Source organism: Neoarius graeffei, chromosome 10, assembly GCF_027579695.1.
Source record: "Neoarius graeffei isolate fNeoGra1 chromosome 10, fNeoGra1.pri, whole genome shotgun sequence".
Lineage (NCBI taxonomy): Eukaryota > Metazoa > Chordata > Actinopteri > Siluriformes > Ariidae > Neoarius > Neoarius graeffei.
This window is the reverse complement of record NC_083578.1, coordinates 72,040,802-72,184,980: the sequence shown is the minus strand read 5'-3', so window position 1 is coordinate 72,184,980 and position 144,179 is coordinate 72,040,802. Positions and strand designations below refer to the sequence as shown.

Genomic DNA, 144,179 nt, shown 5'->3' with positions numbered 1-144,179 from the left:
GTATTTCTGACCATTGAATAAAACAACTTTACGAGGATATTTTCAGCTCTCACTCTTTCCACATGTCCCTCAGTTGTTTATAGCTCAAATCAAATGGCAAATGAACCACAAGTATCAATTTCACTCGAACTGGGAAGCAAAAAAATAAGAAAGAAAGGTCCCTTAGAACGGCGGCACGGTGGTGTAGTGGTTAGCACTGCCACCTCACAGCAAGAGGGTCCTGGATTCGAGCCCAGCCCAGTGACCAGCAAGGGCCTTTCTGTGTGGAGTTTGCATGTTCTGCATGGGTTTCCTCTGTATGTGTGTCCAGCCATGTCAGTTTGCACAGCTGAACTGACAGACTTCTTTTAATAGTCAGGGTTCCTGCTGGCGCTCATCACACTCATCATTGACAAACATAATCCATCAGTGATGAAGAGAAAATTACTAGCAGTCATCATAGTGAGGAATGTATTTGTCATCGTTATCATAAGTCATCTTTTCTAGGAATCCCTCCACAAATCCCTCCATTTGCTGAAATCTAACCGCAGTGAAGAGATGGCAGGAAGCCAGAGTGCAAACAACGAGCACATGCTTGTGACCAATAAAAATCGACCACACAATGACCAAATGAGCGCCAAGCTTTTGATCAATCACAGTGCATCTTAATTGGCCTGGTGTGGTGGTGTAATTATCTCTGCATGAACCAAACAATGGCACAGTCTAAGCTGATAAAGGTTTTTTTTTTTTGAGCGGTCTTCTTCAAGCACTGAAGATGATTTAAGGGCCAAAACAGCCACTGGGGAGGCACACTCAGAGCCCTGACTGTCCCTGAGCATATTGGACAATGTCAGGAATACAGGGGTTGGTTAAAAAAAAAAAAAATGCCAAAATGAAAGTGCTGTCAGCCAGCAAGTGACTGAAGGGAGCTACATTTCGGGGCTAAAGCCCCCTAATATTTTTGTCCTCAAAAAAAAGTAAGAAAATAATAGAAAACAACTGACTTGGATGTCATCTGGGATTTTGAATGTTGTAATATTGATTGATTGATTGATTGATTGATTGATTCCGAACAGTAAAGAAGAAAGATATAAAAAAATAAAAAATAAAAAATGCAATAATCAAAACATCATCATAAACAAACAGAATAGCGTAGCCACAAGGCAGTAACATAATAATGTTTGGAAAGGATTAGGAAGAAGTAAATAACTTAACAAATCCTAACCCTCTATACCACCACTAATCAAACGTCACTTTCCATCATAATAAACTATATATACAAAAGCAACAAACAAAAAAGAAAACATACCAACATACCAAGACATACCAACATGGTATAATATCGACCAAATCAAATCATATATATATATATATATATATACACACACACAGATACTTGTTATACATATACACATATACACATACCTATAACTATACACATATCCATACATACACAGACACCCATAATATCATAATTATGCATATTATGCATATATATACATACTCACATTTTATATATATAAAGTGTCATATGCATTTTATATATACAGTGGTGCTTGAAAGTTTGTGAACCCTTTAGAATTTTCTATATTTCTGCATAAATATGACCTAAAACATCATCAGATTTTCACACAAGTCCTAAAAGTAGATAAAGAGAACCCAGTTAAACAAATGAGACAAAAATATTATACTTGGTCATTTATTTATTGAGGAAAATGATCCAATATTACATATCTGTGAGTGGCAAAAGTATGTGAACCTTTGCTTTCAGTATCTGGTGTGACCCCCTTGTGCAGCAATAACTGCAACCAAACGTTTCCAGTAACTGTTGATCAGTCCTGCACACCGGCTTGGAGGAATTTTAGCCCATTCCCCTGTACAGAACAGCTTCAACTCTGGGATGTTGGTGCACAGCAAATTCCTCAGTGTTGAATTAACACTTTTAGAGTTAATTTGTGTCCAATTGGACCTATATAAACACAGTAGGGTGTTAAATCAACACTCTGGGTGTTAATTCAACACTGGGGATTTTGCTGTGTGGGTTTCCTCACATGAACTGCTTGCTTCAGGTCCTTCAACAACATTTCGATTGGATTAAGGTTAGGACTTTGACTTGGCCATTCAAAAACATTAACTTTATTCTTCTTTAACCATTCTTTGGTAGAACAACTTGTGTGCTTAGGGTTGTTGTCTTGCTGCATGACCCACCTTCTTTTGAGATTCAGTTCATGGACAGATGTCCTGACATTTTCCTTTAGAATTCACTGGTATAATTCAGAATTCATTGCTCCATCAATGATGGCAAGCCGTCCTGGCCCAGATGCAGCAAAACAGGCCCAAAAGATGATACTACTACCACCATGTTTCACAGATGGGATAAGCTTCTTATGCTGCAATGCAGTGTTTGCCTTTCTCCAAACATAACGCTTCTCATTTAAACCAAAAAGTTCTATTTTGATCTCATCCATCCACAAAACATTTTTCTAATAGCCTTCTGGCTTGTCCACATGATCTTTAGCAAACTGCAGACGAGCAGCAATGTTCTTTTTGGAGAGCAGTGGCTTTCTCCTTGCAACCCTGCCATACACACCATTGTTGTTCAGTGTTCTCCTCATGGTGGAATCATGAACATTAACATTAGCCAATGTGAGAGAGGCCTTCAGTTGCTTAGAAGTTACCCTGGGGTCCTTTGTGATCTCGCCGACTATTACACACCTTGCTCTTAGAGTGATCTTTGTTGGTTGACCACTCCTGGGGAGGGTAACAATGGTCTTGAATTTCCTCCATTTGTACACAATCTGTCTGACTGTGGATTGGTGGAGTCCAAACTCTTTAGAGATGGTTTTGTAACTTTTTCCAGCCTGAAGAGCATCAACAACGCTTTTTCTGAGGTCCTCAGAAATCTCCTTTGTTCGTGCCATGATACACTTCCACAAACATGTGTTGTGAAGATCAGACTTTGATAGATTCCTGTTCTTTAAATAAAACAGGGTGCCCACTCACACCTGATTGTCATCCCATTGATTGAAAACACCTTACTCTAATTTCACCTTCAAATTAACTGCTAATCCTAGAGGTTCACATACTTTTGCCACTCACAGATATGTAATATTGGATCATTTTCCTCAATAAATAAATGACCAAGTATAATATTTTTGTCTCATTTGTTTAACTGGGTTCTCTTTATCTACTTTTAGGACTTGTGTGAAAATCTGATGTTTTAGGTCATATTTATGCAGAAATATCGAAAATTCTAAAGGGTTCACAAACTTTCAAGCGCCACTGTATATATATACACATACATACATACATACATACACACACACACACACACACACACACACACACACATATATATATATATATATATATATATATATGTGTGTGTGTGTGTGTGTGTATATATATATATATATATATATATATATATATATATATATATATATATATATATTAGTGCTGTCAAGCGATTAAAATATTTAATTGCGATTAATGTCGCGACTGTCATAGTTAACTCGCGATTAATCGCAATTTAATTGCACATTTTTGTCACATGAAAAACCATGTAATTCTCTTATCAGCATAAAAAAGTGAATGGGCTTGCTCACCGTTCGAACTACGGGGGTACTCGGGGGATCCGAGATCCCCTGAAACAGACATGAGATCCCTTGAAAACATGATTTGGGAAATGTTGGGGGGTCTCTAAAATATTGGCAAAATGATGTTTATTGACATAGCAATCGTGTGTAACGGGAAGCATTTGCATATCCGAAGTGAGCGCGCGATGGAGATCCGCGCTCTGAGACAAGCGCAAGCACCCCCCCAAGGGAAAAAAAAGGGACCCCCCGAAAATATCGGCATAGTTCGAACACTGGTTGTACCAATGTTTTTGTTTTTTTTTTATTGCAGAGCATAACATGTCTTGTCACAGCCACTGCAAAGTGGGCTGGAGCCGCCGATGGGAAAACGAAACCTAACCGAGCACCGTGGCTCTTCGGGGGAGGGCAGAGGACCCTGGCTGTGTGGGGCGTGGCATCATGTCACAGAGCGTTAATCTCGCGATAAAAAAATTATCGCCGTTAAAATTGAGTCAAGTTAACATGTTAATAATGCGACATTTTTGACAGCACTAATATATATATATATATATATATATATATATATATATCATATTATCTCTAGCCGCTTTATCCTTCTACAGGGTCGCAGGCAAGCTGGAGCCTATCCCAGCTGACTACGGGCGAAAGGCGGGGTACACCCTGGACAAGTCGCCAGGTCATCACAGGGCTGACACATAGACACAGACAACCATTCACACTCACATTCACACCTACGGTCAATTTAGAGTCACCAGTTAACCTAACCTGCATGTCTTTGGACTGTGGGGGAAACCGGAGCACCCGGAGGAAACCCACGCGGACACGGGGAGAACATGCAAACTCCACACAGAAAGGCCCTCGCCGGCCCCGGGGCTCAAACCCAGGACCTTCTTGCTGTGAGGCGACAGTGCTAACCACTACACCACCGTGCCGCCCATATATATATATATACACACACTCATTATACACACAATACTCATTATGATATAAATATATATATATCTGTACGTACCCATACCCACATATATACACATATTATTAATAGAATGTTATTGTAATTCCTCCTCCCTATACCTCATAAAGATCTGTTCCTTATACCTTTTTTTGAACTGGTTTATAGTTGTACATTTCATGAGCTCCACATTCAAACTGTTCCATAACTTTATTCCACATATAGAGATACTGAACATTTTTAATGCTGTCCTAGCACTGCGACTTTTAAATTTCAATTTCCCCTAAAATTATAGCCCCCCTCTCTATCCGAGAGCATTCCTTGGTACTTTATAATTCCTTACTTTGTACATTATTAAGGCAGTTTTATATTATATAATATCCATGAATTTTAAACATTTTGAATTTAAGAATAGTGAATTAGTATGATCTCGGTAACCAGCACTATGAATTATTCTTATAACTCTTTTTTGAAGTATAGTTATTGCATGAACATTTATACGTATTTCCCCACACCACTGAGCAGTAATTTAAGTATGGTAAAACCAGGTAACAGTAAAGAATGCGGAGTGAATTATAGTCCAGTACGTGCTTGGCTATACTCAACACAGATATGCTTTTTGATAGTTTAATTAGTATGTATTTTATATGTGATTTCCAAGTAATTCTATCATCTATTATTACCCCAAGAAATTTATTATTAGAAACTCTTTCAATGTCAACACCATCTACCTGTACAGTTATTGCCTTATTTATTTTATAATTATTAAATAACATGATTTTTGTTTTAGACAGATTTAATGATAATTTATTTCGATCAAACCAACTTTTTAACCTGCACAATTCTAAAGAGATTATGTTTTCTAACTTATGTAAATTTGTTCGAGAACAAAACATATTCGTGTCATCTGCAAATAATAGCATCTTAAATATCTTTGATACATTGCACATATCATTTATATAAAGAATGAACAGTTTAGGACCCAATACTGACCCCTGGGGGACACCACAATCAATATTCAAACAAGTTGACACAGAGTCACCCAACTTCACAAATTGTGTCCTGTTGCTCAAATAACTTCTTATCCAATTTAATACAACTCCCCTTATCCCATATTGTTAATTAATATATCACGATTAATAGTATCAAAAGCTTTTTGAAGATCAATAAATATCCCAGCGACATATTCCTTATCATCTATAGAGTTACTGATTTCTTCAATTGATTCCATTAGTGCCAGCTCTGTTGATCTATTTGCTCTAAATCTATATTGACTATCACTGAGTAGTTTGTATTTTTCAATGAATTTATCTAATCTGTTATTGAATAGTTTTTCAAGAATTTTGGAGAATTGAGGAAGTAAAGAAACAGGTCTGTAATTTGTGAAGTTGCATTTGTCCCCAGATTTATACAATGGAATTACTTTTGCTATTTTCATCTCATCTCATCTCATTATCTCTAGCCGCTTTATCCTTCTACAGGGTCGCAGGCAAGCTGGAGCCTATCCCAGCTGACTACGGGCGAAAGGCGGGGTACACCCTGGACAAGTTGCCAGGTCACCACAGGGCTGACACATAGACACAGACAACCATTCACACTCACACCTACGGTCAATTTAGAGTCACCAGTTAACCTAACCTGCATGTCTTTGGACTGTGGGGGAAACCGGAGCACCCGGAGGAAACCCACGCGGACACAGGGAGAACATGCAAACTCCACACAGAAAGGCCCTCGCCGGCCACGGGGCTTGAACCCGGACCTTCTTGCTGTGAGGCGACAGCGCTAACCACTACACCACCATGCCGCCCCTGTAAGAAACATAGAACAAGAATTCCTCTTTATAATATTATCAATACAATCATCATTTGTTACCGGATCAGAGATATTTTGAGCTAATCTTGATCCAACATTAACAAAAAAATTATTAAAACTATTAGCAACTATATCCATGCTATAATTTTCGATACCTTTGTCATTAAAGTATTTAGGGTAATGTATTTGTCCAGAGCCTTCTTTAATACTATTTAATATATTCCATATTCCTTTAATATTATTTTTGCTATTATATATTAATTTGCCATAATAATCCTTCCTGCATCTCCTTATGATACACATTAACTTGTTTTTATATTTTTTATATTTATTTTCTGCCTCTTTGATTCTTAATTTAATAAAATTATCTATATAGTGTTTTTCTTCTTACAGGCATTTTGTAATCCCTTAGTAAGCCAAGGTTGGTCATTATAGTTTTGTACTATATTGCTTCAGTGGGCAATTTTTATCATATAATAATTTGAGTATACTTAAAAAGTTATCATATGCTCTATCAATGCTATTCTCTATATAAACTGATTCCCAGTCTTGCAGTAATAAATCATTATTTAATGCAAACATGGCTTCCTCTGTCCTAACTCTTCTATACTTAAGTTTATGGTCTGTCACATTTCTCTTACAATTACAGTCATAAATTGTAAAAACTGGTAGATGATCACTGATATCATCTACCAGTTTTTTCAATTCTTAATATAATAATGTAGCTTATAATTTGTGTCTTTGTGGTCCTAAAGGAGAGAGATGTGAGTGAGAAATGATATATTTTTATTAAACTGATAGTTAATTCAGTGACAGAATGCTCCTTCCCAAGTGCAGGATGAACAGACTCAAAAACTCCTTTGTCCCTCACACCATCAGACTGTACAACTCCTCTCTGGGGGGAAGAAGGGGTAACAGGAGGACAGAGGACGGGAAGGAGCAGTAGCCTAGCCTAACAATAAGCAATACTGGACAATGTGCAATATAATGTGCAATATAAAGTGCAATATCTTTCCTGCTCCCCCCCCCCCCCCCACACACACACACACACCTACACACTTACCCTAACCCCACTTCTCCCACCCTTTCCCCCTCCCCCTTCCTCTCTTCCCCATATCTTATTCTTTTATATTTGTATATGTAAATACTTAATTTATTTTAATTTATCTAGAAGTTTTCTCTATTTCTTTTCTCTGTTTATCTGTAATGATGCTGCTGGAATCTTAATTTCCCTGAGGGAACCCACCCAAAGGGATCAATAAAGTTTTATCTAATCTAATTTTACTAGTGATATTAAGTCAATTGACACATACCTCAGTTTCCCGAGACTTTATGGGTGCTGATGACAACAATAAGGAGACGGAAACTGAAGTGAACAACATAAATTTCAAAAGAGAAGTGCAAAAATCACTAATAAAGATGTCATAATCTTTGAATGTGTGTAGGTGAATATTACCTTGTAAAGTTCGATATAACTTCCCCAATCTAGCGATGCCAATCTCCCTTAAAAAATACAAGCATCAGGAAAACTGGACTGAGCCCCTGGTCTTTTCAGTAGCTAGAATAGAAACAGTCCTGGTCTAACTAATGCATGATGGAAACTGTGGTGTCATTCTGTGTTCGGTTTATAAATCGACAGGAAAATTGGATTCCTTCACTGTTGATTGTTCCAAGATTCTTCTTGACTCTGTTCAATTGTAAATCAAGCTTTGTGTTGAATTTAAAGGCTAAAGGGAGTCCTAATACCTCTTTTGAATAATTCCCTGCTAAAATAACCTGAAATAAGCTCAAACTAAAGAGATTTATTCGAACTTGGTGCACAGCGCACCCAAAATCAAGTCCTTCTTATTAGAAGCTAGAGTGGAGCCCAGATTATGGAGAGGCCGAGCTGTATCTGTACAAATATTTGAATTGTGCCAGTTTGGTTGGTATAAACCTGTATTAAGTCCACTCTGATAAGTCGGTAACTAAGAAAAATTACAGACTAAGAAAACGTGAATACTTATTTGACTTTATTTTTCAAGGAAAAAAAGTGGGGAATATTTTTCAGAACCCAGGGGGAACCCTGATAGTATAGATGTAACAAATTCACCTTGCACTTCCAGTACATCTGTTTTTTATTTGTTTGATTTGCTTTTAAAATGTGCATTATTCTGTCACACATATTTAGCATTTCATCTTTCTAAGTACATCATATAATTCAGCTCCTTGTTAGAAATCTCATGTGACTAATGTCTTATTTGAAATGTCAAATAAGGCATTAGACATTTCAAGATAAGGACACGGGATTTAAACCCTACCAGACATCGCAAGCAACTAAAACAACAGGATCCAAAGGATATAAAATAATCATTAATGCTAGTGAAAAATGGCTATTTTTCACCATGGGAGCTTTCTCAGCTACAAGCACATCTGAACACACACACACACACTGACATATTGCTATTAACAGGTCATTCCAATTGGTTGTCAAGGAGAAGCTGAGCTTCATAATGTGTCTCTGTACCTTAACCTAACACACACACACACACGCACTAATGTATAATTATACCACTGCTCTAATTGCCACTAACCAATTTTACAAGAGCTTCTACACTGTTTTAATAACCCCCATACCCCACACCACCACCACTCCCCCTCACCACCACCGCATTAGTTAGAGCAAAGGTTAAAAGTGTAGGTCCTTTGTAGCTCCTTTTTAATTCAATCTCTGACAGCATTTTATGTTTCCTAATTACCGTTATAAATACCATACCAATTCAGACTGATGTTACCAACTAAAGCAACAAATCACAGGCAAGAAGTGCGACAAAATGAGTATAAAGCTTCATAAATTCAAATGGGCAATTAGCAGAAAGTCATGGATAGCTAGACATGAAAATAATCAAAACAGTATGTAAAATGCATTGACTGTATAAAAAAGAGACAGTACATCATCTCTAAAAAAATGAACCCACCACAGGTCTAGTGCCCCTGCTGACTGGTTGCAGTATATTTTTAGCCCCACCCATCACCATAAGTTTCAGTGACAAAAAAAAGTCTTTTTTTTCCCCCCATGTCACTTTTCTCATTTCAGCTGTGTGCCCATCTGGGGTGGTGCATTGGTTAGCACTGTCACCTCATAGTAAGAAGGTTCTAGGTTTGAGCTCAGCGGCCGACAGGGGCCTTTCTGTGTGGAGTTTGCATGTTCTCCACGTGGGTTTCCTCTTGGTGCTCCAGTTTCCCCAAAGACATGTAGTTAGGCTAACTGACTACTCTAAAGTGCCCATGTGTGTGAATGGTTGTTTCTCAAGCCCAGAAATGGGAGGGCTGTGCCAGGAAGAGCATCCGGTATACAATTAATATGACACATGGATCAATAGAGGCTTTGCACCATCACATGACCCCATAGCAATGGTAACTAGGCTCAGGAAAGGTTTCAAATGTTTATTAAAAGGTGGTGCTGTTTGAGCATGTTAAAATGTCACCACATGTCCTAATTGTATTTCTATGAATGCTAGTTCACAATCATTAATTCCAATCTATACACAGTGTAGAACATTTAAACGACAAACTTTTAACTACATACTTGACATTTAAATGAAAAGAGGTCTTTTCTCCCTTCAGTTTATCTATTCTCTTCAACATAATACATGTCCCCTCCTAGAACTGCCACCTTATTGTGGTGGAGGGGTTTGTGTGCTTGAATGATCCTAGGAGCTATGTTGTCGAGGGCATTACGCCCCCTGTTAGGGTCTCCCAAGGCAGACAGGTCCTAGGTGATAGGCCAGACCAAGAGCAGTTCACCAAAACCCTTATGGATAATAATCAATCAAGGACCATGACATCGCCCCGTATGGCGCAGCTGGGGCCCCACCCTGGAGCCAGGCCCAGGGTTGGGGCTCGTATGTGAGCGCTTGGTGGCCGGGCCTTTGCCCACTGGGCCCTGCCAGGCTCAGCCCGAAGCGGTGACATGGGCCCGACCTCCTGTGGGTTCAACACCCACAGAGGTAGCCATAGGGGGCCGGTGCAAATGTGGATTGGGTGGCAGTTGAAGGCAGGGGCCTCAACAACCTGATCCCCGAACACAGCGGCTAGCTGTTGGGACATGGAATGTCACTTCGCTGGGGGGGAAAGAGCCTGAGCTTGTGCGGGAGGTTGAGAGGTACTGGCTAGAGATAGTCAGGCTCACCTCCACGCACAGCTTGGGCTCTGGAACCCAGCTCCTCGAGAGGGGCTGGACTCTCCACTTCTCTGGAGTCGCCCATGGTGAGCGGCGGCGGGCTGATGTGGGCTTGCTTATAGCTCCCCAGCTCAGCTGCCATGTGTTGGAGTTTACCCCAGTGAACTAGAAGGTCGCCTCTCTGCACCTTTGGATCGGGGAGATGGCTCTTGCTGTTGTTTGTGCCTACGGGCCGAATAGCAGTATAGAGTATCCAGCCTTCTTAGAGTCCCTGGGAGAGGTACTGAGAGGTGCTCAGACCGGGGACTCCATTGTTCTACTGGGGGACTTCAACGCTCACGTGGGCGATGACAGTGACACCTGGAGGGGCGTGATTGGGAGGAACGGCCTCCCTGATCTGAACCCGAGTGGTGTTTTGTTATTGGACTTCTGTGCTAGTCATAGTTTGTCCATAACGAACACCATGTTCGAGCATAGGGGTGTCCATAAGTGCACGTGGCACCAGGACACCTTAGGTCGGAGGTCGATGTTCGACTTTGTTGTCGTTTCATCGGATCTCCGGCCCTATGTCTTGGACACTCGGGTGAAGAGAGGGGCTGAGCTGTCAACTGATCACCACCTGGTGGTGAGTTGGATCCGCTGGCAGAGGAGGAAGCCGGACAGACCTGGCAGGCCCAAACGTATGGTGAGGGTCTGCTGGGAATGTCTGGCCGAGCACTCTGTCGGGGAGGTCTTTAACTCCCACCTCCGGGAGAGCTTCTCCCAGCTTCCGAGGGAGGCGGGGGACATTGAGTCTGAGTGAACCATGTTCTCTACCTCCATTGTAGACAAGGCTGTTCAGAGCTGTGGCTGCAAGGTCTCTGGTGCCTGGTGTGGCGGCAATCCCCGAACCCGGTGATGGACACCAGAAGTAAGGGATGCCGTCAAGCTGAAGAAGGAGTCCTATCGGGCCGTGTTAGCTTCTGGGACTCCTGAGGCAGCTGACGGGTATCGGCAGGCCAGGCGTGCCGCAGCTCGGGCAGTTGCGGAGGCAAAAACTCGGAACTGGGAGGAGTTCGGTGAGGCCATGGAGGAGGACTATCGGTCAGCCTTGAAGAAATTCTGGCAAACTGTCCGGCGCCTCAGGAGGGGGAAGCAGTACTCTGCCAACACTGTTTACAGTGCAGGTGGGGAGCTGTTGACCTCAACTGGAGACATTGTCGGACGGTGGAAGGAATACTTTGAGGATCTCCTCAATCCCACCATCACGTCTTCCATTGAGGAAGCAGAGGCTGATGACTCAGAGGTGGACTTGTCCATTACCCAAGCCGAAGTCACTGAGGTGGTTTGCAAGCTCCTCAGTGGCAAGGCACCGGGGGTGGATGAGATCCAACCTGAGTATCTCAAGTCTCTGGATGTTGTGGGGCTGTCTTGGCTGACATGCCTCTGCAACATCGCGTGGCGGTCGGGGACAGTGCTTCTGGAGTGGCAGACTGGGGTGGTGGTCCCTCTTTTTAAGAAAGGGGACCGGAGAATGTGCTCCAATTATAGGGGAATCACACTTCTCAGCCTCCCTGGGGAGGTTTACTCCAAGGTACTGGAAAGGCGAATTCAGCCAATAGTCAAACCTCGGATCCAGGAGGAACAATGTGGTTTTCGTCCTGGTCACGGAACACTGGACCAGCTCTATACCCTTCATAGGGTGCTCGAGGGTTCATGGGAGTTTGCCCAACCAGTCCACATGTGCTTTGTGGATCTGGAGAAGGCATTCGACCGTGTCCCTTGTGGTATTCTGTGGGGGGTGCCTCAGGAGTATGGGGTTCGGGGCTGTTTGCTAAGGGCTGTTCGGTCCCTGTACGAATGGAGCAGGAGTCTGGTTCGCATTGCCGGCAGTAAGTCAGACCTGTTCCCAGTGCATGTTGGACTCCGGCATGGCTGCCCTTTGTCACCGGTTCTGTTCATAATTTTTATGGACAGAATTTCTAGGCGCAGCCAGGGGCCGGAAGGAATCCTGTTTGGGAACCACAGGATTTCATCTCTGCTTTTTGCAGATGATGATGTCCTGTTGGCTTCTTCAAACCAGGACCTTCAGCATGCACTGGGGTGGTTTGCAGTCGAGTGTGAAGCGGCTGGGATGAGAATCAGCACCTCCAAGTCCAAGGCCATGGTTCTCGACCGGAAAAGGGTGGCTTGCCCTCTCCAGGTTGGTGGAGAAGTCCTGCCTCAAGTGGAGGAGTTTAAGTATCTCGGGATCTTGTTCACAAGTGAGGGAAGGATAGAGCATGAGCTCAACAGGCGGATCGGTGCAGCCTCCGCAGTGATGCAGTCGCTTTACTGGTCCATCGTGGTGAAGAAGGAGCTGAGCCAAAAGGCAAAGCTCTCGATTTACCGGTCGATCTACGTTCCAACTCTCACCTATGGTCATGAGCTTTGGGTAATGACCGAAAGAACAAGATTGCGGATACAAGCGGCCGAAATGAGTTTCCTTCACAGGGTGGCTGGGCGCTCCCTTAGAGATAGGGTGAGAAGCACAGTCACTCGGGAGGAGCTCGGAGTAGAGCCGCTGCTCCTCCACATCGAGAGGAATTAGCTGAGGTGGCTCGGGCATCTCTTTCGGATGCCTCCTGGATGCCTCCCTGGGGAGGTGTTCCAGGCATGTCCCTCTGGGAGGAGGCCCCAGGGAAGACCCAGGACACGCTGGAGGGACTATGTCTCTCAGCTGGCCTGGGAACACCTCGGTGTTCTTCGCGAGGAGCTGGCTGAGGTGTCTGGGGAAAGGGAAGTTTCGGCTTCCATGCTCAGACTGCTGCCTCCGCGACCCGGCCCCGGATAAGTGGATGAAGACGAGACGAGACGAGATAATACATGTAAGATGACAGCTTGTGTAGGTGGCCAAATGTTGTTAACAAAAAGCAGCTCAATCCATAATTCATGCTCCCAACCCTACAATCATAGGTCATATACATAAGTAGCAGTTCCAATCTAAGAGGAATTGCAAGTAGGCTTAGTTCCTTTCTCTAAGATGTGGTATGTGAGCAAAGGATCTGTTTTGTGAACAACATTTCAACATACACTATATTGCCAAAAGTATTTGCTCACCCATCCAAATTATCGGAATCAGGTGTTCTAATCACTTCCATGGCCACAGGTGTATAAAATCAAGCACCTAGGCATGCAGACTGTTTTTACAGTTTGGAGCTGGCCCCTTCCTCTTCTAACATGACTGTGCACCAGTGCACAAAGCAAGGTCCATAAAGACATCGATGACAGAGTCTGGTGTGGATGAACTTGACTGGCCTGCACAGAGTCCTGACCTCAATCCGATAGAACACCTTTGGGATGAATTAGAGTGGAGACTGAGAGCCAGGCCTTCTCGTCCAACATCAGTGTGTGACCTCACAAATGTGCTTCTGGAAGAATGGTCAAAAATTCCCATAAACACACTCCTAAACCTTGTGGACAGCCTTCCCAGAAGAGTTGAAGCTGTTCTAGCTGCAAAGGGTGGACCGACATCATATTGAACCCAATGGATTAGGAATGGGATGTCACTTAAGCTCATATGTGAGTCAAGGCAGGTGAGCAAATACTTTTGCCAATATAGTGTAGTTTACATACTTTCTTTTATAGATTTTATGCACTTTGCTTTACTTCTATCCCTTATGCACTTAAGATATATTATGATTTATTCTATCCACATTCACTGAACATGAGCAATCATGTACTCTGATTGACTACTACTAGGATATCAGCTCATGTATCGTGTGTAGAGAAAAACAAAATGGCGGAGTGTGTTGCTGAACCAACCGAAGACGAAATAAAAACTCTACTCGAAAACACCCCACCCCAAAAAAGCAGCAAAATATGGAAAAAAGTATTTGATGGTAAGAATATATCTTCTTTTTATTTTTAAAGATTATTATTATAGCATTTTTCACAAATTGTTACTGTCATTTCTCTGGTTTGTTTACATTCTTTTTTTTGTAATGAATTTTTTATTGAATATTGAAAAGAATGTACAGTCTCATATACGACAACATCGTATCAACCACCCCACCCCCCACCCCCCACCCAATCCCTGACCAACACATTGCCCTTGCTTAATTACATATAAGGCAGTAGTCGAATTGCAGTATTAAAAGAATGAGTATTACAGTATAATAGAGAGAAAAAAAAATTCATAACAATAATTATGAATTAAAAAATAAAATGAAATGAAGAAAAATAATAAAGATAAATGAATGCATCTATTGGGAGAGTAACTCCTTCACCATTTCTATACCATTTAACCAGTTGTTGACAGTAGCTTCCTTAGCATGGTTAATTCTGGCAGAGGATAATTCCATGTATAAAATGTCTAGCAGAGTATATAACCAATGTTTAATTGAGAGATCATGAGGTGGGAGCCATCTCTGGACCACCAGTTTCTTGGCAGCCGTGATACCTGCTAACCATAGTTTACGTGTTTTCTCTGTGATGGGAAACCTTGAGTCATCAAGTAATAGGTGTAGGGCAGGATCCATGGGAAAATCAATGTTTGTCAGAGTAGATATTATGTCCACAACATTAGACCAGAAAGACACAACATCTGGACAGTTCCACATAGAATGCATGAAAGTCCCCACAGTATCAAATGGACAAAAAGTACAATAAGAGTGCGGGGCTAAGCCCATCAAATGTCTCTTATGTGGGGTCAGATAGGTGCGATAACAAATATTCAAGTGGATAAATTGGTGATTGGGATTTTTTGATGAGCCTGTGACATTGTCCCATATTGCTTCCCAATCCAGATCTTCCTGAGGGTTTCCTAAGTCTCTTTTCCATTCTTTATTAAGGCTGTCAGAATGTTTTGAATGTGCACACAGAAATAAGTAAAGAAATGACACTATTCTTCTTGGGGCTCTTTGTATCTTTTCCACTATAGGGTGCATTTTTAGGTTTGAACCCCACTGAATATTGTGTGATTTAAGAGCTGATCGTAACTTAAGAAAGTGAAAGAGGGAATGCTTAGGAACATCATATTGTGTTATTAAGTCACAGAAACTCAACAATGAGTCAACCCCATTTATATCATTCAAAACATATATATCTTTATGCACCCATGGCCCTGGCGTAAATGGTTTATTTCCTGATAGTAAACCCTGGTTAAACCATAGTGGAGAATTTTTGTGCCATTTCACCGTCACACCTATATACTTTTCCACTGCTCTGAATGTAGTCAACAAATAGGATATAATTGGACCACGCCTTAAGGAGGATTGTCTACTTGAAGCGCCTGAAAATAAGTAATCCTGCAGTCTCATTGGTGCCACAAGATCCCTTTCAATTTCAATCCAGGAAATCTGTGCCTCTGGATCCAGCCAGTGTTTTAAATGTTGCAGTGTAAATGACCACTGATATAGCCTGAAATTAGGGAGAGCCCAACCTCCTTGTGATTTGGGTAGTTGTAACGCTGACCATTTTATTCGTGGACGTCTCTTATTCCATATAAAGGACTTGAGCAAAGAGTCTAACTTTTTCCAATAACCAACAGGAGGAGAGAGAGGTAGCATTGAGCTAATGAAATTTATTCTGGGAAGAACATTCATTTTAACAATTGAAATTCGGGCTGGTACCGACGATGGGAGGGGCATCCATCTATTCAAATCATTTTCTATTTTCTTAAATATGCAATTATAATTATTTTTGACGATAGTGGATACAGAGGATGTTACTTGAACACCTAAATAGGTTACCTGGTTAGCTACGACAATGTCTGCAGGGAGAGTCAACTCATTTTGATCTACATTGAGGAGCATTAGAACAGACTTTTTTAAGTTTATTTTGAATCCTGCAAGTTTACCAAAATTGCTTAAAATATGCATGACCTCATGTAGTGAGGGCTGAATGTTGGATATGTAAATTAATGCATCATCAGCATAAAGAGATATAGAATGTTTGGAGGAACCTAAAGATATTGGAGTTAGAATATTATTTTGACGTATGCACTGGGCTAAGGGTTCTATGGAGAGATTGAAAAGAAGGGGGGAGAGTGGACACCCCTGTCTTGTCCCACGGAATATCCCAAAAGGCTCAGAGGACATTCCTCCTGTAAAGACTCTGGCTGACGGGTTAGTGTACAGGATTTGAACCATTCTAATAAAATTAGGGCCAAATTTGAATTCCTTTAACACCCTCCACAAATATCTCCACTCTAAACGATCAAATGCATTTTGTGCATCTAGGAAAAAGAGGCCATTAGGTGCACCGCTCCTTTCTGCGCCATCAATAATATGAAGGAGTCGCCTTATATTATCAGAAGATAGGCGTGGTTTGTTTACATTCTAAGCGGAAATAATTTTGTCGGATGTTTTGTGTAAAGTTTTTATTTATTGAATTTGAAAAAAAAAAGTGCTCTGTTTCTCAAAATCCAGTGAATGTGGATATAATGAAACAATTATTCCACTCAATCTCGTCATACATGGCTTATAGCCAACTCGGCGCTACACGCCTCGTTAGCTATCAGCTCATGAACAACTCGAGTTTGTGAAATAACTGTTAAATATAGCAAAATACAGGGTGGGCCATACATTTCCATACATAGAAGGAATTAACAGGTTTATTTTCATTTGTCAGATAACCTTGAAGGATGCAATTGTCAAGAGAAAAACAAATTGTAATCAGATCTCAGCTGTCTTGCTTTTTACCTTTGGGGGCACATGAAGTCCATGGTATATCAGGAAAAGATACGAGACATAAATCATCTCCAGACATGTATTCAAAATGCAATTTCAAGCACAAGACCAGATGTGTTAATGTGCATTCAGCAAGATTGGAAGAGGTGTATTCTAATTGGTTTTGGAAATAATGGCATCCATCCATCCATCCATCCTCTATTCCACTTATCCATCAGTGTTGTGGAGGAAGCTGGAGCCAATCCCAGTTGACTTCAGGTGAAAGGCAGGGTCCATCCTGGGCAGGTCACCGGTCTATTGCAGGGCTAACACAGAAATGAACAACCATTCACACCTATGGGCGATTTAGAGTAGCCAGTTTACCTAATCCACATGTCACTGTGGGAGGAAACCGGAGCACCCAGAGGAAACCCATGCAGGTACAAGGAGAACAAGCAAACTCCACACTGAAAGGACCCAGAAGGTAAGGTTCAAACCCAGAATCTTCTTGCTGTGAGGCGACAGTGCTAACCACTGTGTCACCATCCTGCCCTAATGGTAACATGTGGAATATATTTGATGAATAAAACCAGTTTTTCATAAAAGTGTTAATTTCTCCTATGTATGGAAACTTCTGGCCCACCCTGTATAATTCCTATACTGTATATATAGTACTGTGCAAAAGTCTTAGGCACATGTAAATAAATGCTGTAGACCAAAAATGGCTTAAAAATAATGAAATGAAATGTTTCAACATTAAAAAAAAACACTATAAACAGCAGTAAGCCATAATAAAAAAAAAACAAAGTCAATATTTGGTGTGAGACGAACCTTTGCTTTAAAAAAAAAAAATAGTAGGGCGGCGGTTACAATTATCGACAGTCCATAATTATCAACACCTTTTCAGATTTACCAATAAAAAACAATTTTACAAAGGTGAGTTTCAGTTACAACAGTCACACACATCACATTATCTCTAGCCGCTTTATCCTTCTACAGGGTCGCAGGCAAGCTGGAGCCTATCCCAGCTGACTACGGGCGAAAGGCGGGGTACACCCTGGACAAGTCGCCAGGTCATCACAGGGCTGATACATAGACACAGACAAACATTCACACTCACATTCACACCTACGGTCAATTTAGAGTCACCAGTTAACCTAACCTGCATGTCTTTGGACTGTGGGGGAAACCGGAGCACCCGGAGGAAACCCACGCGGACACGGGGAGAACATGCAAACTCCACACAGAAAGGCCCTCGCCGGCCCCGGGGCTCGAACCCAGGACCTTCTTGCTGTGAGGCGACAGCGCTAACCACTACACCACCGTGCCGCCCAGTTACAACAGTCATTATTGGTTAATTAATCAACCAGAAGACACCCCCCCCCACCACCCTTTGATCTTGGCATCTGATGACACAGCTCATTACCTGAGATGGAATTTTTTTTAGCATGATCAGCAATTTGAGGAAAACATGGACGTTATCATCGAAGGTAAGCATGGTGGAAAGATCATGGACATGTTTTTACTTATCAAATTCACCCATATTTCATGATCTCCTTGTCAAAACCTACTTTGTTTCTTACTCTTTCATTTGACAGTCGCCATTTTGTATCTAAACGTGTGTTTGAGAAGTCACGTGAAGTGTCGATAATAGTGATAACTTTCACCGGTGTCCACCATTATTGACACCCTGTGGAATTACGTGCCATTTACAACCATTATGGATCGATCTTTGTGTAACATTGTTGAAGTAGATGAAGTACTTTAAAAAAATAAAAGTGCTGTGATTCATAATTTTTTTTCTGATTCATAACAGAATGGAATGTTTATAGAGTATTTGGAATCCGATTGCAATAAATAGAATTAGACCAGAATTAAATTCCTAGCATATAAAAAAAAATTACATGCTTGAAATATTCAGATTTTTCTATTCCATTCAGAATTTTTTTTTTCAGTTTGTTGTAAATATCTACCACATATTACAATATCAGTAGACATTTTATATTTTGGTTCGAGGAATGACATGTGACCTTTGACCTGGATTTTCATGCAATGTCAATTGCCTGTTGACATTTATTGGTAAACTACAAAACTAGAAATTAATACAAACAACAATGAATGATTAATAAAACGTAATCTACGAAAATACTTAGAAAGTGGAACAAAAAGATTTTCTGACCCAGGTTAAATATTATCAGTTCATTTGTTTACAAACATTAGAATTACTTCCTCATTTACGTAAGCACCAACATCGATATATTTCTATAAAAGATAGTTTGTGTTAAATATAAGTCTATGTAAAACAAATTTTAAATAAAAACTATTTTTATTATATTATACCACATAGCGATTATATTTTTATAAATAATCATCTGGATGTTGATAATTGTGGACCAGTGTCGATAACTGTGAACAAAGGTGTTGATAATTGTGGAACGGTGTCTGATACACTAAGTAATCTGGAATCAACTCGCTTTTTTTCCAGTGAAAGTTTGAGTAATTATTCATGCACAGTTTACATATTGAAAGTCTTTTTTACTTTTGCAATGGCCAAAAGATCATTAAGGTGTTGATAATTGTAGCCGCCGCTCTAGTCTAAGGAACAATGAGTGCAGTTTTATAAGGAAATGAGCTGTAGGTTTTACTGAGCATCTTGCAGAATCAGCTACAGTTCTTCTGGACACTTTGACTGTCACACTCGCGTCTTCATTTTGCACCAAAACCCAGTAGCCTTCATTATGTTTTCTTTTTTTAATTTGAAATGTGGTCTCTTATGCAATATGCTGCTCAGACACACACACACACACACACACACACATATATATATATATATATATATATATATATATATATATATATATATATATATATATATATATATTTTTTTTTTTTTTTCCTGTAACATTTAATTTTTTGCTGGAAAATGAATGTTTGGACTCTAAAATGTTTTTGTACTGACTCGATAATGTAGAAGTCATCAAATAAAAATCTATAACAAAGTTTGTATGAAAAAAATATCGGGTGCCTAAGACTTTTGCACAGTACTGTATGTATGCATATAACGTATGATATCAGTCAAAAGTTTGCACACCCTTACTCATTCATAGGTTTCTCTGTATTTTGACTATTTTCTACATTTTAGAACAATACTGAAGGCATCAAAACTATGAAATAACATATGGAATATACCTGGAATTATGTGATAATAAAAAAAAAGTGTTAAAAAAACCCACCAAAATATTTCATATTTTAGATTCTTCAAAGTATTCACCATTTACCTTGATGACACTTTACACACTATTGACATTATCTTAACCAGTTTCATGAGGTAGTCACCTGGAAGGCTTTTCAATTAACAGGTGCCTCATCAAAAGTTAATTAGTGCAATTTCTTGCCTTCTTAATAAATAGTAAATGATAAAAAATACAGTAAATAGCCCTAGTCCACAACTGTAGTAATCCATAGTATATCAAGAACCGCTCAACTAAGTAAAGAGAAATGACAGCCATCATTACTTTAAGACATGAAGTAATAGTCAGGGTTAGTTTTACAAAAAAGTGAACCCTGGAGGCAAATCGTGTTAATTTTTGGTATACAACTGTTTTAGGGGTATTCAAGGGTGCTGAATCCAAATCCGCTGTATACCAGGCTCAAAAATGTCCCATAATGCCTCAAACCTGAAAAATCCAAGATGGCCACCGCAACCAGGTCAAAACCTCAATCACTTATCTTTTTGACTAAACAAGGTATAAAATTGAATCTGACATCATTTTTTTATGTTTTCATACATGAGGAACCCAATGCTGTCATCAGATTTAAGATTAAATTAGAGGAAAATGCTTATCTTATTGGCTAGTAGCCATTTTCAAACTAGAAAGCTTCATATCGTCAACTTTTTCTAGCATTTTGACTGCCTTTTTAAGATGTACAGAAAATAAAGTTCTATGCCTATGTCAACACTAATATTACCAAAATTAACCTTGCACAGTCTTCATTTACCCAAAAAAAGAAGTTTGTTTATACCTTTTTCCATTCTTGAGTTATCAGCTGTAGAACATAGGTTGGCGTCACAGGTTTTTGACCAAATAACTGGCTTTATGTGAAAGGCTACATTTCTCTTTGTTGATATTTTTGTTGTAATGTCAAGCGACATTTGGGTGTGGTGATTATTGGTATACACCACTTTTAAAGGTATTGAAGGGTGCTGAATTTAATTTCACTGTATGCCAGGGTCACTAATTTCCCATTAGGCCTCAAAAGGAAGAAATCCAAGATGGCCGCCGTCACCAGACAAAAAGCCATTTATGTGCATGCCTCTTTGATTAAACATGGTGAACTCAGAGATATATGATGTATTTATATGTTTTCATACATAGAGAATTCATTGCTATGATTACATTTAAGATTAGAAACCATGTAAACCTTCTGTGCATTAATAAATAGAGTAAAAAGAAGCAAGAGACAGATTAATATTATGGTGAAGAATTTACTCAATATACTATATGTTATCTTAAGCCTATTTCTAGTCATCCTCCTCCTCCTCTCCAGTGTTTTGGCAGGAGCTTAGCTTGTGGCAGCTGCATGATTCCATGCACTGCATGCCGCTTCTCCTGCAGCTACATCTTTGGCTCAGGCACCCCTTGAGGCAAGCACAAGTCGTTATGTTTTTGCATGCTTTAGGAATAGGTGGGAGAGATAGAAGACGTGGAACTAAAGTCCCATTCAATTCCACCCATCCCATTTCAGTCACTGGTGGGAGAACAGGATGGGGCCTGTGGGCCTGACTCCATATGCTGGCTTGATAATGTGCACGCATAATGTGGAATCGCGCTGCATCTGAAGTAGGTGGCAAAGACTCCTGAGACCGACCACTGCAAAACAATTTCACCCTTGCTTTGTCAAGGGTATGAACTTCAGGAACCCCATATATCCTACAGATGAATGTCTCAGTCAATCTGATTATATTGTCTGTTAAAGGTCCTTTTCCAAGGCCAAGAAGATCCTTATGATGATCAAGGAACACTTTCCAGGCTGTTTTCTTGCTGTGACCACTAAACTGAGATACACTATCACACCCTGTGACAGCATGGAAAGCCAGTAATGCATGTAATTGGTCCGCGGATAGCAACTTATGAATTTCATGCACTGGAAAATACTTTGGCGCTTTGGACGTACCAGCCTTCATATAAAGATATGTACAAGTCATTTTGTCAAAGTGTGCTAGAAGTAGAAGAAGCACATCTGTATCTCGTGCTGACACAACTATTGTTTTCACCTTTGCATGTATGCAATGAAGAATAAGTCTTGTATCAGCTTCCTCATGTTCAGCTTGTAAAGAAGAGATTTCAAAACTCGGATTGGGTTCCTCATGTATGAAAACATAAAAAATGATGTCAGATTCAATTTTATACCTTGTTTAGTCAAAAAGATAAGTGATTATGAGGTTTTGACCTGGTTGCGGTGGCCATCTTGGATTTTTCAGGTTTGAGGCATTATGGGACATTTTTGAGCCTGGTATACAGTGGATTTGGATTCAGCACCCTTGAATACCCCCAAAACAGTTGTATACCAAAAATTAACACGATTTGCCTCCAGGACCTTAAATAAGCACTTTTTTTAGAAATCCTGCCTAGACTATAACTTTTAATTCACGAAAATAAAGAAAAAAACATTGAATTAGAAGCAGTGTCCAAACTTTGACTGGCACTGTATATTTTCCCAAATGGATTTCCCATATACACATTATGTTCTTAAATATATTGTAATATAGTAATAATAAAAGTCCTTTATGCCGCATTTGTGCTCCTTCTGTTGGCGGAAAAGTCCACTTTTGTTTTTCACCCTATACATATGGCATGGTTAAATAAAAAAATCATGCATAATAATATGCACTGAAGGTTTTATATATTATACATTCTGTTGTTAGTAATAATAATAATAATATTATTATTATTATTATTATTATTATTATGTGTAACCCACATCAGGTTACAGAGCTTGCTTTTGTGAGTTACTGCAATCCTCTGCCCTGTAAGTGGGTGGCGCGTGCGCTGTAAAGAAAATCTTCAGCCCGTATTCACTCTCTTTGGATTGAGACATTGCCCGAGAGCACACAGTCATCCTACTGAGAACTACTGGTTGAAAGCTGTGAGAGAGAGAGAGAGAGAGTTGAGCCGCATAAATCTGTGAGCTCCTCAAGATACCTCCAATTGTTTGTTTTTTTTTGATGAGAGAGATCATTTGAACCTGACCCTGGCGGTCAGTGGCGACCCAACCGCAGAAGTCGACAGTGAATGGGCCAAGAGCCTGGTGTGGCTAGCCATGGCGTCTTTGTTAGGACTGGGACTGTTTTGGCCTCTAGAGGCCGCTGTTATTTCCTTATCTTGTCTTGTTTGTTTTGGCCTCTAGAGGCCGCCACTGTTCCTGTTTTGTGTTTGTGTTGATTGCCTGTTTGTCCTCATTAGTGTCACCTGTTTCCCATTTAGTTTTGTGTATATATACTCCCTCAGTTTGGTCCCTAGTCACGGAGTCTTTGTGCTACCTATGGTTTGTTTCCTCTTTCCCGTGTACCTTGCTTATGCTCTTGTATTTTTTGGTATTTTGTTTTCTTTGGATTTGTTCTACCCTTTTGGATCTTCTGAGCGTTTTGCATTTTGCCTTTGCTTTTCTTTTCTTTGGACTTTGTACTACCTTTTTGGATCTTCTGAGCGTTTTGCATTTGGCCTCTTCTTTTCTCATTTTTTGGACTTTGAAGCTTTGGATTATACTTATTGTTTTTTGCCCTGGATTGTATATATTGTATATAAACTGTTTTTTGATACTCTACTTTCGCCTCACACCTCTGCACTTGAGTCATTCCCCTGGTGGCCTAGTGGGGGTTTGCTGGATCACTACACCAGCGATCCGGGTTTGATTCCTAGCAAAACCCTAACAGTCTTTGGAACCATCATTATCACTCTCCTTCATTTGAGATACAGATAAGATCACATGTAAACCTACCCAGGTAGTAGACGAACATACATACTTCAAGAAACACACACACACCAAGAACTAGAGACAATGAACCAACTTTGGACATTTTATTTTGAAATTATTTATTTTTGGGCCCTTTAATGTGCGCCTGTGCACTCAAGAAGCCGGCTTAGATAGGTAGGGAATGTGAATAACTGTCTAAGATTTTGTATAATACATTTTTCAAACTTACCTGCTCTGCGCTGTCTGTTCTCTGCTGACCTCTTATTATTTTAGGCTCTGTAGTCGTACCTAGAGTTTTCTGATGTTAGCCCAGCTTTAATTCATAGCTAATTAAATCAGTTATCAGTACACTTACCTGGAGACACGGGTTACAAGTGGCGAGCCAGCCAGGAGCCTAGTTATGTATCAGCAGTGAACCACATTACAAGGGTGTGAAACAATTTTGAGTGTATAAGTTCTTTGTTATCTGTGTATAAGTTACTCTTTACTCAAGATGGCGTTCATAATGAGCTCAGGTATCAAAGTCCCCAATGCAGTGATGGTGAGTGGTTTGCTTGAATCACCAGAAGATGAGGAGATCATAGACTTCCTTAAGAAGTATGGCTCCATGAGACTTGTCCCAGTCACTGATGTTAACTCAGTGTTTTATAAAAAATCTGATTATTGAGTATCAAGATGCTGTTGCCATTGAAGCCTTAGCCCCTCTTCTGCCCTACACACATGAACTTAAAGACAATCCAGACGTAAAATACTATGTTCAAGCTCTGGCAAGTGTGTACACTACTAAAGTTGGCTGCAGTGTTACCAAAACTTACCTTGATGAAATAAAGAAGTTAGCGAAACTGAGTGGAAGAGGCTTCGAAGAAGTGATGAAAGACATGATGTCAGAGATCAGTGAGGCAATCGATCAAACCACTCTATAACCATCTGGAGGTTGAAGGGGCCAATGGTCAATCTGTGCCCTACCTCGGATATGTTGAAGTCGCCATCACCTTACCAAAACAGTTCCTTGGAGCTGAATACAAAGTCCCAACGTTGGCCTTGGTTGTTCCAGACAGCGGCACTTCAGGGTACCACGTACTGATCAGTACAAACACACTCGATGTAGTGTATGGCATGTGCAGAGAAAAAAGCTCAGCAAACCACCATCCTGTCCTGAACGGTTACAGGACGGTGCTGAAGGTACTTCAACTGCGATGGGAACAAAGCCATGACAGTAACATCGGACTGGTGAGGATGCAAGGCAGAGACAGAAAAGTCATTCCAGCTGGAGGAACAGTCATTCTGGAGGGAATGGTGTCAGTCAAGGAGTTCCATACTGAGGTCTGTCATCGTGGAGTACCCTTCATCGTCTTCTCTCCCTGGAGGACTGCTAGTAAAGCCCTGTCTTGTTGATCTACCAAGTAGGCAGCCAGGCAAACTACCAGTTGTCATCTCCAATGAGTCAGATCATGACATTACCATCCCAGCCAAGATTGTGATTGCAGAGCTCAGTGCAATCCAGACCATTCTGTCCCACAAACAGAGTGTGACCAAGCCATCTGAATCAGAAGACTCCAAGGCAACTGACCTAGCCTTTGATTTTGGTGAGTCCCCAGTCCCTCCAGAATAGAAAGATAGAATCACTCAAAAACTGAGCAGCATGCCTGAGGTCTTTGCCCTGAACAACACTGATTTTAGAAGGATAGACAAAGTCAAGCATCACATCAAACTGCCCGAGGAGACATCATTCAAACTCAGAGCTCAGCCGATACACCCACACGATGTAGAAGCTGTTCGTCAACATCTTCAAGAGCTTCTCGATGCTGGGGTGATCCGTGAAAGTGAGTCTCCATTCTCTTCCCCAATCGTTGTAGTCAGGAAGAAGAATGGCCAGGTATGCCTCTGTATTGACTACAGGAAACTGAACCTGCAGACGGTGAAAGATGTGTACGCACTCCCGAGGATGGATGACACCTTCACAGCACTCTCCGGTTCCAAGTGGTTCAGCATCCTCGATCCAAAGTCTGGCTATTATCAGATCGAAGTTGACGAGGCTGACAAGCCAAAGACTGCCTTCATATGCCCACTTGGTTTCTGGGAGTTTAATCGCATGCCTCAGGGAGTGACAAATGCCCCAAGTACCTTCCAGAGACTGATGGAAAAGTGCATGGGAGATATGAACTTAAAGTAAGTTGTCATTTTCCTGGATGACTTGATAGTCTTCTCAAAAACTTTAGAAGATCATGAAGCCAGACTCACCAAGGTTCTCAACTGCCTGAAGGAGTATGGACTAAAGCTGTCTCCAGAGAAATGTAAATTCTTTCAGTCCTCAGTCCAGTACTTGGGGCATGTGGTCTCGGAGTGGGGAGTGGAGACCGATCTGGAAAAGATTGCAGTGCTAAAGACCTGGCCAGTCCCTCAGCATCTAAAAGAGTTGAAAGCCTTCCTCAGATTCTGTGGGTATTACAGGAAGTTCATTAAAGGCTATAGAGATCTTGCAGTCACGTGACCGGAAAGTACACAGCCGCCATTTTGTCGGTAAAAAACACCGCTGAATACTGCTGCACTCGTGTACAAAATGGATCAATTTCAACCGACGGGCTACACAGCTCATTTTTCTAATGAACAGATAACTAGATACATGTCTAAAATAAACGACCTACGGATTAGTGACCCTTATGGTTTACCGGACATAGTTTTCATGACCGTGTCAGTGGATATGGAACTGCCAGAGATGGAATACCCAGATGTGTATAATTACCTCATTAACTTTCCCTCGCTGTTCAGTGGTGAAGCACTGCATGCTTATAAATCTCTGGACAGTTATCTTTACAGAAATTCAGGATTTGTCAGCCCCCCTCAGATGTGGCATCTTGTAAACAAGAAAATAACAATCCTCATTGGACGGGTAAGTCACTTAAGTATTGAGTACTAGTACTGATACTAGATATATCAGTAGTATTTAGTATAGCACTGACCAGCCGATTATAGAATAGAATAGAATAGAATAAGGTAATTCCAGCTGTAATTCCAAATCGTCCGTCTTGTTTACCATGGATCTGGCATTGGAGAGGTAGAGGCTTGGCAGTGGAGGTTTGAGTGGCTGTTTTCTGAGCTTAGTCAACAGGCCAGCTCTGCCTGCAGCCTCGCTTTTGCTTCCTCTCCCGGCGCCGCCTCCTTTGCCTGCCAGACCCGATAACAATCCACGGAGACCCCGCTGGTCTCACTATCTCATCCGGATTGTTGTGCATGCGATGGAAATCGCTACAAACCGTCATTTTCTGCTGGAAACCAATGTCCAGTAAGTCCATACGGTTGTAGTGGATATTGAAGTCCAGTACAGATGAACAACACGCAAAAATACACACAAAAAACATAAAAAACGTGCACAGGTAGGGAGAGCTTGTAGCTGCAGCCGTTGTAGTAGAATTGTATATAGTAGGGCTTTCCAGAAGAAAAGGTAGAAGTAGAACCAGAATGAAGTAGAAGGCGGAAATATGGCGTTTGACTGACAAGATGGCATCTGTTACAATCTGGATCGGCTGTGACATCACATGCAAGATCTCTATTCAAGTATAATGAAGCCCCTGAACGACTTAACATCTGGCTACCTACTTCCAAGGAAGCATCCAAAGTCCAAGGAAAGGAGTGGACAATACTACTACCCCAAAGAACCATTTCTGAACCATTGGACTCCCGCCTGCCAACAGGCATTTGAGATAATCATAGACAAGTTGACAACATCCCCAGTCCTGGCCTTCACAAATCCTGTACTGCCTTACATCCTTCACACGGATGCGAGTTCCACCAGCCTTGGAGCGGCCTTATATCAGGAGCAGGAGGGACAGCTGCGTGTCATTGCCTATGCGAGCAGAGGTTTATCGCGTAGTGAGTCCTGCTATCCAGCTCACAAGCTCGAATTTTTAGTGCTGAAATGGTCTGTAACAGGGAAGTTCAGTGACTACCTCTATGGCAACCAGTTTACAGTAGTCACCAACAGCAACCCTCTCACCTACATACTTACCTCAGCCAAACTCAACGCAACCAGCTACAGATGGTTAGCGGCCCTCTCTACCTTCTCCTTTAAGCTCCAGTACTGCCCCGGGAAGCAGAATGGAGATGATGATGCACTATCGTGACATCCCCATGGCGACTTGCGTGATGACCCCTCATCTCAAAAGGAGTGGGACAGGATCCGCCAGTTCACACAACACCATCTATTGGATCCAGATAACATTGAGGCCGTGGACCATGGGGTCGTTCATGCCATCTGTAAGAGACAACTTGTCTATTGTGCCAATGATGGAATGGGCAGTGATGGAAGTACAGTATCTCCTTCGTCAAGAGCCTTGCCATCTCTGGAGATGCTGTACCTGACAGCTTTGAGCAGGATGATGAGCTCGGAGGACTTCCCATCATCCCGCACCTATCAGAGGCAGATCTCAGAGACAAACAGAGAGCTGACCAGTGCATTGAACATGTCATCTCCCAGATTGAGCATGGCGAGAAACCACCACCCGCTGTGAGAACTGAGCTCCCAGACGTACCTCTGTTGTTGAGAGAATTGAATAGGCTTGAACTGCGAAACGGCATCCTCTATAGAACACGCCAAGAAGGTAACACACAGTACCAGTTAGTCTTACCTGAAAAACTTCGTGAGACGGTCTTAATGAGCCTGCATGACAACATGGGCCATATGGGAAGAGACCGCACGCTGGACTTGGTCAGAGCCAGATTTTACTGGCCGAGGATGGCCTCTGACATTGAGAAGAAAGTCAAGACATGTAACAGATGTGTGCACAGGAAAACCTTACCTGAGAGGGCCGCACCTTTAGTGAACATCATGACAACACGACCACTTGAACTGGTCTGTATGGACTTCTTGTCCATTGAACCGGACAGAAGTAACACAAAGGACATTCTCATGATCACAGATTACTTCACAAAATATGCAGTGGCTATCCCAACACTAAACCAAAAGGCTCGAACGGTTGCAAAGTGCTTATGGGACAATTTCACCGTCCATTATGGCATTCCAGAGAAACTGCACAGTGACCAAGGTCCTGATTTTGAGTTGCAGCAGATCAAAGAACTGTGTGAAGTTGCAGGCATACAGAAAATTCGAACAACCCTGTACCACCCAAGGGGTAACCCGGTGGAACGTTTAACCGCACTCTGTTAGACATGCTTGGCACTCTGGAAAACCAGGCTAAGTCACATTGGAAGGACTTTGTGAAGCCTTTGGTCCACGCGTACAATTGTACCAGAAGTTAAGTGACTAGGTTCACACCGTATGAGCTAATGTTCGGATGCCAGCCACGCCTGCCGGTTGACCTTGCATTCGGCTTACCTGTCAAAGAAGAGCAACAGAAGTCACACTTGCAGTACGTAAAGCACCTCAGATCCCACCTCGAGGAGAGTTACAAAATAGCTACAAGGAGTGCTGCCAAGGTAGCTGAAAAGAACAAAACAAGGTTCGACAAGCGTGTGACTCCTTCTGCTTTGGACATTGGAGACAGAGTACTTGTCAGGAACATATGTATTCGTGGAAAGCACAAGCTTGCTGATAAATGGGAGTCCATTGTCCATGTGGTAGTGAGGAAAGCTGGAGACCTCCCCATCTACACAGTCAAACCAGAGACCAGAGAAGACCCATGGCGCACGCTGCATTGAGACCTCTTGCTCCCATGTGGGTTCCTCTCTGTAACAATGGAAGAGTGCACACAACCCAAACCACCCGAGCGCCACAAGACATGCCAGAACACTTCCAGTGACCCAAGAGAAGTTGATCAATCCTCAGACGAGGATGATACCATTCCTGTTACCTGGTCCCAAAAAGAACCAGTTCCAGAGGTAACCAGATGTATTGTCTCGTGAGATATTCCAAGACACCGTGGTCCAAGCCATTCTAAAGAGAATCTGATGACAAACCCCAACAAGGTGACTGATGATGTTCCAGCTAGTGCGAATAACCTACCTGGAAATGAACCTGTGGAAAAACCAAAATTACCTGGAAGTGAGCCTGCGGAAAGAGAGACAAACTTACCTGACAATGACAGCCTTGTGAAGGACTTGTCAGATGAGGACCATCCTGAACAACTTACATTCCTCTCCGACATGCCAGAATGTGACGAGACAAATGTCCCTGAAAATGAAGAAGAAGAGGAGATTAAGGAGATGGAGGAGCAAGCAGACATTGATGACCCCATTAGGAGGTCTGAGAGGAATCGTCAGTCACCTAGGCGGCTTGACTATACCGAACTGGGAAACCCCTTAGTCACAGTGGTGAAGTCTTTCTTCCAAGGGCTGAATGCTGTTTGGAATGACATCATAAGCGAGAGTGAAGTGCCAGCTCATTCCTCTGCCCTGTCCCCTCAAGTAATAACCAACTGAATATTGCCATGCACAGGGACGTGCATGAGATTGGAGGGGAGAGTGTAACCCACATCAGGTTACAGAGCTTGCTTTTGTGAGTTACTGCAATCCTCTGTCCTGCCAGCGGGTGGCATGTGCGCTGTAAAGAAAATCTTCAGCTCGTATTCACTCTCTTTGGATCGAGACATTGCCCGAGAGCACACAGTCATCCTACTGAGAACTACTGGTTGAAAGCTGTGAGAGAGAGAGTTGAGCCGGATGAATCTGCGAGCTCCTCAAGATACCTCCGATTGTTTGGTTTTTTTGATGAGAGAGAGAGATCATTTGAACCTGACCCTTGCGGTCAGTGGCGAGCCAACCGCAGAAGTCGACAGTGAACGGACCAAGAGCCTGGTGTGGCCAGCCGTGGCATCATTATCACTCTCCTTCATTTGAGATACAGATAAGGTCATACGTAAACCTACCCGGGTAGTAGAAGAACATACATACTTCAAGAAACACACACACACACCAAGAACTAGAGACAATGAACCAACTTTGGACATTTTATTTTGAAATTATTTATTTTTGGGCCCTTTAATGTGCACCTGTGCACTCAGGAAGCTGGCTTAGATAGGCAGGGAATGTGAATAACTGTCTATAATTTTGTATAATACATTTTTCAAACTTACCTGCTCTGCATTGTCTGTTCTCTGCTGACCTCTTATTATTTTAGGCTCCGTAGTCGTACCTAGAGTTTTCTGATGTTAGCCCAGCTTTAATTCATAGCTAATTAAATCAGTTGTCAGTACACTTACCTGGAGACACGGGTTACATATGCATAAAATCTATTATCTATACAAAATGCAGTATATAAACCTGCTTGTCACTATGATCCATGTATTTTCCCAGATATGAAATGAGGCAATTATTTTTTTTTTACAAAGTACAATATATCTTATCAATCTATTGTGTAATAAATGTTGTCAAAAATACATATGGAGGTTTTTTTTTTCAATTTTACATTTTTAATGTCATCTGACAGTCTATTTCTCTGTTTCCCTTAGGATCACACCTATACCAAAAAAATCACCAGAAAAGCTTGATGCTGATTAATAGATTGAATGGTAATATGTGTTTGTATATTTCCTTTTGCATTCTTATGTCAGAATTCTCTCATTATGAACACTATGTCAAAGTAGTTGGTAGCTTTTCCATACAAAAGCAGAGCAGTGGGATTCTCAGGCTGTATTTCCTGTGGAGACAATGTGAGACTGAAAGGCTGAGTAATAAAGCGTCTTCAAAAAAATTCGCTTCAGTGCATGAAGGAATAACACACTGAGCAAGACAGAATGTATGTTGACCTGCACTCAACCAAAAATACAGTAATGGTTTTGTCGAGAGAGAAAAAAATTATATGGACAAAGATTTTGGGGGGGATTTATTTATTTGTTTATTTATTTATTTATATATACACTTTCAAAAGCCTAGTTTGTTTTTTCCCTTTTTTCATTAGCTATAATTTTGAAAAGATCAGGATTTCTGGGTAGAAAATTTGCAGAACTCACTTTAAGGATAATGACTGAGCCTGGGGCTTCTCAACAGCATCTTTTATTTAAAAACAAAAAACAAAACAAAAAACCCTTAGCCTGGCCCAGCATAAGCATTGCTCAGACTTGTTACATGATTACACCCGTGTTCTCTTTCTTTCCTTCCTTCTTTTTTTTTTTAGCTGGACCTCAAGGCACTGATTAAGATTCGTTGTAAGTTGTTGATCAGCTTTTGGTGTAAAAACCTAATGGCCAATATGAAGAAGAAAAGCAAGAACAGAAAGCACAATCCCCCCAAATTAACAACATGCATGTCTTTCTTTATTAACCTCTGATCTTTTACTGGGGTGGGTGGAGCTGTTGTTCACCAGTTAAATATTACGATACATACATAAATATTATCTTTTTTTCTGTATCTATGCATCTACAGACACACTTAGGGTGTAGCATGATGCTATGATCTGTATCTGTTTCGTGTTCTAGATATCAGTATCTTTATCTGTAGCATGGCGTAACACTGGGAGAAAATCCAGAATCTTGTCAGAATGGTCTGTGAATGGTGCATTTACAGTGGTGATTGAGTTTGTGAACCCTTTAGAATTTTCTATACTTCTGCATAAATATGACCTAAAACGTCATCAGATTTTCACACAAGTCCTAAAAGTAGATAAAGAGAACCCAGTTAAATAAATGAGACAAAAATATTATACTTGGTCATTTATTTATTGAGGAAAAGGATCCAATATTACATATCTGTGAGTGGCAAAAGTATGTGAACCTCTAGGATTAGCAGTTCATTTGAAGGTGAAATTAGAGTCAGGTGTTTTCAATCAATGGGATGACAATCAGGTGTGAGTGGGCACCCTGTTTTATTTAAAGAACAGGGATCTATCAAAGTCTGATCTTCACAACACATGTTTGTGGAAGCGTGTCATGGCACAAACAAAGGAGATTTCTGAGGACCTCAGAAAAAGCATTGTTGATGCTCATCAGGCTGGAAAAGGTTACAAAACCATCTCTAAAAAGTTTGGACTCCACCAATCCACAGTCAGACAGATTGTGTACAAATGGAGGAAATTCAAGACCATTGTTACCCTCCCCAGGAGTGGTCAACCAACAAAGATCATTCCAAGAGCAAGGTGTGTAATAGTCGGTGAGGTCACAAAGGACCCCAGGGTAACTTCTAAGCAACTGAAGGCCTCTCTCACATTAACATTAGCCAATGTTCATGAGTCCACCATCAGGAGAACACTGAACAACAATGGTGTGCATAGCAGGGTTGCAAGGAGAAAGCCACTGCTCTCCAAAAAGAACATTGCTGCTCATCTGAAGTTTGCTAAAGATCACGTGGACAAGCCAGAAGGCTATTGGAAAAATGTTCTGTGGATGGATGAGACCAAAATAGAACTTTTTGGTTTAAATGAGAAGCGTTATGTTTGGAGAAAGGAAAACACTGCATTCCAGCATAAGAACCTTATCCCATCTGTGAAACATGGTGGTGGTAGTATCATGGATTGGGTCTGTTTTGCTGCATCTGGGCCAGTACGGCTTACCATCATTGATGGAACAATGAATTCTGAATTATACCAGCAAATTCTAAAGGAAAATGTCAGGACATCTGTCCATGAACTGAATCTCAAGAGAAGGTGGGTCATGCAGCAAGACAACGACCCTCAGCACACAAGTCGTTCTACCAAAGAATGGTTAAAGAAGAATAAAGTTAATGTTTTGGAATGGCCAAGTCAAAGTCCTGACCTTAATCCAATTGGAATGTTGTGGAAGGACCTGAAGCGAGCAGTTCATGTGAGGAAACCCACCAACATCCCAGAGTTGAAGCTGTTCTGTATGGAGGAATGGGCTAAAATTCCTCCAAGCTGGTGTGCAGGACTGATCAACAGTTACCAGAAACGTTTAGCTGCAGTTATTGCTGCACAAGGGGGTCACACCAGATACTGAAAGTAAAGGTTCACATACTTTTGCCACTCACAGATATGTAATACTGGATCATTTTCCTCAATAAATAAATGACCAAGTATAATATTTTTGTCTCATTTGTTTAACTGGGTTCTCTTTATCTACTTTTAGGACTTGTGTGAAAATCTGATGATGTTTTAGGTCATATTTATGCAGAAACGTAGAAAATTCTAAAGGGTTCACAAACTTTCAAGCACCACTGTAATAGTATCGAAAGCTTGTTGGGAAGTGTGTAAGACTGCAACTTGACCAGATGAATGAATGAAGGAAGGAATGAAGCACGTTCATGTTAATGAATGCTGGTCTTTGTTTGTCCTGCAAGCTTCTTACTTGTTTCTCTGTGAGCTCCTTTCTTTTCTAGCCACAATCAGAAGCACTTTTTCAGATAGATAGATAGATAGATAGATAGATAGATAGATAGATAGATAGATAGATAGATAGATAGATAGAACAGTGCACCTCCTATTCACATCTGTTTTGAACATATAATCTGAATAGTCCAAATAATCCAGCCACTGGGGGGTGCATAAGCATACTCTTGGTGCCGGTCCCAAGCCCGGATAAATTGGAGAGGGTTGCGTCAGGAAGGGCATCCAGTGTAAAACTGTGCCAGATCTAACATGCAGATTGAAAAGAGAAATACCATACCGGATTGGTCTGGGCCCAGGTTTAACAATAGCCACTTCCGGTACTGATGGTCAACAAGGTGCCAGTGGAAAGTATGCTACTGTTGTGCCAAAATGGAGAAGGAGAAAGAGAGGGGGGAGGCGTGTTAGGAGAGACCATGAAAGATGGAAGGGAAGGAGCTTAGAATTGAGGGTAGGAACACTAAATGTGGGAACATTGACTAGCAGAGCGAGAGAGTTAGCAGGCATGATGGAAAGAAGGAAGTTGGGCATTTTGTGTGTGCAGGAGAGAGGTGGAAGGGAAGTAAGGCCAAGAACATTGGAGATGGATGCAAGTTGTTTTATTATGGAGTCGATGGAAAGAGAAATGGTGTTGGTATTGTTTTGAGGGGAGAGTTGGTCAACAGTGTGATTGATGTGAAGAGGGTGTCAGATAAAGTGATAGGCATGAAGTTGGAGATTCAAGGAGTGGTAATCAATGTTGTGTGTGCGTACGCCCCGCAGGTTGGATGTGAGAATGAAGAGAAAGAGTTTTTCTGGGAAAAGATGGATGAAGTAGTAGAAAGTATACCAAGGGAGGAGCGCATGCTGATAGGAGCACATTTCAACGGACATGCTGGTGAGGGAAACAGAGGAGATGAGGACATGATGGGCAGATATGGTGTAAGAGAGAGAAACGTGGAAGGGCAAATGGTGGTTGATTTTTTGAAAGAGGATGAATTTGGCAATAGTCAATACATACTTCAAGAAGAAAGAGCAGCACAGGGTGACGTTTAAGAGTGGAGGAAGATCTACACAGGTGGACTACATACTCTGCAGAAGGGGTAACCTGAAGGAGATTGGAGACTGTAAAGTGATGGCAGGGGAGAGTGTAGCTAGACAACATCAAGTAGTCGTGTGCAGGATGAGCTTGAAAGTGAAAAAGAGGAAGCATGAAATAGTGCAGCCGAAGATTAAGTGGTAGAAACTAAAAGAGGTTGAACATCAGAAGGTGTTTAGGGAAGAAATGAGATGAGCATTGAGTGGTAATGGAAGTCTACCAGAACATTGGGATACTACTACTATACTAGTAAGTGAGGCAGCAACGAAGGTGCTAAGGTGGTCATTGGGAAGGATGAACCTTGCAGCTGACTGGGTCCATGTTTCTTAGACTAATTTTCCTTTCGAATAATCTTTTTCAGAATTACCATGTAATAAATATCCATGATCATGGTTCACTGGTAAATACAATATCTGGAATCTGGATTCACTTTCACTTTCATACAATAAAACCAAGTAAAGCGCCCAGTATTTTATCTTATGATATATTTATTTGATATTTTGTTATGGCAGCATGGTGGTGTAGTGGTTAGCACTGTCGCCTCACAGCAAGAAGGTCCTGGTTTGAGCTCAGCAGCTGACAAGGGCCTTTCTGTGTGGAGTTTGCATGCTGTTCACGTGGGTTTCCTCCGGGTGCTCCGGTTTCCCCCAAGGTTCAAAGGCATGCAGGTTAGGCTAATTGGTGGCTCTAAATTGACTGTGAGTGTGAATGGTTGTTTGTGTCTATGTGTCAGCCCTGCGATGACCTGGCAACTTGTCCAGGGTGTACCCCGCCTCTCGCCCATAGTCAGCTGGGATAGGCTCCAGCTTGCCTTCGACCTTGTTGGACAGGATGAGTGGCTACAGATAATGGATGGATATTTTGTTATATATATGCATCCCTGGGGCAGCACGGTGGTGTAGTGGTTAGCGCTGTCGCCTCACAGCAAGAAGGTCCGGGTTCGAGCCCCGTGGTCGACGAGGGCCTTTCTGTGCGGAGTTTGCATGTTCTCCCCATGTCCATGTGGGTTTCCTCTGGGTGCTCCGGTTTCCCCCACAGTCCAAAGACATGCAGGTTAGGTTAACTGGTGACTCTAAATTGACCGTAGGTGTGAATGTGAGTGTGAATGGTTGTCTGTGTCTATGTGTCGGCCCTGTGATGACCTGGTGACTTATCCAGGGTGTACCCCGCCTTTCGCCCGTAGTCTGAGATAGGCTCCAGCTTGCCTGTGACCCTGTAGAACAGGATAAAGCAGCTACAGATAATGAGATGAGATGAGATATGCATCCCTTGCTTACAATCACAACTGATTAAAAACTGTACCACAAAATAAAACTTTGATAGAAATATTGACTAACAGATTGGATGGTAATGTAAGAAAGTTTCTGAAGGCACTGGCAATAATAAGACACAATGGGGTAGAATCGTCTGGTTTTGAACAGAAAGCGCAAAGTAGTTGAAGTATTTTACATTCCAACAAAAAAGGGAAAAGTGGACCAGTGAGATTGTCAGGCTATACTTCATATGGAGATAATGTAAAAGGAATGGAAAGGCTGCAACAATAAAGAAGACAATAAAAAATACTAAAGTGCTTCTCTACATTCTGAGAGAGTCAGAATGAATGGTGATGGACTTGAGGAAGAAAAAAAACGTTTCTCATGATTTACTTTTTTTTATTTTTTGTTATTTTAAAAGTCTTATTGCATTCTCCCAAGGCAAGAATCTTGAAGTTTTCTGATAACCATACTGACAGGCCTACCGATAATTAAAGATTAACAAAACCCCGAAAAATAAAGTCCTTTGTATTGAGAGATAATATTCATACAGTATAGGACATGCTCGAGTGTTCACTTGTTCATATTTGTACCTTTATACTGTGTACTCTCATTTTATATATATATATATATATATATATATATATATATATATATATATACACACACACACACACACACACATACAACCCTGATTCCAAAAAAGTTGGGACAAAGTAAAAATTGTAAATAAAAACGGAATGCAATGATGTGGAAGTTTCAAAATTCCATATTTTATTCAGAATAGAACATAGATGACATATCAAATGTTTAAACCGAGAAAATGTATCATTTAAAGAGAAAAATTAGGTGATTTTAAATTTCATGACAACAACACATCTCAGAAAAGTTGGGACAAGGCCATGTTTACCACTGTGAGACATCCCCTTTTCTCTTTACAACAGTCTGTAAACGTCTGGGGACTGAGGAGAAAGTTGCTCAAGTTTAGGGATAGGAATGTTAACCCATTCTTGTCTAATGTAGGATTCTAGTTGCTCAACTGTCTTAGGTCTTTTTTGTCGTATCTTCCATTTTATGATGCACCAAATGTTTTCTATGGGTGAAAGATCTGGACTGCAGGCTGGCCATTTCAGTACCCGGACCCTTCTTCTATGCAGCCATGATGCTGTAATTGATGCAGTATGTGGTTTGGCATTGTCATGTTGGAAAATGCAAGGTCTTCCCTGAAGGAGACGTCGTCTGGATGGGAGCATATGTTGCTCTAGAACCTGGATATACCTTTCAGCATTGATGGTGTCTTTCCAGATGTGTAAGCTGCCCATGCCACACGCACTACTGCAACCCCATACCATCAGAGATGCAGGCTTCTGAACTGAGCACTGATAACAACTTGGGTCGTCCTTCTTCTCTTTAGTCCGGATGACACAGCGTCCCTGATTTCCATAAAGAACTTCAAATTTTGTTTCGTCTGACCACAGAACAGTTTTCCACTTTGCCACAGTCCATTTTAAATGAGCCTTGGCCCAGAGAAGACGTCTGCGCTTCTGGATCGTGTTTAGATACGGCTTCTTCTTTGAACTATAGAGTTTTAGCTGGCAACGGCGGATGGCACGGTGAATTGTGTTCACAGATAATGTTCTCTGGAAATATTCCTGAGCCTATTTTGTGATTTCCAATACAGAAGCATGCCTGTATGTGATGCAGTGCCATCTAAGGGCCCGAAGATCACGAGCACCCAGTATGGTTTTCCGGCCTTGACCCTTACGCACAGAGATTCTTCCAGATTCTCTGAATCTTTTGATGATATTATGCACTGCAGATGATGATATGTTCAAACTCTTTGCAATTTTACACTGTCGAACTCCTTTCTGATATTGCTCCACTATTTGTTGGCGCAGAATTAGGGGGATTGGTGATCCTCTTCCCATCTTTACTTCTGAGAGCCGCTGCCACTCCAAGATGCTCTTTTTATACCCAGTCATGTTAATGACCTATTGCCAATTGACCTAATGAGTTGCAATTTGGTCCTCCAGCTGTTCCTTTTTTGTACCTTTAACTTTTCCAGCCTCTTATTGCCCCTGTCCCAACTTTTTTGAGATGTGTTGCTGTCATGAAATTTCAAATGAGCCAATATTTGGCATGAAATTTCAAAATGTCTCACTTTTGACATTTGATATGTTGTCTATGTTCTATTGTGAATACAATATCAGTTTTTGAGATTTGTAAATTATTGCATTCCGTTTTTATTTACAATTTGTACTTTGTCCCAACTTTTTTGGAATCGGGGTTGTATATATTGCACAAATCAGACTCATCAGTCACCTCAGAAGGCACACAGCCAACCAGTGAAGTGATGGTACTCGTCGACTTTGATGGACAAACATTCACTATCCACATTCACTGGATATGAGCAATCGCGTGCTCTGATTGGCTACTCTACTACTAGGATATCAGCCCATATACCGTGAGTAGAGAAAAAGAAAATGGCAGCATGCATCAAGTCAGATATATCACTTTGTTATCAAGTATTTAAAAGAAACAGAAATAGCTAAAAGAATATAGTGTCGTCCCCCTCAATATCTCCAGTTCATACTCCAGCCCAGCCAGTGGCAGTAATGCACTTTTAAGTTGGTTTGCCAATCGCCAAAAAACCCTAAAGTAGAAGAAGAAGAAAATGGCAGAGCATGTTGCTGAACCAAAGATTTAAACACAAATGTTCCAAAACCTGGCCACATTTTTCCTTTTTCACAGGGTGGGTGGGGAAATCAATATTCTTAAGGAAAGTGCTACCTGATTGGCCGGTGAAGGTTTTTGGTTTCACCATGTTGCTTTAGGAGGAAACGTTTTGTTTGGCTCTTAACCCATAGGTCCAAGGACTATAATTAGCCTATGATCAGGAAAAAGAGCACAGAATTTACTGCGATTGGTTTCAAATTAATTTTGTTGCGATTCATGGATTATTTTCCATGAATAAATTTGGACTTTTTAAGAAAAAGAGTAAAATCAAAGATATGTACAAAACATAGGTTTATGGCACATACAACATAAATGAATTATGTAGTAATTCTGTAATAATTCTAATCACTATGTAATAATTATTGTGCTGTGTTTATGATCAATACAATAATTAGCCTATGATAAGGAAAAGGAGCACAGAATTTGCTGAGATTATAATGCTGATAATTTCATTTTCAGTCAGACTTCAGATGAGCATCTTAGAGGGATTCATTTTTGAATATGTAATTTTTCCACTTTCATAATATATTTCTTAATAATATTTATGCATAGGCCCCAAGTTTCCAACTTACAAATGCTGGTCCATTTCTGAAATGATGCCAGAGGCTGAGGCCGCACAGTGGTGAAGCTGCCAAGCAGTGAGGGTGTGGGAGGGGGTATCCCCCAGAAACATTTTTTAAACTGGCATTGAAATATGCTATTTCTAAGCATTTCAGCTTATTTTTCTGACATTTTGGTCTCAAAACGTACAAGTGGATCATGTACCTGCTGACACTTTATAACAGCATGTTCAGTGTCTGACAGCATGTTTATTTTGACGGGGCAACAACCTTAACATTCGATAAATCAAATATTAGTCTTAGATCAATCGAGACATCATGTTCTTACAGGCCTACACTCGAGTCAGTCAGATGTAGATCTCTATTTTAGATACATTAAAACACTAGGATATTTCCAAAATATGGATCTCTTTACAAACCTGTAACATAAGGGAAATTTAAGCATTAGGCCTAGATCTTGTAAATAAGTGGTTACATAAAAAATATACTCACTGTGCAGAAAGCTTTGCCTGGTTGATCTTTCATAGGCTGCACACACGGAAATGCAAACAATCACTTTTTATTGAACTTCGTTTTAGAACGCACATGCTTTTATTCAAATACTTTTATTCCATATTTTGTTTCTTTTTTGTATTTTGGCAGGTTTTGTTTTTGAGTAGAGTTTTTATTTTGTCCTCGGTTGGTTCAGTAACACGGTCTACCATTTCCTTTTCTTACCTTTCTTTGGCGATCAACTCAAAGGTGCATTACTGCCACTGACTGGGCTGGGCTGGAGTGTGGAACAGGAGATTTACAGGAGGGGTGTAAAATGATGTTCTTTTATTTAGCTATTTCTGTTTCTTTTAAATACCTGATAATAAAGTGATATATCTGACTTGATGCACTCAGCCATTTTGTTTTTCTCTACTCGTGGTCTATGAGCTGATATTCTAGTAGTAGAGTAGCCAACCAGAGTGCGCGATTGCTCATATCCAGTGAATGTGGATAGAATATATACACGGGGGGCTGCAAAAGTAGTTATACAGTAAAGATTATTACAGTATTTTAATAGTGGTGCTAGGTTTCATTTTATACTAGAATTCATTAAAAGATAGGGTTTTTGCACGCAAGCCACGTTCTGTTGATGCCATGATTCAGTTTATACGGGAAGCTTGCCAGGAAATTGATGCTGATAAAGACCTTTGTGCCAGAGTGTGCATGGGTGTCCACACTCGACTAGTGGAGTGTGTGAATGCTGGGGGCAAACAGTTTGAAAATATCATCTCATCTCATTATCTCTAGCCGCTTTATCCTGTTCTACAGGGTCGCAGGCAAGCTGGAGCCTATCCCAGCTGACTACGGGCGAAAGGCGGGGTACACCCTGGACAAGTCACCAGGTCATCACAGGGCCGACACATAGACACAGACAACCATTCACACCTACGGTCAATTTAGAGTCACCAGTCACTGCCGGCTGCTGGGCTCGAACCCGGACCTTCTTGCTGTGAGGCGACAGTGCTAACCACTACACCACCGTGCTGCCCCTTTTTGAAACATTATTATTATTATTATTATTATTATTAGGGCGGCACAGTGGTGTAGTGGTTAGCGCTGTCGCCTCACAGCAGGAAGGTCCGGGTTCGAGCCCCGTGGTCGACGAGGGCCTTTCTGTGCGGAGTTTGCATGTTCTCCCCGTGTTCATGTGGGTTTCCTCCGGGTGCTCCGGTTTCCCCCACAGTCCAAAGACATGCAGGTTAGGTTAACTGGTGACTCTAAATTGACCGTAGGTGTGAATGTGAGTGTGAATGGTTGTCTGTATCTATGTGTCAGCCTTGTGATGACCTGGTGACTTGTCCAGGGTGCACCCCGCCTTTCGCCCGTAGTCAGCTGGGATAGGCTCCAGCTTGCCTGCGACCCTGTAGAACAGGATAAAGCAGCTAGAGATAATGAGATAAGATTATTATTATTATTAAGTGAAGTGAAACAACAATAAACAGGACCTAATGCTGCTTCTAAACATTATAACAATTCAGTGCTGGTCTTCCTGGACTCATTCCTGGAGGTGTGTAGTGAGTTTGTGTGGCAACAGGGAAGGGAGGACCCACTTTCTGCGCTATAGCATATACTGTATGTATGGGAAGCTATTTGATTGGCTGACTGGAAGGTCAATAAGCAGTGTGATGATTGGCTGCTTTGGGATAACATGGTGATTGGCTAAACCCATACAAAAGTTTTGTGTTCATAAAAAGACAACAACGAGTCGGCCTACAGGGAAGAGGTGGAGCACCTGGCACACTGGAGCCAAGACAACAACCTGGCCTTGAACTCCAAGAAGACGAAGGAGGTGATCTTGGACTTCAGGCGGCGTGGCCAGGGTGACCACCACCAATCCATCAGCATTGGAGGGGAATCAGTGGAGGTGGTGCAGAGCTTTAGGTTCCTGGGAGTTCACATCAGCCAGGGCCTGTCATGGGCCACCAACACCTCGGCAATAGCCAAAAAGGGGGCCCAAAGGCTGCACTTCCTGCGGACACTGAAGAAGGCCCAACTACCACAAAATCTGCTCATCAATTTCTACCGCTGCACCATTGAATCAGTCATTACATACTGTATTACATCATGGTACTCCAACTGCACCTCCGACAACAAGAAGATGCTACAGCGCATCATTAAAACGGCACAGAGGATCATTGGCAGCCAACTCCCCACACTTGAGGAGATCCATCACACACGCTGCACAAACAGAGCGATAAACATACTGAAGGATCACACCCCCCCCCGGTCACAGGCTCTTCACCATTATGCCATCTGGCAGACGCTTCAGGACGCTGCACAGCCGCACTACAAGACTGAAGAACAGTTTCTATCCCACTGCCATCAGACTTTTCAACTCCATGCGTCACCTGCCCCCCCCATTATTTCAGGACGTGCTGAACTATGAGATGCCAGTGGTCCCCCCAGGCTGGGAAACCCGGAAGGCATGTGTGTGTGCCTGTAGCCGTAGGCTGTGTGTGTGCGTGTGGTGGGGGTAGGGTGTCTGTCCAATAGTGTGATCACTGTCTGTCCAATAGTGTGATCACTGTATTAGGACATTACTGATACTGACCCCTGCTTTCCTGGACTGTGCAGTGGGGACTGTGCAATAGGACCCTGTGCATTGGTCTGGGTAACTATACTGCATTCTGTGGCCACAGCTTTGTAATGTAATATGATGACTCACTTGCACCTTATTTCATCTCATCTCATTATCTCTAGCCGCTTTATCCTTCTACAGGGTCGCAGGCAAGCTGGAGCCTATCCCAGCTGACTATGGGCGAAAGGCGGGGTACACCCTGGACAAGTCGCCAGGTCATCACAGGGCTGACACATAGACACAGACAACCATTCACACGCACATTCACACCTATGGTCAATTTAGAGTCACCAGTTAACCTAACCTGCATGTCTTTGGACTGTGGGGGAAACCGGAGCACCCGGAGGAAACCCACGCGGACACGGGGAGAACATGCAAACTCCGCACAGAAAGACCCTCGTCGGCCACGGGGCTCGAACCCGGACCTTCTTGTTGTGAGGCAACAGCGCTAACCACTACACCACCGTGCCGCCCTGCACCTTATTTATTACTATTAATACCTCTACTTTTATCTTACCAACTGTGTGTGTGTGTGTGTGTGTGTGTGTCCCATACCAACATTAATCTACCTTTACTGCGCTGCTAACTTGGTCAGTGAATACCTGAACCCTGCACCTACTTATTATTTATCTTAATTTTATATCATCACTTTCAACCTTACCAGCACATTTGATTGTATATATTTATTGTGGATATATATATATATATATATGGGCGGCACGGTGGTGTAGTGGTTAGCGCTGTCGCCTCACAGCAAGAAGGTCCTGGGTTCGAGCCCCGGGGCCGGCGAGGGCCTTTCTGTGTGGAGTTTGCATGTTCTCCCCGTGTCCGCGTGGGTTTCCTCCGGGTGCTCCGGTTTCCCCCACAGTCCAAAGACATGCAGGTTAGGTTAACTGGTGACTCTAAAGTGACCGTAGGTGTGAATGGTTGCCTGTGTCTATGTGTCAGCCCTGTGATGACCTGGCGACTTGTCCAGGGTGTACCCCGCCTTTCGCCCGTAGTCAGCTGGGATAGGCTCCAGCTTGCCTGCGACCCTGTAGAAGGATAAAGCGGCTAGAGATAATGATATATATATATATATATATATATATTTTTTTTTTTTTTTTTTTTTTTTAAATTGATGTACAGTATCTATATTGCTTAACTACTTAACTTATTACTTTTATGGGCATCTGTGGGCTGTTTCTAAACGACATCTCACTGTACTACTAAGAATCCGTGCTTGTAAAAAAAAGTTTTGTGTAAAAAGAATCCGTGCTTGTAAATAAGATTTGTGCCTGTAGAAAAAGGAACCCCCCCCCCACCCGTGCATTTTCTGACACACAGAGACAAAATAGTTTTTCACGCAAGGACGACATTTTTTTTTACACGCACAAAATATTTCCACACAAGCACAAAATATTTCCACGTGTACACATTTTTTTTACAAGCACAAAATATTTCTACAGGCACAGATAGTAAAGTCAGCAAATTCATTCCATACATGTTCCTCTTGTCTCTCCGAGCGCGTATTTTGCAATACACCCTCACAACCCAGTCTCTTGGGTAAACAGAGCGTTCAGCACAGTCTGTAAAAGCTCACTGATATACATGAACGGTTACTTTCTGGCGATAATCGTTATGTCAAATACAGACTGACACCCTCCCCACACACACACACACTTCGAACCTGTAACCTTTGCATGCCCGCATTCCGACGCATGTTCCATAATGTATTATGCGCGAGGAGTTAATGAATAATTCAAGAGTTAATCTTCTCCCACGGTGCTCAAAAATCATAGAAGAAAGCGTGATAAAAAGTGGAGAAGGAGCATCAGTGGTGAGAAGGAGCATCAGTGGTGTGAATCCTCATACAACCAAACTAAACAACCTGCTTTCTGGCGCTATGGACCTGCTGAAGTTTGCCAAGAAACTCTGGTGCGTCCGGAAACAGCTGGTTCTCCTGATCACACCTGGGTTGCTGCTTCCACTGCTGTTCTTTCTGCCACAAAAGGTAGGACGCAGAATCCTCATACTCAATCATCACAGCAGAGCTAGATGTTGTCACTGCACCGGTGTATTTTTTTTTTTTATTGTGAAGAACAGGTGCACTCAGATCACGAGTCTGTAGTTGTGTTTGCCTGCATGGCCTTGAGCTTGTGTTGGGAGGCGAACAGCTGAAATGAATAATGTCTGAGAGCACTTGTGAAAATTATTTTTCAATTTAGTACAGTGATCATTCATTGTAAAGAAAAAATAATAACCTTATTAAATCATATGAACTTGTTGGATGTGGTTATGTTTTCACCTCTGTTTGTTTGTTCATTTTGTTTGCCTGTTCCCAGCGTAACTCAAAAAATAGTGAACAAATTTCGATGAAATTCTGAGGAATGGTGAGCCAAGGGCCAAGGAACAACTGATTCAACCTTGATGCAAATCCATATGTGTATGCGGATCCACAATTTTTCGTCTGTTCCCAGTGTAACTCAAAAAGTAGACTAGTGAACATATTTTGATGAAATCTGCTGTACAGCTTTAGTATTATCCTAGGTTCAAGTGATTTGATTTTGATGTTGATAATATGCGGCTTGACGGAGGTACGCACTCTACCGAGTGCCCTTCCAGTTTCTTCTCATTAACTCCAATTGTCATGAGAAGTTTTGGATATTGAACTCCACTGACATTTTTTTAGCCTTTATTTTTCCAGGAAGGTCCCATTGAGATACAATATCTTTTCTGCCAGGGAGTCCTGGCCAAGATAGGTGGCAAAAAGTTACAGTAAATACTCTATGTACTCACAGGATTTTTGATGATCACCTTTTTGCATGGCTGTTACCAGACAATTAGGTTTCAGCAAACATTTGACAAGGTTGTTTCTACAAACTTAACTTGTGCATTGCCCTGAGTTTTGTATGGAAATGTTTTCTCTCCTGCGGGACTGTAGGGCTCTAGTCACAAAACTTTGATGGTAGGTTCAGGTAGTGACATACAAAAAATAAACAGTCAAGGGCACTTGAGGTATAGCAGGTAAACATGAAATAAGCAGTATAAACAATAAATAACAAACTAGATTAAGTAAATATATCGCCGATCCAGTGCACGATTGTAATTCAGCAAGTTGAAAGAAAAAACTGCAACACTCCCCTTCAAAGGGAATTCTGATGTAAATGATCAGACACGTTTTATTTGAAACAGTTGTGCTCTCATGATACAAAGACCATAACAGAAGACGCACACTACAATTAAACATTCAGTTTAAAAGAAAACAAAGAATAAAGAAAAGATATAGAGGAGGGTACAGTTAAGATGTGTTAAGAAACCAGAGAAGCTAGGTTAGAAACAATGACATTGTTCTGTAATAGTTGTTTTTAAAAGGTTTTTAAATGCATTAAGAGAGGGTCATAACTCAAGATTTAGTATGTTCTGAAGTTCATTCCAGGCATATGGTGCAAAAGAGCTAAAGAGCAATTCCAGCGTTATGGACGTGACACTTGAACTCAAAATGGCAACAAATGACCCAGTGCATGTTTTATTGTCTCCCAGTATTTAAACAGGTGTTGCATATTTTAAGGCTGTACCATACTGGAGAAGTGATAGAACAAGAACAATTCCCATAGTACATCTAGGGCATGCCAGAAAATGCCAATAAAAGATGCGTTATGGATGTGACAGAAAAAGTATCACTTTTCTTGGGTGACTGTACATTTTTATCAAACTCTGTGAAATTGTAAACCTAATGTCGAAATGGAGATATCCATTTGATAGAGGGGTCCAAGGTGAATATTAAAAAAATCTTTGTTTAAAATATTTTGCATTTCATGCAGAGTTTCGGAAGGAAAAGTCAGCGTTATGGATGTGACGAAATTCCGTTATGGATGTGACGCGTCTGAAATAGACATGGCATATGTTTAGAAAATCAGCAATTTAACCACCATAACTCTTTGAAAAACTCTCTAAATATCAGCTAAAACTATCAAAGTTCTTAAATAATATTTAGGATGGCTATTGTTTTGCTGTTTTGTGGATTTTAGCATACATTTCTGTGGCTTGTGGCAATAATATAGAATTGTACATGATCAAAGTTGATTTTAGCTTGGGTTGACAGTGACATATTAAGTTGGTTACAAATTGGTTCAACTTATTCACATCTGTAAAATACAGGCCTAGGTGATATCTCTGGGAGTGGTTTTGATGTATTACATGTTGCTTTATTTTTGCATGGTGAGGTTGACATTTACATGGAATTGCCCCAAGGCAGTTTTGCCCAACACTGTTCATGTTGTTGGGATGTTCAAGATTATTTTATTTGATGACTTTGCGCTATAAGCACAGATTTGACGTGACAACAGATTACTGATATAGGGTGGTAATTTACCAATCAATGCTTTAACCATGAAAGTGTACAAATTTTCAAAAAATTAAACTTAAACAAATCCATTGTCTTGACTACTCTTGAGTTTTTCTGTTTTTTCAATGTGCACTTCATTCATTTCTGCAATGCCAGGATACACGATACACAATAATTTGTCTTTCACAATGGTCATCATGTCAGATTGGGCAATCATAGTGCCATAATTTCCTGTCATGTCTTGGTTGGGAGACTGGCAACACTACAAGTTTAATCTCGACCAATCATCGTTCATGGGCGGCACAGTGGTATAGTGGTTAGCACTGTTACTCCACAGCAAGAAGGTCCTGGGTTTGAGCCCAGAGGCTGATGAGGACCTTTCTGTGTGGAGTTTGCATGTTCTCCCCGTGTCTGCGTGGGTTTCCTCCGGGTGCTCCGGTTTCCCCAAAGACATGCAGGTTAGGTTAATTGGAGACTCTAAATTGACTGTAGGTGTGAATGTGAGTGTGAATGGTTGTTTGTCTCTATGTGTCAGTCCTGCAATGACCTGGCGACTTGTCCAGGGTGTACCCCGTCTCTCACCCATAGTCAGCTGGGATAGGCTCCAGCTTGCCTGCGACCCTGCACAGGATAAGCGGCTACAGATAATGGATGGATGAATCATCATTCATGCCTGTGCACATCGTCGGTGAGGATGGTCAAGAAATTGTTAATCATGCCCATCAAGGAACACTTCATAGGGGTCGTGAAAATAAGTGAGCAAATGCAAAAATTTCTGACATGTTAGATTTTCATTGGTGTGTCATCGGTTGTCCCAGACGCCACATTGATGCTCTTAGATTATGTTACACTACAAGAACCGTTCATCTTTCCTGAGATTCATATTTGGGCCTAACACTTGAAATTTGTTCCCGACAACAAAATCATGTCAAAATCAAGCTGAATTCGTGTAGTCTGATCCCAGCATATGTTATAAGGTGCAATAAAAGGTTCAAGTTGAGTTTTTAAGGCAGCAGGTAAACTTTCATTTCTCAGTTTATCCATCCATTATCCATAACCACTTATCCTACAGGGTCACTGGAGGCTATCCCAGCTGACTATGGGTGAGAGGCGGGGTACACCCTGGACAAGTCGCCAGGTCATCACAGGGCTGACACATAGAGACAACCACCATTCACACTCACATTCACACCTACGGTCAATTTAGAGCCAGCAATTAGCCTAACCTGCATGTCTTTGGACTGTGGGGGAAACCCATGCAGACACGGGGAGAACATGCAAACTCCACACAGAAAGGCCCCTGTCAGCCACTGGGCTCAAACCCAGAACCTCTTTGCTGTGAGGCAACAGTGCTAACCACTACACCACTGTGCCACCCATTTCTAAGTTTAAACCAACTTGAAATATCTTTCAGTACAACAACCTGAGTGAAAAGTAGCATCTTCGAACTATCTATGTGAATTTCAGAGTTTCTTAGTATTTGGTTTGTCCCGTTTTGCTTTAATGACAGTCTGCACTTGAGCTGACACGGACTCTACGAGTTTGTGTAAAACCCGATAATCCATGACAGATCAAATCCATCAGTGTGTCATGTGAACACGTGCTGCAATGGAAGGGATAAGATTCATGAAAAACCTGACCTTTTGTACAAAGGTGTTAACATGGCCAATATCACACACATGCTTAAATTTAAATATTGACCTAGAAATTGTGCAACATCTGGAATATTGAATTGTCACGATTTCCTTTGCACAATTTTTTTTTATTTTGTGTTGTTTTACAATTTTCAAAATTCTAAAAAGTTAAGTTTATTTCCAGTTTTAATTAAATAAAAAAAAATCCAATAATTTCTCAGACTTTTGGACTGCATTGTATATTAGAACATACTTTATTTTATAAGGAAACATAATGTGTGGTATTGTCATGCTTTAAAACCATCTACAAGAGATCCATTTATACAAAAAGTTTACTTTTTGCTTTCACAAATCAGTCATTTTCAAATTAGATTCTGTTATGATCAGCTTGATCCAGGGAGTCATTGACTGAACCAGTCCCTGTTTGAATCTTTTAATATTTTATTACACCCCATGTGGCTGTTAAAGACAGTACCCCAGGAAAGCAGGCAGATTTCATTGCTCGAGTTATGTTTTTCCGTTTGATAATATCAGTTGGATTTGTGGCAAAAGTCAGGAGGCCAGCATATGTACATCAGTAATATGAGACATGTGAGTAAGAGTGAAAATTGAGAATAGTACATAGTATCACACACACACACACACACACACACACACACACACACACAAAACATCTGATAATGATAAGATGTTTTGCCTGTGTGAAAGAGAATAATCATCAGCATGCATTTTCCCAAAGCTCAGAGTCAAGATTTTTGTGTGATATACATTTTAGATGGTAACTTTAGAGTCACGTTCTGACTGTGATGTGAATCAGAGAAGTTACATGTGGTAATTTATTCATACTGACGATATCACTTGTGTTCTAGCAGTTAAATAAAAAAGTCAAAGTCCCTCTCACGCCAGAATCTGGTCTTCCCAGGCAGTCTCCTGTCCTAGTACTAATCAGCTCTTTGCGGCATATGGGTGTGGCACCAATCTCTGTTTCTATAGCCCTCGGCCTCTCGCCTATACAGTGAGGGTTACAGTGGGGGGCTAGTCCTCTAATAATCACAAGAGTTTGACTTCCCCACTCACATCTGTATTGCAGCGTGTCTTGCCAGACAGCAGTAGGTACCATTTTTGGTATGATCTGACCACAAGTCGGACACGCTAACCACTAGGCCAGCTTGTGGTATCAGTTAAATAAACTGTATCTAAAATTATGTAATGCTTATATGTCAAATGGAGATGCACTGGATATACTGTACATATTCATTTATCCATCATCTTTTATCATGGCGGCACGGTGGTGTAGTGGTTAGCGCTGTCGCCTCACAGCAAGAAGGTCCGGGTTCGAGCCCCGTGGCCAGCGAGGGCCTTTCTGTGCAGAGTTTGCATGTTCTCCCTGTGTCCGCATGGGTTTTCTCTGGGTGCTCCGTTTTCCCCCACAGTCCAAAGACATGCAGGTTAGGTTAACTGGTGACTCTAAATTGACTGTAGGTGTGAATGTGAGTGTGAATGGTTGTCTGTGTCTATGTGTCAGCCCTGTGATGACCTGGCGACTTGTTCAGGGTGTACCCCACCTTTCACCCGTAGTCAGCTGGGATAGGCTCCATCTTGCCTGCGACCCTGTAGAAAAGGATAAAGCGGCTAGAGATAATGAGATGAGATCTTTTATCACGGGTCGTATGGAGACGCACAGCTACTGAGTTCTTAATGAGCTTTTATGTTTGGTCCTGAGCTTAGGTCACTGCCTGTGTAGAGTTTTGCATGTTCTTGTGTGCTTCCTCTCATTTCCCAAAAGCATGTTTGTAGGTGGATTGGCTTCACTAAATTTTCCCTTGGTGTAAATGCATGTGTATGAATGAATGTGTGTGCATGGTGCCTTGTGATGGACTTGAAGGTGTTCATCACTGTTGGGTGTCTGCAGTAATCCATAGGTCTGAAGGTGCCCAAATTGAGCTTCTGGGTATCTGGGAAATTCACCTCCGACAAACGAAAGAGAGACCCAACTTGTATAGAGTGCAAAAGCCCAGTGGGGAATACCCCATCCAGAGATGAGGTCACACTGTGCTTGGTGAAGCCCAGGCACAATAGACCTGGGGTTCTGTTGAGAGGTCATGGCAGGACCATGGATGGTGGGGTTACAAATATGAAGTTCCATAAAGAGTTTGTGGTTGGACCACGGATGTAAATCAGTTAGCAAGAACTGATACATAGGCCTTTAAATGGGACCTGGGGTTCCCATGAACGGAATGGGGCCTGGTGTCTGCTGAAAGTTTGATTAATCAGAATATGGATCGAAAATTTGTCTTTTCCACATCTTTGTTATAAAGCTTGTGTGCTTGTATTTGTTTAAGTCAGTGTGAGTCTCGGAGGGTTAGAGGTGAATTACTGAACCCTGTGTGAATTTCACTCTACTTGAGCCCAAGAGGAGTGCATGAGCTCTGAGGTTTGAATAAATAGAATTTTTCATCTCGTGTTTTTCATGTTATCTAAACCTGTTGACTAAGTGAACTTGCAATGTATCAGCTTTCTTGATGTGTCTGAGGAATTTTCTGTGAAAGTAACTGAAGAAACGAATGTTGTTAATGGATGTTCTGTGACATTAAATAAACTTTAACTAAAAAGAGTGCATTGTAATCATTGACAAATTGTGCTATGCGGAATAAAACAGTTTGAGATGTAATGTTTTAGAAATTAATAAACTTTGAGCTGCTTCACTTCACTTCAACATTGATTAATTTCTTATAACAGCATACAGTGATGTGTATTATTCCTTACATAACATCTTCGATTGGACAGTAGTTCCAGCTGCAAGGTTTATATTAATGTGCATGTTTAAAATATAATTGTTTCAATAGTGATGACTTGCATAGGGACTTGTAAGGTAGATCCACATAAAAAGACAAAAATGTTTGTAGTTGTTGATATAGTGAAGTTTTCTCTGGGGGAATGTGTATTTTTTCATATTTGGAAGTAAACTCCAGTGGTAGAGCTTTGTAACAGAGGAAAGATTTAAGTTTTCTGACATGGGAAATCTTTAGGATGGAGGACTTTGCAGTTTCTCTGTAAAATAAAAAGCTGCCTTATTAAATTAAAGAGAGAGAGAGAGAGAGAGAGAGGGTCGATGAGGGGATGCTTTATAACTTTATACGGTGTCTTGCAAAAGTATTCATCCCTCTTGGTGTTTGTCCTGTTTTGTCACATTACAAGCTGGAATTAAAATGGATTTTTGGAGGGTGAGCACCATTTGATTTACACAACATGCCTACAACTTTAAAGGTGCACATTGTTGTTTTACTGTGACACAAACAATAATTAAGATGAAAAAACAGAAATCTGGAGTGTGCATAAGTATTCACCCCCTTTCGTATGTTACCCCTAAATAAGAGCTGGTCCAACCAATTCACTTCATTAGTCACATAATTAGTTGATTAAGATCCACCTGTGTGCAATCAAAGTGTCACATGATCTGTCACATGATGTCTGTATAAATCAACCTGTTCTGGAAGGACCCTGACTCTGCAACACAACTAAGCAAGCAACGTGAAAACCAAGGAGCACTCCAAACAGGTCAGAGACAAAGTTGTGGAGAAGTATAGATCAGGGTTGGGTAATAAAAAAAATCCCAAACTTTGAATATCCCAGGGAGCACCATTAAATCCATTATAGCAAAATGGAAAGAATATGGCACCACTACAAACCTGACAAGAGAAGGCTGCCCACCAAAACTCACAGGCAAGGAGGGCATTAATCAGAGATGCAATACAGGCACCAAAGATAACACTGAAGGCGCTGCAAAGATCCACATTAGAGATGGGAGTATCTGTCCATAGGACCGCTTTAAGCCGTACACTCCACAGAGCGGCGCTTTATGGAAGAGTGGCCAGAAAAAAAGTTGTTGCTTAAGAAAACAGATTTGGAATTTGTCTAACAGCATATGGCAGACTCCCTAAACACATGGAAGAAGATTCTCTGGTCAAATGAGACAAAAATTTAACTTTTTGGCCATCATGGGAAATGCCATGTGTGGCTTAAACCCAACACCTTGAGAACACCATTCCAACAGTGAAGCATGGTGGTGGCAGCATCATGCTGTGGGGAAGTTTTTCATCTGCAAGGACAGGAAAGCTGGTCAGGACTGAATGAAAGATGGATGGCACTAAATACAGGGCAATTCCGGAGGAAAACCTGTTTGAGTCGGCCAGAGGTTTGAGACTGGGATGAAGATTCACGTTCCAGCAGGACAATGACCCTAAACATGCTGCCAAAGCTACACTGGAGTGGTTTAAAGGGAAACATTTCAGTGTCTTGGAATGGCCTAATCAAAGCCCAGACCTCAATCCAATTGAGAATCTATGGCATAACTTGAAGATTGTTGTACACCAACACAACCCATCTAACTTGAAGGAGTTGGAGCAGTTTTGCCTTGATGAATGGGCAAAAATCCCAGTGGCTAGATGTGCTAAGCTAATAGAGACATACCCCAAGAGATCTGTAGCAAAAGGTGGCTCTACAAAGTATTGACTTTGGGGAGGTGGGGGGTGAATACCTATGCATAGATTTCTGGGGGGGGGGGTCATCTTAATTATTGCTTGTGTCACAATAAAACAACAATTTGCCCCTTTAAAGTGGTAGGCATGCTGTGTAAATCAAATGGTGCTAACCCTCCAAAAATCCACTTTAATTCCAGCTTGTAATGTGACAAAACAGGACAAACACCAAGGGGGATGAATACTTTTGCAAGACACTGTAGCTTTATTTTTAGCTTTGCAGTTGTATGTAGATTGATGTTGCCTAAATTATATCTAGTTTAGGTTGTCTTTGATGTTATGTGCTGCCAGTTTTTGATGCCTTTAATGTAGACAAATTTATCCTAACCTATGTTGTCATCCATCTATGTTGTCTCCCTCTGTCTTTACGTCTTGAACCCACTGTTTGGAAACTGTAAGTTCAGCTATGTATCCATATATCACCTATCCATTCATTCATCTACACAGTATACAGTATATCAAATCACTTTGTCCATCCATCCAACCATCTATCTTCTCACCATCCAACTATTTTGCTCCCAAATTTTTATTGTCCATCCCTCTTCTTGCTTCTCTGCAGGAGGGCAAATGTCTATATGTGGTGCTCCTGATGGCAACATACTGGTGTACAGAAGCTCTTCCTCTAGCTGTTACTGCCTTGCTGCCAATCTGCCTCTTCCCCACCATGGGTATTCTACCCTCCAAGAAGGTCTGTCCTCAATACTTCCTAGAGACTAACTTCCTTTTCCTGAGTGGCCTAGTAATGGCAGCTGCAATTGAGGAGTGGGGCTTACATAGACGTATCGCCCTCAGAGTGCTCAAGATTGTTGGCGTGAAACCAGCCTGGTAAGAATATATTTTATAGTCTAATAAGAAAATATAATCATACATAAGTCATTTACTAATATGCACCATATACAAGCATTTTATATTCTTTCCATTTTATTATATATAATTTGCAGTGTGGTGTAATTCTACATTCAGTGTATACTTCTATAAGGCATACAGGTAATAAATAGTACAAAAAAATGTTACATGAAAAGCAAGCAAAGAGGCAATTTGCTGAAGCTTAACATCATTTTAAAAAAACATTGTGACAAGAGGATACGTATCACAGGAGAGCGGAACAGAACATAATGAACCAAGTTCAGTCTGCAAGGAAGAAATTTTGACATTAATTCTGACATGTTTAATCCATCCTAATTTATGTAGTTCACAGTTCTTTAGCCGAATCATACCCCTTCAAACATCAAGAAACATTTATTTTTAGAGAAAGTGACAAAACGTAAAAGATTATTTTCCTTTTTATGGCTAGGACAAGAAGAATCTCCTTGTAAAATTCTTTATTTGGAATTTTTAGAGGTTTGATTTCAGTTCACAACGAGAGAAAAAAAGTTCTGTTTCTTCTAACAAAAGTAAAACTCTTTTTTGCAGCTAGTCTATATATAAAAGACTAAGTGCATGATACTGACCAAATTATTTTTTTACAGTACCAGTCAAAAGTTTTGGCACTCCCACTCGTTCATAGGTTTGTCTGTATTTTGACTGTTTTCTACATCATAGAAAACTGAAGACCTCAAAACTATGAAATAACATCTGGAACATATCTAGAATTATGTGGTAAGCAGAAAACTGCTAAAAAAAATACATTTCATATTTTACATTCTTCAAAGTAGCCAGCATTTACCTTGATGGAGCTTTGCACACTACTGGCTTAATCTTAACCAGCTTCATGAGGTAGTCACCTGGAACGCTTTTCAATTAACATGTCAAAAGCTAATTAGTGCAATTTCTTGCCTTCTTAATGTGTTTGATATCAAACAGTAAACAGTAAATAATAAAAATACAGTAAATAGCCCTATTCCACAACTGTAGTAATCCATATTATATCAAGAACTGCTCAACTAAGTCGAGAAACGAAATCCATCATTACTTTAAGACATGAAGTATCTTTTAATTAATAAAAATAAAGAAAAAATATTGAATTAGAAGGTCTGTCCAAACTTTTACCTGATGCTGTATAACAGCATGGCTCAGATGGAAACTGCAACAGCAAGGTTTATATTAATGCACTCATTCAAATATCTTAACAGGAACTGGTAATAGGAACAAACATGTCTCACATTAAATGTAACTTTAAACAGAGAAGTCATTATTTTATATAAACAGTATATAGTATTTTATTGGCAAATTGCTGTTATACCAGAGGAGTAAAATACTTCCACACACATTAAACTACTGTGTTGTTGATTATTTTCCAATAACAGCATGCACCATATATAATAATGGTGTTTTTTTTTAAAATATATACAGTGGTGCTTGAAAGTTTGTGAACCCTTTAGAATTTTTTATATTTCTGCATAAATATGACCTAAAACATCATCAGATTTTCACACAAGTCCTAAAAGTAGATAAAGAGAACCCAGTTAAACAAATGAGACAAAAATATTATACTTGGTCATTTATTTATTGAGGAAAATGATCCAATATTACATATCTGTGAGTGGCAAAAGTATGTGAACCTTTGCTTTCAGTATCTGGTGTGACCCTCTTGTGCAGCAATAATTACAACTAAACATTTCCAGTAACTGTTGATCAGTCCTGCACACCAGCTTGGAGGAATTTTAGCCCATTCCTCCATACAGAACAGCTTCAACTCTGGGATGTTGGTGGGTTTCCTCACATGAACTGCTTGCTTCAGGTCCTTCCACAACAGTTCGAATGGATTAAGGTCAGGACTTTGACTTGGCCATTCCAAAACATTAACTTTATTTTTCTTTAACCATTCTTTGGTAGAATGACTTGTGTGCTTAGGGTCGTTGTCTTGCTGCATGACCCACCTTCTCTTGAGATTCAGTTCATGGACAGATGTCCTGACATTTTCCTTTAGAATTTGCTGGTACAATTCAGAATTCATTGTTCCATCGATGATGAGAAGCCATCCTGGCCCAGATGCAGCAAAACAGGCCCAAACCATGATACTACCCCCACTATGTTTCACAGACGGGATAAGGTTCTTATGCTGGAATGCAGTGTTTTCCTTTCTCCAAACATAACACTTCTCATTTAAACCAAAAAGTTCTATTTTGGTCTCATCCCACCACAAAACATTTTTCCAGTAGCCTTCTGGCTTGTCCATGTGATCTTTAGCAAACTGCAGACGAGCAGCAATGTTTTTTTTGGAGAGCAGTGGCTTTCTCCTTGCAACCCTGCCATGCACACCATTGTTGTTCAGTGTTCTCCTGATGGTGGACTCATGAACATTAACATTAGCCAATGTGAGAGAGGCCTTCAGTTGCTTAGAAGTTACCCTGGGGTCCTTTGTGACCTCGCTGACTATTACATGCCTTGCTCTTGGAGTGATCTTTGTTGGTCGACCACTCCTGGGGAGAGTAACAATGGTCTTGAATTTCCTCCATTTGTACACAATCTGTCTGACTGTGGATTGGTGGAGTCCAAACTCTTTAGAGATGGTTTTGTAACCTTTTCCAGTCAGATGAGCATCAACAGCATTTTTTCTGAGGTCCTCAGAAATCTCCTTTGTTCATGCCATGATACACTTCCACAAACATGTGTTGTGAAGATCAGACTTTGATAGATCCCTGTTCTTTAAATAAAACAGGGTGCCCACTCACACCTGATTGTCATCCCATTGATTCAAAACACCTGATTCTAATTTCACCTTCAAATTAACTGCTAATCCTAGAGGTTCACATACTTTTGCCATTCACAGATATCTAATATTGGATCATTTTCCTCAATAAATAAATGACCAAGTATAATATTTTTGTCTCATTTATTTAACTGGGTTCTCTTTATCTACTTTTAGGACTTGTGTGAAAATCTGATGACGTTTTAGGTCATATTTATGCAGAAAGGTAGAAAATCCTAACGGTTCACAAACTTTCAAGCACCACTGTATATATAGCCAAATTGAGTTTCACTTCACTTTGATATCACCTTCATTACATAAATCAAATTTACGATGCACTGAGAGGCGCTGGTTGAAACTGTGGATTCTCTGAGGTGATTGGCATAGTACTATTTAGGGGCACAGTCCTGAAGAAAATGGTACTACACCAGTCACCAAAGAGAATCCATAACCATGTAAATCAAATACACCATGCCTCACAGTGCATGTTGATTTCCCTCATCAAAAAATTCCAACTAAAGTGTTAACTTTTGTCTGTGAGATTGAATCTTGGCATAAACTCACTGGAGGCAGCCACGTTTGTTGTTTACCTCAGAGCGACCTTCGACTTGCACATAGACAATGTAGCATGCTATTGCTTTTTTAATACTTCGTTTACATGTAGCCGGGTATTTATGAAAACGGGTATCTTCTCCTCCCCGTACTAGAAAATAATTCCGTTTACACAATGCTCAAAAACAGCCAGGGAAGGCTGTCAAAAACATGTCAAACAAATAGAAAGCCAACCAGAGATCTGAAAGCCAAGGAGAAGGGACCGTTAGATCACAATGCTAAAATTCCGTTTTCTCCATAACACGGAGAAAACTCCGTTTTCCACTATTTACACGCAGGCATGAAAACAGAGTTTTCACAAATCTCCACTTTGCCCAGAGTTTTCGAAAGCAGCCGTTTTCAGTGACTGAAACCTCCGTTTACATGTAAATGATGGGTGCAACCGCATAAATAAATATCCGTTTTTATAGATAGCCAGCTACATGTAAACAGGGTCTTAAACATCCATCCATTACAGGGTTACAGGCAAGCTGGAGCCTATCCCAGCTGACTATGGGTGAGAGGACAAGTCACCAAGTTATCACAGGGCTGACACATAGAGACAAACAACCATTCACACTCACACCTACGGTCAATTTACAGCCACCAATTAACCTAACCTGCGTGTCTTTGGACTGTGGGGGAAACTGGAGCACCCAGAGGAAACCCACACAGACATGGGGAGGACATGCAAACTCCACACAGAAAGGCCCTTGCCAGCCGCTGGGCTCGAACCCAGGACTTTCTTGCTGTGAGGCGACTGTGCTAACCACTACACTACCTTGCCTTTTTTAAACATCTATCTATCCATCCATCCATCCATACATAAATACATACATACATAGCATTCTATCACCTGCCTTGCCATGCATGATCATGACACATACAGTAGATATACACACACAGAAATGTTCGCGGAGTCACAGCTGTGACTCGAGTTGGCCGTATAGCTTGAAATTGTGATGTCAGTATCCAGGATATACCATGATTGACTCACACCATATCCTTGTTTTTTTTTTTTTGACGTCATGAGATGCATTGCTTAATCGATGGGGGAACTATTTTATGTCACGTGAGCCATCCTTAGCCAATCCCTGCACAGGAATTTTTTGATGAGGGATACATACGAGTATATTATATACGACAGGTCTAAAACAAGAATAATAATTAAAAAAAAAAAATCAATCATTACCTCAACAGTTGAGTGCATTTAATTGGGAGGAAGTTTTCCTTGAAAATGTTGCAAACACAATTAAAAATAAAAATACCAGCAGGTAGAAAACATTAAAATGCTGCTCACAAAAAGATTTGAATACTCAGTTCAGTGCATTTGGGAAGAATTTCTTGTCGTTCATATTTAAAAAATTACCTTAGAAAGTTTTTTTTTTACTCATTTTGTCCAAACAAACTTGGAGCTGATTAGTATACTAAGGATGAAGAAGATCCTTGTGCAATCCTCCACTACAATCTCCTTATCTTATTGATTTTTTTTTGTAGTCCACTTAAAATAATCTATGGTGTGTTATTGATGAGAGAGAAATACTACTCAAATTTAAGTGTAATAATAAATGAATCATCTAATTTAAACAAAGCAAAACAAGGGAATAAAATTTGCCTCATAAATAACATGAATATAATGAATATCATCATAAAAAAGCATTTTTCTTGAACTGTTATATATCTCATCTCATTATCTCTAGCCACTTTATCCTGTTCTACAGGGTCGCAGGCAAGCTGGAGCCTATCCCAGCTGACTACGGGCGAAAGGCGGGGTACACCCTGGACAAGTCGCCAGGTCATCACAGGGCTGACACATAGACACAGACAACCATTCACACTCAATTTAGTGTCACCAGTTAACCTAACCACTACACCACCATGCCGCCACTGTTATATATGAAGAGAGAAATCCTGCCACATTTTCACTTCAAGATTAGATCTTAAAACCTGTAATGAGATTTAATACACTTTTGAAAAGCATCATTTCAATAAGAAAGCTTTGATTGCATAAACATGAAAATATTTAACAACTGTGTAGAAGTGCGTTTGGTTTAGCACAGTGAGATTTTTACTTCATCCCACTTTTCTGTGCAGTATGGTTCTTGCTTTGTTCAAAGGTAAAGTGATCTGCTGAGCACAGACGTCTTTAGGTCAGTCCACAGTCCACCATCATGCTTGACATCAGGCACTGTGTACACTTGGTGATGGAGTTTTTTGGTATTGGCTTCATGCCAAACATATCTTCTGAGATTAAAGCCAGAGATTAAGGTTTTATCACATGGTTTTTGGTTGTTCTTTTTTGTGAAAACTGCCTTTCACCTTGCTCAATCTATCCCACGGCTCAGATTTGGGGGTGTGTATGTAGAATGGTTGACATACTGCCATACATTCCTGCAGCTCTCTACCGGTTGCCTTTGGCTGCCATTTGGTGGCCCCTTGAGCTTCTGTATCAGCCTTAGGACATCTTATGTAAAGATATTTTGACCTTTGCCAAGTTCTGGTGGTGGCATATTTAAAGGCATGCTATATTTGATACCTTGGTAATTCCAACATTTCCATAAAAATGTATAGACTTTTGATGTCTCCTGTATATCAGTGTTACATATTTAAACAGAAACCACAGTAAGGTTGTTGACTACAGTCCTACTGTGATTTTGGTAGATTTTATAGAACAAACTTGTTTGCAGCACAGAAGACTTATCAAATGTAGCACATTCTGATTGTAAACAGTTCATGAATTACCTAGCAATTTACAATTCCCCTGACTTGTCGGGGAAAATGTTGTTCTAGCAATCTAGTGACTTGTGCCTTGTGTTCAGTAAATGCCAACTTTATGGCCTAAGCCATGGCCTAATGGTTAGAGAAGCAGCTTTGGGACCAGAAGGTTGCTGGTTTGACTCCCTGGACCAGCAGGAATGGCTGAAGTGCCCTTGAACAAGGCACCTAACCTCCAACTGCTCCCCAGGCTGCTCTGGATATGTTGTACATCGCTCTGGATTAGAGTGTCTGCTAAATATAATGTAATGTATACAAATGAGTACATCTGCCACACTGCGTTTGGCCATTCAGATGAATGCCTCACAAAGGAGATGACTTGAATTAGTCATAAACAAACCATGGTAATACACTGAAAGGGGTGTTGAAACACCCACCTGAAGCAGACAGATAATGTAGCATCAAATTAGCAAATGAACACATTGCAAAGACTATGATATTTGGTATTTCATGGTATTTCTGGGGGGGGGTTAAAAAGGTGTTTGTGATTTCACATGATGAGTAAGTGTGTTTTATTCATACTTCTTGTTAGATGCGGGTGAGTGATAGCTAGTAGGCAAATCTGCAATCATCCATGTTAAACTCATTTGGCTGACACATTAAAGGAAAAAAACAGTGGCTCTGTTATGCAGGGGCAGGATTTTGCTGGAATGGGTTGAGTCCACACATTCTCTTAGCAAATAACATTGCAGATCAGTACAAAGTTCTTCTGACTAATCACCTTTGCGTTATGATGAAACATTTCTATCTTGATGAGAGTGGTCTCATTCAGGATCACCCCACCCCTATCCACGGGGTACAAGGGCTCACTGGGTGGTCTGATGAGGACGATAATGATGTAAATCATATGATATGGCCTTCACAGTCACCAGATCTCAACCCAGTTGGACAGCTATGGGAGATTTTGTATGGAATCAATTTTGTGCCAAAATGTTCATACAATACTTTTGAAATATCAAACAAAAACGACAAATCAAAATACAAAAAAAAGTCAATTTTCTTAGACTTGCAAACAAATTATTCGTGTAATCGTGCAAAATATCAGTCTATTACTCTTCAGAAACCTTTTATTTTTGTTCCGCGTCTTTCTCAGTTTTCTCATCTCTCATCTCATTATCTCTAGCCGCTTTATCCTTCTACAGGGTCGCAGGCAAGCTGGAGCCTATCCCAGCTGACTACGGGCGAAAGGCGGGGTACACCCTGGACAAGTCGCCAGGCTTTCTCAGTTTTGTTTGACGTAATTTATTTTGGTTGCGATTCCAGCTTTCTCGTTTGCGCTCCCTGACTTTTTGCTTGCAGTTTTGGCACAAACTTCACGTGTGGGTGGGCTGTCCAGTAATGCATTCTCATTGGGTAACTTGTGTTTGACTGACAGCTACGCTCAGCGATTCCCCTGGAGGCTGTTGCGGCCATTTCCTACTCGGATTCTGGCGGACTGTTTGACGAGTGACTGATCCATTGACGGTAAACAAGGATCGAGTGGACTTCAGTGGCGACTATGATATTGAATTAATTCAACAAAGTGTAAGTACGGGACAAATGTGTTGTATGTGTAGCAGTAGTGCACATTATGCAGGTGTTTCGTGGCAAGTCAAATGTTAGACTTAGCTCCACTACCCAATATAATAGCTGTCTTGCTAACGTTAAACACACCTACATAATGTGCACTACTGCAACACATACAACACATTTGTCCCATACTTACACTTCGTTGAATTAATTCAATATCATAGTCACCGGCGGCACGGTGGTGTAGTGGTTAGCGCTGTCGCCTCACAACAAGAAGGTCTGGGTTCGAGCCCCATGGCCAGCGAGGGCCTTTCTGTGTGGAGTTTGCATGTTCTCCCCGTGTCTGTGTGGGTTTCCTCCGGGTGCTCCGGTTTCCCCCACAGTCCAAAGACATGCAGGTTAGGTTAACTGGTGACTCTAAATTGACCGTAGGTGTGAATGTGAATGGTTGTCTGTGTCTATGTGTCAGCCCTGTGATGACCTGGCGACTTGTCCAGGGTGTACCCCGCCTTTCGCCCGTAGTCAGCTGGGATAGGCTCCAGCTTGCCTGCGACCCTGTAGAACAGGATAAAGCGGCAAGAGATAATGAGATGAGATGAGATCATAGTCGCCACTGAAGTCCACTCGATCCTTGTTTACCATCAATGGATCGGTCACTCGTCAAACAGTCCGCCAGAATCCGAGTAGGAAATGGCTGCAACAGCCTCCGGGGGAATCGCTGAGCGTAGCTGTCAGTCAAACACAAGTTACCCAATGGGAATGCATTCCTGGACAGCCCACCCTCACATGAAGTTTGTGCCAAAACTGCAAGCAAAAAGTCAGGGAGCGCAAACGAGAAAGCTGGAATCGCAACCAAAATAAATTACGTCAAACAAAACTGAGAAAGATGCGGAACAAAAATAAAAGGTTTCTGAAGAGTAATAGACTGATATTTTGCACGATTACACGAATAATTTGTTTGCAAGTCTAAGAAAATTGACTTTTTTTGTTTTTTTGTATTTTGATTTGTCGTTTTTGTTTGATATTTCAAAAGTATTGTATGAACATTTTGGCACAAAATAGATTCCATAATTTTGTAGCTGTGCATTCAAAGCATCACTTCAGTGCTAAGGTGCATTGATGCTGCAGTGCAGCTTGTGGAAGCCCAGTGCCTTACTAAAACACTTTGTTTCAGTTTTAGTTTTAATTTGCCATTTAAGTCAATGAGTTCTTCTAATGGCATAATGTGCTGTTATACTGGAAGTTCCATTGTGACTATAATGTCAGCATAATGTGAAAGATCCCACAGGGTGTAAGTTCAACATAGAGGAACTGCAGCTAGTTTGCAGTCATCTGCCCTGGTTGTGAAATCTAACGTTTACAAAAAAGAAAAAAAATCTCCACTCTCATCTTTTTAGCACTGACATAATATTTAAGTGTACATGCACAGACACAGTGAAAACCAGGGGCGTCACTTTTCACTTAGGTTTCTGTACAACACATTGAGACTATAGTGTTTTTATTTCCTATGGTTAGCACAGTTGATCATTTTGTTGACTTGATCATTTTGTTTACCTCATCACACTTTAACCCTGATGAGAGTACAGCAGTGCAATATTTTTATTTATTTATTTATTGTAATAGGTAATTAGCTCATGAGAAATCAGCTGATTAGCCAGATTCCTCTGAAGCCAGACCTTAAGGTATTGACTTCTGAGATTTTTCTCTGAATATGTTACAATATGTAAATTACATTCTGTCCAACATTGTTAAGGTTTTGCTGGGATTCGAACCTGGTTCGCTGGTGTGATAATCCAGCAAAGCCCCACTAGGCCACCAGGGGAATGACTTAAGTGTAGAGGCGTGAGGCGGAAGTAGAAAAGTATCAAAAAGTTTATTTACAATATTTACAGTCCCAAAAAAATATAATCCAAAAAACACTCAGAAGATGAAGGGAAAAATAAAATATCCAAAAGTTCAAAGTCAAATACAAAAGCCAAAAAGCTAGAAAAGAAAAGGCAAAAATACCAACGCTCAGAAGATCCAAAAAACAGTAAATACAAAGTCCAAAAAGCAAAGCAAAGTGCAAAACCAAAAAGACAAAGGCAAGGAACACGGAACAGAGGTAACTGGAGCTAAACATAACAGCACAAAGACTCCGTGACAAGAGGACTGAACTCAGGGGTATAAATACACAAACTAATTAAGGACAGGGCGGGGCAGGAAACAGGCAATAAGACAAAAACAAAACACAGAACACAGTGGTGACCTGTAGAGGCCCAAAACAAACATGACCAGAAAAGGAAATAACAGTGGCCTCTAGAGGCCAAAACAGTCCCAGTCCTAACAGGACCCCCCCCTCTAGGAGCATCTCCTGACGTTCCCAGGACGATCAGGATGGGCCGAATGGAAGTCCCGACAAAGTTCTTTATCGAGTATGTCCCGAGCTGGGACCCAGCAGCGCTCCTCAGGGCCATAGCCCTCCCAGTCCACAAGATATTGGAGGCCCCCGCGAACCCAGCGGGAGTCCAGCAGGCGGCGCACGGTGAACACAGTCTGACTCTGGAAGATGCGGGGGGGCGGGGGGTTCCTAGGGGCAGGGGCATACGTGGACGCCAGTACAGGCCGCAACAGGGAAACATGGAATGTGGGGTTGATCCTTAGCGTACGTGGTAACTGGAGCCGGTAGGAGACAGGGTTAACTCTGTGTACAACCTTGAAGGGGCCAATGTAGCGAGGAGCAAGCTTGCGGTTCTCCACCTGCAGCGGAAGGTCCTTGGTGGACAGCCAAACCTGCTGCCCAGGGCGGAAAGTGTGGGCAGGTCTCCTATGGCGGTTGGCCTGAGTCTGGTTGGTACTGGAGGTCTGGATGAGTGTCCTCCTGACCTTGCTCCAGGTCTTGCGACACCGTCTCACGTAATGGTTGACCGAGGGCACCCCAACGTCCTCCTCCTGGTCCGGGAACAGAGGTGGCTGGAACCCGAATTGGCACTGGAACGGCAACAGCTTGGTGGCCGATGACTGCAGGGTGTTGTGGGCGTACTCTGCCCATGGCAGCCAGGTGCTCCACGATGTCGGGTTATCCATAGCTAGGCCTCGCAGGGTGGTTTCCAGGTCCTGGTTGAGCCTCTCCGTTTGGCCGTTGGACTGGGAGTGGAAACCCAGAGGAGAGGCTGGCAGTGGCCCCGATGCTCTTGCAGAAGCCGTGCTATACTCGGGAGGAGAACTGGGGCCCCCGGTCAGAGACGATGTCCTGAGGGAGACCAAAAACTTGGAAGACATGAGTGAACAACAATTTAGCAGTGTCAAGGGCAGAGGGGAGTTTGCACAGTGGAATAAAGTGGCAGGCCTTGGAGAATCTGTCCACTATTAGATTAGATTAGATTAGATTAGATTAGATTAGATTAGATTAGATTAGATTAGATTAGATTAGATTAGATTAGATTAGATTCAACTTTATTGTCATTACTCAGTATAAATACAGGGTAACGAAATGCAGTTAGCATCTAATCAGAAGTGCAAATAGCAGAAATGCAGTATAATACAAATAAATACAGTATGTGCAGATAAGCAATATGTATAGATGAATGCAGCTATGTACAGCTAGTGCAAATGAGACGGTTATAGTGAGTAGAGAATGTACAGATAAATAAATAAATAGGATGTTCAGTAGTTCTGTGCAGTATATGTACGGTAGTTAAGGGAGAAGTAACTACAGGTAGGGCTATAAAAAAGGGTGGTTATAATTATCCTTTAAAGCTATATACAGAAGTAGCTAACTTGCTATGCAGATGTCTTGTGAATATAAAAGAATAAGAGTTGAATAGGCATACAGAATATACACATATACATCTGTGCAGTATATGTACAAAAGTTATGGGAGAAGTATGTACAGGTAGGGCTATAAAAAAGGGGTGGTTATAATTATCCTTAAGGCTATATACTGAAGAACTAACTTGCAATACAGATGTCTAGTGAATATACAAACAATAAAAGTTAAATAGGTATTCAGAATATACACACACACATACATACATACATACATACATACACCTATACATGCACACCTAAACTCAAGTGTGGATGTAAGCATATACATATATACACACATATGCAAGACTGGCTGTGTAAATAGATCCAACAGTAGAGAATATGTACAGTTATGGAACCAGATGTGCAGTTATTCAAGTGCAACAAGAGTCAATACAGGTAGAAGGAGGGTGTGGGATCACCTGCTGGCAGAGTTCAGTAGGGTGACGGCTGTGGGGAAGAAGCTGTTCCTGTATCTGCTTGTTTTGGTCTGCAGACTCCTGAATTACCTCCTGGACGGGAGGAGCTGAAAGAGTCTGTTGGCTGGGTGGGAAGAGTCTCTGAGGATGCTACGTGCCCGGCGCACGCATCTCTTCTTGTAGACTCCCTCAATGTCCGGAAGTGGAGCACCTATAATGCGTTGGGCAGTTTTCACCACCCTCTGGAGTGCTTTGCGGTCAGCAGCAGAGCAGTTTCCATACCACACTGTAACACAGTTAGTCAGGATACTCTCTACTGCACAGCGGTAGAAGTTGCCCAGGATGACAGCATACAGGTGGTTTCTCTTCAGTGTTCTTAGGAAGAAGAGATGCTGATGGGCCTTCTTGATGAGGTGGGAGGTGTTGGTAGACCAGGTCAGGTTCTCTGAGATGTGGGTCCCCAGGAATTTGAAGCTGGAGACACGTTCCACCTCCATGCCATTGATGTGGAGGGGGGTGTGGGTGCCTCCCTTCTCCTTCCTAAAGTCCACGATGATTTCTTTTGTTTTGCTGGTGTTAAGGAGCAGGTTGTTGTCCGCACACCAAGCAGCAAGGTGTTTAACCTCTGACCTGTACGCCGACTCGTCATTGTTGACCAATATGACAGTGTTACCATAGTGAAGTCGTCACTATGACCAATATGACAGTGTTACCTTGAGACTCAGGGAGACCCGTGATGAAGTCGACCGCCACGTGGGACCAGGGACGCCGGGGAATAGGCAGAGGATGCAGGAGACCCTGGGGACGCTGTCACGGGTTCTTGGTTCTGGTGCAGACCTCACAGGACAGGACGAATGACCTCACTTCCTTCTCCATGTTAGGCCACCAGAAGCGTCTTTTCAGGAAGTCCAGGGTCCTCCGAGCTCCCGGGTGGGCGGTGAGAGGGGAAGAGTGACCCCACTGGAGAACCTTGGCCCGGGCTTGACGAGGGACGTACAGGAGGCCCGGTGGCCCCGTCCCAGGATCAGGGTCCTGGCGTTGAGCTTGTCGAATGGTCTCCTCAATACCCCAGCGGACAGGAGCCACAATCCGGGATATAGGGATGATAGGCCCAACTTTACTCTTCCTGTTGTTGGGCGAGAACAGCCTGGAGAGTGCGTCCGGTTTGGTGTTCTTAGAGCCCGGGCGGTATGATAGGGTGAAGCTGAAACGGCTGAAAAACAAAGCCCACCTAGCCTGTCGTGGGTTCAGCCTCTTGGCTTGCTGGAGGTACTCCAGGTTCTTATGGTCTGTCCACACCAGGAATGGATGTTGCGCTCCCTCCAGCCAGTGCCTCCACTCCTCAAGGGCTCGTTTGACTGCTAGCAGTTCCCGATCCCCCACATCATAGCGGAACTCCACAGGGCTCAGGCGGTGGGAGAAGTAAGCGCAGGGGTGCAGCTTCCCTTCCGAGCATTGAGAGAGCACCGCGCTGACACCACTGTCCGAGGCGTCCACCTCCACGATAAATGGTTGGGAGATGTCCGGGAGAACCAGAATGGGTGCCGTGCAAAAGCGGTGTTTTAGGTCATTAAAAGCCTCTTCTGCCTGAGGGGACCAGACAAAGGAGCCACCAGTCCTTTTGGTGAGGTCCGACATAGGTGCAGCTATGGAACTGAAGTTCCTGATGAACTTGCGGTAGAAGTTAGCGAATCCTAAAAACCGCTGAACCTCCTTAACGGACTTGGGAGTAGGCCAGTCCCGGACGGCCAGGGTCTTGGCTGGGTCCATTTGGAGTTGCCCCGTTCGTACGATAAATCCCAGGAAGGAGACCTCGGGGACATGAAACTTGCATTTCTGGGCTTTAGCAAACAGATTATTCTGCAAGAGTCTCTGGAGGACTTGGCGGACATGGTGGCGGTGTTCCTGTAAGGTCTTGGAGAATATAAGGATGTCGTTGAGGTAGACGAAAACGTATAGATTAATCATATCCCTCAAGACGTCGTTGATAAGGGCCTGAAAAATAGCTGGTGCATTGGTGAGTCCGAAGGGCATCACCTGGTACTCGTAGTGCCCTGACGGGGTGTTAAAGGCGGTCTTCCACTCGTCTCCCTGTCGGATACGGACGAGGTGGTATGCATTCCGTAAGTCCAACTTGGTGAAGATGGTGGCGCCTTGGAGCAGGTCGAATGCTGTGGACATCAGCGGAAGGGGATAGCGGTTGCGCACGGTGATCTTGTTCAGGCCCCTATAATCAATACATGGCCGGAGACCCCCATCCTTCTTGCTGACAAAGAAGAAGCCGGCACCAGCGGGTGAGGTGGAGGGTCGAATGAACCCAGAGGCCAAGGCTTCCTTGATGCACTCCTCCATGGCCTTGCGTTCTGGCTGAGAGAGGGAGAACAGATGGCCCCGAGGAGGAGTAGTCCCAGGGAGCAAGTCGATGGCACAGTCATAGGCGCAGTGCGGAGGAAGAATGGCGGCCCTGCTCTTGCTGAAGACCTCCTTGAGATCCCAGTACTCTGTGGGAACTTGAGATAACTCGGTGAGATCAGGGGGCTCGGCAGGAGACACAGGAGAGCTAGAGAGCAGACAAGAGGCATGGCATGCAGGGCCCCACTCCACAACCTGGCTAGTGACCCAGTCTATACGAGGGTTGTGGCGGGTAAGCCAAGGAAGACCTAGAATAACTGGGAACTCAGGTGAAGGAATCAGGTGCAGGGATATTTCTTCCTTGAGACTGGAGGAAGACTGGAGAAGTAACTTGGGTGACTCTTCCATCACCTAACGCTTGGCCATCGAGGGCAGACACAGACAGTGGGAGTTCAAGAGGCGCAGTCGGGACATTGATGCTTTGGGCGAAGTGGATATCCATAAAGTTTCCAGCCGCCCCTGAGTCTAACAAAGCTTGACAAGAGTGGACGGACTCACCCCAGGAGATGGAGACCGGGATGTAGATTCCTTGGCCAGGGAGTCTGGGAGAGAGGGTAGGCCCCGTCACAACCCTCCCTCGGCTGGACAGGGCGGTCCTTTTCTCAAGAGTTCAGGACATGATGCTCGGAAGTGACCAGGCTTGCCACAGTAGATGCAGCACTTGTCCCTCCTTCTGCACTCCCTCTCAGATGCGGAGAGGCGAGTACGACCCACTTGCATGGGTTCTGGACAGTCACTGGAGGAGGTAGACGGGCTCCAGGTAGAGGCAGGGAGGCCGGGGAGGCTCAGGACTTGGCGGCGTTCTCTCATCCTGTTGTCCAGACGAGTAGAATGTGAGATCAGTGTTTCGAGGTCACTTGGGCATCCGATAGAAGCCAGACCGTCTTTGATGGGGTCAGACAGACCATGGTGGAAGGCTGACACCAGGGCAGTCTCGTTCCATCCACTTACTGCTGCGAGCGTCCGGAACGAGATGGCGTAGTCTGCGATGCTTCCCCCTTGCCGGATGGACATGAGCTTTCTGGCTGCGTCTTTACTGATGTCTGCTTGATCAAAGACACGCAGCATCTCCTCAGTAAACAGCTGGAAATCAGAGCACTCAGGTCCCTGTCTCTGCCAGACAGCAGTAGCCCAGGCTCGCGCCTTACCAGCTAACAAGGTTATCACAAAGGCAATCTTGCGGTGATCCGTAGTGTAGGTGGTAGGCTGAAGCTCAAAGGTGAGTTGACACTGGGTAAGGAACTCTCGACACTCCTTGTGCTTGCTGTCATACCTCTGTGGTGCAGGAAGGCTGGGTTCGCGAGGTGAATAAGGCAGCATGGCAGGAGGCACTGGAGCAGATAGTGGAGCAGGAGCAGGCGGAGGAGATGGGGGTAGAGAAGTCAGCTGTGCCAGGGTTCTCCCAATCTGCTGAAGCAGTACCTCGTGGCGAGCAAGGGTCTCACGTTGGCTTGCGAGAGTCCGTCCACGAGTGTCCATGGTGGATCCGAGACGTGTTAACGCAGCCATCATTCCCTGAAGGTTGGCCGGGTAGACAGATGAAGAAGCCTCTGCTGAGTCGGTCATGACGGAGTCTTTCTGTTAGGGTTTTGCTGGGATTCGAACCTGGTTCGCTGGTGTGATAATCCAGCAAACCCCCACTAGGCCACCAGGGGAATGACTCAAGTGCAGAGGCGTGAGGCGGAAGTAGAAAAGTATCAAAAAGTTTATTTTAGGATAGGGGATAGATTAGGGATAAAATTAGCTCATGTTTTAAGTTGTTCAAATTCTGTAAAGCTGCTTTGCGACAATGTTTATTGTTCAAAGCGCTATGCAAATAAACTTGACTTGACTTGATGTACAATATTTACAGTCCCAAAAAAATATAATCCAAAAAATGCTTAGAAGATGAAGGGAAAAATAAAATATCCAAAAGTTCAAAGTCAAATACAAAAGCCAAAAAACTAGAAAAGAAAAGGCAAAAATACCAACGCTCAGAAGATCCAAAAACAGTAAATACAAAGTCCAAAAAGTCCAAAAAGAAAAGCAAAGTGCAAAACCAAAAAGACATAGGCAAGGAACACAGAACAGAGGTAACTGGAGCTAAACATAACAGCACAAAGACTCCGTGACAAGAGGACTGAACTCAGGGGTATAAATACACAAACTAATTAAGGACAGGGCGGGGCAGGAAACAGGCAATAAGACAAAAACAAAACACAGAACACAGTGGTGACCTCTAGGGGCCCGAAACAAACATGACCAGAAAAGGAAATAACAGTGGCCTCTAGAGGCCAAAACAGTCCCAGTCCTAACAAACATTTGACAAACAATATTGACTGAAGTATGAAGAAAAGATTGAGAAAATGTTTCTGCTGTGATCCTAATGTGCAATTTAATGCAATTTGTATATTGACCATGTCCTCCATTACCAGTCTGGGTGGAGTTTTCCAAAAAGCCTTACATCACAAAGGTAAATAGCATGAACATTACACTGAACATTCTCTTTACTACTTCACATCATCTTATCTTTACAATGCTTTGGGAAAGTGGGCTTTATACATGTATATTGCTCACTGTTGTCACACACAGTGTGAACGACTAGAGTTCATGGCAGCCGCCAAACATGGCTGCCAGGGACTACAACTCCCAAGCGCTATTTTGCCCTCCCTCTCCAGAATTCTAATTACCTCTGCACCTGCCCCTCATATCCAATGCAGTCAACCCACAGTATTTAAGAACTCCTTCTTCACACAATCAGTACAAAGTATTGACCCTACTGAGCCATTGTTTACTGTTTTTACTTCCCATGAGTTCCGTTTGTTCCTCTGATTATACGTCCAGCCTGCTATATTCTGATTGCACTTTGCTCGAGCCCTGGCTTTCCCCTGACTACATTTAAGGCTCTCGATTTGGATTTGTTTACCAGTTTGTGATGCACCTGCTCTCCCCTTTAATTGCTTCCATAAGTGCCTGCCTTTTCTGACAAGTTTTAGAAAATATATGTAACAATCAATAGAAATGCACTGCAGAAATCAAAGTAAAATATAAGTAATGGCAAAATGCCTTTTCTTAAAAAAAAATCCTATCCAAATACATCACATTTAAATCAAACTAAATGGAATTTTGAAGTAAATCATTAATCAGCAGTACAATTGAAAAAAATGTGTGCAAGACAAAAATAATAACATTTAAGATATTATAGTATTTTTGACAGGCGGCATGGTGGTGTAGTGGTTAGTGCTGTCGCCTCACAGCAAGAAGGTCTGGGTTCGAGCCCCGTGGCCGGCGAGGGCCTTTCTGTGCGGAGTTTGCATGTTCTCCCCGTGTCTGCGTGGGTTTCCTCCGGGTGCTCCGGTTTCCCCCACAGTCCAAAGACATGCAGATTAGGTTAACTGGTGACTCTAAATTGACCGTAGGTGTGAATGTGAGTGTGAATGGTTGTCTGTGTCTATGCGTCAGCCCTGTGATGACCTGGCGACTTGTCCAGGGTGTACCCTGCCTTTCGCCCGTAGTCAGCTGGGATAGGCGCCTGCGACCCTGTAGAACAGGATAAAGCGGCTACAGATAATGAGATGAGATGAGTATTTTTGACAGCACTGTCATGAATATAACCAGAGACATCATCAGGAGTAGTAGAGATATTGGCTTAAAAATGAATGGAACAGAGTGGAGTGTTCAATATGATGGCTGTATTACATAATAAATTGAGTACAAAGCTAAATTAGTCAAACCAGGAACTGGAAAAAAGGCTAATGCCTTTTTAAACATATTTTTTGACTACTGTTTCCAACATCTTTATACGTCCTTTAATTTCTTCTCAATGCCTAATGCAGCAGATTGATTTAACATGTCAATTCGATACAGTGAATATGCTCTATTAGATTAGTACAGCAGGGTCCACATAAACCACAACTTACAGTATATTTAGTGGGAACATTCAGACCTATAGGAATATTTGTTGACTATAATGGAAATGAGTCTTAAAGCTGTACTGCCTTTCAGATTTTTCAAGTGTAGGTCATAAAAAGAATTTTCCCTGACACCCAATTATTTTTCTTTAGTGGACCGAAAGCCACTGAATTAGAATCACAGACTTCCAATTTTATCAGGTTTTTTTGAACTAATGAATTTAAGGCCACGTGACCCTAAATTCTCCACTATTTTTTTTTTTTTTTTGCTTCACTGTGACCCAATTCAAGATACTATGTCATCCATCACGTGGTGGGCTTTCCCCATTCGCACAAAGCATTGTGGGATACAAATTTGAAACAGGAGAGAAAAATGGAGGACGTGAGTATGCGAATGAAATGTGGAAGATCGACTACAGTAACAGAAAGGGAGAAGAAAAGACGTTATGTTGCGAAGGAAAGGAAATGCAGGAACAAACTAATAAATGTCGGCAGTCATCGAGCACCTCGGTGTGATCAGCTATACGTTTAGCGACAAAATGATGTAACTGGTGGGCCGCACGTTGGTGTAGTGGTTAGCACTGTCGCCTCACAGCAAGAAGGTCCTGGGTTCGAGCCCAGTGACCGACGAGGGCCTTTCTGTGTGGAGTTTGCATGTTTTCCCCATGTCTGTGTGGGTTTCCTCCGGGTGCTCCGGTTTCCCCCACAGTCCAAAGACATGCAGGTTAGGCTAATTAGTGACTCTAAATTGACCATAGGTGTGAATGTGAGTGTGAATGGTTGTTTGTCTCTGTGTCAGCCCTGCGATAACCTGGCAACTTGTCCAGGGTGTACCCCACCTCTCGCCCATACTCAGCTGGGATAGGCTCCAGCTTTCCTGCGACCCTGTAGAGCAGGATGAGCAACTACAGATAATGGATGTAAACCTGTAGCTGGCAGTAATGCAACACTGTGGATGCCAGCGGCCGTAAAACCCAAAAGAAGAAGAAGGTAAACCTGTGCATGCACACACGGACTTCCTCTGTCTGCTTGACTGCATGAAGCGAGTGATTTCATGCAAATTACTTGCTAGGGAATCCCCTCAAATTAAATAACTTCCCAGCCACAGAATCTCTGTTTTTGTTTTTGAGATATTGCAGAAATAAACATATATCACAATGACCAAATTTCAGAGGGAACTACATTTCACTGATTTTATGAAATCAAAAGGCAGTCTAGCTTTAAAATCTTTCATCTTGTTGAAAGATGATGAACTAAATTTGGCCAAGTCTGAATCTCCTGGCAGAGGTAATTAGGCTTTGGGATGCAGTATCTCAGAGTTCATAAAGCCATCTTCATAAGAGCCCCACAAACACTAGCCATCACCACCATGATCCCCAACCATATTTTAAAGTGGTATCAGGTGATTTCCCTTCTATGCAGCCCATTTTTGTCACCAAACATCATGATGGTGTGCATGACCAAAATGTTCAATTTTGTTCTCCAACTGTAGTTCCAATGAAGTTGCATTTTGTGTATTGTTTTGGGGGAAGGACTTTTTGGTCCCACCCTTACAAGAGTCGCTATGGAAGTGGCATCCAGGAACTTTGTGATCATTGATTTCTTCTTTGCTTTTCTCACCATTCTCCTCAATATGCAGGTATCAGTATGTCAAATATCATCTGGTCTGACTGTCAATGAGTCGGCAGTGTAACTGTCAGATTGTGCTGCTGTGTTACTGTAGGCCTCTCCTGTCAAACTTACCAGTAAACAGTTGTGTCTTTTTCTTCAGGTTGATTTTGGGGATGATGTGCACATCCTCTTTCCTGTCCATGTGGTTAAGTAACTCTGCTACGACGGCCATGATGCTGCCCATTGCTAATGCCATTCTGGAAAGCTTGTTCGGAAATCTGGAAACACTGAAGGAGAGGTGCAAGATCACAGATGACCCTGAGGGTATGCAAGACAGTGTGTGGATCAAGCAAGCAGTTATGTGATAGCTGTCCATGTCTGTGTTCGAATGGTGTTATGTTTGAGTCAGTCATATACAGTGCTCAGCGTAAATGAGTACACCCCCTTTGAAAAGTAACTTTTTAAACAATATCTCAATGAACACAAACAATTTCCAAAATGTTGACCAGACAAAGTTTGATATAGCATCTGTTTTACTTACAACCCCAATTCCAAAAAAGTTGGGACAAAGTACAAATTGTAAATAAAAACGGAATGCAATGATGTGGAAGTTTCAAAATTCCATATTTTATTCAGAATAGAACATAGATGACATACCAAATGTTTAAACTGAGAAAATGTATCATTTAAAGAGAAAAATTAGGTGATTTTAAATTTCATGACAACAACACATCTCAAAAAAGTTGGGACAAGGCCATGTTTACCACTGTGAGACATCCCCTTTTCTCTTTACAACAGTCTGTAAATGTCTGGGGACTGAGGAGACAAGTTGCTCAAGTTCAGGGATAGGAATGTTAACCCATTCTTGTCTAATGTAGGATTCTAGTTGCTCAACTGTCTTAGGTCTTTTTTGTTGTAACTTCCGTTTTATGATGCGCCAAATGTTTTCCATGGGTGAAAGATCTGGACTGCAGGCTGGCCAGTTCAGTACCCGGACCCTTCTTCTACGCAGCCATGATGCTGTAATTGATGCAGTATGTGGTTTGGCATTGTTATGTTGGAAAATGCAAGGTCTTCCCTGAAAGAGACGTCGTCTGGATGGGAGCATATGTTGCTCTAGAACCTGGATATACCTTTCAGCATTGATGGTGTCTTTCCAGATGTGTAAGCTGCCCACGCCACACGCACTAATGCAACCCCATACCATCAGAGATGCAGGCTTCTGAACTGAGCGCTGATAACAACTTGGGTCGTCCTTCTCCTCTTTAGTCCGAATGACACGGCGTCACTGATTTCCATAAAGAACTTCAAATTTTGATTCGTCTGACCACGGAACAGTTTTCCACTTTGCCACAGTCCATTTTAAATGAGCCTTGACCCAGAGAAGATGTCTGCGCTTCTGGATCATGTTTAGATATGGCTTCTTCTTTGAACTATAGAGTTTTAGCTGGCAACGGCAGATGGCACGGTGAATTGTGTTCACAGATAATGTTCTCTGGAAATATTCCTGAACCCATTTTGTGATTTCCAATACAGAAGCATGCCTGTATGTGATGCAGTGCCATCTAAGGGCCCGAAGATCACAGGCACCCAGTATGGTTTTCTGGACTTGACCCTTACGCACAGAGATTCTTCCAGATTCTCCGAATCTTTTGATGGTATTATGCACTGTAGATGATGATATGTTCAAACTCTTTGCAATTTTATACTGTCGAACTCCTTTCTGATATTGCTCCACTATTTGTCGGTGCAGAATTAGGGGGATTGGTGATCCTCTTCCCATCTTTACTTCTGAGAGCCGCTGCCACTCCAAGATGCTCTTTTTATACCCAGTCATGTTAATGACCTATTGCCAATTGACCTAATGAGTTGCAATTTGGTCCTCCAGCTGTTCCTTTTTTGTACCTTTAACTTTTCCAGCCTCTTATTGCCCCATCCCAACTTTTTTGAGATGTGTTGCTGTCATGAAATTTCAAATGAGCCAATATTTGGCATGAAATTTCAAAATGTCTCACTTTCGACATTTGATATGTTGTCTACAGTATGTTCTATTGTGAATACAATATCAGTTTTTGAGATTTGTAAATTATTGCATTCCGTTTTTATTTACAATTTGTACTTTGTCCCAACTTTTTTGGAATCGGGGTTATATAATGGGAAAAAGTAAGGTTAATAATATAATTTAGGCTACACGTTTTTCACTTTTACTCAAATTAGGGTGGTGCAAAAATGAATACACCCCACAACAAAAACTACTACATCTAGTACTTTGCATGGCCTCCATGATTTTTAATGACAGCACCAAGTCTTCTAGGCATGGAATGAACAAGTTGGCGACATTTTGCAACATCAATCTTTTTCCATTCTTCAACAATGACCTCTTTTAGTAACTGGATGCTGGATGGAGAGTGATGCTCAACTTGTCTCTTCAGAATTCCCCATACCGTAGGTGTTCAATTGGGTTCAGATCAGGAGACATACTTGGCCACTGAATCACTTTCACCCTGTTCTTCTTCAGAAATCCAACAGTGGTCTTAGATGTGTGTTTAGTCATGTTGGAAAAGTGCATGACAACCAAGGGCACGGAGTGATGGTAGCATCTTCTCTTTCAGTATAGAGCAATACATCTGTGAATTCATGATGCCATCAATGAAATGCAGTTCCTTGACACCAGCAGCACTCATGCAGCCCCACATAAGGACACTGCCACCACCATGTTTCACCGTAGGCACCATGCATTTTTCTTTGTATTCCTCACCTTTGCAAAGCCATACAGTTTTGAAGCCATCAGTTCCAAAAACATTTATCTTGGTCTCATCACTCCAGAGTATAGAGTCCCAGTAGTCTTCATCTTTGTCAGCATGGGCCCTGGCAGACTCTAGGCAGGCTTTTTTGTGCCTGGACTTTAGGAGAGGCTTTCGTGGACGGCATCCATACATGCCATTCCTCTGCAGTGTACGCCGTATTGTGTCACGGGAAATAGTCACCCCAGTTTGGCTTTCTACTTCTTTAGATAACTGCAGTGAACTTACATGCCGATTTTCTTCAACCCTTCTCATCAGAAGATGCTCCTGTCGAGGTGTTAACTTCCGTGGATGACCTGGACGTCTCTGTGAGATGGTTGCAGTTCCATCTTTCTTAAATTTTTGTACCACTTATTCTGACTGATAAGTAAAGCTTTGCTGATGATCTTGTAGCCTTCACCTTTGTGGTGTAAAGAAATTAATTTCTTTGGGGAATTCTGAAGAGACAAGTTGAGCATCACTCTCCATCCAGCATCCAGTCACTAAAAGAGGTCATTGTTGAAGAATGGAAAAAGATTGATGTTGCAAAATGTCGTCAATTTGTTCATTCCATGCCTAGAAGACGGTGCTGTCATTAAAAATCATGGAGGCCATACAAAGTACTAGATGTAGTAGTTTTTGTTGTGGGGTGTACTCATTTTTACACCACCCTCATTTGAGTAAAAGTGAAAAATGTGTAACCTAAATTATATTATTAAGCTTACTTTTTCCCGTTATAAGTTAAACAGATGTTATATTAAACTTTGTCTGGTCAACATTTTGGAAATTGTTTGTGTTCACTGAGATATTGTTTAAAATGTTACTTTTCAAAGGGGGTGTACTCATTTACGCTGAGCACTGTATACTCACATGGTCTTATAATTCATAAACTTAGTCTTCAGAATAATCATGCTTATGAAGTATTATTACACATTAGACTAGAGTGCTGTTATATGTTCAATTTTGATTGGTCAGCGTGTGTTGATTAGGGTTTTTTTTTCTCTTCTGACTTCATGGTTTATATTAAGACTTATATTAAGACTCTTATTTTGCACTTTTGCAAATAATTTTAAGAAAATTAGAAAATTAGTAAAATTATCAATGATAATTAATGTATTCTTAATTATTTATAACAATATCAATTGCCATATTTATCTATTACAACTTAACTAACAAGTTAGAATAATAATATTGACTTATTAGCTCATCTGGCCGATAGGCAATGAGCTTATGCCATTACGTGTTGTCCGTCATCCGTCTGGCGTCACCCACATTTCACGAAAATCACTTCTTCTCTCTCAATTCTTCACCAATTTTTATTCTTTTTGGTATGAAGGTAGGTCTGCCTGGGGTACATATAGCTTCTGGCCAAATTTGCTTAATTACAATTATTAATGAAGTTATGGACTAATTAAGCCTTAATGAGCAGTTCAAGAAAACTCACTTCTCAGTCAATTCCTCACTGTTTTAGATTCTTTCTGGCAAATAGGTAGGTATTCCTAGGGTGTATATAGCTTCTATATGTAGCTTGTATATAGCTTGTATATAGTGTATATAGCTTGCAACATTTATTGTGCAAGGTGACCCACTTTAGATCGTTCCTTCTGGACTAGACAGGGCCGGAGTGATCTATGCCGTCATTTACGTTGTTAAAAGAACTGAAGGTTTGAAGTTCTTAAAGATTAGCTTGACCTCATTTTTAATATGAGAGAAAGCAAACAACCATGTCACTGAACCTACGATGTTAATAGAAAGAAAAACAAGACAGGCTGTCGAGGGAATAACTATTTATAATTGCTGTAAGTGATAACAAGAGCTAACTCATTTTGTGGAAGTTCTAGAACATTTAAAGTATCTATAAAAGGATAAAATGTCAAATGATGATATTCCCTAATTAAGAAACCAGTGTAATTGTTGACAAATTGCTGTGGGATAAGAGAAGTAATACACCTCAGGGTGTGCTATTATTGGATTTATGTTCAGTCATATCACACCATGCCAGTATTGTGGATTATTTTCCTATAACAGCATGCCCTGTTGTGTTTTATTCCTTGCTTAAAAGATTCTACTCTGATGTGTCAATTAATTGTGTAATTATCCTGAAAATCCAACCGAATCTTTTTCAAAGGATGTACTCACTTCGACATAACGATGATGACAACAGCAGATATAATAGACTTATTTTTGCTGAATGTTATCAGTGTTTAATTCCAGCTTGTAATGCAACAAAACAGGACAAACACCAAGGGGGATGAATACTTTTGCAAGACACTGTATATAAACACTTACATATGCTCTCTATTCTCTATTCTTCCCATGCTAAGTGAAAATTTTCTCATTCAAACTATAACATGTAATGGCTGCTGAAATGATAAGAGCTGGATTAAGAGATGTTTCCAGGTATACGGTACTATAAAAATACTTCATCATCCACATTCTTACACAAATAGAAAATGTAGTGAGCTTTAGAATTAAAACACTGCAGTCTTATGCTGAATGGGCACATAATTTTTAACCATGTCTCCTTTTGGCCCAGACAGGTCATGTCACTTTCAGCACACAGCATTAAGAAAAGCAACTAAACCATATTTGACACAGAATTTATTTTATGAATGCTGGTTAAGTATTTCAGATATGACTCCGTAACGCATGTTTTCTTCCTCTGCAGACCAGTCTCAGGTGAAGCTGAATGTACTATTCTGTGAACAGACTCTGACTGCAGATGAAAGGTGAAGGATGAAAGAATACTGCTGCAAACCAACAGCACATATCAAACAGTTTACCTGCTTCCATACAACAGCTTGTTAACTCATTGAGAGTTGAGCTTCAACAGTCTGCAACCTCAAATCAGAAACAGTTGGGATGGTATGGAAAATGCAAATAAAAAAAAGACAGCAGTAATTTCTAAATATACTTTGACTTGTATTTCATTGCAGACAGTATGAACCCAAGATGCTTCATGTTCTGTCTGTTCAACTTCATTTCATTTGTTAATATACATCCATTTCTGCATTTCAGGCCTGCAACACATTCCAAAAAAAGTTGGGATGGGGGCAGTTTAGGGCTAGTAATGAGGCAAAACAATTAAATAATGATGTGATTTGAAACAGGTGACTGTAATCATGATTTGGTATAAAATCAATATCAAGGAAAGGCCTAGTCTTTGAGGAGAAAAGATGGTCAGAGGATCTCCATTTTGTCCACAAATGCTTGAGAAAATTGTTGAAATGTTTAAAAACACTGTTCCTCAGGGAAAGATACAAAGGCATTTGGATATTTCACCCTTTACAGTGCATATCATCATTAAACGATTCAAGGAATCCAGAGGAATTTCGGTGCATAAAGGGCAAGGGCTCAAGCCTAAGCTGAACACCTGTGATCTCCGATCCCTCAGATGGCACTGCATCAAGAACCGTAATTCATCTATAGCTGATATAACCACATGTGCTCGGGATTACTTTGGCAAACCTTTGACAAGCACTACAATACAGAGTTACATCCAGAAATGCCAGCTAAAACTTTACTGTCCAAAAAAGAAACCTTATGTTAACTGTGTCCAGAAGTGCTGTCCATTTCTCTGGGCTCTGAGGCATCCGGGATGGACCATCACACAGTGGAAACTTGTATTGTGGTCAGATGAATCAGTATTCCAGGACTTTTTTTGTTATTTATTTATTAAGAAATGGATACTCTGTGCTCTGGACCAAAGACAAAAAGGACCATCCAGACTGGTATCAGCAACAAGTTTAAAAGCCAGGGTCTGTCAGGGTATGGGGTTGTGTCAGCGCCCTTGGCAAAGGTAACTTACACTTCTGTGATGGCAGCATTAATGCAGAAAAGTACATTGAGATTTTGGAACAACATATGCTGCCTTCAAGGTGACATCTTTTCCAGGGAAATTTCAACAAGACAATGCAAAACCACATTCTGCACACAAAGGCATGGCTGTGGAAGAAGGTGCCTGTCCCCTCTGTCCCTAACAGAGAATGTGTGGTAAATTTTGCAACGAAAAATATGACAGTGACAAACCCGTAGTGTTGCACCCCTTAAGACCTATTTGCAGAAAGAATGGGACAAAATAATACCTGAAACACTTCATCACTTGGTGTCTTCAGTCCCTAAACATCTTTTAAGGGTTGTGAGAAGGAATGGCAACATTGCAAAGTGATAAATGCTTTACCGCCCCAACTTTTTTTGAAATGTGTTGCAAGAATCAGAATTGAAATGTGGTTATTATATATAAAAAAATGAATTCATGAGGTAAAACATCAGATAATATGCTACTGTGAGTGCAATACAGGTCAAAGATGATTTACAAATTATTGTTTTCAGGTTTAATTTCAATTTCAACCTACTGTCCCAGCTTTTCCCAATTTGGGGTTGTAATACCATGAAATCTAGACAAGTCATGATGACACGACAATAATAGAAACATTGATGACCAAGATGTCAGGATGTATTTTCATGAAGATGGCAAATCATCAGTAAATGTTTAGCCATGAACTGTAATCAGTAATTGTGCCTAAAGTGTAACTTGGTTACATAAGCCACTAGTGAGTGATTTGATCCTTGCCTTAGAAAACCACATTAACTTCTGACCCAAATCTGATCTGACACTCATTACAAGACATCAAGAATCAGTCTGTCTGACCATTCAGGAGCCAAAGGAGCAAAATTGTTCTGGTGGAAGGGATGATATACTGTCACTCCTCTGTCAATCACAGCAACAGTAGCTAATAGCAGATGTCTGTAAGGTCATGTTTGCAGAAGAGGGTCAATAATACTTTCCTCCAAGTCTGTTACGCTGCCCTGTGATGCAGCATGAGCAGCAGTTATGGTTTGCTGGCTTCATGTGTCTTGAAGGAAGCACTTGTTATCTTTCACCCTTCCCAGTTGATAGTCAGCGTATGATTGGGGAGATTTAGCAACTGACAGGTGACCAAATCAGGGAGAAGAAAGGGATAGGAGGATAAGCAGTCTGTTCTAACACGATGCTAACATAATAGGGCTGATGGAATAGAGAAGATAGAGGAGAAGAATGAGGAGGCCAGAAAAGAGGCACAGTACCAGCTGAAAGTATGGAAAGGATTTCTCATCTGTATCCCCTATGCAGCCAGCATCGGAGGAACAGCCACCCTCACTGGAACTGCACCCAATCTCATTTTCATCGGACAGCTGAAGAGGTTAGTGTCAGAAGACTTAAGGCCCGGTCCCACAATACCGATAACTATAACTACAACTATAACCATAATGATAACTATAAATAAATCAGTCCCCTTCAGTTTATGTGGTTGATGGTCACACCAGACTGATAACAATACCTATAGCCCAGGCCTGGGTTTATCCGTATCGGTGAGATTACTTCTGGAGTAATTTTTCCCGGCCTGGACCTGATCCGATAAAACATTTGACCAATCAGGTAACTGTTTTCATGTGACGTTGTCTGAGCACGTGCTGTTTTCCCCGGGCATCTCTGTACATCCTTGTTGCATCATGAAGTCACAGAAAATGGATTCATGGAAAATTAAAAAAAGAAAATACAAAGTACAGATCTTTTATTCACAGACATGTGATTTTCCATGAAATATAAATAGTAAATTAATAAAGTAAACATATAAATGCAAAGTAAGATATTTTAATTATGAACTTGGGCAGTCCAAATATTTTGTTTTAGACTTCTTAATTTTTTATCCGTGATGCATCATCCGTATGAAATCGATAACCAATCTGTAATACACTGAAACGTCCGTGACCAATCCGTAAATTAGCATTCATGATGCATCTGTATTAAAATCCGTAACCACTCCATATTTTGTATCCTTTTTTTATTATATTGCCGTAGTCTGTGACCTATCCATATTATATCAACCACCGCAGTATGTGCATGGGTTGCTTTGAAGCCCAAGCTGTACAGTATGACCCGGAATAATGTGCTACTACTTGGAAAAAACTTCCATGACTATTTCTAAGTTGCATGAATTTATTTACCTGAGTGGCAGGCCCGACTGATATTATAGTCGGGATTATAGTTGTGGTGTGACTGCTCCAGACTGGAACTACGTTCAGGCAGCGGTATAGTCATAGTTGTAGTTATAGTTATAGGTGTTGTGGGACTGGGCCCTTATACTGGTCTGCAGCATCAACACACTAACCAACACAAGAAAACACACTTACTGCCCAACAGCATTTACTGTTTACATGGTTCAACTCCAATTATATAATCAGAATCAGTACTTGCAATATAAAATATTATACTGGAAAAGTCTTCATGTGAGTCCCTAACCTTGAACACTTTAATTTAAACACAACTCATTAATTCAGTTATCAACCCTTTATTAAGCAATTCTGACTCTTTTTGTGAACTCAAAAACTCAATTTTACACAGTTACTTCACCTTGGTCAGCTGATTTGGGTCAAATCTGTTAACAAATCATACTTTTCCAGTAATACTAAATCAGGAAGCATTTCATGTGGGTATTGCATATGAGATAAGTTACGAAACAATCTCCTTGTATAGTTTTGAACCAGTCACAAGATTAGAGGATGAAGCAGAACCTAACAAATTCTAACCGGTGTGCTTTTTTAAATCCGACATTAGATGTCCTGGCTCTTTATTTTTGTGATCTGCATTGACTTAACCCAGTTCATGTTGATATCCATCTCATCTCATTATCTCTAGCTGCTTTATCCTGTTCTACAGGGTCGCAGGCAAGCTGGAGCCTATCCCAGCTGACTATGGGCGAAAGGCGGGGTACACCTTGGACAAGTCGCCAGGTCATCACAGGGCTGACACATAGACACAGACAACCATTCACACTCACATTCACACCTACGGTCAATTTAGAGTCACCAGTTAACCTAACCTGCATGTCTTTGGACTGTGGGGGAAACCGGAGCACCCGGAGGAAACCCACGCAGACACAGGGAGAACACGCAAACTCCGCACAGAAAGGCCCTCACCGGCCACAGGGCTCGAACCCGGACCTTCTTGCTGTGAGGCGACAGCGCTAACCACTACACCACCGTGCCCCCCATGTTGATATTTTAGAATGAAATATTAGCTGCCCAATTCAAGAGGGTCATTTCCAAACCCATGATTTTATGCAATGTTTGAAATCATGCATGAGAAAATGAAACTGCCATTTATTCTAATAAATGTCTAAATATTATACAGTGCCCTTCACAATTATTGACACCCCTCGTAATAATTTGTAAAAAGTGTTCGAAAAATATCCACCTTCTGGTGAAGTAGCTTCATCTCACACTGAAAAATATGAGAAAAATTCAACCTTTAATTGAAATGAATTTATTCTGAGAAAATCAAATCCCTCATCAATAAGTTTTTACTGAAATGTGTTTCAATAAAAACACGTGCCACAATTATTGGCACCCAAGAAATTATAGTGAACCCAATGTAACTGAATCATGTTTCCCATTTAAATCGTACAGTATTTTTGAGTTGATTGGAGTGTGGAGGAACTTTCAAGCTGTAATCCATCCATTATCCATAACCACTTATCCTGTGCAGCATCGCGGGCAAGCTGAAGCCTATCCCAGCTGACAACAGGCAAGAGGCAGGGTACACCCTGGACAAGTTGCTAAACAACTATTCACACTCACATTCACACCTACAGTCAATTTAGAGCCACCAATTAGCCTAACCTGCATGTCTTTGGACTGTGAGGAAACCCACACAGACATGGGGAGAACATGCAAACTTACTATTTGTAATTGGACTTGAATGCCCATTTATAATGTGTTTCTTCCTCCGTCCATTCACCCTAACACACTTGTTTTTTCTTTCATCACGACCGCAATGCATGGTGAGATATATTGCTTGGTTAGTGATCATCAGTTGTACACTACTTTTCATGATGCATTGTGGGATACTATGAGTCAATAATATAGGGTGTAATAATTCTTACTATACATTCAGACAGCACTACAAAATGGCGACCTCACTATATAGTCCACTATATAGTGAGTAGGGAGTGATTTCGGACACAGGGTTAGTCATCCATCAACATAGGAAAGAAATGAGGGAGAAGTATGTTGACCTTCATAAGTCAGGGAATGGTTATAAAAAAAAAAGCGACTCACCTGAAAATGCCCATTTCTACTGTGAAAGCAATAATTAAAAAAAAAAAAAGTGGACATCAACTGGAACTGTTACAAACTTGCCAGGAAGAGGACCCAAATTTATTCTGTCCCCACGTACAGTGAGAAGGATGGTAAGTGTCAGGAACAATGACAAAAACCTGAGTTCGGAGCGCCATCCAAACATGGCCACTACGGGCTACCACGCCCCTCCTCTCTGCAACTCTGAAGGCACACAGACACACTGTTTCCCATTCCCTCAGTAATTAGCCCTGCTACTTAAACACAGCAAACACACATTCTCATTGCGAAGTATTGTTCTGTGTCTCTGTTCCTGATCATACCAAGCCGTTTATTGATTTCCTGACTGCCAGTGTCTCTGACCCAGTTTCCTGTTTACTTCCGACTTTGTGCTCTTGTCATTTCTCTGATAATCTGTTCGCACATCAACTCTGCTCGACCCTGGCTACGTCTTTTGGCTCACGCTTTGGATTTGGCTTCCAGTTTGTGATGCATCTGCTCTCCCCTGCGCCTGCATCCATAAGTGCCTGCACCCTGACAGTAAGAGAGGTAAAAATAATAATAATAATAATAAATCCCCAAGGATCACTGTTGGTGAATTACAAGAACAAGTAAAATCTTGGGGTTTCCAAGTCTCCAAAACCAGCATCAGATGCCACCTCCTTGTCAACAGATTATCTGGAAGGTTTGTCAGGAAAAAAAAGCCTTTTCTTTCAGTTAACCACAAACATAAGCACCTGAAGTTTGTGAAATGCTACTACAACTTTGACTGGAACCATGCTCTCTGGTCTGATGAAATAAAATTGGAGCTTTGTGGCAATAAACACTCAAGGTGGGTTTGGTGTAAAAAGAAGGATGGCTATAATGAAATAAATATGTAAAATATGGTGGCGGTTCTATGATGTTTTGGGGTTGTTTTTCCTCCAAAGACCTTGGAAACCTTGTGAGGGTACATGGCATCATGGACTCCATGAAACACCAGAACATTTTAAATCAAAATCGGGCTGCCTCTGCCAGTAACCTAAAACTGGGTTGTCACTGGAGCTTCCAGCAGGACAATGATCTGAAGCATATGTCCAAATCAACACACAAATGGTTCACTGAGCACAGACTCAAGCTTCTGCCCTGGCCATCTCAGTCCCCTGACCTGAACCCCATTGAAAACCTGTGAGGTGAGCTGAAGAGGAGCGTGTACAAAAGAGGGCTGAGGATCCTGGATGATCTGGAGAGATTGTGTAAAGAGGAATGGACTGAGATGCCCTGTTCTGGATCTTTAACCTTTTAAAATGATATAGGAGAAAAAAAATCGGTGCTGCTTTCTTGGCAAAGGGAGGTTGGAGAAAGTATTAAATGCAGGGGTGCCAATAATAGTACCACGTGTTTTTGTTGAAAATAATTATTCTTGATGAATGATTTGTTTTTCTCTGAATAAATGGATTTCAATTAAATGTTGGCTTTTTCTCATTTTTTCAGTGAGAGATGAAGCGACTTCGGTGGATTTTTTCCTAACCCTTTTTGCTAATCTTTACAAGATGTTCCAATAATTGTGGAAGGCACTGTAAATTATACTGCGGATGAGGTAGAAAAGATAAAGTGATAAATGGTGATGGAATCTTTTTTTTTGAAAAATGATAATGCAGATGGTGTGTTTTTCAGTCTGTTGAACACTGTGTGCTTGGCTCAGTTTCTTTTGATTATGGCAGCATGTTGCACCTCATTGAGATTCTGCTTGCCAATTCTTAATATATTTTGTAATTTAAAAAAAAAAAAACATGGTTTGGAACACAGTATTAAAGTTATCACATGGGAATACAGACAGCAGCCCCTCACTGTGATAGACCATAATTTTCCCCAATTCCTTACACAATCAAGGGAAAATTGCAAAGGCAAAATTGCAAACAAATAAATTTGCACTTCTATAATTTACAGTGGAACTGTGCCTGAACAGTTCAGTACTGGTACCGCAATGGAAAAGGATGAGGAGGAGACCTAAAACAAAAATGAAATTCATTGTCTTTGTTAATAACAGCTCCTCGATTTTATTTTAATTTATTTCTTTCAAAATGTCATTATTTTTTACATCTTCATTTAATAGGATTACAAAGAGCCACAGGAAAATCAATGCAAAATGATTAAGCTTATATTTGATTTGAGTATAAATACAAAGGTGATTTATAGAAAATCACTTGTCCTGATTGATTGAGAAATTTGGACTATTTCTCAATAATCATCTCGAGCGAATTGGCAAAATGGCGGCCAATTGCTTTGTAACCGTGAGTGAGGAAGAGTGACAAATTATGAAAGAAAACACTGTTCCTTAAAGCACTAAAGATGCTACAAAGTTTGGGCTAAAACTATTCAAAGGTAAGGTGGAGTTGTGATTTATTTGCTGTATTTCAAAACACAGTATTTTATGTGACTCGGTGTAGATAAGTGACACGAGTCTGCATGCATTACATTTGCATGGTGCTTTTGAAGTTTGAAATAAATAATTTTTAAAAATATAATTTTTAATTCTTTTTTTAAATAATCTCATCTCATTATCTCTAGCTGCTTTATCCTGTTCTACAGGGTCGCAGGCAAGCTGGAGCCTATCCCAGCTGACTACGGGCGAAAGGCGGGGTACACCCTGGACAAGTCGCCAGGTCATCACAGGGCTGACACATAGACACAGACAACCATTCACACTCACACCTACGGTCAATTTTAGAGTCACCAGTTAACCTAACCTGCATGTCTTTGGACTGTGGGGGAAACCGGAGCACCCGGAGGAAACCCACGCGGACACGGGGAGAACATGCAAACTCCGCACAGAAAGGCCCTCGCCGGCCACAGGGTTCGAACCCGGACCTGCTTGCTGTGAGGCGACAGCGCTAACCACTACACCACCGTGCTGCCCCTTTTTATATTTATATTAAATAATCACCTGTGTGTTTATACTAAAACAATTATCCACCTCAAGCTTAGTGAATATCGGTGAATAATAACCTTGACTTCCTCTTGTTTATTATTCACTTTGCCTTTGGCAAATAATTGTTATTATTCTATCCACTTTCACTGGATATGAGCAATCATGCATTCTGATTGGCTACGCCTAGGCTATTAGCTCATATACTGTGAGTAGAGAAAAACAAAATGGTGGTGCGTGTTGCTGAACCAACTGAGGACAAAATAAAAACTACTCAAAAACAAAACCCCCAAAAATACAACAACAACAAAAAAGCAACAAAATATGGAATAAAAGTATTTGCTGGTAAGAATGTATATTTTTTTATTTTTCAAGAATTATTACTATGGCATTTTTCACAAATTGCTACTGTGATTTCCCCGGTTGAAGTTTTTATTTATTGAATTTGCAAAAAAATAAAAATGCTCTGTTTCTCAAAATCCAGTGAATGTGGATAGAATAAAACAGTTATTCGACTCAATCTCGTCGTACATGGCTTATAGCCGACTTGATGCAACGTGCCTCGTCAGCTATCAGCTCATGTACGACTCGATTTCGTGGTATAACTTAAATAGTTAATTGAAAAATAAGTTCAAGCAAAACAAAGGTGACATAATGAATCCTTCGTTTTAATTAGAGTACACAGTTTAGATTCATATTCCATATTATGCTGCACATCCGGTGTTTAATATAATATTCCTACATTTGAAGACTCTTAAATTCTAATACCTTCCTGCTTTTAAAGAAGCCAGTAGACATGAGGGTGAACATACGCAGGAAATTTCACTTCCTACAGCTTTAAAAGCAAACTGAGCACTTCAGAACTGAATCCATTTGACACTGACAGTCTCTAATGCTCACCATACACTATTGCCGCTTTTCCACTACCAACGCGGCTGAGTTGGGCTGAGCCGTGCCGTGCTGAGTTGGGCTGAGTCGAGCTGAGTGGGGCTGTTGGAGTTGCATTTCGACTACAACCGCGCTGAACCGTGCTGGCTGGAAGTGGGTGGACACATTGGGTGGAGTTAGCGAAAGTGGGTGGACGTCACGTGATGTCGTTAGGCGGCGCAAACAGTGACATCAGTGACCTTTTAAGCGGTAGTCTCACAACCCGGATAATAAACAATAAACATGGAGGACATGGAGTCGTTAGTGTTGCTGGTCTTGGTGCTGTGGCTTGTTGTCACCGACAACGCCAACAGATACTGGCAAGAGCGTATAGATGAGGTGAGGCACATAAGGCTTCAGAAATTCTCATAATTCATAATTATTATTCTTCCGGGTTTACGGTGTTTACAGATCCCAGCGTGCTCGCGGGGCGTGTGTGGGCATGTGAGGACACTCCTCCTCACCAATCAGTGCACAGGGGAGTGTCTGCTCACGCCCCTAGCCCCACTCGGCTCGGTTTGGCTCGCTTCAGCCCTACTCCAAAACCGTTCGAGTTTTGGGTGCTAAGCAGGGCTGAAGCGAGCTGAGTCGTGCTGCTCTAAGGTAGTCGAAACGCGAGCCGTGTCGGGCTGAAGTGAGCTGAAAAAGGGTAGTGGAAAAGGGCCATAAGTTACCTAATGTGAAATATATTTGCAATACATGAAACTGAACCATTTTGCAGTTATTTCCCAGAGTGTGACTTGATCAACTTTGGCTCATGGTTCATCTTCGCTTTCCCACTAATGATCATCTTCCTTCTCATGTCCTGGGTCTGGATTGCCTTCCTATATGGAGGAATCAGCACAAGGTACAATCAACTCCAATACACCCCACACACATACATGCTCATTCTGTGTTTATCTGTGCTCAATATATTTATTCCATTGATTATTTATTATATATTTATTGTGTCACTCTGTGTGTGTGTGTGTTTAGATTGTGTATAAAAAAACACAATTACCATGCAGCTGCTGAAGCCAAGGCCAATGCGGTCATTGATGAAGACTACAGAAAGCTAGGCCCCATGAGGTGACACTGCACACTGGGATATTTTAAACAAATACAGACACTGCTGCAAAAACCATTTTTGCTTAGAGATACACTGTAGGCCAAAAGTATGGAAGCACACAGTAATTGTCAAATATTCATACACACCCAGTTCTGTTAATTAAACCTTGTGATCTGATTGTGGGGGACCCCCCCCAAAGAAATTAAGAATCAGTTGTATAATGTTGCGTCCACCCTTTATATTAAGTCCATTACTTTCTGAAAAACAGATTTTTGGGGTTGCTTTCCAGTGTTTGGTCTCTAGTGTCAAAATTACTCTGTACTACAGTATACACTGCTATGTTAGCTTTCGGTTGAAGAAGCATTGGCACAAACACGTTCTTATATTTACATTTACCTCATTTGGCTGACACGTTTATTCAAAACAAATCGATACAGGATACAGCTGAGCAGTTTCATCTAGATAAGGGCCTTGCTCAAGGGCTCGAATTATTTTACAGTCATACTCGGCGGTGCTGGGATTTGAACTCATGACCTTACAATCAGTAGCCTAGAAACTCAGTGCCCCAATCCTTCGTCATTTCTTCCATCATTTTTGTTTTACAAAATGATAATTAAAAAAACACCCCTACTGACAATCTTCCTCTACTGCCTTTGTCTTTCACCGCTGGCATTTTTAAAAATGTTATTTTTCTTTTAATTTATTAATTTATTTGTTCAGGCTGCCATGTATGCTTACTGGTCTCTTCTGAGCAACATACACTGCTTTGTAAAGTCTGACAGCATGGCTCTATCTATGTGGCATATCACTACAGTGACTTGGCCACTTTGACAGCTTCAGCCATCAGAGTTTCTAGGGAACGTTACAGTAGTGGTTTCCCATTGCCTTCTACTGGATTATTATGGAGGTGTTTTCTCCTCTCAACTATTCACACACATGGGCAATTTAGAGTAGTCTTTGGACAGTGGGGGAAACTGGAGCACCCAGAGGAACCCCACACAGACATAGAGAGAACATGCAAACTCCACACAGAAAGGCCCCATCAGCCATGAGGTTCAAACCCGGAACCTTCATGCTTTGAGGCAACAGTGCGAACCACTACACCACCAACAGCATGGGTACTGTTGCAAATTCCACTGTAATATTTATAAAAAATATGCAATACAATTAAAGAATCAGTATTAAAAACCCATATTGCAGTAAAAAAAAATACAAGGGAAAAAACCCTCAAAACAACATGCACCGTGTTCTTTTTGAGCATATGTACCAATAATTTATTTCATCATTTGAAGTACACCACCAGCTTTATCTGTATTGTAAACTCCTGAGGTCTGTTCCTGAAAACAGGATTTGTGAGATTACTAGAGCGAGTAGCTTGAACTTCATGACAATCCTGGCATTTCTACCTCTTTTCAGTGTTTTCCAAAACTCTTCTGGTTTAGGCCATGCCCATGGGTTTATATCTGAATACAGATACAGATATTTGGAGCACTAAAGATTCAGATACAGAGAGTGTCACTACATTACACCCCCGCCCCAGAGGGCAATGAAGGTAGGTATGAGCTTTCCCCCCCTAAGAATACAGTGCTTCACACATCCATCTCATCTCATCTCATTATCTCTAGCCGCTTTATCCTGTTCTACAGGGTCGCAGGCAAGCTGGAGCCTATCCCAGCTGACTATGGGCGAAAGGTGGGGTACACCCTGGACAAGTCGCCAGGTCATCACAGGGCTGACACATAGACACAGACAACCATTCACACTCACATTCACACCTACGGTCAATTTAGAGTCACCAGTTAACCTAACCTGCATGTCTTTGGGCTGTGGGGGAAACCGGAGCACCCGGAGGAAACCCACGCAGACACGGGGAGAATATGCAAACTCCGCACAGAAAGGCCCTCGCCAGCCACAGGGCTCGAACCCGGACCTTCTTCCTGTGAGGCGACAGCGCTAACTACTACACCACCATGCCGCCTCCATCCATATCATATATATATATATATATATATATATATATATATATATATTTTTTTTTTTTAATAAACAGCTGGTTCTGTTTCTGGATCAAGGTGAGCTCTTCAGGCTGAAAGATGGCGGTGGGAACGCACAGCTACTTACTGTTGACTGTAAAGTGAAATTGAGAAATTCTCGATCTTTTAAAGTTGTATTATATACACCTAAAGTGTATATGTGACTGATATGTTTATGCATTGCAATTCACTTTAATATTTTGCCAATGTAATCAACAATACAATGCATATTCATCATGAGCTTATATTACCTTAATTTGATTCAGATATTTAACAGTTGTTCCACAAAATCAAGTCGTACATGAGCTGATAGTATGGCACCGAGTTGGCTATAAGCCATGTACGAGGAGATTGAGTGGAATAACTGTTTTATTCTATCCACATTCATTGGATTTTGACAAACAGAGCATTTTTATTTTATTTTTTTGCAAATTTGATAAATAAAAACTTTGTACAAAACGTCAGACAAAATCATTTCCGCTTAGAATATAAACAAACCGGCGAAATGACAGAGCAATTTGTGAAAAATGCTATAATAATAATTCTAGAAAAATAAAAAAAGATATGTTCTTACCATCATATACTTTTATTCCATATTTTGTTGTTTTTTTGTATTTGGGGGGGGGTTGTTTTTGAAAAGTTTTTATTTCGTCCTTGGTTGGTTCAGCAACACACTCTGCCATTTTCTTTTTCTTCTTTAGGGTTTTTTGGCGGTTGGCAAACCAACTTAAAGGTGCATTACCGCCACCGACTGGGTTGGAGTGTGGAACAGGAGTTACTGGGGGGGGGGGGGGGGGGGGGGACTATATTCTTTTAGCTATTTCTGTTTCTTTTAAATACTTGATAACAAATTATATCTGACTTGATGTGCTCTGCCATTTTGTTTTTCTCTACTCATGGTATATAAGCTGATAGCCTAGTAGTAGAGTAGCCAATCAGAGTGCGCGATTGCTCATATCCAGTGGAATGTGGATAGAATAATAAATGCTAGATAAATAGGCTATGCAAATTTGAAATTGTACATGTTCACTCATTTTTGCCTTCTCATCTCATTTTCTTTTGCTACTTTTCATCGATCGATTTTCACATTTTCAGTGTTTGATGACTGCTTTCAAAATTCTCCATCAACATGTAATATAGCCTAAAAGCAACGCTCCCGATGAGTGTAAATTGTGTTTGGAAAGTTCTTTTAAAAAAAAAAAAACTTTAATATCCATGTTAGCTTTAAAAAATAAACAAATTAAAAATAAGCAATGGATTAAAAAAAAACTCATCTAGCTTGTGTAAATAAAGATATAAATTTAATTGTCCAGAGGTCACGTGTTTGAGATACATTGCCTTGCACTCATGATTGGGTTCCCTGAGGTGGTACTTGTGTGTCATTCATATGTACAGATGTCGTATTGTCAAAAGCCATCAAAAATCAGGTTGATGCATTACCATATTCTCTTAACTATGGAGCTCCATTCCATGTACTGAGCGCGTGAGGAGCTCTGCTATAATCCTGATGTAGACTATACAGGATTAGGTTAGATAATTGTAATTTTTTCTTCAGAACAATAAATGTCAAGGCTGAAATTTGGGTAAATCAACTCAAGATTTCGATTTAGACATTTTTAAGCGCGCTTTGTGGAATAGAGCCCTGTATTTCTATTTGTGGTAGTGCAAATGTCATACCATTATATCATTCATCGTCTTTGTATTGCTTAGTTATATTGCTGTCAACCAAACACATCTTTACTGGATTTGATATGTCTGCGTTTATTGTCTTTTTTTTTTCCTCCGCAGTTTTGCAGAGAAAGCCATCTCCTCCTTCTTCATTTTATTCGCTATCCTCCTGTTCACCAGAGACCCGAAATTTGTCAAAGGCTGGTCCATATTGTTCAGAAAAGAGTAAGACAGAATCTAAACCTAATTGTTAACACAATACAGTGAACTTTAACATCCTTGGTCATTCATAAAGGTAGCAAGCATTTTATATATATATATATATATATATATATATATATATATATATATATATATATATATATATATGTAGTATTTAAATCAAGCCTGTATATCTTGGGCCTTTCTTTCTTTCTAACTCACCTAGATGTGTTATGTTGTTTTAGTAACAAAAATGATTTTTTATTATTGTGTATTATGGTGCTCTTCCACTTTTTTAATCATTGCATTCCCAGTAGCAGGTTTATATTTAAAACAAAAGGCTACACAACAAAGTGTCTTAACCTGATCATTTTAATTTAGATGTAGGTAATGTGTTTTTTACAGTGCGCGTAACCGCACAAAAAGAACCTTAACCCAGAGCTGTTTTTATTAACGCATTCGAAAGATTGAAAGATGTTTATGACTTTAAGACACATTTTATATAAAAGAGATAAATGAGTGAACACAGTGAACTCATCACTGATGGTAAATTAGGGGCAGTTCATGGTTGCTCTGTTTTGGGAACTTGCTATGACTAAACCTGGGGAAATCAGTTGAAATTTCATGTAGCAAGATGACTGGAAATTGACCACATTTCGATATCAAGGATCTGAGAATAGATCACAGAGTGTGTCAATCACCTATCACCGTTCCCTACTCCTCATCACACTAATGAAGAGAGACAGGGAGGTGCAGGGGTCCAGCTCTCATATGGTTTCCAATAAACTGGACTTTCTCTGATAGCAGGGTGTCAGATTGCCTGATTTAACCTAAGAGAAGACTCACAGCAGAGAGACAAAGAGAAGAGAACAGTTACAGGCTCTTTATTTTATCCATTGCCTTGAATAAATGTTTTGTAATGTTATAACCTAGTGGACTAGTTTGGGATTAATAGTCAAAATCTTCACAAAATAGGCCATAATATTAAGGGGGCAATTTCTAAAATTATTTACAAATCAGAAAAGTAAAAGTTGTGTTTGCATAAGTATTAAACAATTCCTAAATTGCTTCTCTGATCACCAACACTTGGTGGACAGCCTCCTCTAATCATAGTTGTGATTGTGTCATATTGATTTTATTTATAAATCATGAATTTAATGCCATTCTTCAGGATAGTAAAACATTTTATAACCAAAACCTGATTGATAGTAGGTTTCCAGAATTTTGTCCTGGACTTGTTTTCATTGCTCCTGGGTGTTCATGGCGCTAACAAACTCAGGGATCTTCCAGTTACAACTGTATTTTTGTAGAGATCACATGACACAGTAATTGCACACAGGCTCACTGCATTCAACTAATTACATGGTATCTGATTTCACCAGAAGAAATTTCAGGGTTTCATAATAGTGGGGGTGAATGCTTATGCAAACACAAATTTTCCTTTTTTTATTTATATATTTGTACATTTGTAAGCTATTCTATGGTGGTGGAGTGGTTAGCACTGTTTCCTTACAGCAAGCAGGTTCTGGGTTCGAGCCCGGTGGTCAAAGGGGACCTTTCTGTATGAGGTTTGCATGTTCTCCCTGTGTTTGCATGGGTTTCCCTCAAAGACATGCAGTTAGGCTAACTGGCTATTCTAAATTGTCCATTGATCAAGCTTGGAGAGGGGTGGGCTCCACCAAGTTTAAATGCCCTAGACACGCCAATGATGGACTGTTAATTTCAATTTAATTTCCTTTTATGGTCAATGTACGACGAAATTCTATTCCTCTAGTGGATCATATAAAAAGACATAAAAACATAAATAGGTCATAAAAAACAAAGACATAAAGACATAACACATAAAAGGATAGTAATAAAACACCATAAGACAATTTAAAAAATAATAATAATAATCAGTGGTGCCCCAACGACCCTTGCTGGCTATGGGAAGAAGAATAAACTAGTTTGTTTGCCTCCACTGCAATATTATGGGCTATTTTGTGTAATTTCATGATATATATAGAGTGGTGCAGTGGTTAGTGCTGTTGCTTCACAGCAAGAAGGTTCCAAGTTTGAACCTCACAGCTGATGTTCTGTGTGGAGTTTGCATGTTCTCTCTGTGTGGGTTTGTTCTTGTTAACCCCCAGATATATCTATCTTGCTATGACAACACTAAATAAATAAATTATGATATATGACAGTCAAGTTCCAGGTTGTAATACTACAAAATATGGAAATGAAAAAGGTGTGTGTGAATATTTATGCATGGCACTGGGCACTATATCCCCAGTGACAAGCAAGAATGTGCATTATGTAGCAGTTATAAGCGTTTATTGTGACTAACATAAATCATAAAAAAGAAAATGTTTGAGTAGCTGGGTGGGTGGTGTTCGAACATAAAAGCTATTATACACTACCGTTCAAAAGTTTGGGGTCACTTTGAAATGTCCTTATTTTTGAAAGAAAAGCACTGTTCTTTTCAATGAAGATCACTTTAAACTAATCAGAAATCCACTCTATACATTGCTAATGTGGTAAATGACTATTCTATCTGCAAATGTCTGGTTTTTGGTGCAATATCTCCATAGGTGTATAGAGGCCCATTTCCAGCAACTCTCACTCCAGTGTTCTAATGGTACAATGTGTTTGCTCATTGCCTCAGAAGGCTAATGGATGATTAGAAAACCCTTGTACAATCATGTTAGCACAGCTGAAAACAGTTGAGCTCTTTAGAGAAGCTATAAAACTGACCTTCCTTTGAGCAGATTGAGGCTACATCCACACGACAATGGCAACGAGATTTTTTTTTTTAAATATCGCGTCCACATGGGCAACGGATCAGTAAAATATCAGGTACATATGGCAACGCAACGCTTGCTGAAAACGATGCAATACACATGCCACACCTCTACGTGCGCTGTAAGACGGTCCCATCAGAACAGTAGAAGTAGTACGACGCATGCACATAAACCCCTTCTTCTGTAGCATCAGCCATATAAAGTTTTGATTATTAATCAGTAGCGTAAAATAGTATCTATTGTCTAAGACACTTATTTATATTTCATATTAAAACGTCTATGTAAATTAATACATAGAAAGCCTGGCCAGGCACTGAACGTTCTTCTGCCTTCACTTTAAGAGAAATTCAGGGCGAGCATGAGCCTAGGTTCTTCCCTGTCACTGTCACACACACACACCTTCTCACTCCCTGTCCTATGGATATAGTGCTCGTTAAATCACGTGCTCGTTTTTTGAATGGAGACACGGAAAGAGGAAAGAATGGCGGTAGATGGAAGCCGGTACGCCAACATTCTGATATCCTCCAGAATTCTTTAATGGTCTGGAATAAATTGAATGCTACACATTGATGGATTACTTTGTTCTTCTACGTCCTTTTTGAGGAATGTATTGTCGGACTTAAACCAACATCTGAAGAGGTGAGATCGCTCCTTTTTTTTCCCCTATTTTTGCTGGCGGGATTGACTCTGCCCTAAGGGCTATTCTCTCACTCTCTCTCTCTCACTTTGCACCATTACACAATAAATATTCACAGTGAAAATATTTTGTAAGCGTGTTTCATGAACCAAGTTATAGGATTTGTTGACAACTCGCATCGAGTTCATTACACTTCTACTTGGCGTGAAGCACTCACAGTCATGTGGTTGTGACGTCATCGTAAACAAATCCGTTCTACTCATCCAGACGATTCGCAACGGCGCCATTGCCAGATCTTTCCACTCTGGAACCCGTTCTCAAAAGATTTCGTTTTGGGGCACCCAAAACGCCGGTGCCATGTGGACGCCAGGCCGAAACGATAAACAATTTTATCAGATTCACCTGAATCCGTTGCCATGTGGACAGGCCTGAGTTTCTGGAGCATCACATTTGTGGGGTCGATTAAATGCTCAAAATGGCCAGAAAAATGTCTTGACTATATTTTCTATTCATTTTACAACTTATGGTGGTAAATAAAAGTGTGACTTTTCATGGAAAACACAAAATTGTCTGGGTGACCCCAAACTTTTGAACGGTAATGTATGTATCATATTAGTTACAGTTAAGAATGCATCGGCATTGAATTTATTTTCATGTTCTTAAATACTGCACCTCATACAGTTCCTCAATGCCAGACGTTCGTGTTTTACAGGTGTTTCATCACCAAACTTTTAAAGAATTTCTTTTCACAAAGAATTCTATTAGAGTTGTTAAAAAGGCATGAGATTGTACCGTTGCTTATTACCAGGGTTGAACTTTCAAGGGTATGTCTTTTGTACCTTTACTAAATAGTGCACCTTTACAACTAATTTAAACACCAGTATATAATGAGATGACCATAAATGATCATAAATGTACCTTAATTAGTTTTAAAGATCCATTACATTCACTTTCCCAAGTGATGATGCATACGAAAAATCAAAAAGAAGTACCATTCAGGTCCACCCTAGTGACAAAGAAAGGTGCAATGTATCCTCTCTCTCTCTCTCTTTCCTGAAAATGCCCATACTTTGTGGTTTCCCTGTAACAAGCTGTGTCAAGCTTGTATCTTATTTACTTCAAGAGAACATGAAGGAACTGTTATTTACAGTGATAACAGGAGCTTCTTTTGTGGACATTCCACAATATTAAATGGATCAAAAGTATGGCATGCGGTCCTTTAATAAACTTCAAAAATTGTAATCATTGGGAAATTGCTGTAGTATAAAAGGAATTAAACATGATGGGACATGCTGTTATAGGACAATAATCACCTTTGCGCCCTGCCATTATTCATTATTTGCCCAGAACAGCATGTCCTGTGTTTTGTTCATTCCTTAAAACTTTGACATGTACTGATACACATTAACGACTGTGACAACAGATCAAGTCTGTATCTTGAATTAACATCTCTGAATTAATATAAAATGTTTACCACAGTACTTCTAACAATTTTAATTTTAATTAGTTTTAAAAAGACATGACGTACACATTTCCAAATGAAGATCCAACCAAGAAGTATAAAAGAAGTACCACTCAGGTGATAAGCGATGATGATGATAATGATGTACCGTAGAGTATCATCTTTTTTTCTGAGAATGTAGGTATAATTACATTATTTTTATGAAAATGGACATGGTTTTAATAGAGCACAGCATGAATGAAGCCGGTGCATTTTTAATGGTAAATAAATAGCCAAAAATATGTAGAAGTACAGAGATGAATGAGGAGCGTGAGGGAAGGAGACAAAACTTTCTCCACAGGAACCTCAGCTGCATTAACATTGGAGCACAGCGTGCATACTGAGCTTAGCTGGAAGAAAGAGATTCAGAACAAAAACACATTCTGATGATTACTCTCCTTTCATCTCATCTTGAGCATTATGACCAATTGAAATGGCTCCAAAAGAGTTTCAGGTGGTTTAATACTCAAGATGGACCCAAACAGGTCAGGTCTCCATTTATGTGGAGTGCTTACAAAACAGCCTGTGTGCTGAAGACCAAAAAAAGCATGCAAAAATAAAGAAAATAACGTTATGTAAATTGTTTTTTTTGTTCTCTCTCTCTCTCTCTCTCTCTCTCTCATGGTTAAAGCTACGTGTCAGATGCTGTTACCGGAGTCATCATCGTCTCTATCCTTTTCTTTTTTCCTTCCAAGTGTCCATCGCTACGTTGGTGGCTGAACAGTACAGGTCAGAGCATAACCCATACAAGCACCAATTAACCTTAGAAATAACTTAAAGCAGTGGCATTGATAGTGGCCTTGTTTCCCAAAAGCATCATAAAGTTTTTGGGCCTGTTTGTGGTAAGGAATAAAACATAAGGCGTGATGAAAAATAATCCACATCAGGGTGGTATAGTACAGCTCAATACAAAGTGGAAGTTGCTTATTTTCCTATAACAGCATGCCCGATTATGTTTTATTCCTCTGATATGACCGCAATTTGCAATTTTTTTTATTAACAAAAGACACATCACACTTTGGGGCGGCACGGTGGTGTAGTGGTTAGCGCTGTCACCTCACAGCAAGAAGGTCCGGGTTCGAGCCCCGTGGCCGGCGAGGGCCTTTCTGTGCGGAGTTTGCATGTTCTCCCCGTGGCCGCGTGGGTTTCCTCTGGGTGCTCCGGTTTCCCCCACAGTCCAAAGACATGCAGGTTAGGTTAACTGGTGACTCTAAATTGACCGTAGGTGTGAGTGTGAATGGTTGTCTGTGTCTATGCCCATGTTTACATTAGACCGTATCAGCGGATCATCAGATTAACGTTTTTAAAACGATTAGTGTGCACACAGCAATACCAATACACGATTTGCGTGCACACAGCAATACCAATACACGGATACGCTCGGCTCCGCAGGCATCCTGCGCTCCAAATCACTCCGCCCTGAACAGCGAGTGCCCTCTGGAGGGTGCGCACTCCGGCCTTGCGCAGCTCACAGAGCACGCAAGTGAAGTGAACAAGCTGTGATTCGGGACTGAGCTGCTGTGTGTGTGATCCCAGTGCATATCACTTACCACTTGCAAGTGGAAGGATGGGAAGCCTAAAGACAATCATAACTACACAATGGGCAGTATTTGCATCAGTATTTGCAGTATTTTCATACTTTTATACTCTTTAATGAAAGGTGATACAAGGCGGAAGTCCGCGCCGTTTTTCAGCAGTCGCGTCACATGACCAACGCCAGCGAATCAGGAAGGTGGATGTCACAGTGACGTTGTCCAATGAGACGCCAGCTAGAGCTCAGCACAGCATATCCGCGTATTCTGAATGTTTACACAGCACCGGAGCTGACACGATCTGGATTGAATACGTGGACGCTGGCGGATTCCCGTTTCCAGGCGGTTTAATGTAAACGGACAGTGCATCCGCAAAGAAAACGAGACAGATACGGTCTAATGTAAACGTAGCCTATGTGTCAACCCTGTGATGACCTGGTGACTTGTCCAGGGTGTACCCCGCCTCTCGCCTGTAGTCAGCTGGGATAGGCTCCAGCTTGCCTGCGACCCTGTAGAACAGGATTAAGGGGCTACAGATGATGAGATGAGATGAGATGAGATGAGATGAGATGAGATGAGATGAGATGGGATGGCCTTGGTCACACTATTGGTCCCACTCCAAAAAATGTCATGTCTAAGCTCCTATTAGATCATGTTAGATATTTATCATGAAAAGCACAACATGTCCTAATAGTGTTCATATCAGACTAGCTTAGGTAGCATCATGATATTTTTCTGATCTATTTCCAGGTGACCCTAGTCACCCAAAGCCTCCCATTTGGCCGTTTGTAGCCCATTTGTAGAAGTCATCAAATAGAAATCTATAACAAAGTTTGTATGAAAAAAAAGGGTGCCTAAGACATTTGCACAATACTGTATGTTCCTTTTTGGCCCTAAAAAGTACACATAGTTACCCTGAGGTCCAATAATGAGCTCTAAGGGGTACAATAGTGTCAACTGTACCTTGGTGACAGAAAAGGACTCCTATTGTACCACTGCTTTAATCAGTGTGGAAACAGATCAAAATTACGATGTGTCTTTCTTCAATAAATAAAAGTTTTAATAATGTGCAAATTGTTATGGAAGATGTGGAATAAAACATGATTGCATGCTGTGATCGAAAAGTAATGTACAGGGTGTTTCAAAAAATCTGATATTTGAGATGTAAATATCCCAGAAACTACATAGTCTAGGCAAATGAAACTGAACAGACTTAATGTTGAGCAATATAAGATTTATTCCTCAAAATCTGAATGAGAAGTTCAAAGCTATGTGGATTCCATGAACGATTTCACAAATTTTCAATATGCGCGCTGCCTGAGACACGGCACTGAACGAGGTGCATCTTGTAGGGTTTCATTTGCAAACGTTTCCTTAGGACATGCCAAACTTTCATTGGAGGAATCTGGGTCTCCAGGCTTGCTCTTCTTATGGACTTCTTGGGGCTTCGCAGGAGTTTATTGCAAACCCGCTCGACCATCTCTTCCGATGCTGGTGGTCGTCCAGTTCCTTTTGCCCTGCACAGCCAGCCTTCCTCTTTGAACTTTTTGTGCCATGTCCAAATCTACATTGCAGTTGGTGCATTTTTAGAGAATTGTCTCATAAATGCACGCTGCAGTCTTGTTCGACTGTGTTCGAGCGTACTCTAACACACAAAACGCCTTTTCTTTTCCAGTGAATGACATTTTTATACCTAAAAAGATAAAAACAAATAACATTAAACGTAAATTTTGACCTGTTTCCACACATGCTGTTAAAATTCGAGGTTGAACAAGAATTGGCAAAATTATTAGATTGTGAAATTTTTTGAAACACCCTGTACTTTGGTAGTGTTTGGTGGTAACAGCTGTCTGCTTTGGATCACACCAGTCCATCACTGGTTATTTTCCTATAACAACACATCCATCACATTTTATTCCTTATGTAACAAGGTAATCAAATTGTAGCTTTGTGCTGACATGCAGAGGCGTATACAGGTACTGTATGATTATACCAGTGCATGCTATATTAGATATCTCATCTCATCTCATTGTCTCTAGCCGCTTTATCCTGTTCTACAGGGTCGCAGGCAAGCTGGAGCCTATCCCAGCTGACTATGGGCGAAAGGCGGGGTACACCCTGGACAAGTTGCCAGGTCATCACAGGGCTGACACATAGACACAGACAACCATTCACACTCACATTCACACCTACGGTCAATTTAGAGTCACCAGTTAACCTAACCTGCATGTCTTTGGACTGTGGGGGAAACCGGAGCACCCGGAGGAAACCCACGCGGACATGGGGAGAACATGCAAACTCCGCACAGAAAGGCCCTCGCCGGCCACGGGGCTCGAACCCAGACCTTCTTGCTGTGAGGCGACAGCGCTAACCACTACACCACCCCTATATTAGATATATTATGACATAATAGATTAAGGTGTAAGGTTTTTGAAAGAATAAAATTAAGTTTGCTACAGTACTTTCACAGCTTTGTTCTTAGCTAAGTAGCAGGCTAACTGTAATTATTTCACTCACTATCTAGCACAGTAGGCTAAAGTTTGGAAGGTTTTAGACCTCTGGTTCTTCCAGAAGGCTGTTTGAGGGCAGTGTTGGGAGCTATAATAAATAAGATGTGGAATGTTAATGAGTTAGCTTATCATGTCCTGCCAACGGCTCACACTGTAATGCCACTGTTCCGAACAGATTATTGTAATCTCAAACAAAAGTGGCCTATTTCTTCATACATTTCAGAATACTCTTCTAGCTCCTGCTTGGCAACCTATACTTAAAAATCTTTTCCAACATTATGCTGAGTTAGTAGCAAATTTTTAAATATTAAAGTAAATTTCCCTTTGTGCAGTAGTATGATAACAAACCATGTGACTTGTTATTTCTTTACTGAATCTAAGTTCTGCGATTAACATGTAGAGTTTAAAATATAACTCTTCTGACAATGCAAAATGCAAGTTTGAAATGTTTAGTGTGAAATAATCAGCCGAAGTAGTGTGGTTGACTGCCACTGAAAACAAAATTGCTTGGTAAAAGTACCGATAAAAAATAATGGCATTTAGAAAAGTGTCATGAAAAAGTAGCTGAACTTTTCAATCACCTACATTTGTAATCTGAATCCTTTCCACCACCACTTTCGTTTACAGCCTCGAACACTCCGTATGTGCCTCTGTTGTCTTGGAAAAGAGTTCAAGAATGTGTACCATGGAACATTATCCTTCTGCTGGGTGGAGGCTTTGCGATGGCTAAAGGCTGTGAGGTACATTTACCTGTCTTTCCTACTCTCATTCTGTCACACATACTGTCAGGTTTTATGAAGCAGTGAGAGTTTTTTTCTGTTTTCAAGCACATTCTGTGTCAGGTCAAAATGCCCAATTTAGGGCCCGGTCCAACACCGATTACTATACCTATAACTACAACTATGACTATACCTCTGCCTGAATTTAGTTCCAGTCTGGAGCAGTCACACTAGAGGTCTGCGCGGGTCGGATTTTTCAGTCCCACTCCCGCTCGCGCCCGCATTGTGCAGTCCCGCTCCCGCCCACAAAGAATTATGATTTTCAGTCCCGCTCCTGCCCACGCCCACAAAAAAATTATGATTTTCAGTCCCGCTCCCGCCTGCCATATTTTGTCCTGCTCCCGCCCGCAAATCCCGCCCGCAAATCCCGCATGATGCAGACGTTCGCGTTATTTCTCAGGAAAGTTGTTGTCTTGACACAGCGTGATGGTGCCCCGCCCCCTACTGTGAGTGGATTTGAGCATAAATATCTACAGCTCACGTTCACGTTTGTTATTATTTACCTTGTTTCTGAATTCAGCATGTAGTGTCTCTAATAATAATTAGTGCTGTCAAGCGATTAAAATATTTAATCGCGAATTGCACATTTTTATCACATGAGAAACCATTGTAATTCTCTGATCAGCATAAAAATGTGAATAGGTTTGCTTTGACCAATGGTGCTTTTTTTTTTATTGCAAAGCAGAGCTAGTAAGAGAAGTGAATTGATTTACTGCTTGAGTTAGTCTACAACTCTAATCAGAGAGACAGGTTACACAGTGACGGCAGGCTTGACTCAATGCTATCCCAGAAATCCTTCCTGTAATATGCAAATTTGGCCGCCTCTGATTGGACAGCCAAATTTGCATATTACAGGAAGGATTTCTGGGATAGCATTGAGTCAAGCCTACCGTCACTGTGTAACCTGTCTCTCTGATTAGAGTTGTAGACTAACGCAAGCAGTAAATCACTTCACTCATGGTTCGCTTGCTAGCTGGGTGTGAGCTGCGAGTCATTAGAGTGATCAAAGGATTTCCCGTTAGGGTGATCAATGGCAAATTTAAGATGCTATTCCTCACTCAATCTGACTCTCTCTGCAAATTTAGGCATCTTAAAATGTTTTTATTAATGCCAAATAAAATATCCAGCACAAATTATATATGATAGACATAAATTAATAATTTATAAATTTTATTTCAAGCACGTTTTTAGTTAGCGGGACTGCAGCTTATCACCGCTCCCACCCGCGCCGCATATGTGCGCTCCCGCCCGCGCCCGCAATGAGCTTTCAAAATTTGTCCCGTGCCGCACTGCTTTGCGGCGGGTCCCGCAAGTCCCGCGGGACTCCCGCGGGAGTGCAGGGCTCTAAGTCACACCACAACTATAATCCCGACTATAATATTAGTCGGTCCTGCCACTCGGGTAAATAAATACATGTAACTTAGGAATAGTCATGGAAGTTTTTTCCAAGTAGTAGCACATTATTCCAGGTCATACTGTACAGCTTGGGCTTCAAAACAACCCATGTACATACTCCAGTGGTTGATATAATATGGATAGGTCACAGATTACGGAAATATAATAAAAAACGGATACAAAATACAGAGTGGTTATGGATTTTAATACAGATGCATTGTGGACGCTAATAGTTTACAGATCAGTCACGGACGTTTCAGTGTATTACAAATTGGATACCGATTTCATACGGATGATGCATCACGGATAAAAAAAAAATTAAGAAGTCTAAAACAATTAAATGTTTGGGCTGCCGAAGTTCATAATTAAAATATCTTACCTGCATTTATATGTTTACTTTATTAATTTACTATTGATATTTCATGGAAAATCACATATAGTAAAAGATACATACTTTATATTATATATTTTATTTTCCATGAATCCATATTCCGTGATTTCATCATGCAACAAGGATGTACAAAGATGCCCGGGGAAAATAGCACATGTTCAAATAACGTCACATGTAAACAATTATCTGATTGGTCAGATGTTTTATTGGATCAGGTCCAGCCCGGGAAAAACCGCTCCAGAAGCAATCTCACCGATACTGATAAACCCTGGGCTATAGGTATCGTTATCGGTCTGGTGTGACCACCAACCACATAAACTGGAGGGGACTGATTTATTTATAGTTATCGTTGTAGTTATAGTAATCGGTATTGTGGGACCGGGCCTTTAAAATGTTTAGTGCATTAAATATTTTTTTCAAACAATTTGGAACTTTGAATGAATTACTGAGTAATTAATAGAAAATGATTTCGAGCCATAACAATGGGGGGTGCAGTGGTTAGCACTGTTGCCTCCCAGCAAAAAAAAGTTCTGGGTTCGAACTTCATGGTGAACAGGGGCCTTTCTGTGTAGGATTTGTATGTTCTCCCCGTGTCTGTGTGGGTTTCCTTCCATTTCAAAGACATACAGATTAGGTAAAAATTGTTGAACTTATCGTATGCTGCTCTGGATAAGAGTGTCTACTACTGTAAATGCCTGTAATGTAAAACATACAGGCAAGTATATTCAAAAAACTCTTGTCAGGTAATTTATATGCAGTTCCAGTTCACTTATGCGGATTCAGTTATGTTTGTTCTTTGACAGGAGTCTGGTCTGGCTGTATGGATTGGAGGACGTTTGCAGCCATTAGCTACCATTCCTCCTCCGTTAGCTGTGATTCTCATCACAGCCTTCATTGCTTGCTTCACAGAGTTTGCCAGTAACACCGCCACCATCATCATCTTTCTTCCGGTCATTAGTGAAATGGTGAGTGACTGCATTACTTCCCATGACTTATAGCAATTAGCAAGTTCACTTCAGTGGACTTCTGAGCTGGAAGTGAAAGTTGGGTTTGAATAGTACAATTCCAACAATGAGCCTCGTTTATTAACCTGTTAGCAAAGTTGCCTGCAAGCATTTTGATAGTCAAAACTGAATTAAAAATTCCTACCAGATTTACAAAAGTTTCAATGAAACTGATTTACTTTGTACTCAGTCCTGTAACATTACCAAAGCTCATAGGGAGCTGAAAAAGTCACAGTGATAACTGAACTGTGAAAGAGAGCCTCCATCAGCATGAAGTGTGCTAATATTTATGGTAATGCAGCTCAGACATTTGAGCATGTTGACTCACTTGGCACAAACAGACTCATCCCATTATCGGGTGCCATTTCTTTTGTGTTAATTGAATAGTTAGTCTGACTTGTCTATTTTATGGATTTGTTTTGGGTTGCTGTTTTTCAAGTTACTAATATGAAATGACATTTTCACAAAATTTTCACTAAATTCACGTGTGTAATTGAAACAAATAAGCAATTTTAAACTCGTCAATGTAATTCATGTATTAGAACTGCAAAACCACATCATTTGAAGTTTGTGTGAAAATGTATGTAAATTTACACAAACTCAGAACCTCTTATATGATGCAAAGTTTTCCAAACAAACTGGATTTTTTATGAATACCATATTTCTTGCATGAACGCTCTCATGAATGATTTACAAATGCATTCATTTACATACAGATTGATATCCGGCCCTTTCGTGGCATTTCTAATCGAAGCAGTGTTCATTCACTTGATGCTTGTTTTTCACAGGCCAACCATGTGAACGTGAACCCTCTGTACTTCATGATACCAGCAACTGTAGGTTGCTCTTATGCCTTCATGCTTCCTGTTTCTACTCCACCCAATTCCATCGCATTTGCCTCTGGACACCTCATGGTCAAAGACATGGTGAGCTATACAACAAAAGATTCATTGAGAAAATTAGATTCACAAACATCCCTGCCATTTTGGCATCATATTTCATCGTGCAGAAATTTATGATGGTATATTAGGGCTAAAACCTCTATAATAATAAAGTAGAAGGTAATGGGAAACCACTACTCTAATTCTTCCTGAGATACTTTGATGGCTGGAGCCGTCATCGTGGCCACGTCACTGCAGTGAAATGCCAAATAGATGGATAGAAGAAGCCTTAATTTGTCACATGTACACTCAAACAGAGTGAAATTCCTCCTTTGCATTTAACCCATCTGAAACAGTGAACACATGCACATACAAGTGAGCAATGAGCACACACACATACCCAGAGCAGTGGGCAGCGATGCTACAGCGCCCGGGGAGCAGTTGGGGGTTCGGTGCCCTGCTCAAGGGCACTAAAGCCATGATACAGAGGGAGGGGTAAGTGCTGCTCATTCACTCAACTCCCTTCACATTTTTCCTACTGGAACTGGGAATCACTGGCAACCCTTTGGGCCCAAGGCTGCTTCTCTAACCTTCAGGCCATGGCTGCCCCTAGATAGATAGGTAGATAGATAGATATTAGGGCCACCGTAGATAGATGGATAGATCGATAGATAACAGAGCTGGGGGGTAATTTTTGGTTAAAAAAAACTGTTAGCATCAGCTAGGAGCTTAGCTGCTTGACTCCTTTCTAATGTGCTTTGCAATGAGGCAACAAATCTCGATGCACTTTACTCATTAAATGAATCATAACCTACCAATGTCAATCATTTCAACATAAGCTAACTTACTTGTTACAACCATGTTCCATACTGTTGTACCACCAGACTGTCACTGTTTCCTGGTGGCATCTGTGTTGTGATGATGTTGATCCAACCTTGCAAAGTGAAGCGATGTTATTCCTTGACAAAAAAAAACACTATTTTTCCAAGTGTTTTTTTTTCTTATAAATTTGTGACTTTAATCTTAGATAATTTCTGAGTTTCTTCGAACATATTTATGACTTTACAATCTCAGAGAATATCCCAATTTTTTTTTTCTCGTAAATCTACAACTTTAATCTCAGAAATTCTGAGTTTTTTCTTGGAACATTAGCCCATCATCCAGCTCCTTTTTTTTAACCTACAGTGGCCCTAATATGCTGTCATAAAAGTGGGAAAAATTACTCTTATAGTGTATCTAAATGAACTCCTAGCAGTAAGACCTTAGTGATTTTTAAATTTGTCAAGCTTCCATTATAGCAACAAACGCCTTGGGAGATCTTTTTTTTTTCTTCTTCTGGGTAAAATTAGTCACATGTAAGAACAGCTTCTCCTACAACTTCTTATCCTAGCCATTAAATAAGAAATATCCCAACTGGTCTCAGCCCTGCGATGACCTGGTGACTCGTCCAGGGTGTACCCTGCCTCTTGCCCATAGTCAGCTGGGATAGGCTCCAGCTTGTCTGCGACCCTGCACAGGATAAGCGGCTACAGATAATGGATGGATGGACGCACCAACCGGTCTTAGAACAACTTAACAAAGCACCAAAGCTTCTACACAGACCTGATAATGCACATCCATCCATTATCTGTAGCCGCTTATCCTGTGCAGGGTCATGGGCAAGCTGGAGCCTATCCCAGCTGACTATGGGCAAGAGGTGGGGTACAACCTGGACAAGTCGCCAGGTCATCGCAAGGCTGACACAAAGAGACAAACAACCATTCACACTCACATTCACACCTACGGTCAATTTAGAGCCACCAGTTAGCCTAACCTGCATGTCTTTGGACTGTGGGGGAAACCGGAGCACCCGGAGGAAACCCACGCGGACACGGGGAGAACATGCAAACTCCACATAGAAAGGCCCTTGTCGGCCACTGGGCTCAAACCCAGAACCTTCTTGCTGTGAGGCAACAGTGCTAACCACTACACTACTATGCCACCCTGATAATGCACAGTTTAAATTAAAAAAAAAAAAAAGGCCAGAGAAATAGCTTGAAATATGACACTTGTCTATATTGTAAGCTCCATAATTATAACAAAAACAATTTTCATAAGATTCTCATATAAAAAAATTAAATTATAACAGAGTTTTTGCCATGCACTATAGGTAAAATAAGTAAAAAGTTTAATTCAAGTCATTTAAATTCTATTTGCATAGTGCTTTGAATAATTAAGTTATTCCACGAAATCGAGTCGTACATGAGCTGATAGCCAATGAGGTGCGTAGCACCGAATTGACTATAAGCCGTACAACAAGATTGAGTGGAATAGGTGTTTTATTCTATCCACATTCACTGGATTGTAAGAAACGGAGCATTTTTATTTTTATTTTTTGCAAATTCGATAAATACAAACTTTATATAAAATGTCCGACAAAATCATTTCCACCTAGAATGTAAACAAACCGGCAAAATGACAGAAGCAATTTGTGGAAAATGCGATAATAATAATTCTTGAAAAATAAAAAAAAGATATGTTCTTACCATCAAATACTTTTATTCCATATTTTGTTGCAATTTTTTTTGTATTTTTTGGGGTTTTGTTTTCAAGTATAGTTTTTATTTCGTCCTTGGTTGGTTCAGCAACATGCTCCACCATTTTGTTTTTCTCTCCTCATGGTATATGAGCTGATATTCTAGTAGTGGAGTAGCCAATCAGAGCGCACGATTGCTCACATCCAGTGAATGTGCATAGAATAATAGACACTGTCCCAAAGCAGCCTTGCAGAAATCTGGAAATCATATTTACCAACCTTTCACCATAAATAATTTAATTTCCTGCTCCTTGGAAAGTCATTGCTGCTATAGAAAGCCATCTTTTCATATTATTGCTCTTTTTACAGGTGAAAACGGGATTTATGATGAACATTCTGGGGACTTTGTGTGTATCTCTGGCTGTGAACACGTGGGGACAGCGCATGTTCAACCTAGACACCTACCCGAACTGGGCCAAACCTCTAAACTCTACAGAACTGAGAGTACCAGCAGTTAACGTTACTGTATAGACACACACACACACCTCTCAAACACTCATATACCCAAAGATGGGAAATCATAGCTGCCAAAATGGGTTCTGTAATGTACCCTATATACAATATTTATACAATATTTAAATAACTGTGATGGGATGCAATGTTGGAAAAGTGTTTATTGTTTTCTTGTCCAGTGTGCAGAGCACTTTCCTATATTTTTTTCCTAACAATTTTGCTGCCATAGCAACAGTTATCACTATTAACAAATAAGATCAAAATGAAGGTGTATCTGCAAATGAGTTTTAGATTTTCATCAACAATTTCACTCAAACAGTTTTCTCTCAACTGACAGAACTTTATTCGTAAGCTTCCAGGAAGGTTTCTGCAATGTTGTAAAACATTTATGGTAACACTGTTCTTAGTTAAACAAACAATGATGTTACAGAAACATCTGTATTTACTAAAAATGCCACAGGAACATTAATATTATGTAAAAAATATATATATTTTTTTTAAACAACCACCAACTTGAAACCAAATGTGCGTCAACTTTCATAAATATAGACCTCTATTTGATCAGAGCAGTACAGGACGGATAAAACCTCATTATTCCCTTCATATTAAAATTGTGTAATTTATCTCTGCTATATCACAGAGTTCAATCACTGTTTTATATTGGAATATACAGCACCAGTCAAAAGTTTGGACAAAGGTTTCTTTATTATTATTTTTATTAAATAAAACTCACTTCGTGTCTTAAAGTAATGATGAATGTCGTTTCTCTTTACTTAGTTGAGTGGTTCTTGACATAATATGGATTACTACAGTTGTGGAATAGGGCTATTTACTGTATTTTTATTATTTACTATTTACTGTTTGATCTCAAACACATTAAGAAAGCAAGGAATTGCACTAATTAACTTTTGACGAGGCACCTGTTAATTGAAAAGCATTCCAGGTGACGCCCTCATGAAGCTGGTTAAGATAATGCCAATAGTGTGCAAACCATCATCAACGGAAATGCTGGCGACTTTGGAGAATCTAAAATATGAAACGTATTTGTTTTTCAAGATTTTTTGTTTACCACATAATTCGATATATGTTCCAGATGTTATTTCTAGCTTTGATGTCTTCAGAGTTGTTCTACAATGTAGAAAATAGTCAAACTACAGAAAAACGTATGAATGAGTAGGGGTGTCCAAACTTTTGACTATTACTGTACATTAAAAAGTGGTAGACTCTTTATCTGATGGAACAATGTTGTCCTTTCAGTGATTAACCCTGTTTGGTTGGATTATGTGAATGCTGCGAATCATCAAACCCCACAAGCCTAGTCAGGTTGACCATAGCACGCTAGAAAATATTTAACAGTTATTCCACAAAATTGAGTCGTACATGAGCTGATAGCCAATGAGGCGTGTAGCACCGAGTTGGCTATCAGCCATGTACGACGAGATTTCATGGAATAACTCTTTTATTCTATCCACAATCACTGGATTTTGAGAAACAGAGCATTTTTATTTTTATTTTTTGCAAATTAGATAAATCAGAACTTTATGCAAAACGTCCGACAAAATCATTTCCGCTTAGAATGTAAACAGGAGCAATTTATGAAACATGCTATAATAATAATTCTAGAAAAATAAAAAAGATACGTTCTTACCATCAAATACTTTTAGTCCATGTTTTGTTGCTTTTTTTGTATCTTTTGGGGGTTTCTTCTTCTCCTTTAGTTTTGTTTTTTTCTGTGGTTGGCAAACCAACTTGAAGGTGCGTTACCGCTACCAACTGGACTGGAGTGTGGAACAGGAGATATTGGGGGCGAAAACACACAAACAAACAAACAAACAAACAAAAAACTATTTTAGCTATTTCTGTTTCTTTTACATACTCTAACAATTTTGGGGGTTTTGTTTTCAAGTAGTTTTTATTTCGTCCTTGGTTGGTTCAGCAAAACGTTCCACCATTTTGTTTTTCTCTACTCACGGTATATGAGCTGATAACCTAGTAGTAGAATAGCCACTCAGAGTGTGCAATTGCTCATATCCAGTGAATGTGGATAGAATAATGATGGATATATTAGAGTCCGAATTTGCATATAGCCACTTTCTTTGTCATCAGCACCGCGCGTTGGCCTAGTGGTTAGCATGTCCACCTCTCGATCGGGAGATTGTGAGTTCTACTCACAGTCGGGTCATATCAAAGACCATCATAAAAATGGTGACTACTGCCGTCTGGCAAGGCATGCTGCAATACCGATGCGAGTGGGGAGTCAAACTCTCGCTGTTACCAGAGGACTAGCCCCCCCACTGTTACACTAGCTATGTAATAGGAGAAAGGCCGAGGGCTACGAAACGGAGATCGGCGCCACATGGTGTGGGAAGGACTTTGACTTCTGTTATCAGTATTTCAAATGTCAACTACTGTGACACTGAAATAGTTTAATTGCAATGATTTACAAATGATATACTATGCAGCCTGTTGTATTATATTTGTAATATATTATGATTATAAGTTAAACAAGTCTTTAGCTTTATCCTCTCTGCTCCTACGACATGCTTGGGGAACTTTGAATCCCAAACTCTAAAATAATGGTGCCCCCTAGTGTATTAATCCAACATCAACTGGAAAAACAGTCATTCATACAAATTATCATGTGTCATTCCTTACTTATAGGATCATAGCAAAAACAAAAAGATAAAATCCCATCTTCAAGAAATAATGTAATTTGTTATTAATAATATTGAACAGAGTATTCTATGGTCAGAACATTGGCTTTAGAAGAACAGGTTTATCAGTTTAAAACCTGATGCTTTAATACAGAATTCACTTATTGTGATGAGATCACAGGTGTGTGTATGTCAAGGCTTTTACCGTGTATTTTTATGCAGTTTAACCAATAGGATTTTAAAACTGAAACTATCTGATTTAATGATATGTTACTCCCATGTTCCTTTTTTAAAATTGGTCATCTTGTTTAATGGTTCCATGTTTTACTTCCTTTAAATACCATCTCTTTCTCAGTATGAAGAATCTTCAACAATATTTTGTCGAATCACTGGAAATGAGGGTGACAGAACTTTACTGTTTTGAGTAATACATGAGTAAAGTTATGACTGTGCAGGCGTGGATGTGTCATGAGTCACTGATCACTGATTCCTGACTATTGAATATTGCAATTAAATTCAAACTCAAGACACACACACACACACACGACTCTTTAAACTCTTTGGACAAAACAATCCTTAAGCAATAATAATAATTTATTTAGATTTATATACCTATATATTTGAATGGGATTTGATGATTTTTTTAAAAGATGTGATTCTTTAACAAGTGCAACATTCTTTTTTTTATTCACATGGAATGTAAACTGTATGTAAAACCTGTAAAAAAGCTGTATATATAGAAATATATAACATCCAGGAAGTGATTAAAAATGAAATACATTATGCGATATATTTTAGTTTATAGAGAATTGACAGTTGTACTATGTAATTAATAGACTTAACATGATCACATGAATTTATTTCTTTAAATTGTCTGACTGTAAATGCAGTGGAATGTAAATGATGATCCTTGTGTTTTGTAGGTACCCTGATTAATCACAATTGCAACCTATAAATGATGATTTGTGCAATAAGGTAATGGTCAGATTGTATATTGTTTGCATGGGATTGACTTTTTTATTGTCATTTCAGCTGTACTGTTAAATTGCTGGAGGAAACTATACATAAGGTAATACAGAACTAGCAGTTACATACAGTATATCACATATAATACACTATATTATAAATTTCCTTAACTCAAGAAATGTGAAGAAAATGGTTGTATAATGGTCGTGTAAGCAGGGAACTGCAGTTCTTTACTTATGAACACTACCTATGTGACATATCATGTGACATACCAATGTGACATATCACTACCCTGTGACATATCATGCAATAAGACCTCATTATTACGTTTTAAAGATGGGTTGAATGTTTACACGTCTGGTTAATGATTGGAAAATGGAACATGAGATCAGATTTATAGAAAGACCAATGTGTACTGTGAATTCAATAAATGATATCCTGAGGCCTTTGTTTGGTTGTCCTTTTATCTCATTCATCTCATTATCTCTAGCCGCTTTATCCTGTTCTACAGGGTCGCAGGCAAGCTGGAGCCTATCCCAGCTGACTACGGGCGAAAGGCGGGGTACACCCTGGACAAGTCGCCAGGTCATCACAGGGCTGACACATAGACACAGACAACCATTCACACTCACATTCACACCTACGGTCAATTTAGAGTCACCAGTTAACCTAACCTGCATGTCTTTGGCCTGTGGGGGAAACCGGAGCACCCGGAGGAAACCCACGCGGACACGGGGAGAACATGCAAACTCCACACAGAAAGACCCTCGCCGGCCACGGGGCTCGAACCCGGACCTTCTTGCTGTGAGGCGACAGCGCTAACCACTACACCACCGTGCCGCCTGGTTGTCCTTTAATATCCCACAAAACACACACACATAACTACAATTGAAATATTTAAAACATAATTTGTAAAACTGCAGAATTGTACATATTTCTTTAAAAACATGAGACATTTATCACTCATATAAACAGAAGTGTACATCTCTTATTTAGCATTAGCACTATTATAAACTGACCTTGTATTAATGTACCAGGACTGCATCACAACATTATGTAGCACAACACTCTCCATTTTTCTGCATATTTTGGATATGCTATAATATGCAGGTTAGATTTTACTTATGTAATGACACCTCCTCTGAATAATAATCCCTGTTTGGGGACGACATGGCTGAATGGTTACAGAAGCAGCTTTGGGACCATAAAGTCACCAATTTGATTCCCTAAACCAGCAGGAATGGCTGAAGTGCTCTTGAGCAAGGTATCTAACCCCCAACTGCTCTGGGTATGTTGTACGTCACCCTCAATAAGCGCATCTGCTAAATGTTGTTAATTAATTAATGCAATCATCGAAACACTTCCCAGTTGTGAGTTTTGCACGTGCTTGTCTTATGCGTTTCTTCAATTGTATGTAGTCTTGATTTAAAGGTGCACTATGTAGGATTTAGGGAGCTCTATGAGCAGAAATGGAATATAGTATTAAGAATTATGCTTTCATTAGTGTATAACCACCTGCAACTATGAACGATTGTGTTTTTGTAAGCTTAGAGTGAGCCATTCTTTTTCACATAGAGAGCAGGTCTTCTTCCACAGAACCTGCCGGCATAGTGGTGTAGTGGTTAGGACTGTCACCTCACAGCAAGAAGGTTCTGGGTTCGAGCCCAGTGGCTGACGGGGGCCTTTCTGCGTGGAGTTTGCATGTTCTCCCCGTGTCTGTGTCAGTTTCCTACGGGTGCTCCGGTTTCCCCTACAAAGACGTGGTTAGGTTAACATGGGATGGCCTTGGGCTGAAGTGCCCTTGAGTAAGGCACCTAACCCTCAACTGCTCCCCGGGTGCTGTAGCATAGCTGTCCATTGCTCTGGGTATGGGTGTGTGCATGCATGTGTGGCCTTGGGCAGAAAAGCGACGCGTTGACTCAATTGGACCTTAAACAGAGCCAAAGAGCAATTACTGACTACGCCACCAGGGGACTTTCACCCCAGGAATATTAACCAGAAAACACTTCACTATGTTGACACGCAAGGTTCGTTTGACTAAAGACACCAGAGACCAAAGTTATGAAAATACAAAAAGGCTATTTTATTTTGTTACAATGTTTACAAAATAATTCTTTCCTTTACTTCACAATCACTTTCATTCACACTCCAAAGGACTAACTAACATGCATGTGGGGCAAGGGTAAGGGAAAAATCAATATTAACAGGGCCGAGGCCTACCAGCAGGGGGCAAGATACCAGGAGACGGAGAAAAGATCCAAAGAGGCACACCATGCAAGCCCACGTGTCACACTCACTACAAATCAAATCAAAATAAATTAAATAAAATCAAAAACATAAAAGGAGAATTCCACACAGGCACACGTGAACACACACACGGACAATAGGAAAACACCACCACCTAAGGAATCAGCTGCCACCCCGCCTTGGGCACACAGTACCTGAAAAGTAAATAAACAGAAAAAAAGGTATGAAGAGAGAAAATCAAACAAAGAAATAACACAGCTAAATCACAAACTAACCAATTAAAATGCACAACCACACACGATGTAAACTAAGGGAGGGGAACTACGTGGACCACTGATGATCCACAGCTTGCAATAGCCTCCCACCAGTACTGGCATACAATTGGCAACCAAAGGCTGCTTGCCACGGCAGAAAAGGTTGGCAAACATGGTTACTAGCCACACACAAATTCACATAAAATAAGCTCTCGTGAGCATTAAACCAAATAAACAAAATAAATAAAAAATAAATAAAAAAGGCATTAACATAAATCAGGCCCAATAAGATAGCCCACTGGCTATCCACAGCTATAGAAAAAGAGCCTCCTGCCAGCAGGTGAAGCCTGAGCAGGACTAAAACAAAAACAAAAATACCCAATTTAACAGAAAAGAAAATATCCCTCATACCACACTCCAAACACACACATTGATTATAAATGAATGATGATCAGGCACACAAACAGTCTCACACACGTACACACACACACACCCTACAAAAGTTAAAACTAGTGTTAAAGGGCTGTGGTGGTTTCGCAGCCCTCATCATGCAGGCAGCTGCACCAATCAGAGAAAACAGCACTTAGTAAAAACGCGCTGGCAAGAACAGCAGCAAACCCGGACCAAAACCAGCAACACCACACGATCCAAAACTTCTCGCCTAATCCCAGCGAGGCTCACAGAATTCCATGGGTCATCTGCACTTAATACAGATGCCAAGAGAACATTCGGAAGTCACTGCACACAAAATGCACAGCTGGACAAGACCGGAGGAAAGCCAAACAGTGGATACACGGCCACAGGTAAACGGGAAGGGGTGTGATAGGAAACAGCAAGGGGGGGGGGGGGGGGGGGGGGGTCGTCACGCCTCCAGAGTTCAAAATCACTCTACCATAAATAGGCTCGTGACGCACGCCATTGATTAATTGGACTGGCCCCTCCCAATGCAGCCAGATCTCAAGGAAACTGCGGAGTAAGAGGTAATTCCACCTGCTACACATGTGTTCACTGCTTCAGATGGGTTAAATGCAGAGCACGAATTTCACTGTGCTGGAGTGTGCGTGTGACACATAAAGGTTTCTTCTTCTTTTTCTTCTTCACCTGCCATGTTGCACCGCCATGTTTGTACAGTAGCCCAGAATGAACAAATCAAATACTTGCGCCAGAGAGCACATTTAATGTTTCATATTTGAACAAGTGGCAGTAAGCACCAGGAGAAAGACGAAGAAGAGGAAAGGAAGATGAAGAATGTAAGAGCCATTTAAGAATAGATGATGGTGTTCATGACAGGTTTCTTTTAATATAGTAATTTGTTAAACATTCAGATAAATGTTTGGCCCTGATCCTTACTTATAGTGCTGTTGCAGTTAAGAGTTAGCCCACATCTGCATCAGTGGTACATTCCATTTAGTATTTGTAGATGTGGAAATAGTAACAGAAATAAGAGTGGTAGGTTAGGAGTAACATAGTTTTCTGGACGAAGTTTGAATGAACCAACTGCAATTTGTAACTGTAAGTGGGTTAGTAAAGGGTTTGTTTGTTTGTTTGTTTGTTTGTTTGTTTGTTTGTTTGTTTGTTTGTTTGAATATTTTTATTCTTTGAGAAGTTTTTCACTACAGAAGCAGCCAAAGGAAATGGAAGAAGAGCCACAATAAATAAGAAGAAAGAAGACGTAAATGTCAGTGAAGCAGCATTCTTGTGTGTGATTGTTTTGGTGGTTCATATATATATATATATATATATATATATATATATATATATATATATATATATATACACAGTGGTGCTTGAAAGTTTGTGAACCCTTTAGAATTTTCTATATTTCTGCATAAATTTGACCTAAACATCATCAGATTTTCACACAAGTCCTAAACGTAGATAAAGAGAACCCAGTTAAACAAATGAGCTGAAAATATTATACTTGATCATTTATTTATTGAGGAAAATGATCCAATATTACATATCTGTGAGTGGCAAAAGTATGTGAACCTCTAGGATTAGCAGTTAATTTGAAGGTGAAATTAGAGTCAGGTGTTTTCAATCAATGGGATGACAATCAGGTGTGAGTGGGCACCCTGTTTTATTTAAAGAACAGGGATCTATCAAAGCCTGATCTTCACAACACATGTTTGTGGAAGTGTATCATGGCACGAACAAAGGAGATTTCTGAGGACCTCAGAAAAAGCGTTGTTGATGCTCATCAGGCTGGAAAAGGTTACAAAACCATCTCTAAAGAGTTTGGACTCCAGCAATCCACAGTCAGACAGATTGTGTACAAATGGAGGAAATTCAAGACCATTGTTATCCTCCTCAGGAGTGGTCGACCAACAAAGTTCACTCCAAGAGCAAGGCATGTAATAGTCACCGAGGCCACAAAGGACCCCAGGGTAACTTCTAAGCAACTGAAAGCCTCGCTCACATTGGCTAATGTTCATGAGTCCACCATCAGGAGAACACTGAACAACAATGGTGTGCATGGCAGGGTTGCAAGGAGGAAGCCACTGCTCTCCAAAAAGAACATTGCTGCGCTTCTGCAGTTTGCTAAAGATCACGTGGACAAGCCAGAAGGCTATTGGAAAAATGTTTTGTGGTGGGATGAGACCAAAATAGAACTTTTTGGTTTAAATGAGAAGCGCTATGTTTGGAGAAAGGAAAACACTGCATTCCAGCATAAGAACCTTATCCCATCTGTGAAACATGGTGGTGGTAGTATCATGGTTTGGGCCTGTTTTGCTGCATCTGGGCCAGGATGGCTTGCCATCATTGATGGAACAATGAATTCTGAATTGTACCAGCGAATTCTAAAGGAAAATCTCAAGAGAAGGTCAGACAGATCATGCAGCAAGACAATGACCCTAAGCACACAAGTCGTTCTACCAAAGAATGGTTAAAGAAGAATAAAGTTAATGTTTTGGAATGGCCAAGTCAAAGTCCTGACCTTAATCCAATTGAAATGTTGTGGAAGGACCTGAAGCGAGCAGTTCATGTGAGGGAACCCACCAACATCTCAGAGTTGAAGCTGTTCTGTATGGAGGAATGGGCTAAAATTCCTCCAAGCCAGTGTGCAGGACTGATCAACAGTTACCGGAAATGTTTAGTTGTAATTATTGCTGCACAAGGGGGTCACACCAGATACTGAAAGCAAAGGTTCACATACTTTTGCCACTCACAGATATGTAATATTGGATCATTTTCCTCAATAAATAAATGACCAAGTATAATATTTTTTGTCTCATTTGTTTAACTGGGTTCTCTTTATCTACTTTTAGGACTTGTGTGAAAATCTGATGATGTTTTAGGTCATATTTATGCAGAAATATAGAAAATTCTAAAGGGTTCACAAACTTTCAAGCACCACTGTCCATGTCGAGGTGTGCATCAACATGGCATCCTGTGGAACCCAATAATTAAAGGAAAGTTATATTCTCATACAGATGGCCAGAGGTGAAGCTTGAGGGGCAAAGAAAAGCCAGGTTGATTTACATGGGAGTTTATTGTGTGGAATTGTAGTAACTTTTATTATCTTGGTCAGGATCATTGTGTTTTATATAACTTCTCTGTTTATATTTTGGGAAAAAAGAAACAGCTAATCTCATCAGAAATACAGCAGAAAAAGTACAAATAAAAAGAATTGTATGAGTGGGCAGGATTGGTCAAGAGTGTCTGTGGGAGCAGGTGAGATAGAACCATTCTACATACAGTACACCCCCCCCCCCCCCCCAAATCTGAGCCGTGGGATAGATTGAGCAAGGTGAAAGGCAGTTTTCACAAAAAAGAACAACCAAAAACCATGTGATAAAACCTTAATCTCTGGCTTTAATCTCAGAAGATATGTTTGGCATGAAGCCAATACCAAAAAACTCCATCACCAAGTGTACACAGTGCCTGATGTCAAGCATGATGGTGGACTGTGGACTGACCTAAAGACGTCTGTGCTCAGCAGATCACTTTACCTTTGAACAAAGCAAGAACCATACTGCAGAGAAAAGTGGGATGAAGTTAAAATCTCACTGTGCTAAACCAAACGCACTTCTACACAGTTGTTAAATATTTTCATGCTTATGCAATCAAAGCTTTCTTATTGAAATGATGCTTTTCAAAAGTGTATTAAATCTCATTACAGGTTTTAAGATCTAATCTTGAAGTGAAAATGTGGCAGGATTTCTCTCTTCATATATAACAGTTTAAGAAAAATGCTTTTTTATGATGATATTCATTATATTCATGTTATTTATGAGGCAAATTTTATTCCCTTGTTTTGCTTTGTTTAAATTAGATGATACATTTATTATTACACGTAAATTTGAGTAGTATTTCTCTCTCATCAATAACACACCATAGATTATTTTAAGTGGACGACAAAAAAAAAATCAATAAGATAAGGAGATTGTAGTGGAGGATTGCACAAGGATCTTCTTCATCCTTAGTATACTAATCAGCTCCAAGTTTGTTTGGACAGAATGAGTAAAAAAAAAACTTTCTAAAGTAATTTTTTTAAATATGAACGACAAGAAATTCTTCCCAAATGCACTGAACTGAGTATTCAGATCTTTTTGTGAGCAGCATTTTAATGTTTTCTACCTGCTGGTATTTTTATTTTTAATTGTGTTTGCAACATTTTCAAGGAAAACTTCCTCCCAATTAAATGCACTCAACTGTTGAGGTCATGATTATTTGATTTTTTTTTTTAATTCTTGTTTTAGGCCTGTCGTATATAATATACTCGTATGTATCCCTCATCAAAAAATTCCCGTGCAGGGATTGGCCAAGGATGGCTCACGTGACATAAAAAAGTTCCACCATCGATTAAACAATGCATCTCATGACGTCAAAAAAAAAAAGGATATGGTGTGAGTCAGTCATGGTATATCCTGGATATTGACATCACAATTTCAAGCCATACGGCCAACTCGAGTCACAGCTGTGACTCCGCGAATATTTCTGTGTGTGTAGATCTATGTGTCATGATCATGCATGGCAAGGCAGGTGATACAATGGTATGTATGTATAAATAGATAGATGTTTAAAAAAGGCAGCATGGTAGTGTAGTGGTTAGCACAGTCGCCTCACAGAAAGAAGGTCCTGGGTTTGAACCCAGCGGCTGGCAAGGGCCTTTCTGTGTGGAGTTTGCATGTCCTCCCCATGTCTGTGTGGGTTTCCTCTGGGTGCTCCGGTTTCCTCCACAGTCCAAAGACTATTAGGCAGGTTAGGTTAATTGGTGGCTGTAAAGTGAGTGTGAATGGTTGTTTGTCTCTATGTGTCAGCCCTGCGATAACTTGATGACTTGTCCTCTCACCCATAGTCAGCTGGGATAGACTCCAGCTTGCCTGTAACCCTGTAGAACAGGATAAGCAGCTACAGATAATGGATGGATGTTTAAGACCCTGTTTACATGTAGCTGGGTATCTATAAAAATGGATATTTATTTATGCGGTTGCACCCATCATTTACATGTAAACGGAGGTTTCAGTCACTGAAAACGGCTGCTTTCGAAAACTCTGGGCAAAGTGGAGATTTGCGAAAACTCTGTTTTCATGCCTGCGTGTAAATAGTGGAAAACAGAGTTTTCTCCGTGTTATGGGGAAAACAGAATTTTAGCATTGTGATCTGATGGTCCCTTCTCCTTGGCTTTCAGATCTCTGGTTGGCTTTCTATTTGTTTGACATGTTTTTGACAGCCTTCCCTGGCTGTTTTTGAGCATTGTGTAAACGGAATTATTTTCTAGTATGGGGAGGAGAAGATACCCGTTTTCATAAATACCCGGCTACGTGTAAACGAAGTATTAAAAAAACAATAGCATGCTACATTGTCTATGTGCAAGTCGAAGGTCGCTCTGAGGTAAACAACAAACGTGGCTGCCTCCAGTGAGTTTATGCCAAGATTCAATCTCACAGACAAAAGTTAACACTTTAGTTGGAATTGTTTGATGAGGGAAATAAACATGCACTGTGAGGCATGGTGTATTTGATTTATATGGTTATGGATTCTCTTTGGTGACTGGTGTAGTACCATTTTCTTCAGGACTGTGCCCCTAAATAGTACTATGCCAATCACCTCAGAGAATCCACAATTTCAACCAGCGCCTCTCAGTGCATCGTAAATTTGATTTATGTAATGAAGGTGATATCAAAGTGAAGTGAAACTCAATTTGGCTATATATACAGTGGCGCTTGAAAGTTTGTGAACCCTTTAGAATTTTCTACCTTTCTGCATAAATATGACCTAAAACATCATCAGATTTTCACACAAGTCCTAAAAGTAGATAAAGAGAACCCAGTTAAACAAATGAGCTGAAAATATTATACTTGATCATTTATTTATTGAGGAAAATGATCCAATATTAGATATCTGTGAGTGGCAAAAGTATGTGAACCTCTAGGATTAGCAGTTAATTTGAAGGTGAAATTAGAATCAGGTGTTTTCAATCAATGGGATGACAATCAGGTGTGAGTGAGCACCCTGTTTTATTTAAAGAACAGGGATCTATCAAAGTCTGATCTTCACAACACATGTTTGTGGAAGTGTATCATGGCACAAACAAAGGAGATTTCTGAGGACCTCAGAAAAAATGCTGTTGATGCTCATCTGACTGGAAAAGGTCAAAACCATCTCTAAAGAATTTGGACTCCAGCAATCCACAGTCAGACAGATTATGTACAAATGGAGGAAATTCAAGACCATTGTTACCCTCTTCAGGAGTGGTCGACCAACAAAGATCACGCCAAGAGAAAGGCGTGTAATAGTCAGCGAGGTCACAAAGGACCCCAAGGTAACTTCTAAGCAACTGAAGGCCTCTCTCACATAGGCTAATGTTAATGTTCATGAGTCCACCATCAGGAGAGCACTGAACAACAATGGTGTGCATGGCAGGGTTGCAAGGAGAAAGCCACTGCTCTCCAAAAAGAACATTGCTGCTCGTCTGCAGTTTGCTAAAGATCACATGGACAAGCCAGAAGGCTATTGGAAAAATGTTTTGTCGATGGATGAGACCAAAATAGAACTTTTTGGTTTAAATGAGAAGTGTTATGTTTGGAGAAAGGAAAACACTGCATTCCAGCATAAGAACCTTATCCCATCTGTGAAACATAATGGGGGTAGTATCACAGTTTGGGCCTGTTTTGCTGCATCTGGGCCAGGTTGGCTTCTCATCATTGATGGAACAATGAATTCTGAATTGTACCAGCGAATTCTAAAGGAAACTGTCAGGACATCTGTCCATGAACTGAAACTCAAGAGAAGGTGGGTCATGCAGCAAGACAACGGCCCTAAGCACACAAGTCATTCTACCAAAGAATGGTTAAAGAAGAATAAAGTTAATGTTTTGGAATGGCCAAGTCAAAGTCATGACCTTAATCCAATCAAAATGTTGTGGAAGGATCTGAAGCGAGCAGTTCATGTGAGGAAACCCAACAACATCCCAGAATTGAAGCTGTTCTGCATGGAGGAATGGGCTAAAATTCCTCCAAGCTGGTGTGCAGGACTGATCAACAGTTACCGGAAACATTTGGTTGCAGTTATTGCTGCACAAGGGGGTCACACCAGATACTGAAAGCAAAGGTTCACATACTTTTGCCACTCACAGATATGTAATACTGGATCATTTTCCTCAATAAATAAATGACCAAGTATAATATTTTTGTCTCATTTGTTTAACTGGGTTCTCTTTATCTACTTTTAGGACTTGTGTGAAAATCTGATGATGTTTAGGTTATATTTATGCAGAAATATAGAAAATTCTAAAATTCGCAGCCAGGTTGATTTACATGGGAGTTTATTGTGTGGAATTGTAGTAACTTTTATTATCTTGGTCAGGATCATTGTGTTTTATATAACTTATCTGTTTATATTTTGGGAAAAAAGAAACAGCTAATCTCATCAGAAATACAGCAGCAAAAGTACAAATAAAAAGAATTGTATGAGTGGGCAGGATTGGTCAAAAGTGTCTGCGGGAGCAGGTGAGATAGATCAGAATTTCTCCATAAGCAAAAAACAAAAACATAAACAGTCTCATACACACCTCTAACCGTATGCTCATTACACCTGTATAGGGGTCCAGGAACAAAAAGTAGGAGCGGCTCATTAATGCACAGTAATATTTTATGTTATTTCTTTTCCACATTGCAACTGTGTTGTGTTTGGTAGTATGACATGGTAGACCTACAGCGTCCATACAACCTCATACATATCTGGGAGGAGGACAAGTGAATAAGTGGACGTTTTTACTGGGTAAAATGAATACCTGGTTATGCCATGTCACACGACAGCCCACAGTGTGATCACAGCGGATCAAGTCTCCAAGCAAATTTCTCTGGACGCACCCCATTCTAAAAAATAAATTAATTAATTAAATAATAATAATAATAATAATAATAGGCGGCGCAGTGATGTAGTGGTTAGCGTTGTCGCCTCACAGCAAGAAGGTCCGGGTTCGAGCCCCGTGGCCGACGAGGGCCTTTCTGTGCGGAGTTTGCATGTTCTCCCCGTGTCCACGTGGGTTTCCTCCAGGTGCTCCGGTTTCCCCCACAGTCCAAAGACATGCAGGTTAGGTTAACTGGTGACTCTAAATTGACCGTAGGTGTGAATGTGAGTGTGAATGGTTGTCTGTGTCTATGTGTCAGCCCTGTGATGACCTGGCGACTTGTCCAGGGTGTACCCCGCCTTTCGCCCGTAGTCAGCTGGGATAGGCTCCAGCTTGCCTGCGACCCTGTAGAATAGGATAAAGTGGCTGGACAGAATGAGATGAGATGAATAATAATAATATGAACGCTGTTTTAAAACCAATACTTACTGAAATAGTGGATAATTTGGAGAAAAAAGTGTCTCTTTTCATAGCTCTTGCTTAGTATTGTGCATGAAAAATAGGTTGATTTATTTCTGCATCTTTTCAGTGTGGATGGAAGGGGTGTGTGGTCCTATGATCAAAGACAATTTTATTCTTATTTAGTTTATTTATCTTTTAATTTGGTGTCCTTTAGGGTTGGGGTTTTTTGTATTCGTTCATTGTTGTTCTAACAAACTTCTTATACAAATGAGCATAATTACAGAAACTATATATTTCAATATTATGGTATTATGTATTTTAATATTATGATCCATAAGCCCACAGAATGAAAATGCAATATTTTTGTTCCATTATTTACTCGTCACAAGCCACAGCCTGTTTGTACATGGACAGTGTCTGCTTACACTGAATGCTTATCATGTGAGTTTGAGCAACATGATGACTCAGGGCTTAGTGCATTTAAAAATGCCACGTGTGTGTGTGTGTGTGTGTGTGTGTGTGTGTGTGTGTAGACAGTTTCCACTTCCATATGATCTTGACAAACTTTATTGTTCTCATTTTACCATTTGAATCCTTGTCCTTCAGTCCATCTTTCTATCTACTTCATGATCTGGCTGTATATTTACTACACACAGCGAAATGTTCCTAAACAGTAACTGGCACACATTCAGGTTTGTCATTTACCTTTTTTTATGTATATACATTTTATGTAAATTACATTTTGCCACTTTGCAAATCATGAATGATATATAAAGTTTTGTTTTTATCAATGTGCATTCATGATTTGCAAAGTCTTACAAAGTTTTAGACTTTTTAAACAGTGCACGTATTTCAGTAAATGCCACCCTGATTACAACAATTCATAACATTTGAAGTTATCGTATGTCTGTTTAAGAAAGTTATTAAAATTAATTGACTTAAAATAATACATCATATGACAAATCATCTTATCTCTGTTCACGCAGTACATTATTATTTAAACGCAGCTGGGAACTTGTTTCCTCATGGCGTTTTTGTTTCTCAACTTGATGGGAGTGGTGAGGACTTCATGAGAGCACAATATTAAAGTTACAAACTGATCTTCTCATCTCATCTCATTATCTCTAGCCGCTTTATCCTTCTACAGGGTCGCAGGCAAGCTGGAGCCTATCCCAGCTGACTACGGGCGAAAGGCGGGGTACACCCTGGACAAGTCGCCAGGTCATCACAGGGCTGACACATAGACACAGACAACCATTCACACTCACATTCACACCTACGCTCAATTTAGAGTCACCAGTTAACCTAACCTGCATGTCTTTGGACTGTGGGGGAAACCGGAGCACCCGGAGGAAACCCACGCGGACACGGGGAGAACATGCAAACTCCACACAGAAAGGCCCTCGCCGGCCCCGGGGCTCGAACCCAGGACCTTCTTGCTGTGAGGCGACAGCGCTAACCACTACACCACCGTGCCGCCCCCAAACTGATCTTAATTTAGTAAACTTCAATATTTCAATTAAATTACATTCTGCCATTTAATGTTTTATGCTGTTGTGTATGCAGGGGGTAAAATGATTATTAAAGTTAAGTTATGCTGCACTTCCTCCCCTCATAGGAAATGATCCCATGTTGTGCACTGTATGCATATAACTGCATGTATAATGTTTAGGTGTAAAAAAAGGCTATAAAATGGCATGAACCTCCCATCATTTAATTAATATGACTTGACCTCAGACAGTGTAATACAAAATTCTGCAGTGGGGGGGATACATTAAAATGGTATGGTAACTGAATAGCAAATAATATTAATGTTAAATATTATAGACATTAGCTAAATACATGCAATATGCATTAAAATAAAAAAAAAACCCTGAACATTCCAGTGTCAGTGGGACTGAATTTCAGCTCGTAGACATATGAGAATCTGAAGACATGTACTCAGTATGATTTGACAGGAACATGTGTGCTTGAATGTATTTTAACCTGACTATATTTTTAAATGTTTCAAAAAAAATCAGGTCGAATGTTTTGTTTAGGAACAACTTCAGATTTTCAAAAGTGAAATATTCAGATCTTAATGAATACATTTAGAAAAAACATTTTAACTTGGTGAATTGTATATTATAGTAATTCGATCTTGGCTTAAAATTGTCAGTATATACTGAATTTCAGTTAATTATTAGTTATTTAATGATATAAATTATTGCTTAATCACAAGCAGGCAAAAAGACCCCTAAACAAACCGTATTCGATTTTGCAGAATAATATGGTTCTATCTGTATTTTTAAATCCACTTTTAAAGCATCTTGGAAATTTTATATAAACTTGAAGGTTGTAATTTTCTGACTTCTTGAGCTATACATGTCGATACAGCTATACATGTACAGTCAGGTTTTGCTGTATGGAATGTCAAAATATTGATGTCCCATATCAGAAAACTTCAGTTGAATAGAACCTTATAATTGTAAGTGCACAATAAAATAAAAACAAAAACTCTATTACAGGCAGCATGGTGGTGTAGTGATTAGCACTGTCGCCTCACAGCCAGAAGGTTCTGGGTTCGAGCCCAGTGGCTGATGGGGGCCTTTCTGTGTGGAGTTTGCATGTTCTCCTTGTGTCTGCGTGGGTTTTCATCCGGGTGCTCCGGTTTCCCCCACAGTCCAAAGATATGCATGTAGGTTCATTGGTGGCTCTAAATTGACCGTAGGTGTGAATGTGAGTGTGAATGGTTGTTTGTCTCTATGGTGGGGTTTACATTAGACCGTATCAGCGGATCATCAGATTAACGTTTTTAAAACGATTAGTGTGCACACAGCAACGCCAATACACGATTCGCGTGCACACAGCAACGCCAATACACGAATACGCTCGGCTCCGCAGGCATCCTGCGCTCCAAATCACTCCGCCCTGAACAGCGACTGCCCTCTGGAGGGTGCGCACTCCGGCCCTGCGCAGCTCACAGAGCGCGCGAGTGGAGCGCACGAGCAGTGATTTGGGACTGAGCCGCTGTGTGTGTGATCTCAGTGCATGTCGGGCATGCGCGTCACTTACCACTTGCAAGTGGAAGGATGGCAAGCCTAAAGACAATCATAACTACACAATGGGCAGTATTTGCATCAGTATTTGCAGTATTTTCATACTTTTATACTCTGTAATGAAAGGTGATACAAGGCGGAAGTCCGCGCCGTTTTTCAGCAGTCGCGTCACATGACCAACGCCAGCAAATCAGGAAGGTGGATGTCACAGTGACGTTGTCCAATGACGACGCCAGCTAGAGCTCAGCACAGCGTATCCGCGTATTCTCAATGTTTACACAGCACCGGACCAGACACGATCTGGATTGAATACGTGGACCCTGGCGGATTCCCGTTTCCCGGCGTTTCCAGGCGGTTTAATGTAAACGGACAGTGCATCCGCGAAGAAAACGAGACAGATACAGTCTAATGTAAACTTGGCCTATGTGTCAGCCCTGTGATGATCTGGCGACTTGTCCAGGGTGTACCCCGCCTTTCGCCCGTAGTCAGCTGGGATAGGCTCCAGCTTGCCTGTGACCCTGCACAGGATAAGTGGTTATAGATGGATGGATGGATGGATGGATGGATGGATGGATGGATTACATACAAAATGGCAATGTTGCCACAATATACAGTAAATATTGATGTAACTCCATAATCTCTGTTGGTGGTCTAACTGAAAATTATGGATCAATTACAAAGTAAATTTAATCTAGCTAATCAGTATCATCTATTAGATCAGTGTATCCCAGTCTTCATGCAATGCATGTTTTAGTGTTTATGCTGCACTTATACACCTAACTTGACTCATGGACTCATTAAAAAGGAGGCTGAGATGAACAGTGGTGAAGCATTTTTTTTTTATTTGTATACAATACAATTATACAAAACAATCACAACTACACAAAAAAACAGAATTCAAACACAACACCACATTTAAAATTCAGTGAAAAACCAAAATTAACAGTGAGGAATAATGTGTATATGGAGATGTCCGTGTGTGTGTGTGTGTGTGTGTGTGTGTGTGAGTGTATATAAGGAGTAGTACTGACTTACTGTTGGACCGGGGAGATGGAGGCTAGATCGCAGAGAAGGAGGGTTTCAAAGGAAATAAGTATTATTATCTTTATGTAGGATAATAATAAGAGGAATAGGAATAATTTGATTAACTGACTGATTATACAGATTGCCTGGGCACCCAAGTATGACCACGGTGTCATCCCGCCCCCACACAAGATATACCACAATGAGACGGCAGAGGGAAGGCTCTGCGTGCTAACCAGCCCTCGGCCCATGGCCCCCAGCACCCCCCTCCCCCTCACGACCCACCACACCTCAACTCCAGACCACCACGCAACATGCCATATTTGTCCTATGTAAGAATGTAAATGGCTATATTGTGGGCTTTCTCTAATGTATTGCATTAAAAGAAGTGTGCGCGCAGAGTGAGTCTCTGCCCAGATTTCCCCCTGCACACCACAACAACCCTGCGTATGCCTCCTCTAAATTGTGTTAGCATTAAAAGAAGTGAGGCATGCAGTGAAACACCTGCAGAGGCATCTGCATGCATGCCTTGCTTGCCCTAGTCTTGTTGTTCTTGGTTATTGGTAGATGTATGATGTATGCAATCTAATGTGTAGTGCATTTAAAAGAGAATAAGGCGTGTTGCGTATTGCCAGGAAGAGGTATGTGTGTGCGCGCAAAGGGTGAAGCATTTTAACTGCTACAAAATATAACTGTTTGTACTGGACTACCACAAATGGGAAATTCTGGTATAACCCTGATATGTTTCCTGGAGTATTGACTTTGTGTAGGCAGCAATCCAGGAAATCGAAGGGTAATTTATTTTTTGGTTTTTACTGGTATTAGTCCGAACATTTTGTTAGATATTTTGTGAAGGGGGCAGCTCTACAGTGAGAGTAGCATTGCTTTACAATCCCAAACCTTGCAGTCATCTTCTAACCTCTAAATTTTACCTTCCAGAGTGTCACTGAGGAATGGCCTGGGGTTCCTCTGGACCTCCTACTCTGTTCCGACTCCACAGAGTGTTAAACAAGTCTTTACCCTCCTGCTCCTCTGTTTGGTCATCTCTATAAGCACTAGTGCTCTTCTCTTCCACTGGCTAAATGGGGTCTTACGGTACCAACCACAGACTGCAGGCATCGCCACAGGGATCTACACAGTAGCCATCTTGGTCTTGTCATTTCTCATACATCCTTTTCGTTGTGCATTTACACTAATGTTTCCAACGCTGGGCACCCAACAGGGACGCAAACTTGTTCTCTCATTATGCGTGATGATTGTGCTGATTTATGTTCTGCCGAACATTGGCATGAACATCGTTGCACTTACACGCCTCATGAAGTGCACATCAGAGAACGTTGCTCACAGTATCCTCAATTCATCAGCATTAAGCAACACCATAAAGAATGATCTGGTTTCTAAAGTTCGAACTATTCAGAATTCAGGCATGGGGAATTTCGTGGAGCAGCTAAATAGTTTTAACCACCGCACAAACATTGACGTGACTGGTCTAAGAGAAAATCTGAAAAATTTAAGCAAGCATGTCGGGCAGGATTTTTCCAAGGCCATACATCAACTAGATGAACTGAAGCTCCTTTCAAGCAGAATACTTGCTGCCGGTTTAGTGATCTACCTTTTTATGGATTCATCCATTTACCTGAAGTCATACTTGACATCTGTGAGATTTGATAATGTCTACATTACAGGGCTGCTCAAAAAAACTGCAGACAATAGAGGAATCCAAGTGGAGGCAAAGGATGTGAATAATGGAGTAAATGTCACCAGCTTCAGAATGTCAAAAAGAGAACTGCTTAACTGTTTACTTCCCATTCTCATGATCACATTGTATTTGGTGATGACAATCATGGTTCTCGTACTTGACCAGATAGTGTATTATGCTGTGGAAACAGGTGGGCCTTGGCTTTTGGACATTCCACCTACAGACATTTCCATGTACATCCATTTTAAGGTAAGTTTGCAACATTTCTCATAACTTGCCTATTACTGAATTGATTCTAGTTACATAATTGACTAAGGCTTCTCATGACATAACAAAATTAACTAACATTTTCACCTGAACCATAATTTGCAACCATAATGCAACCATAATTTTTTTACTGTGCAAGAGCTACCATTAACCCTTGAACCCATTAAAGCTAGATGGCCTTTCGATTTCATAAAATCGGTGAAATGTAGTTCCCTCTGAAATTTGTTCATTGTCATATACTATATTTATTCTGTAATATCTCAAAATATCAGGCCATTCTGTGGCTGGGAAGTTATTTAATTTGAGGGGATTCTCTAGCAAATAATGTGCATGAAATCGCTCGCTCCGCGCAGTCAAGCAGACAGAAGAAGTCCGTGTGCGCATGTACAGGATTACCTGCTCCTTCTTCTTTTGGGTTTAATGGCAGCTGGCATCCACAGTGTTGCATTACTGCCATCTGCAGGTTTACCTTGACCGTGCACTGAGAGTTACATCATTCTGTCGCTAAACAAACAGCTGATCACACCGAGGTGCTCGCTGACTGCCGATATTTATTAGTTTGGTCCTGCGTTTCCTTTGCAACATAATGTCTTTTCTTCTTGCTTTCCATTACTGTAGTCGGTCTTTCACGTTTCATTCGCACACTCACGTTCTCCATTGTTCTCTCCTGTTTCAAATTTGTATCCCACAATTTCTTGCATGAACGGGGATAGACCACCACGTGATGCATGACATAATATCTTGAACTGGGTCATAGTGAAGAAAAAATAGCGGAGAATTTAAGGCCATGTTGCCCTAAATTCATTAATTGTTCTATTAGGGGAAAAAAACTAATAAAATTGGAAGTTTGTGATTTGAATTCAGTAGCTTTCGGTCCACTAAAAAAATAATTAGTTGCCAGGGAAGATTCTTTTTATGACCTAAACTTGAAAAATCTGAAAGGCGGTCTACCTTTAACCCTTATTATAAAAACTGTAGTTTTACACCTATTATATTTTTCCCATTTTAACATTCTTCTTTTGCTTGCTATCTGTCTAATACTTATAGGTTAATTTTCTGGATTCCACCTCTCAGTTATTTGTCTTAAAACCCTTTGAAGTGGTGAACTTCGTCAGAATGTACAATGCCACCATTAGTTCTGATGTGACTCAATGCAAGACCAAGCCAAGCCAGCTGAGTGCAGGTGTGATACTTGCACTGCTCCTGCTCTATTTCCTCAGTTACTGTCTCACTTTCCTTGAGGTCTACGCTCAACGACTTCGCAGGAAAGTAGCCTCTTCTTTCTTCCAGCTGCAGGAAGAGAAAAGAATCACATTTCTTCTTGATCAAATTATGACCAAGAAGAAAAGAAGGCAGGCTAAACAAGCAGAACTTGAAAGTACTCAGAGCAGGAAGCAGGGAAATGATAAGAAACCTTTAAGGTTTTTACCTCTTGCTAGATTATATGATTGTTTTCCTGCAAAGAAAGACAATGTGGTCGAGCACACCACATGAAAAACCAGGAGCCAGATCGCTAACTGTAGTGGCTGAAACTGACATTTGTAAGTTGGCTTCATTATATCTGAACATTTGTCTGCAACATATTTTATATGGACATGATTATAGTAAAAGCAGAACTTTGATGGAGAGAGTAGCATTGCCATTTCACAGCTCCAGGTTGTTCAGGTCCATCCTGAGCTCGAGTTACTTTACGCACAGTGTTTTACTGTGCAGTGCTGTCTCTGTGTTTGTGTAGGTTTTTTTCTGGGTTTTATTATTATTATTATTGTCCATCCATCCATTATCTGTAGCCACTTATCCTGTTCTACAGGGTCACAGGCAAGCTGAAGCCTATCCCAGCTGACTATGGGTAAGAGGTGGGGTACACCTTGGACAAGTTACCAGATCATCACAGGGTTGACACACAGAGACAAACAACCATTCACACTCACATTCACACCTACGGTCAATTTAGAGCCACCAGTTAGCCTAACCTGCATGTCTTTGGACTGTGGGGGAAACCGGAGCACCCGGAGGAAACCCACACAGACACAGGGAGAACATGCAAACTCTACACAGAAAGGCCCTCGCCAGCCGCTGGGCTCGAACCCAGGGCCTTCTTGCTGCAAAGCAACAGTGCTAACCACTACACCACTGTGCCGCTTATTATCTCATCTCATCTCATTATCTGTAGCCGCTTTATCCTGTTCTACAGGGTCGCAGGCAAGCTGGAGCCTATCCCAGCTGACTACGGGCAAAAGGCGGGGTACACCCTGGACAAGTCGCCAGGTCATCACAGGGCTGACACATATGGCCCTTTTCCACTACCTTTTTTCAGCTCACTTCAGCTCGCTTCAGCTCACTTCAGCCCGACACGGCTCGCGTTTCGACTACCTCAGAGCAGCGCGACTCAGCTCGCTTCAGCCCTGCTTAGCACCCAAAACTCGCACGGTTTTGGAGTAGGGCTGAAGCGAGCCAAACCGAGCTGAGTGGGGCTAGGGGCATGAGGAGACACTCCCCAGTGCACTGATTGGTGAGGAGTGTCCTCACATGCCCACACGCCCCGCGAGCACGCTGGGATCTGTAAACACCGTAAACCCGGAAGAAGAAGAATTACGGATTCCGAGAATTTCTGAAGCCTTATGCGCCTCGCCTCATCTATACGCTCTTGCCAGTATCTGTTTGCGTTGTCGGTGACAACAAGCCACAGCACCAAGACCAGCAACACTAACGACTCCATGTTTATTGTTTATTATCCGCTTAAAAGGTCACTGATGTCACTGTTTGCGCCGCCTAACGACATCACGTGACTTCCACCCACTTTCGCTAACTCCACCCAATGTGTCCACCCACTTCCAGCCAGCACAGTTCAGCGCGGTTGTAGTCGAAATGCAACTCCAACAGCCCCACTCAGCTCGACTCAGCCCAACTCAGCACAGCACGGCTCAGCCCGACTCAGCCGCGTTGGTAGTGGAAAAGCGGCAATAGACACAGACAACCATTCACACTCACATTCACACCTACGGTCAATTTAGAGTCACCAGTTAACCTAACCTGCATGTCTTTGGACTGTGGGGGAAACCGGAGCACCCGGAGGAAACCCACGCGGACACGGGGAGAACATGCAAACTCCGCACAGAAAGGCCCTCGCCGGCCGCTTGGCTCGTACCCAGGACCTTCTTGCTGTGAAGCGACAGCGCTAACCACTACACCACCGTGCTGCCCTCCGCTTATTATTATTATTATTATTATAGCCCTGTGATAGATTGGTGACCCATCCAGAGTATACCCTGACTCTCACCCAAAGTCAGCTGGGATTGGCTCCAGCTTCCCCTACAACCCTGACAGAAAGCAGTATAGATCACGGATGGATATTATTATTATTATTATTATTTCCCATTATTTCAAGCAGATCTTATGCTGCAATTTGACAATCAGGAGCAGGTCATAATAAATGACCATGGGTCCTGTCATTTCTTCACCTCTCTACATCAACAGAGCCTTTCTCAGAATTCTGGTTGTCCCAAGCAGTGCTGTTTTCTGAAGCATATCAGTTCGAATCTCTCATCTCATCTCATTATCTCTAGCCGCTTTATCCTTCTACAGGGTCGCAGGCAAGCTGGAGCCTATCCCAGCTGACTATGGGCGAAAGGCGGGGTACACCCTGGACAAGTCACCAGGTCATCACAGGGCTGACACATAGACACAGACAACCATTCACACTCACACCTACGGTCAATTTAGAGTCACCAGTTAACCTAACCTGCATGTCTTTGGACTGTGGGGGAAACCGGAGCACCCGGAGGAAACCCACGCGGACACGGGGAGAACATGCAAACTCCGCACAGAAAGGCCCTCGCCGGCCCCGGGGCTCGAACCCAGGACCTTCTTGCTGTGAGGCGACAGCGCTAACCACTACACCACCGTGCCGCCTCAGTTCGAATCACAAACCCAATTTTACCCAGCCATTTTTGCATTTGGTCTGTTAGTGTTCCAAGAGCGCCCACAACAGGAACCACTTCTACTGTCTTAAACCCCCACAAGCTTATTACAATAATGTACAAGCATTATTATTATTATTAGTAGTAGTAGTAGTCGTAGTATTTACACTGTATTACTATTAAACTGGATGGCACGGTGCAGTGCTTAGCGCTGTCACCTCACAGCAAGAAGGTTCCAGGTTCAAACCTCATGGTCGATGGGGGCCATTCTGTGTGGAATTTGCATGTTCTCCTTGTGCCTTTCTCCGGGTGCTCCAGTTTCCTCCCACAGTCCAAAGAAATGCAGATTAGGTCAACTGGCTACTCCAAATTGCCCATAGGTGTGTACAGGTATGTGTACTCACCACCAGATGAGTGTTTGGGTCCCTCTGGTGTGCTATAATCACCCAAGCGAATTCATGGAAGCTTGTTGATGGCTTCCTGGATCTCCAACTCTCAACTATGAGGATGTCAGCAGGCAAAATATTAAACTATATTTATTACAAACAAATTATTAAGAATTGTAACACATAATACTGTAAGTCCTATGATTTCTACATCTCTGTAAAACAAGGCAAGGATGACACGTCTCTAAACATCCACTTGATGTCAGTAGCCTAACATATTTAAATCTAACTGACTGTATGAATAATGGTCTCTACGACTTGAAGTGACTTTTTTTTAAATGTTTTTCTATTTATGTATGTATGTAAACGTGTATACATATGTGTATGGGTTTGGAAGAGCTGCAGTTGTCTGCAGAAGTCTGTTACGATTAACAAGAGATAAAATACTTGTTATGATTGAATGAACAATAATGAAAAGCTACTTTTTCAGTGGTTAATCATATCAATATTTGTGTCTGACTGATTAAACGAGAATCAGCAATGATGCTTTGATTGAGTTGGCTGTATGAACAGATTTTTCAATTTTGCAGTAAAGTACACTTTCTGTATTACCGAACACAGCCTCGTACCTTACTGTTACTCGTGTTTTATGAATTAAGTCTCAGAATGCTTATTACTGCCATTGTGAAACAGTAAAAGAGAACCAGGCCTTATGCAAAGAACTGGACCTGGCACATTCTGCGTAATAAAAGGATAAGAGAAAACAGGATATTAATGAAAAGATAATCATGCCTTTTTAATGATGGTTCAGGTTCAGGTAATTATGAAAAAAGGTTTCAGTTATGAGTCTTTTCCATACAGACCCATACGAAAAAGAACAGTAAAGAACTTATAAGAGTTTACCACTATCTTAGTAGTAAATCCTTATAAATATAAGGATAAATCCTTATAAGGATTTATAAATAAATATATATGCCATGTATGATTTACTCCTGAAAGTGGCCCATTTTGCATTTTCCTCATACAAATTTTTTATGAAAATCTAGTATGTATGAAGTGAATATTGTGCATGGTTTTTACAGATAATGTGTATGATGAATTACACCGTCTTTGTATGCTTCATGTAATGTTTGTAGTTTTAAATTATATTTTACAGTTTAAAATGTATATGCCTTTTATATGTAAATCCACATATGTTTGTGTTGGATTTACATATAAAAGGCATGTACATTTTAAACTGTAAAATATAATTTAAAACTACAAACATTACATGAAGCATACAAAGACGGTGTAATTCATCATACACATTATCTGTAAAAACCATGCACAATATTCACTTCATACATACTAGATTTTCATAAAAAATTTGTATGAGGAAAATGCAAAATGGGCCACTTTCAGGAGTAAATCATACATGGCATATATATATTTATTTATAAATCCTTATAAGGATTTATCCTTATATTTATAAGGATTTACTACTAAGACAGTGGTAAATTCTTAAGTTCTTTACTGTTCTTTTTCGTATGGGGATGACACATGGAAGATACCTCTTTTGCTTGGTAACTGATAATGGTTTAGTTTGGAGTAATAAAGCATGATGTATAATTTTCTCACAGGTTTTATTCAGTTTTGTTCGACTGAATGGTTGGATTCAACATGCAGAGCTCTCCACAATTATTGGCACCCCCGTAAAGATTAGTTTGTTTTTTTTTAAATCCACCTTTTGCTGAAGTCACTTCATTTCACACTGAAAAACAATTAGAAAAATTCAACCTTTAATTAAAAAAAATGTATTCATAAAAAAAACAAATTTCTCATCAAGAAATAATTATTTTCAACAAAAACATGTGCCACTATTATTGCCACCCCTGCATTTAATACTTTGTATAACCTCCCTGTGCCAGTAAAACAGCACTGGGTCTTCTCCTATACTATTTTATAAGGTTGGCGATACAGAGCAGAGCATCTGAGACCATTCCTCTTTACACAGTCTCTCCAGATCATCCAGGGTCCTTGCCCTCTCTTGTACACTCTCCTCTTCAGCTCAGCCTACAGGTTTTCAATGGGATTCAGGTCAGGGGACTGAGATGGCCATAGCAGAAGCTTGATTCTGTGGTCAGCTGACCATTTTTGTGTTGATTTGGACATATGCTCCAGATCATCCAATGACAACCCAGTTTTAGTTTCCTGGCAGAGGCAGCCAGATTTTGATTTTAAATGTCCTGGTATTTCATGGAGTCCATAATGCCATGTACCCTAACAAGGTTTCCAGGGTCTCTGGAGGAAAAAACAACCCCAAAACATCACAGAACTTCCACCATATTCTACCATTGGGATCGGGTTCTTTTCATTATAGCCATCCTGCTTTTTACACCAAACCCACCTTGAGTATTGCCAAAAAGCACCTTTTTTTTTTTTTTAACATCAGACCAGAGAACATGGTTCCAGTCAAAGTTGTAGTAGCATTTTGCAAACTTATGTTTGTGGTTAAATGACAGAAAAAGCCTTTTTTTCTGGCATACGTTCCACATAATCTTTAAGCACTGAGGTGGTGTCTGATGGTGGTTTTGGAGACTTGGAAAACCCAAGATTTTACTTTTTCTTGTAATTCACCAACAGTGATGTTTGTTTGTTTGTTTGTTTGTTTGTTTGTTTGTTTGTTTGTTTACTTCTCTTACCATCCTCCTCATTGTTTGTGTGGACAAAATAAACTTGGGTCCTTTTCCAGGCAAGATTGTAACAGTTCCAGTTGCTGTTCACTTTTTTATTATCGCCCTAACAGTAGAAATGGGCACTTTCAGGTGTGTTGCTATATATTTTTTTATAACCATTCTCTGACTTATGAAGATCAACACACTCCTCCCTCATTTGGTTTGTGTGCTGTCTTATCTTTCCCATGTTGATGGTTGAGTAAGGGAATTTGGCTTCTGTGTCACCTCCAGTGTTGCCAGATTGAGCGGTTTCCCGCCCAAGTTGGGCGGTTTCAAGTGCATTTTGGTGGGTTTTGAACATATTTTGGGCTGGAAAACGTCAGCAGTATCTGGCAACACTGGTCACCTCATATTTGTACCCCAGTTGATCAGGAAGTTGTAGATTACAGCTTGAAAGTTCTTACACATACCAATGAACTCAAAAATGTACAATATAAATGGGAAACATGCTTCAATTTGTTCACTATTAATCTCCAGGGGTGCCAATAATTGTGGAGGGGACTGTATCTTAGCAAACAAATTTGAAATTGACTAAAAATTAATTACAATTTTCTTAAATATTGTGTTATTCCTTAATTTAACCTACACTGGTACTTGTATGTCACTGGCATTGTCCCTTCTTTCAAATTTATCAAAAGATCTCTCACTTCCACATTTGTGAAGATCTACTAAAAGACTCCAGTGTGTCTTTTTTTACTCATTTCACATTTTTTTCTGATGGCACTGCAGATGTCTTTTGGACAGAGCTTTAAAACCCTTTCAGAGCAGAGCATTTTATTGTCCAAAAATATATTGTGCATTCATCTTTTTAGGGGTATGCTAATGTAGTCCATGCTCTTGCCATCCTTTTTTGAAATATGCAATCATTTTTCCTGGTTGCTGAATGTGAATATCAATGCATCCTTGACAAATCTAAGTATCAAAGGCTAGTCTCTAAGATTAGCCATGTGAATTTTGCCTCATAGAGAGCTTTTCCTTGTGCATTTGTCTACGCAACTAATTGGGGATTTTTTTTTTCCCCTCAAAAGCCTGGTTACCTTAGATTAATATGAAAATGTAATATACACAGTGAGTCCAGTTGGTCCATACGAGTAAAGCTGTTTTAGTGGATATAAATTGGTGCAGATCATCCAGACAAATTAGTCATCTTAAGAGAAAATCAAGTTGTAAATCACCGTAAACTTTGTGATGTGTAACTTTTAATTAATTAATGCATAACACAAGTTTATTTGGCCTACACAGTCATATTTATAGGTTGTTTTATTTTGTTGTATTTTGGTAAAGGATACATTATAGATTAAGGAATATCTCATCTCATCTCATTATCTCTAGCCACTTTATCCTGTTCTACAGGGTCGCAGGCAAGCTGGAGCCTATCCCAGCTGACTACAGGCAAAAGGCAGGGTACACCCTGGACAAGTCGCCAGGTCATCACAGGGCTGACATATAGACACCCATTCACGCCTACAGTCAATTTAGAGTCACCAGTTAACCTAACCTGCATGGCTTTGGGGGAAACCGGAGCACCCAGAGGAAACCCATGCGGACAACATGCAAACTCCGCACAGAAAGGCCCTCGCCGGCCACGGGGCTTGAACCCGGACCTTCTTGCTGTGAGGCGACAGCGCTAACCACTACACCACTGTGCCACCCTATAAAAAATGCTGTTTTGGTAATTTCAATACTTAGTTTTTTTGTTTGTTTGTTTGTTTGTTTGTTTGTTTGTTTTTTGATCCAGTTGTAGTCACAGTGTTGCTGAATGAAAAAAGTGGCCCATTGCTATCATGATGTTATCCTTTGGTTTATCACAGTTTACTCAGGTACACTAATAGTCCCAATGTTACTGACACTGCAATATATGATATATTCTCTGAGCTCTTACAAATCCATACAGACCAAAATAATGTATATTGACCTGATCATTCTGATTCTGATTCCAGTTGTGGCACTACTGTTTTTTTTTTTATTAATTTTGGGTGTGTCTGTCTAGGTGAGCCACACCTCCCAACACCCTAGGGCTTAAAACTTTAAAAGATAAACAGTGTAATTCTGCTAAGACATACACACTAAACATTCCTAACACTTTATTTCAAATATTCAGAATAAACAAAATTGCAAACCCATTTAATTATTGATAATGTGTGTTCCTAGGACAACAACTTAAAGTGCACTGGTTTTTTAAATAAAAGGTGTTTTTCTGTATCAAAAAGTAGTAATTTTATTCAAACTCTATTAGTCATATGACTGCATGCCTCACATTATCTATTAAATGTTTACAGTCCACAATAGACATGTCATCTGAGGGAGTTTTTCCTTGCCACCGTCGCCACAGGCGTGCTCATTGGGGATAGATTAGGGATAAAATTAGCTCATGTTTTAAGTCGTTCAAATTCAGTAAAGCTGCTTTGCGACAATATTTATTGTTAAAAGCGCTATACAAATAAACTTGAACTTGAATAGACAGATATTGTTTTACCATTGTTAATTTTTTATTATTATTATTTACAATAATTTATTGGAAATCGCAGAAACACTGGTATAAGCAGTATATATTATCACACAGCATATTATTGGACTTAAAAACTCACAACACTTAAGTTCAGAAGTTTCTGTCTGATACAAATGACAAAATATCTTTCGTTCTGCCAGAGAGAGATTTATTTATATTGTTGTTTCCTAAAAATAATTTTTATGTCATGTTACAGTAGTAGTCATAGTTTTCTAAATTTGCTCAAACAGATATTCTTTTTCTCAGTAGCAAGATTTTTATTTTTTTTTGATGCATTCACCGGCTACTTCTCCCCTATCACATGACAGCTGAGATGGTGACAGCTAACACGTGCTTCCTCTGAGGCACATGAACCCACTTTGTCATTTCAAATGGCTGCTCATGCAACGTCAGAGGACAGCTAGACTTGCTTAGAACAAACACTTGCTTAAACCACCACACCACTCAGAACCCCTCATTAGCATGATTTGACAGATACAATGCAGTCTACTTAGTTCTAGCTATTCATTCTTGTAAATTTGAGACTTGATTTGAGCTTCATTGCAATGTTAAATCTAAATTGGTTTGAACAATCATGGCAAAATTTATGGGCCATTAATATACCCATAAAAATAAAAAAAATAAAAGCATAGATAAATGTGTTACCACACAAGTGCTAGTACCTCATGGTTTAGCTAATGTTAGTTACCAAAGTTCTAATATTTAACCATCCATCCATCCATTATCTATGGACCCTTTTCACGTGACGTCACGACAAATGCGGCCGCCATTTTGGACATGTACTACCAGTAGTTTACCACAGCCAACATTGAGGAACGGCAGCAAAGAAAGTGTTTATTTTCAGCAAGACTTCCATCATGCCACTATATTGTTGTGCACCTGGATGTAGTAACCATCAACACACAAGGCAAGGGTTATCATTTTATCGGATCCCGGTAGATGCTGACCGACGGAGAAGATGGATAGCGGCATACCAACGCTTGTGTAGTGACCACTTTGTTGGAGGTAAGACGAATAAAATTAGCCAGAAAAGGCATTACATTGCTGTTAACATTCCATTCTAGTTTACTGTAATTATGATCTGGCAGCTATTTACACCGGATCCAGTGTAAATAGCTGCCGGAGCCAACGCGCGCTAGCTTGCGGCCGGCCGGGGAGAGCGCGCGCGCTAGCTCGCGGCCGGCCGGGGAGAGCGAGCGCTAGCTCGCGGCCGGCTGGGGAGAGCGAGCGCTAGCTCGCGGCCAGCGGCTCCGGCAGCTAGCTCGCGGCCAGCGGCTCCGGCAGCTATTTACACTGGATCCGGTGTAAGTAGCTCATCTCATCTCATCTCAAGCCGCTTTATCCTTCTACAGGGTCGCAGGCAAGCTGGAGCCTATCCCAGCTGACTACGGGCGAAAGGCGGGGTACACCCTGGACAAGTCGCCAGGTCATCACAGGGCTGACACATAGACACAGACAACCATTCACACTCACATTCACACCTACGGTCAATTTAGAGTCACCAGTTAACCTAACCTGCATGTCTTTGGACTGTGGGGGAAACCGGAGCACCCGGAGGAAACCCACGCGGACACGGGGAGAACATGCAAACTCCGCACAGAAAGGCCCTCGCCGGCCCCGGGGCTCGAACCCAGGACCTTCTTGCTGTGAGGCGACAGCGCTAACCACTACACCACCGTGCCGCCCCGTGTAAGTAGCTGCCAGATCATAATTACAGTAAACTAGTAAATACAGTTTTCTGCATCTCGCTCCTTTTTCTTTTATGTTTGTCGCCTTCCTCGCATTCAAACCGATTCGAGCCGAAGTCCACTACATGTCCAAAATGGCGGTCGCGTTTACGAAGGTCACGTGACTGAAAAGGGTCTATACCACTAATCCATGAAGGTCGCAGAGGAAGCTAGAGACAATCCCAGTTGACTTTGGGAGAGAGGCAAGGTACACCCTGTACAGGTTGCTAATCTATCGCAGGGCTAACACAGAGACCATTCACACTCACATTCACAGTCATTAACAAATATCTAATTATTAGGTGTACTTAATCATGCTACAAATGGTCAAAAAACTATCAGACAAATATAAGCATGTGAATATTTGATATGATGTGCTATAAGATGTTACTAGGACATGCTAGGCTAAAGAGTTAGAACTGTCTAATACTGTAGTTCTCATAAATATAAGACTTAATTTTAGCTTAATATTAATGTCAGATCCAATTCAGTACAAACAAGTATCTCAAATGTTATCAGGTATAATATACTAACATAAGTTTAATATGGTCACTAGTGCTAGTACGAGCGAATATTAGATTAGCAAGGTTCTTACAGTTATATTTAACTATAATTTCCAACTAACTGTGTGTGTATATATTAGCACTGTCGCCTCACAGCAAGAAGGTCCTAGGTTTGAGCCCCGTGGCCGGCGAGGGCCTTTCTGTGTGGAGTTTGTATGTTCTCCCCGTGTCCACGTGGGTTTCCTCCGGGTGCTCCGGTTTCCCCCACAGTCCAAAGACATACAGGTTAGGTTAACTGGTGGCTCTAAATTGACCGTAGGTATGAATGGTTGTTTGTCTCTGTGTCAGCCCTGCGATAATCTGGCGACTTGTCCAGGGTGTACCCCGCCTCTCGCTCATAGTCAGCTAGGATAGGCTCCAGCTTGCCCATGACCCTGCACAGGATAAGCGGCTACAGATAATGAGTATATATATATATATATATATATATATATATATATATATATATATATATATATATATATATATTGTGTATATATATGGCACATGTATTCAAACTTTTCTTCCCATAAGGCCCACTTCCCACTGTTTTGACAAATTGTGTACCACCAAAAACACCTTAAGACCTGCCTATGTCTAAACTGTTACACCATTTCTCAGCATGGACTGTTGCAGAAGAGCAAACCAAACAACCCATGTTTAAATTGTTGTCCAATTATAAATACCATTACAATTATTTCTAAGCTGCGATACTTGACACTTCATTATATGCCTAATTTCAACCTCCCCTCCCCCAACATTTCAGCCTTTTTATATATAGCTTTTGGCCATTTTTGACTAATTTTTTTTAACTCATGTTAACTATATAAATTTGTCTAATATTAGTTAAACTTCAGAGATCTAAATAATTTAATACAAATTAATATACAGTACCAGTCAAAAGTTTAGACATACCTACTCATTCCTAGGTTTTTCTGTAGTTTGACTACATCAAAACTATGAAATAACATCTGGAACATATCTGGAATTATGTGGGAAACAAAAAAGTGTTAAAAATGTGTTTCAAAATGTTGGGCGGCATGGTGGTGTAGTGGTTAGCACTGTCGCCTCACAGCAAGAAAGTTCTGGGTTTGAGCCCAGTGGCGGATGGGGGCCTTTCTGTGTGGAATTTGCATGTTCTGTCTGT

The 144,179-nt window shown here is 40.9% G+C and overlaps 2 protein-coding genes across 4 annotated transcripts; both read left to right on the top strand.

Moving 5' to 3' along the window:
* Positions 1 to 44,653: 44,653 nt before the first annotated feature.
* slc13a3 (solute carrier family 13 member 3) lies at positions 44,654 to 114,382 on the top strand. Of its 3 annotated transcripts, XM_060932205.1 has the most exons (13): positions 44,654 to 45,068; positions 54,134 to 54,399; positions 74,362 to 74,525; positions 79,653 to 79,713; positions 81,991 to 82,167; positions 89,659 to 89,784; positions 89,913 to 90,005; positions 93,807 to 93,911; positions 99,437 to 99,534; positions 103,475 to 103,587; positions 106,216 to 106,377; positions 107,205 to 107,342; positions 110,182 to 114,382. In XM_060932205.1, exons 1-13 carry the CDS (start codon positions 44,793 to 44,795, stop codon positions 110,341 to 110,343), a joined length of 1,941 nt encoding a protein of 646 aa, XP_060788188.1. In that variant the 5' UTR covers positions 44,654 to 44,792; the 3' UTR covers positions 110,344 to 114,382. The 3 variants fall into 3 exon arrangements, with proteins under 3 accessions (XP_060788188.1, XP_060788189.1, XP_060788190.1); XM_060932206.1 differs by lacking the exon at positions 93,807 to 93,911; XM_060932207.1 differs by lacking the exons at positions 89,659 to 89,784; positions 89,913 to 90,005.
* An 11,432-nt stretch (positions 114,383 to 125,814) lies between these two features.
* ocstamp (osteoclast stimulatory transmembrane protein) lies at positions 125,815 to 134,934 on the top strand. The gene is made up of 3 exons (XM_060930875.1): positions 125,815 to 125,899; positions 130,208 to 131,216; positions 132,282 to 134,934. The coding sequence occupies exons 1-3, from the start codon at positions 125,868 to 125,870 to the stop codon at positions 132,726 to 132,728; spliced, it is 1,488 nt and encodes a 495-aa protein (XP_060786858.1). The 5' UTR covers positions 125,815 to 125,867; the 3' UTR covers positions 132,729 to 134,934.
* Positions 134,935 to 144,179: the final 9,245 nt, after the last annotated feature.

Bases quoted from the DNA above. Each gene is read 5' to 3' on its own strand.
- slc13a3 (XM_060932205.1), top strand. From the start codon at position 44,793: ATGCGCGAGGAGTTAATGAATAATTCAAGAGTTAATCTTCTCCCACGG. The intron at 79,714-81,990 runs GTGAAGGATGAA...CTAACATAATAG, and splicing joins ACTCTGACTGCAGATGAAAG to GGCTGATGGAATAGAGAAGA. The intron at 107,343-110,181 runs GTGAGCTATACA...CTCTTTTTACAG, and splicing joins ACCTCATGGTCAAAGACATG to GTGAAAACGGGATTTATGAT.
- ocstamp (XM_060930875.1), top strand. From the start codon at position 125,868: ATGTTCCTAAACAGTAACTGGCACACATTCAG. The intron at 125,900-130,207 runs GTTTGTCATTTA...TTTACCTTCCAG, and splicing joins AGTAACTGGCACACATTCAG to AGTGTCACTGAGGAATGGCC. The intron at 131,217-132,281 runs GTAAGTTTGCAA...TAATACTTATAG, and splicing joins CCATGTACATCCATTTTAAG to GTTAATTTTCTGGATTCCAC.